Here is a 137,500-nt window from a genome sequence, read left to right as displayed (position 1 = left end):
ACAATGGTTGTTCTTCACACACGCCCTCCGAAAGACGACCAATCACCTCTCTTGTCTCTCAATCTATGCAAATTATGACCAATCCATCGAGAAAAAGATAGTCAGATACCATTCGTGAAGTTTACAAGACTCTGAAATATGAGCAATCACTGTCCATCTTAATTTGAATTTTAGCCAATCACTTTGCGTCTTACATGAAATATGGCCAATCACCTAGCATCTTGTATGCAAATGAATCGATCCACGCGAAGTGGCCATCTTGGATTCAAGTTCTCCATATTCTCATGAATTCAGAATAATTGACCTTGCCGTCACCATCAATGTCAATCCCTTGAATCATCAATGTAAGTTCTTCGTCTGTGAACCGTTGACCAAGATTTTTCAGGGCAAATTGAATTTCATCAGAAGTTATGAAACCATCGGAATCTTTATCGAACTGCTGAAAGGCTTGTAGAACTTCATGATCAGGAAGTTCTGGAATATAAAAAATGCAAAAATAATGATAATAAATAATTGATTTATTCAAAATATATTACAGCACGTTGCAGGTTACTGTTCAATGTCTGTGTTTGGTACAACCAACAAAAAACATCAAGAAACTCCACTTGTACACTTTCACTTTGCTACATTTTATAGTCAGAATGTACTCGACCATGTAAATATATACTGCAACTAGACACAGACAGGCAGGTGCCAACGTTTTGATGTTCGCATTTGATGTCTGCATGGTGGCACCTTAGTTCATTTCATTTAGACAAAATGCAGGAAGAAACTGTATTCATTCAGTCTTGCTATCTTAAAATGTAGCATGTGAGCAGTTTGTTATTGGTTCCTGCAACGGGCTGTATATTGATTGAGAGGCATGAAGATGACCTTTGTGGAAGAGTATAAATGAAAGTGAAGCTACGATACAAACGTTTTTTGCGACAGTCTCAGGTTACACGTATTGAAGTTAGAATCTATATCAGTCAGACAACATTTGACGGATATCTTGGCAGCTATAAATATACTTAGGAGGACACCTATGATTCTGCTCGAGCTCGTCACAGGTTTCACACTTCTAGATGCCGTGAATTGATACACTGTGTTGGGACATTTTTTTCCAAAAGAATGTGCGATAACCTGTTTCCTTCGCACATGAGACGATATCTATGAGTGTTAATGTGTTTGCGAGTGTTTGATTCCAGATAACGTCTCACGTCTTGCTGAGTATAACAACCATAATTGATTGCTTGTCTTAGATTCTCATTTTTTTTCTTCCTCTAAAAGGTTGCAAAGTGCCTAATCAAATGGTGTCAAATTGGTCTCCATGGATACAAAAGAAATCATGCTCATCCATCATTCCGTCAAGTGGAGGCTTTGGTGGCCATATTTTAAGTGGTTTAATTTGATCTATGTCACCTCTCTGTAAATCTAGATTTGTCTGCTGTAACTATTATAGACGACATCCATCGACACTGATTTTGTAATTTGTATTCAACTGTCATCAACTGTAAACCAATTATTTCTATAAAAAATAAAGTGTCAGACATAATAACGATAAATACACATACGGAAGCGTTGGCATGAATATAAAATGGTTGGACAGGAAGCCACCCATACTAAGTCTAACAAAGTTTAATGTACGTTGTATATTAGTACACATACATACATACATACATACATACATACATACATACACACACACACACACACACACACACACACACACACACATACATACATACATACATACATACATACATACATACATACATACATACATACATACAAACCATTACTGTAGAATGTTGAACTGTTATCAGTTATGTAATATGATAGTAAGATTGTTATCATTTTCCTGGAAGTGGAATGGTTATCACTATGTGGTCTGATAACGATGACTTCAATATTTAATCTAAAGTTCTTTGCTTTACACTGTCAGAGTAAAAGATGTCAAACTGAGAATACAGGACAAATAAACCCTGACAAGGATTCATTCGTAACCTTGTTTGTAAGTGAAAACACCATTCTTGTTAATATTGGATTGTTTTCATTCTTATTCCAACTTTTACTAATGCTCGCTTATGTTTAACGATTTGTAGAGTTTTACCGAGGCAATTATATTTGTTGACATGAGTTGTATCATGACGTAATTTGTTGGTTACTAAACATTCATATACCACAGGCTTGTATTCCAAACCTCTTTGTGCATACATAACCACCTCTCTATCACGCTGTGACGACACTGATTTGCTCCTAATTTTTAGCATATATTACATACGTATATTTTATACCCTGACCTTAGCTAGGCATCATGTAAGTTTAGTTACTGGCCATGCATGCCACTGTAATAGCAACACAGACAGAAACGAGGAAGAACACAGAACACGTCCATTTAGCCATCCACGATATGGTATGGTATAGCATAGTACACTCGCTCCTTAACTCAAAATTACATTTTACATCAATCATCAGCAAAAATCGATAAACTAGATGAAGGTTTATAGGTCATTGAAAGGAAGAGCACGAGTAATCAGTAGATTTTAGCTCAGTGAAGAATCGAAGGTACGTAGACATGTTATCGTGACGTCACCAGAGCACTACAATAGCCTGAGGTATATGTCTAGTAAGCCAAAGTAAACCTTTCCTTGTATCATATGTCTAGCTATCTAATCTATGTATGGTATCTGTAGGTATACATGCACGTATATCTTACATTTCAAATTTCCATAGATAAAGCCAAATAGTGATATATGATATATCTTGTTTTAAATTATACAAAACAAGAAGGCGATAAGACAGTCAAATATAATACTTTGATACTATACGAAATAAAGAAATACGAAGTTTCTATCCACCTACTCATTATAAGGACCTTGATCATACAAATAGAGCAAGGTTACTGTATTTTTTTGTTCTATTTAGTCTTGGAACCATGAACAAAATATTCTCATGAAAATGATTCATTTAACTTATTTTCCATTAAAAAAAATGTATTCAATAGTTATCCTTAGTAACTTATTAACAGACGTAGGTAGTACTTTTATTCCGACGATGTGAGACAGTGAAATCATTTACTAAACATACATTAGACGTAAAAGGACCCCCCCCCCCCATTTCCGATTTTCTGGTTTGGTCGTGATGTTGTCATCAATGGATTTAGAACATTTACAGGATTCGTTTTGATAATACCAAATGATTACTCGTAATAACTCTGGATTTAATAAAAACAGACATGGTGATTATATATGATTAGATATATTCTGTACCATTGTCACGAATCTATCCTTTCTATTTTAGCGGGCAAAAGTCTTCCCACCATTACTCCATGCACAAGCCATTAAGAACAAAAAATATGGAATATATACTGTGTATACTATTCTACGTCATGACAGTGCGCGTCTATGTCACGACAACGCGTGTCTACGTCACTGATTATGTTGTTTTCGAAATATGAGTCAAAACGTTCAAAATTATAATTACTTTCTCCAATATTTCTTTTATATTACTGGCGCTGGTATAATCATATTATTCTCCAATATTCAGTCAGCCGGAAAATATGCGTGACCTAAGGGGTTGTCTAGCAACTCTCAGTGACAAAGACCCCCTAGGCTGAACAAAGGAAAATATCGAGGAATAACATCTTAATGTGTCTATTTCGAGGACATAGTGATTGGCATACACTTGTCACTATGTTATCGTTCAATAATTTAAGTGAGTCACGTTCATGTCATAATTTTTTTTTTCTAAACACAATGATATGGGAATGATTTACAGAATTTTATTTCGGTACTTCACTAGCATTTCACATACATGCTACATTTATAGCGCTACTTATCGGCGTCATCTTCTTGTGAGCTGAGTTAAAGGAGAGGGGGCTGTATACTTATTGGTGAATTCAGAATAAGAGGTCTTTCAACTTCTCACGATCGACTAATCTAATACTAGTACGCAATGTCACGCAAAGTCGTACCTACTGTTGTAGCTTGCATTGCTTAATAAAAGAAATAAAATAATCGATTTAAGATAAAATGTACTTCGTCTGACAATTTGCCTGAAAATAAAGTTCTTCAAATCTCTGCCGTATGAAAGCTTGTTACTGGCCCTTTTTAGAATTAGAATTAGTTTAATTTATAAAGCGATATGTCAAGAAAACACTATCCACACCGCCTTACAATAATACACAAATGCAAAATAATAAAATAAATTTGAGAGTTCTCCATCGTGTTTTAAAGTTGAAGGAAATGCTTACTTTTTCACAGAGTTTAAAAAAAAGGATTCAGCAACAATTTTGAATGAAAAAATTAAGATGAAAAAATTTAATTTTAAAAATTAAGATAATTTTGACCTATAATAATAGTATGCATTAGTATGCAAAAAATTGCATGGTGACCCCTAATCTATTTTCCAGGTATTAACTGATAATGGGTACGGGTCAGAGTTTTCTTAAACAAAGTACAATACATATATATTTCTAAGACACGTACTATTGTAATAAGAACACGCAGATTTCGGTATTACGTCATGGTTATTATGCACGAGACAGGTACAAGGAAAATATATGAGGTGTTTAATAAAAGCTTGACTGTATGTTAAACCTGATAAAATGCATTGCTTTCATTCATTTTATCTAATCAAAATAGAGATGGCATCGACCCCAACTTAGACAGAAGTGACGTACATGTAAGGCCTTTCCAGGCAACTGCCATTAAGGTACTGTCGACTGTTTCAATCTGTAGTGCAATAGTCTCGATACCTGCAGTAACATTCTACCTCACGCTATTGGGTCAATATAGAACAAGAAGATCGAATTGTTCTCACGCACGCCTATTGTAGTGCATGTGTAGCATGTGGAGCGAAAGTCTTGATGTCGACCAAGAGATCGAACCGTCGTTTGTGACACGTGGTAAAGTTCCATATCAATTCATACACAGCAGCACTGTATGACACAAGAAGTCGACAATACATTTAACGGAAGTTCCGTAGGCCCATACGTCACTTCCGCCCAAGTTCCAATAGATGCCAAGCCTGTACTGATAAGTGAAAGTGACTGAAACTAATGCATTTATCTCGCTCAACATTCACGTTTTTATAAACTGTAAGTGAATTCACAAGATATCCCTTCCCTTTATGGGTTTAAAACTGAAAATTACATAAATTACGTAGATATTATTCACCCAAACAGGAATTACATGTTTGTTACATTTGAATTTGTTGTACATCGAAAAAAATGTAAACATATGTCACATATTTCAATGATATTTTAGCTTTGTACTTGGACCAAAGGTAGGAGTAATCTGTGCGAATAACACGTTCGGTACAAGTACATAAATGTCGTTTCACATGCATGCCATACTTGCAATATACTTCTCATCCACTGCATGTACGTCATGTGCTTTCAAATTGTGAGTTGACGTAGATGATACTTTTGAATGAAAGGTCTTTCATCTTCTCAGGAACTACCAACATATAATGTGGCAATGTCACGCAAACTAGTACATGCTAAAATGAAATTGAGGAAAGATACTTTAATACTAGTCGGTTTGCACTAGAGTGAACCCTAGAATGCACATCACCTGCCAATATGCATGAACAAATCAAATCTCTACAAAAAGTACCATATGGAAGTTTGTTCCTGGCCCTTTTGAAATAATAAAAGGTGTGTGAGGGTTCATCAGCTTGTTTTAAACTTGGAGGAAATCAGCGACAGACTTGTGAGTTAACACAGGATTTGGTGCCTCATATTCCCATGATATTTTGAACTCATCACAATTTATATACTATATGTGGTACATTTGTTTTAGTGGAACAGAATGTATAAACAAAATTTAATCCTCTTTTGACCAAGGGGTATTTGTAAACAAAGATTAAATATGTAGTATCTTGGGGAGTCTATTAATCTTGATCTTTGTTATAGCACCCAAACAGTTACTTTTTGGAGATTGACCCCTCCGAAGGGTCCAAGCAGCGCCCTCGGCGGTGAAATCACCGATTGCTCTCATAATTCGAACCTTCTGAAATGATTGTTAGAGTTTCTGGTACATTTTCATTTGTATGCTTTGACTGTCTTGTTACTCAAAATGGCGTTTTAGAAATTCTTCAAGAAACTCGGACGACAAACCATGGTTAATTTTGTACATGTAAGTCTTCACTGTGCGTACAGAACCATAAAAACCTCTGCTCTGGAAATAATGTCGACATATCGTGACAGGAGAACCATGAATGAGTGACGTCAATTATCGAAATCGTCTTTTTTCCAAAGATTCAACTCAGCAGTCACGCAACATTAACGGTTTGTTGGAATTTCTTTACTAAAGGGAGAAAATGATCGACGTAAAACTAGTTTCCTGTAAAATACATCAAATACCCACACCGAAGTGATATGCATTTCAGATTTCGAATTGTCGAGTGGACCTTGAATGGGCGCCCTTTAAAACGTGTGTGAACAGTTAAACAGTTTGCATTATTGTACAGACTTTAAGTGTGGAAGGTTTTGGCGCGTTTCTTGCATTAATGGATGCAGACGACATTCTGTCTCTGAGAGTAATGACGTCATGGGTAGTCATTCGAATTGATCTTGTCTGCTACTTAAACGATTAGGTTTCAATGATATCCCGTAACTCTGGTGATTTAGCTAATCTGATAACGGCCTTCTTGTACTCAGAAACATTTCGATAACTCGATTTTCCAGAGCCGTTAGGCATGACAAGTAAGGAAAACAGAACGTGTCAGAATGTGTGATTTATGCTTTCCCTCGTAAAAGTTTCAAACACTGCAAAACTCATCAATCATGTGCAGGGGATAACTACGAGAACTTGATTAATTTCATCCACTAATATTTTTTTAACATATAATCTGATGAATTTTTAACAAACATTTTGACCTCAATTCAAAAATATTTATTGTATCTGTTGTTCGGATCTAAAATGACAGTGATATTGTACAAACATTGTCAGAAAAAAATGAAATTTTGTTTTGATCGATTTTGGCGGGAATTTTGTTGTTGTTGTAAACATGGACATGATGAAAGGGGCATAATACTTTAGTCTGTTGGAAGCAGGAGTATTATTTGTATTGTATTTAGGTCGGAGATTTATATAAATCACACTGTAGTACATTAGAACATTTTGCATAAGGACTTCAAACACAGACTGTTAGTAGCGAGTGATGGTTCTAGTAAAAAACCCATAAGTGCAGATATATGCAATTTTTCTGTGTCACCCATTTTGATGAAAACATGAGTTTTTCTACATCAATCATAGCAAGACTGCGTATATCGATTAGTCTCCGTTTGGTAAATGGCAACATACGTACGATTCTTTAATGAAGTCAATTTGCAACCCATTGAACGCAAATACCACACACTTACAAAGGGATGCGCATTTTCTTGCTTCCTTCATCATCATCATCATCATCATCATCATCATCATCATCATCATCATCATCATCATCATCATCATCATCTCTCTCTCTCTCTCTCTCTCTCTCTCTCTCTCTCTCTCTCTCTCTCTCTCTCTCTCTCTCTCTCTCTCATCTTTATATACTAGTATTTCACACATTTTATTTTCTCCACAAACACAATCATGGTTTTGACAAAATCTTTCTCTCTTTAAGGTGTGGTTAACATGCCCACCTTATTTCATTAATCCGTACCCGACAAAATGATAACGTTTGAAGAATCCAGTGCATCCGGTGGGATCAAGAAATAGCATGTGATAAGGATCGGATGTTTGTTAATTATGTAGAGTTTGCTATCTGTGCTTCCAAAGTCAAGATAAGAATGTTTACCATTCATCTAATACAGTAGCGTCCCATGACTTACACGAGTTAAATAAATATTATTACAGCGATCAAATGCAGGATGTGACCTTCATTTGAACTCTGTCTATCTGAAAGTGTTTTCCTTCTGCCCTTCTGAACATGATAGATTTATCTCGAAATTTCGTTCGCTGGACTGTGTCTTATAACCAACGTGACTTGTATTATCTCTTTGCAATTCATGTCATTATAAAAAAATAATCTTTATTTATACTGGATAGTTCTTTAAGTATATAAACACTTGTCTCCCAAGAAGTCCAGTGCCATCCCTCATGGGTTCAGTGTTAATGCAGGAGGAAACCAGAGTACCCTCTGGAAACCTGCGTTGTTCGGTAGAGTCAAACTGAACGACACTCTTCTTACTTACAGCATGTTAAATTTAATAAAACCCTGAGTGGCTTCGTTCCAGACCGCCGTGGTAAGGGGCAAGTGGTTTAACCGCCCGGCCACCGGCACCTCCCCCATCCCCGTTGCTTTGTGTATGAAAGCGGATGCTTTGCAACATACTAGTATTTAGAAGTTAGACGCAGGCTACAACATACATCACTCTATTTTGATGAATGCGATGAGTTTGTAATATATAAACCTATCGAATATTTAGTACCACGCATGACGAACCTTTGTAAAAATGTATTTTAGGTTGTACTTTAAACGCAGTTATTGTATTGCCATAGTAACTGTCTATCGTCTTTGTGAACATCTTAACAATACGAGTGGTATCATTAAATTTAATTGATTAGTGGTCTGATTATTCAGTTTGAATAAGTAATACCCGTGTTCTTTGTCGCCATTGTTGTACATGCCTCTATCAGTACAGAGTGTGTTGTAGTAAATTGTACGGAAGTCTGTGAAATGCTTTTTGAAATTTAAATTTTTCTGTGTTTTGTAAATTTGCTTACATGATGAATAAGTAATGAGTGTAATTCTCAGTATTGAAAAAAAAGATAAATTGTGGAAAGACATGGTTTACAATTCTTTGAATATCAACTGTGGTTATCAAAACCCCAACAGCAAATTGCTTGACGCTTTTTTTGTATTCGGTTTAAGGTTTGTCACTGACACGTGTCTCCTGGCTTTCAGATGTATCCATGTATTAAATATAGACATTTCTCAAGTGACAGGTGTCCCCAGCCTTCAAGGTGTACACACACACACATACATGTGTACTTATACATGTATAAACCTAGAACATTCACAATTGAAGCCTTCGGCCAAGAAATTGAATTACGACAGGATCTTTGTAATAACAAGTCTTCGGTGAAGACACAATTCTTATCATATATTTCCTCAATACAGTATAAGTCAAAATCAGCAGAGAGCCAATTACAGAGCACATAACTCTATAACACCCTAACCCTAGAATCATAATAGTATAATTTCAATATGATAGTTATAAGACTTATCTAGTATCTCTGCTGTGCAAGTAATCAAACTGGTGTGGCAATGAGTCTTACATTCAAAATCAATTTGAAAATTGTCTTATGATAACATGGACTCGATTTCACCACTATGACAACTGAAATTAAATTGGATTTGAGGAACAGCTTAGTTTTATTATTATTATTATTACTATTTATAGTTTTATTTATTGCCATCTAATTCCAATCTATGAATAAACAATTAGATATTATTCTCTAATATTTTCCTTCGTTCAGTCAAGGAAAATATGAGTTACCACAGGGACATTGTCACTATGAGTCGATAGATGAGTAGTGACAAATGATTAGGTCATGGGCATTTTCTTGTTGAGAAATAGTAGAGAATAATTATACCACATCAGGGATAATGTATTGAATATTGGGAAAGATATTGATGATTTAGAACATTTTGACCAATAATTCGAACACCTCAGAATATACATGTGACGTAGACATGGGTTGTCATGACATAGAAGGTGTACAATCCATTTTACATTTCAAAAATAATAATTTGGCTTCTGCATTATATAACATATTCTCAATATCGATAAATAGACAAATCGTGATAAAAACACATACATTTTACAATATTTTGAACATCAATTGTGACTGATGTATCAGTAAGCACCATCCCACCGCACCCCCAGAATGCACCCCCACATTCCCACCCACCCCTCCCCTCAAAATGGTCGGGGCTAACAACAGTGAATTGAAGCATCCAAAGAACTGTACTGCGGAAGTATGCTCTGAAAAACACAACTTCAATTACCTCAGTAACAAAAAACTGTAACAGGAAGTATGTGTGATGATCTATGATATCTCTTGATTGATGAGGTAATAAAGATTGCATCATGGTGGGTTGACTTTACAGTAATAGGTATTTCAGTCTGGTATATATAATAGAAGCACATTGAAAAAAGAAGAGGAAGCAATTGCAAAGGATCTTTTTACAGAAAGTAGAAAACTATAAACACTCTCACCTCTTCCTCCGTCACGTTTTCTTAAAGTATGATTGTGGTGATAGAGATGGTTTAAGTGAGTCTATAAGTTCATTCATGGGATTATACATAATAACGGCATTGTCGTAAAACTACCACCCTCTTTGCAATTTGGTAGATACGTTTCTAAGAAACGAGGGTGAGAATGAGAATAAGAGTGGGCGTTAGAATGTAGAGTTTACTCTAGCTATGTGCCAGCTCATAGGAATCATGCCCATTGAGGACATTGTCGTAAACTGACCACTTTCTTTACGACATGTTAAGTCACATTTCCTAAGGAATTCGAGTGAGTGCGAAAATCAGAAAAATACACTAGCTATATGTCAGCTCATTTATGGGGATTGTACTCACCTAAGGGCGCTGTTGTAAAGCTGTCACCCCTCTTTTATGGTATGGTACAACATGTTTCCAAAGGAATGAGATTGGAAAGGCCTGAGGGGAGGGGAGGTACTCTCTCACAAACTAATGTAGGTGCCATACAGATTCTTGTCGAATATTAGAGTGACAATTACAATGATTGCATTATGTAGGCTTTCTGTTTTGCCAGTATATATCTTCACAGTACATGTGTAACGTTAACCTATGTGACCCCACACTAGGAATGCATGACCTGTCATGTCGTTCATACCATTAATATATCTATTATCTTTGTAATTCATTACAGTATCATGAATGTCATCATTAATTTCAATGTTCGTGTTTAGTATAAGGTCATTCACATACATTGTAGATCACAAGACGTGCGAAACTTAGCTATCCCTACAGCCTGAAATAGAATCTATCTTGACAGTGTGGGCCTAAGGGTTAGCTTGTAGGACTCACATACACACACACACACACACACACACACACACACACACACACACACACACACACGTACATTTATATATCACTTGCCTTTGATAAAAATAGGTACTAATCTTAAACATTCTCAATTTTGTCTACTGTTTAAAATCAAAATTACTTCCAATGTATCAAATCGCCAGATTCACTACAAGTGAATGAAAACATTGACCTTTCCTGTCACTTTACAAATATATATATACAAATTGTCACTATTAACTATAATTCTCTCTCATATTCATTTTGGATACAAGGTACATATACATATACATATACATATATATATACATATACATATACATATACATATACATATATATATACATATACATATACATATACATACACATACACATACACATACACATATACATATGCATATACATATACATATACATTTACATATACATACATATACGTGCACATACACATATACATATACATATACATACACATACACATACACATATACATATACACATAATATACATATACATACACATACACATACACATACACATACACATACACATATACATACTCATACACATCTACATATACATATACATACACATACACATACACATACACATATACATATACATACACATACACATACACATACACCTACACCTACACATACACATATACATATACATATACATATACATATACATACACATACACATATATATACATATACATATACATATACATATACATATACATATACATATACATATACAACTGCCACACTATCGGACTTCCATAATTACGTTGTTGATTAAGAGAGAAAATTTGTGATGTTACAGCTGGACCTAATAAGTACTAAATTGTGTAATAAAATGGTACAAGTTCAGTTTATTAGTATTTTTTCTTGTGGGGGGGGGGGTACTTACATAAGACTTAAGCTTCAATAAAATGTGATAAGATGTAATGACGAGGCATGTCTCCAATGACATTAAAGACGGTCTGCTGCTTTTGATAGCACAGAAAACGGCACGGATAAAAATGGGATAATCAATATTTTATCATACGCAGACTAAATTACGTAATAAAATCGTTTATGTTGCAAAGCCTAAAAACTAGGCTTGAGTTCTGCTAATAACAAGTTGTTTGTATAGAGTATTTTGGTAAGTACAATACTAGAGGTAGCTTTCTATCCCCATGTATAGCACACCCCCCCCCGGTGTAAACCAGCTTACCCCTTTAACACGCAGCAGTAATATCTTAACGTGAAATGGTATCCATGGCTACTCGAGACTCAGCTCTGTGATTTAGCTGCTTGAAAAAATGACTTTACTCTTTTTTAGTTTTACGAAAAAGAAGTACTGTAACAGACAGACATATATATAGCAAAGGTAGCGACTCAGTTGACGGTATCAACACAGGTAAAACCGAGCTCTGCATTGACGCTTCTCGACAAAACCTCACAACCATGCATCAATAACCTCGTTCGGTAATATTTACACCATTACTCGGCTGTCATCGAACGGTAATTGGAATAATGATGATGACTTGGATATTAATACCTTCAGTATCAGATATTTCTATTTCAAGTCTTAGTACTTAGATTAGCTTTACTTGGAAACATGCATAAAAGGTTTATCTAGACAGTGTTACATTACAGTGTACATCAATTATCTAATTGGGAAAGACATGCGGTTATACTATACTCATGTGTATTAGGATAATAGTAAATACACGCCATAGACTAGGTAATAAAATCGTCCCAACATAAATACTAATAGAGTTCACAGAAACAGAAAACCTTGAGCTCAAAGTAAATTTTAAATTCTGGAAAAAATAATTACTGTTTGTTGTCATCCAACCGATAATAATGTGACCCACTTTCTCAGGGTTGAGCGGTTTTTTACAATAATACGTTTAGCATAAATAATAAAAGAACTTATGATGAATGTACACACGTTTTTCAAATGATGTTTAAAACCCCGATAATCATGTATACGTGTCCAGAAGAACGGGAAATTAGTTGTAATGGGTGAAAGCGTAGGATGCAAAACAAAGTCGAGTTATTGTCAGCGAAAAGGAAACGCTATAATTAATGTAATATTTGATAAGTGTTCCATTGTGTGTATAGTGGTTATTGGATTCTTCAAAGGGTCTTTTGGGAAATAGATGTGGGAATAGAGAGAGAGAGAGAGAGAGAGAGAGAGAGAGAGAGAGAGAGAGAGAGAGAGAGAGAGAGAGAGAGAGAGAGAGAGAGAGAGAGAGAGAGAGAGAGAGAGAGAGAGAGAGAGAGAGAGGGGGGGGGGGGGAGGGAGAGGGAGAGAGAAAGAGAGAGAAACACACTTGTACTTCTGATAGGTTATATAGGCAATCCAAATTACAGAAACAGGTGTCTGTCCATGTGTGACAACGAAGATACTCTAGATTGGCAGCTGTTGTCTGCTGGCATTGAGTTTATAATAACAATAATAATAATGTTAGTTTCGTATAGCACTTTTCACACTGTCCTGAAAACGCTTCACAATTATTAGCCTTGCACGGATCTATAGTGGCACAAGAGCCATTTATACTTACTCCCTGGGAAGCATACAATCCATTGAAACCTTTGTAAGCGCATAGGATTAACGTATTTGATCCAAAATATCGTATTACGGTATATGGGTTTTAAATATGAATAGTTTGACATTCCTGGCTAGGCTTTAACATTGGAGACCAATACCAAGCTTATCAGTATACGTAATCTCGGTTACTCAGACTCTCACCGTTGGGGGGGGGGGGGGCTCTTCTACGACCACACAGGTCTCGTAGGCAGACCCCCACCAGCGGCGAGAGGCTGGGTAACCGAGACTATTATACGTGAATGGAGAAACATAACGTCAGTTTGCGTGGTGTGGAACGACTCTAGTTTCCCAACGCGATCTTAGCAAGGTGTCGTATCCACGAACACAACATTAATAGTAATAGAGAAACTCAAACGCAATGCATTCATATTGCATCATTCTATCCTAAGCTTATCAGGTCCCCGATTACACAGCTGCGTTGACTGAAGCACAATCGTGGTTCAAATCTTGCCCAAAAATTAGCCATTCAGAAACAAAAGTTGGCGTCGAGAATGGAAGCTGCAACCTACAGATTCCAAGCCGGACTGTACTCTCACAATTCAACCATCATGACAATACATAAGCTACAGGACGCGATTATGAATAACTACTGGATTAGGCTACAATATACAGTTATACGAGTGTGCTAATCTATACTGAGCACAAAAACTTCAATGTTGCATTCTACAATCGAATTCCCTGTTTTGTTAGGCGCTGATTGAGTTGGCAATGTCAAATCGATAAACAGAGTGTTGTATGGCCATCAAGAGACAAGCTTTCTAATAGACTCGCTAAACTCTAACAGGTACATTCTACTTAAGTACGTGCATAACAAACTGGTTATTTGTAACCAATTACTCAACAGTCAATGATACGATATATCTTCTAATAGAACAATGCAGATGTTTACCAATAATATGTTTACTGTTCAGCAGAATGAAAAAACAGCAGCTATTTATAATTATAACTGGACTTAATTAATAATAATAATTATTATTATAATAATATAACTTTATTGCCATTTTCATAAAAATGCATTTGAAATTGGCAAACTGATAAGTGTGTAAAAGGTTTCTTATTGTACGTACAACTTAAATCTTAGCAATGTATTGAGTTACAAACACAGACTTGGTCTATGTTATTTTACATTCATTTTTTCAAGTAGGAAGCCATGATAAAATTGTTTTATAAATCAAAAACCCAAACTAAATACCAATTCCTATCCATATGACCAATTTAATGACCAAACACTGCCAGTTTAGGTCAAATAAAAAACATGCGTGTTTCCGATAACACGACCGACCCTATTTTAAGCTTCCTACCCAAAATATTTTACAACTTTTAAAACAAGAAGATAAGATATTCTTCGTCTTTGTGACCTTCATTATGCCTTATGCAACAGTGAATTTGATGTATTGAAACGCCGAGTCACAAAACAATAGCAACACAAGAAGAATGATTCCATGTGGTATATCTGTACATATATTTCATGATTCATGCATTAGTAATCACAAAGGATTAGTCCCACTGCAATTAAACCTTCTCTAAGGGCGCTTAACTATGTGTATTCTCCTAAACATAATTCATGTATGTAATAGAAGGCATATACAACTTTTATATTTACAACATATCAATTTGTAGGACTAACAGATTAAGCAGCTGTTCCCAAGATAAATGTTAGCGGTTTAATTTCTTTATTTATGGGCTGCATCATTGCGGGGATTGAATATTTTTCATTGTGTCTTTACTAGTTTCTGCTATTCGCTCTTTAATTCTCAGTTATATGGAATTCTAAATTCGTTGACCTTATCTTACATGGTGGTCATTCGGAAAATTGAATGCATTGCAGTGTAGCTAATAACACAAGGCTTCCTGCATTAGTGTCTGTAGCTTGATAGACATTTGCTTGTATGCTATAGTGGCAATATGGACAGGAAATTGTATTAGTTTTTTTTACCTTTTTGTCAAAACAACTTCACTGTATGTTTATATTTGAAAACAAACACGTAGATCATGTCCTATCTTTATCTGTCTGTCTGTCTGTCTGTCTGTCTGTCTGTCTATCTTTGTCTGTCTGTCTCTATATATGTCTCTGTCTGTCTGTCTGTCTGTCTGTCTGTCCGTCCGTCCGTCCGTCCGTCTCTCTCTCTCTCTCTGTCTCTCTCTCTGTCTCTGTCTCTGTCTCTGTCTCTGTCTCTCTCTCTGTGTGTCTCTCTCTCTCTCTCTCTCTCTCTCTCTCTCTCTCTCTCTCTCTCTCTCTCTCTCTCTCTCTCTCGTTCTGTACCTAGCTCTTTGAGTGTTAACATTTCATCAAAGAGCCATATATCATGTTTCTGTCATCGATAGTAGAGATGTCTATCAATAGCTCTAATAATTAGACAAGCTTTAATAAGTAGCATGAACTGCATGACGTAAATCACAAAACTGAAACAAAAACCTCTCCTCTAAACTGACCTACACAATACATACACTACTAGTCAGAAGAAAGATTATGCGTAATTTTATTTCAACATGAACTCTGTCCAGTGAAAAACGCCAAAAGGTACTCATAAACTATTAGATAGCTTTCACAATATTTTTCTTCGTTCCTACGAGTGACCTAAGGGGTCTTGTTACTACGAGTCAAAAGACTCGAAGTCACAAACCCTAAGGTCACATGCATTTTCCAGCTGCATGAAGACATATGTTAGGAGTAAAATAACAGACGCCGGGCGATCCCTATAGCACTACTGAACAAGTTCAGTTGTGCTAAAAACTGAAACCTGAAACAAAACGTCGTCTGGCTTGACAAAATCTTTCGAAGATTGCAGCTACATTTTATTGTCTGGCTCAGCAAAAATCTTACCAACATTGCTACATTTTATCGTCTGGCTCAACAGAAATCTTACCAACATTGCTATATTTTATAATCAGGCTGAACAAAAATCTTACTAAAACTGCTACATTTTATCGTCTGGCTCAACAAATATTTTGCCAACAGTGCTACATTTTCTCGTCTTGCACGACAAACATCTCTGTTGGCTAAAATTTTGTAGCAGTTTTAGTATCATGTCTGTCAAGCCAGGTGACATTTTGTTTCAGATTTCATTACTTTTATCAGCATTACATTGATATTAATGTTAGATTTAAACGTTAACAAATCATCGATATTTTCATTCCTATAGTCTTGCAGAGACTGGGGTGGAGGAGGGGTTATCTTAAGTAGAATAGAGACGTTGACCTTTAGCGTTACAGATTGAATCTGGCTTTGCTCAACTGACTTGTCTGGTGTTATTATGTATACAAGAGTTAAACATTACTGTGTTTTTGCCTTTTCAGTAAATTTGGGTGCAGTTCAATTTGATTTTAGGTTATTAAATAAAACGTCCCTTCCCAACTGTTTAATTATCATCAATTGTTATGTTAAAATTATCAAATTTACAAACATATTCATAACATCAAATTTTATAATATAAGTTCGAACCTGGCTCTTTCAATCAATGAGTCATCTTAATTCAGTTGACGTGTCATATATCACCTTCAGTACGGCTACCACTCTCCCGTTGAAAATAGTATATAAATTCTCGTTTTCATTTAAATTTTTGGCGTCTCTGAAAATTATTTTAGACTTAAAATGAAAAGAAAATTACAAATTGATTAATGCCGAAATTGGAGTTTCAAGTGATCGCATCCTGTACAAAGTAATGAAAATGTAATGTCAGTATTTCTGTCGTGGTACAGCAAGTGTGTGGGTATAGCAAATTGATTGATCCGGATTTCGTGCACAATACAGTCCGGAATAAAAGTTCGAACCTGGGTCTGCCAATCAATGAGTCTTTTGCGATTAGTAGACATACATGTTCTAATGAAAGATTGTTTTTCTAATATTTTCAATTCCTATCATATTTTGCCGAAAAAACCTTGTGGAACCATAGACAGTGGAGGGGAGAAACTAACATTCTTGTTTTTCTGCAATTTTTTCTACATTTCAGATCACTTTTGGTCTGAAGTCAAAGAAGTACTCCTATATATGTATATAATGACAGGAATTTAGTTAAAAGTGAAAAAAAAAATTAGCATAATTTTTATTTCTGATGTTGAAATTTCAAACCATATTTTCGTGTAGAATGCTAATTGAACCTGTCTATGTCAATCAGTGCGCGTGATCACGACTCAGAGGGTAACAGACTACATGAACAAGTAATTTGAAACATGTTTCAACCACTATTTGCCGCCAGCGAGAGAAAGTGTTCAATTGTGTAATTGTTGTTTTAATTGTTAGTTTTTGGAAATCACAAGTAACCTTAAAGACAAAATTCTGGGTAAAAATGTTTAAACATTCCTCAAGTGGTAGTTCAAATTTAAAACTTTAGAAATTTAAGTTTTGAAGGGATGGTTCTAGTGTGTAATTTTGATACTCAATGTTTTACTAGTTAAAGAATATATCAAGCTTGTAAGCTTGTGCTCAAACTTGAGGTCATGGAAATGGTAACCGCCATATGGTAAGGTATCGCAGAAAAGTAACAAAGACCCACGACTCTTTTGCAACTAAAACAAGTGAATCATGACTGTTGGAGTTGTAATACTGAACGACTCATGTGTGCGATTTTATTGTCTGAGCGAGCAAATTGTAAGGCGGTGATTACTAGTTACTGCATTCCTACCCAAGTGCGTTAATGCACGTTTATACTTCGAACTTCAGAATTAAAGAACAATTTTAGTATCACTCGAATTTCACAATGACAGCTTAAAACTGGCGACGACAACATAACCTCCATGGACAGTGAAATGTATATTTTCTGACGACCGTGTCTCTGCCTAGGAATCCCTACTGCCAGTGACATGTTCGAGTAATCCATCGGCATGCACCGACAAGGACCTTGGCATGTCGTATCAGAAATGGCCGTCTGCTGACGTCATCCACAGTTAAGGCATGTGAGAAAGCGAAGAAGTCATGGTACCCGTCTGGCAATTTGGAGGCATTAATTTACGGAAGGCTGCACTTCAGCAGACGTTTACGTATCAGTAGATTAGTCAGTTATTTACACGCTGATATATGTAAATAAATCCCTTTACTACCGGGTATTTTCCCGCCAAAACTATGTGAACAAAAATTCCCGTTTTTCATTTTCCCGTCGAAATTCTTATTTTTAGTACTCGTTGCGTCTTCCAGTTTTATTTTAGTCTGGTATAAGGACAACCTCCTTATTTACGGACCAGGTATCATATTTCAGTTCTCAAACACTTGTATTTTAGAAAAGGTTTATAAATAAAATCGTCTCTGCAGCATGTCTACACATCTTATCTTTGAAGTACAGGGCAGCGAGTGGGGTAACAACACTTCAGTTGGATTACTCCGCTAAAGATGAAAAGAATCTCAGAAATTTTACACCCAGTGTATATCTTTGCAATATAAACATTCTGTTATTTTTCGATGCCATGTGTCGAAGGGACCTTGCTTGTGGTATTTTACATGTATGCCGTTTGCGACATGGCCACCTGATATGCTTACGTGTCACAGTATGTATGTATATATGTATGTATGTATGTATGTATGTATGTATGTATGTATGTGTGTGTGTGTGTGTGTGTGCGTGTGTGTATGTATGTATGTATGTATGTATGTATGTATGTATGTATGTATGTATGTATGTATGCGCGCGAGGGAGTTTATATGATGTGTAAATGAGATTTACTGTACAAAGACATAGAGAATATCTGGGTCAGCCCGTCTCCAACGTTTTCCAACATTCAACAAAATTAGTCGTTTGTCATAATACATGTACAGGCGAATGATCTTCGTACAAGTGTACTTCCGTGGAAAAAATTGAGTTGACTGGTTGTAAACGTATATAGTATATTGGAGTAATAAAAAAAAACGTTACAAGTTGTCATGGACAATACAATACGAATGAGGTCAATGAGAAGAAAGAATGACAACGACATTCCAAACTGTCTTACCGACGGAGAGTAGAACAAATTATGGTAGTAAGCGTCGTATAGTAACGTACTTTCTTGTGTTTTACTTCCGTTGAATGAGTCGAACGTATGGCTGTATTGGAAATTGACTTTTGAAGGAAGTACGGATATATACATTATTGCTAATAAGAGGCATGTTCATTACTAAGAACAGGTGTATCGCAAACCACGAAAATTAATGATTGCTATGGGTATGTCTACGGCAGCCTGAAGAATTTAATATCACTTATATTGGTTTGGGTATAGACGCGTTTGCCGACATGCATACGAATAGCTTACATTGTATCCCACACGGTAATGAAATATTGCACCGAGAAATACAACATTATCTGACATCGGATACAAGTGAATCTATATCAACCATATTTGTCAATAAATTTTGCGATTACCTACCATCATCCTTGCTACCAGAGCAACCCATCGTATCACCAACGTGCCCAAACACACAGCGACGAAGAAAACAGTTCGACGGACACGGGCAGCAGATCGCTGAAGAAGTTCTCAAATACCGTAAGATAACCCAGGCAATTTAATAGTTCCGCTAGGCGTCTTAGGGGACTACTGCGAATCGATCAGGCAAGCATGACCGAATGATAAGCCGGCTGCTCTGGGGGCGATCTTCGAATTGGAAACGTAAGATGCTACTACGACGCATGGCACATTCGCAATTACAATACATGACCTCGTCTCTATGGGGTCAGGCAACGCCCGAATCCATTTTTATTGGCATCGCATATACGTACGGCGGTACGTAAACTTCTATTGACGTTTATTGTAAGACAAAGGCGTAATAATGTTAACATATGTCACAGTAAAATGCGCCGTCTGTATTTTTATTTTCAAAATATCGACTTTAATATCCTTAATTTATGTTCTGTTTTGTTGCAATTGAGTGCGGAAATGACTGAGGAATCGTGACAGCCGTAATACGTACGGTAGCACCATGAACACATAAATGGAAAACAATTTATACTGGTACGTATAGTTCGTCACATGTATATGACAAATTGAGTAAAATGTGCACGTGTCTCTTTACGATTTCATATTTATTGACACAATCGATTTATATCTATGCATGACTCGTTTTCGCAGTCACGACATATCTTCCAGGATTCCTACAAGTACTAAATACAATCGTCATATTTACAAAGGTCATATATATGTTTAGTCGTATACGGTGACAGGTAGTTTTGATAGAGGGCGGTGTTTATTCTCTCTTCCGGTTGATGTTAGCGTGATTAAGATCAAAATTCGATGGATATACATTAAACAGTGTCTCAGGAAATGTGAAATTATTTCATCATTTCGTTTTTATTTGTTCTTTTGGCTTTTACATCTGCTTTTATTTCTCTCCTATCTAGCTCCCATCCCTTCTGTTCTGTTCTGTTCTGTTCTGTTCTGTTCTGTTCTGTTCCCTTCCCTGTCCTTCCCTACCCTTCCCTTCCCTTCCCTTCTCCTCTCCTCCCCTTCCCCTCCCCCTCTCCTCTCCTCTCCTTTCCTCTCCGCTCCTCTCCTCTCCTCTCCTCTCCTCTCCTCTCCTCTCCTCTCCTCTCCTCTTCTCTTCTCTTCTCTTCTCTTCTCTTCTCTTCTCTTCTCTTCTCTTCTCTTCTCTTCTCTTCTCTTCTCTTCTCTTCTCTTCTCTTCTCTTCTCTTCTCTTCTCTTCTCTTCTCTTCTCTTCTCTTCTCTTCTCTTCTCTTCTCTTCTCTTCTCCTCTCCTCTCCTCTCCTCTCCTCTCCTCTCTAGATCTTCCCTTCTATGAAAAAAGTTATCAAACCATGTTTCAGGTTTCGTCATTTTCATTTGTAGTTTCTTTGTCTCGGTAAAATGATAGAATCTTGACAGCAGGAAGATATATAAAGGCAAACAGGTTGATAGAAATGGTTTGTTTATTTTGTGAGTAATCATTCACCCGGCCATTAATGAACGAATGGTTTTTTTAACCTGTTTCATCAATAAAAAGAATGATTTGTGGAGGAACTCGACTAAATCTAACACGAGTTATTATTCATCAATTTCCCCTGTCGCAAAAAAAGAACATTTAGACATAAACAGAATTAATATTTTATTTCATCTTTCTAGAGATTTGAAAATAATGGTAGCATCGATTGCTTCCTCAGTTTTGACGTGTAAAACAACTAAATTTACCGTGATTGTTTCTCTTCGGTATCAATATAACGATCGCGTAACGTAAATAGTCTATAAAAGATGAGTCGCTGCTTGGCATTGCTAATCTCAACTCGAAATTGGAAAGTCAGATTGACGATATATACCGGATTACATATTCAAGCAACGTAGCAACACTTTCTCTTAATGGATGACGTCAGCGTACTTCATTTAAAATGAAACATTTACTGATGAATCGTGTAATTCTGTATTTGTTTCGGTTATTACTGCATCCATTATTCACAGGGGTCTTCCTGACGTCATTGACCTCCGGTTTGTGTTCCTCTGTACAGGAAATTGGCGCCAAGATAATTAATTGCTTTGAAACACGTACATGTCGTCAGAAAATGAACAGCTAGTTGCTGGGACCGAGACCTGTACATTTTCCATATTAATTTTACTAAATGTTGATTATTATACAGTACATGATGATTCGAAGTTAATTCCGGTCGACGGATATCCTCAATTGACAGCGACTCTTGTCACAAATTTGCATTTAACAATGCAAATAATACACTGAACGTAATTAGACACTAATTAGCTATAGCCTCGGCTCACGCACTAGATGGAATGTGGGAATGCCACAGATTTGTGATATATTCCGTCTGAACACAGAGGGCGCTATGATTTCAATCTCACCTTACCCTCAGATCACAATGTCTGAGTCTTACCGAAGGCAACAGGAAGAAAGGCAAATATATTGTAAAATAAAATGAAAAAACTTGTTACAGAAAACCCAAAGCGTGGTGATGTCATCATTTCCATCACGCCGGAATTAACGTTGTATGTCACAACTTATTACATGTACCCAGATTCATGTCTTCCTCTGTCTGTCTGTCTGTCTGTCTGTCTGTCTGTCTGTCTGTCTGTCTGTCTGTCTGTCTGTCTGTCTGTCTGTCTGTCTGTCTGTCTGTCTGTCTTGGTCGGTCGTTCGTTCTCTCTTTAAGTGCCGTTCGACGTCCATAACGAGAAGTGTTTTAATACATCGTACACGTTCGCTCATTTCCTTGATTGTTCAACAAGCAATTTCCTGTTTTCTTTGCAAAGCTTGCTGACATTATTGTATGCCTTTCCCAATTAGATAATTGATGTACACTGCAATGCAACACGGTCTAGATAAACCTTTCATGCACTTTCCAAATAAAGCCAATCTAAGCGCTGGATCGAACTAGAATGTCCATGATACGGAAGACACATAAAGATCCAAATCATATCATCAGTATTCGAATTACTGTTGGAGCATGACAGCCGAGTAATGCTGCAAATGTTGCTAAGGATGTTGATGATGCTTGGTTACGAGGTTTATTGAGAAGCTTCACTGCAATTGCAAGGTCTTGGCTATGTTGACGACGTCTGCTGAGTCAGATGTTATCAGTCTCACCAACTTCCTTTTGTTTGCGTCGAAGGGTCGGTGACTACGCTATAGCTAGCGTTCGTTCTAATTACAAACGAACGCTAGCTTTGCCACAGATCCAACAACATAAACAGGCTAGCTAGGTTTCCTCAGAGGAAAGGTCGATTTGTTTTTCTGTGTATGTCCTCGTTCCCCATTTCCTGCTCTCAACTGTCTGTCTGTCTTTCGGTCGGCCTGTCAGTCAGTCAGTCAGTCTGTCTGTCTGTCTGTCTGTCTGTCTGTCTGTCTGTCTGTCTGTCTGTCTGTCTGTCTGTCTGTCTGTCTGTCTGCCTGCCTGCCTGTCTGTCTGTCTGTCTGTCTGTCTGCCTGCTTGTCTGTTTGCCTGTCTGTTTCTCTGTCTGTCTGTCTTGACTTGTTTGTCTTTTTACGTTCCCCACCCTCCCCTCTCTTCTCTGCCCCCCCCCCCCCTTGCTTCCTCTCCCCCCTCCCTCCCTCCCTCCCTCCCTCCCTCCCCCCCCTCTCTCTCTCTCTCTCTCTCTCTCTCTCTCTCTCTCTCTCTCTCTCTCTCTCTCTCTCTCTCTCTCTCTCTCTCTCTCTCTCTCTCTCTCTCTCTCTCATTTTTCTCCAAGCACTCGGCAAAATTTAGACAAATCTTTATTTACATAACACTGAATTGATCTACCTCAATAATCTGTTATAAAACAGCCTTACATGTCTCCCCGATAACTAAGTCAGAGATTGTCCATTTTCATTTATTGGGTAATAATCATATTTTACACTAAGGCAAGTTGGTTCAATTGAATTTTCATACAGTTAGAACAGAAGATCAAGTGCCTTAGCCTATCATAGTAAATATACATAGACAATATTGTCCCAAGCTGTTGCTGTTACAATGGGTATATACGGTACATTTGATTGTAATACTGTCAAGTTAAAAATGCACTCATATAAGGTATGTCAAAAGTGCAGCAAACTTCTATCAGGGACTAAAGGTCTAATATATAAAGGAGATAATCAAAGGTAGCCCACACAAAATTTTAACCAAGTAATGTACACTATTTCGGACTGTTTAATAGTATGGTTTAGTGGTGTACGTACTAGTATAGTATGTGTGATACAATCTGAAAACGAAAGGAAACATATTTCGGGCGTAGAGGGGGTCCTATAACCTTAATTGTATAATAGTATCAGTATCGTCCCTAATTGGGTTAATATATTGAATTTGGAAGATTATCATTGCTATTATGTCGAGATATATTTTAAGTTAATCAACTTTCTCTTGTTTGTTATCATTGCTTTATTTTGATTCAAAGTTCGACATAGATATACAATGTATGATATTTCATATATGTACAGTGTTACTGTTGTCAGAAAGTTGAAGGTCAACTTTTCTTCAGACTTTTCAATACGTCGCGTCGTTCCGCCCCAATCGGTCTTCTCTTTACCTATTGCAGTCTCGTAGTCTCGGAGTATTTCACGTCCAACATTGTAGGCTGGACGATTTGGGTACCTTCGCTACAGACTATCACTTCTCAAGTGACTGATATATATATAAAGTATAACAAACAGGCCTCGTAAGGCCCATTTTTTTATGTTTGGAAGAAATGTACTATATAACTTCCATCGCGGGGTAGTTGGAACATGGTTTTCCCAGACTCTCGTTTGAGGAGGTCTCGTAGGCAGAGCCCCCAGCGGTGAGAGTATGGGTAAACGAGACTATATAGTTATTGTAGTGTGCTGGAAATATCTCACATTCAATGCAGACGTCTTACAGAGTACCACAGGGAGCTAGAGACATAAGTGCGAAGATTTACATTTTTTTACTACTTTGTTTGATATTCAATCAAGATAATAATATTATAACTACTGAGTGTAATTTAATCCCAATATGTATCTTTACCTGTTGTCTGTTAATCCATTAAGTGTAAGGAAAGGGTTAAATTTCTCAACAACACTTTGATATCCTGTGTAAATATTAGCTGTCTAGTTTATGGTAAAAGATTGAAGTGTAGCTGGTCAATTAACACATTATTTGTACACTTAGTGAATTAGTTGTTAACAGCTAAAGGTAAAAGGTCAACATTTTATGAATAATTTATATCATCATTATATCATTTTTTATTGAACATCAAAGTTGTCCATAAATGTCATTTTCGCATATATGCCCCAGTTCCCTGTGAGAGTAGTACAGCTTTGAACCCTTCGCTATCTTTGCATGACCTTAACCATCCACTGACAATGTCTCAAAACGTGGGACGACAATTCCAAGACATTTCACTAGAATTGCAACAACAGCGAAGGAATCTAAGCTAAGGTTAAGGGTCAAAACAGCCAAGGTAGAAGTCCGGTTGCCTGCAATGTATTTTCACGTTTTTGTAGAAAGAAAATGTCCGCCAATAGCACTGTAGCACATGCCTAGTAGTAAACCATTCAATATTATGGCTATTGTCCTGGTGATTCTTGAATGTTCTCTGGGATATGCTTATCACATTAGTTCATACGTACGTACGACAGCCAGTCGTGTTCAATTGTTACTCATGGTTACTGGAGGCGATTGTAATACCGGTGTAGCTTTGCCTTTGGAGACAGACAAAACACAGACAGAAAAACCAGACACTTTCTTATAGCCATACGACCCTCTCGAACCGGATGTTGAATTGAGCAAAACAAAACAAAAATCAAGCAACCAGTGTTCTATAATAGTATAACTTGACAACATAACTCTATGTCAAATCAGGTCAGGTCAGAAATACCTATCTTTGAGAGACAATTTCAGCAAGCTCACTGACGTGAATACAAATAAATGAAACGATTGCAATGAAGGAAATATTGGCAGTCAAAACGAACACTTAGAAAGGCTAACTTGATACTTGCGCCTTCGTATGTCACATGCGTCTATAAGAAAGTTTAATTACACTACACACACATCTCATCGTTATTATTCAATGTGAAAAAAAGGTGAAGTACGGGTGTATACTAAACCTGAGTATTCCCTCAATCTGCACGGTACGTACAAGGTAAATTAACGCGGCGAGGAATTAATATAAAAATCGTGGGGAATTGAGAATAATCACGGGCTTTATCTAAGTATGAGTCATTATTTAAAGAAGGCGAATAACACTTTCTGAATAAATAGTACAAACACACCGAGCAGAATAATTAGTATAAACAAACAAAACTGAATTAGTGCAAACAGACAAAAAGACAAACAGCAGAATAATTAGTAAAAACAAACTAACAGACAAAAAGACAAACAAACAAACAAACAAACAAACAAAAACAAGCCAGGATGGAAGACGCAATGGTGGTTATCTACAGACCATCTCTTGACATACCAGATTATCTATTTCTTATTATTGTCAAATGCGTCAAAATCCGCTATATTCCATACAACACGCTGTATGCATTACTTGTAGAAAAAATGTTATTTACAATGTCTTCAGCTACATATCGTAGCTTCCACTGTAATTTTTTTTCATTAATTTACATTTGAATATTCCAGAATGTTTTATTGGTTCGAGTACATTTGAAATATTGTTATGGTAAATCATCAAGATCCTGAACTTTTTATCAACTCATTGGTCGCAAGGTAGTTGACGTTTACAAACGAACATTTCCCGCCAAATTGTCAACATCCTTTGGCGCCAACATGGAATATTAGTATGTGTCACACAATCAAACCGGAAATTACACTTTTGAAGTGAAAGCGAGGCTGCTGATCCAAGTTTGTCGTCTGCGTCTGAAGAACTCACAAAAAAATGAGTTTTCTTTTCTCTTGTGCGATTATATTTAATCTTTATCAGTTGGTCACGAAAGAAGACTTCTAATGTAGTAAAAACTCTGTAAACACGCAATTCCATAAATTGCAACCGGAACAATTGCAGCAAGACTCCAGCTAAACTCAGACCACTAATATAGGAGTCTGACATTCGACGACTTTACAAGGTCAAGAGGTCAAGAGCCTCGCTTTGAAGCACATGACGTCATATCCTTTGTGATTGTAAAAGGGAGGCAATGTCAAGAATTCCCATCAAGATCATGCAATTCGAATCAAAATATTCATGATGGGAGTAATATTTTGGAAATCTTCATCATTATATCCGGCACAACGAAGTCCATTTCCTCTGGAAAAAGTCGTCATGGTTACGTAGCTGTCAGTTACACACATTCCGACTGACAGTAAAGATTGGCATTCCAAAGCAGAGAAAATCACACTCATTATATATGCTAATCATGACTCCGATATCAAACACATGCTTGCATGAGTGAAAGCGCCACCAATGTGAATTTTGAAAATAGCACACGCATGCTGATAAAGTATCGTCCTCTCCGCCGTTATCTGTGGTGGTCATTGTTTCCGAGTCACTCTTAGAAACTCAACATAGTTTACATTCCCATCTCCATCAATGTCTGCTTCTTGCATCATGTCTTCGATGTCGTCATCCGTGTACGAATCTGGAACTCTTCTGAGTGCATGACGAAGTTCATCAATGGTGATATACCCGTTACCATCTTCGTCCATATCTTCGAAGACATCCATCAGACATCTCGGCCCGGTATCAGTGACTATGTACGGCAGACGACACAGAAAAGACAGCTTTATGACATTATTTTCATAAAATATATATTTTCAATTTATTCTATTATTTTTCTTTCTTTCTTTCTTTCTTTCTTTCTTTCTTTCTTTCTTTCTTTCTTTCTTTCTTTCTTTCTTTCTTTCTTTCTTTCTTTCTTTCTATCTATCTATGGGGGGGGGGTAACTATTTTAATTCTTTTCCCACAACTTACTTTAAATGAATCTGTTTTGTACCTTTAACTACAAATATTTCTAAACAAAATGTCGTCACGTCGAGAAATGGAAGATATTTCTCTAAAGTAAATGCATGGCACTAAAATACAATAACAAGTGCACACACAGTGTTAGAAATGCAGAATTTAGGGGATGACAAATGCTTAATTATTTTGGAATTTCTACTACGTTTTCCTATGTGAAACAACGTTTATCAAGTCCATGCGTTTGCAAATCAATCAATTGCTAAACATTTTTTTTTTTTGGGGGGGGGGATTCTTGCTGTTGTACGTACAAACTTTTAAGATACTTTCTAGCTTTTTGCAATTTATTGAGTTACAAAGATAAACTTGGTATATGTTCTTTCAAATTATTGTTTCAAATAGGAACACTTAGTAGCGTTATTTTATGAATAAAAAATCCAAATAACTACCAGTTTGTCATCCTTATGACCCCTTTAACCTATCATAGAATGTCTACCCTTTAACCTAATATGTAGAATGTCAACCCTTTAACCTATCGTAGAATGTCAACCCTTTAACCTATCGTAGAATGTCAACCCCATTAACCTATATAGAATGTCAACCCTTTAACCTATCGTAGAATGTCAACCCTTTAACCTATCGTAGAATGTCAACCCCTTTAACCTATTGTAGAATGCCAACCCTTTAACCTATCGTAGAATGTCAACCCTTTAACCTATCGTAGAATGTCAACCCCTTTAACCTATCGTAGAATGTCAACCCTTTAACCTATCGTAGAATGTCAACCCATTTAACCTATCATAGAATGTCAACCCCTTTAACCTATCGTAGAATGTCAACCCTTTAATCTATCGTAGAATGTCAACCCTTTAACCTATCGTAGAATGTCAACCCCTTTAACCTATCGTAGAATGTCAACCCTTTAACCTATCGTAGAACGTCAACCCATTTAACCTATCATAGAATGTCAACCCCTTTAACCTATCGTAGAATGTCAACCCTTTAACCTATCGTAGAATGTCAACCCTTTAACCTATCGTAGAATGTCAACCCATTTAACCTATCATAGAATGTCAACCCCTTTAACCTATCGTAGAATGTCAACCCTTTAACCTATCGTAGAATGTCAACCCCTTTAACCTATCGTAGAATGTCAACCCTTTAACCTATCGTAGAACGTCAACCCATTTAACCTATCATAGAATGTCAACCCCTTTAACCTATCGTAGAATGTCAACCCCTTTAACCTATCGTAGAATGTCAACCCTTTAACCTATCGTAGAATGTCAACCCATTTAACCTATCATAGAATGTCAACCCCTTTAACCTATCGTAGAATGTCAACCCTTTAACCTATCGTAGAATGTCAACCCTTTAACCTATCGTAGAATGTCAACCCCTTTAACCTATCGTAGAATGTCAACCCTTTAACCTGTCGTAGAATGTCAACCCATTTAACCTATCATAGAATGTCAACCCCTTTAACCTATCGTAGAATGTCAACCCTTTAATCTATCGTAGAATGTCAACCCTTTAACCTATCGTAGAATGTCAACCCCTTTAACCTATCGTAGAACGTCAACCCTGAACATACCTGTATGATTATATGAATCCATTGTATCTTCTCCTCGTATAATCTTTGCAAATTCTTTATAATTCACTCTGCCATCACCGTCTTGATCTGCTTCCTTCATCATTTCTCGGAGTTCTTCCTCTGTGATATTTTCCTCTAACTTTTTCATGGTTCGCCGTAATTCGTCAATTGTTATGTAACCATCTTTATTTCTGTCAAATTCTCGGAATGCGTGATAGAGATCATCTTTTGACCGATCTGTAAAGGTATCAATAGAATGATAGAACTATGTTAGTTGAAGAGCCACAACCTGAGTTCATACGTATCTAGGGCGTAACTTGTGTTGCTGATTAAAAAATACCTGTTCTTCTGCACTTAGTATAGTCTCTAAAATACATCGACAGCGTCCTTATCACTTCTCGCCTCCTCCCCTCCATGTTTACAAATGTTGTTTGTTGTGGACAGGATTGAAAATAGCGCCCTCAACGGATCATCTTTCAGTCTAGACTTATCACCGAATCATATTTCACCATCTCGTGCTGTTGGCAGAACTCAATCCTGGTGTTTAGGCGTAACACGTATACGTAAACACATATTGATGATATAGTTTATAATAGGTATGCTAACATGTCAATGACACCAATGATAGGCTACCTAGTGAACTAATAACAGCCGATACGACGGAATATCAGTACCATCGACGGCATGCCTCGACATTAAAAATTATGCTTTACTAGTATATACTAGTAGTTGAATTATGGGTTGAGCCTCGCAGGTAGGTATTTTCACTGGAGTCACATCACTTATAAAAACCAACCTCTGGTTACTTTAATTAAAGAACTGAAACACCACATATACAACGTGTGTCGGTTAAAAGTTACTTCATGTTGTAAAAAACGCGTAAAAAATGTCTGGTCATTTAAAGGAGCATAGGCAGGGTTTATAGGTTTTGTGGGTAAATGTTGCTGGATATGTACATGGTTCCTGTAGTATTCTGGAAAGCTAATGAAACCGACCTGAGTAATAACACTGATTTTGGCAGACACGAGTGAAAACAAAAATAGATAATATATGAACAATGTCATATATATATATACATATGAACACCTGTTTCTATATATTTAACACTCAAAATCACAATATATAGACAGCTGTCGCCACTAGCTTGTCTTCCCGATTAAGATTCACTAGTAATTACTATTGAAACGAGGCAAATTGAGCAAGTCAATTTGCTGGTACCATGTTATGCCTCAAACGACAACGTTTGCAGACTTACAAAACAGAAGTAATGATAGTAAATTCACACATAAAGTGATACATTTTGTCTCGTCTTGTTTCTTTTTATCTTGATTTTAGGTATAATGTACTAGTGTTTCTGTTTGCAGTGCTAGTGAGATAAACTATCAAATTTCATATACGCGTGATATCGGTGTCTATATTCTGTTTACTTAAGTCATAACAAAACTCACTGTTGGAGATTAACACTACTACAGACACTCTAAATCTACTTCGTTTCTGTTGGACATAAGAAATCTGTTAGATGTCCTGCAATACTTTTTACATTTCTTCAGTCAGTACATCGACGGTCACTATCCTACCATGGCTGGATTAGCACCAAAACATTCCCACAGTAAACATCACTCTTTTTTTCTAATAACATTCATGCGTACAGTTCCAAATTTCTGGTGAACACCTCATTATAAAGGAACTTGATATATTACTATATGCGGAATGCAAAGATCTCAACCCGGGGATGATACGCATTATGTGTGGTATTAAAAGTCTGTTGTAACCGAGGACCCACTTTCAGCTAACATCGATCAGTTTCAGAGTTCTATAGTGGTCTGGGGATCACTGTACAAAATGCAGGAATAACATCCCGGAATACACGCTGAAATATAAGGAACAAATTGACGTCACCACTGTGATAGTGGTAGTTGACAATAAACAAAAAGAGGCTTGTTATTGTGGAGTTTAAAACCTTTTTATAGTAGTTAGGATAATACAGCCCGTTGCAATTGCACGTTAATAGTGTTCACTGGTCTGTTTGATAACACCACAAGAAAAATAAGAAAAGACACTTGCAACACTTTAAAGTACGTGTAGCAAGACTTACTGAATACAGTTTCTTGAAACATTCTGTCTGAACAATGAAATGTTCTGATGAGGTGCCACTATGCATTCATCTACGCTCAGACACTCTATAGTGGTCTGAGATCAAAGGCAGACATCAAAACTTTGGCGCCGGTGGGTCTGTTTCTAGTAATTGCAACACATTTAATGGTTTATTTATTTAGACAAACTGTAGCCTAAAGTAAGAAATTGCGACCTTAAGTGTAGAATGCGCAGTTTCTTATTGGTTTCTGCGTGTGGTTGTGTTACAGAGCCAGTGAACACTAAGATGAAACGGTTTGTAAAACCGTACGTAATTTGATAAGAAAAAAAAAGTAATAACCACAAATTCACAAGAACCAAGAAATTACAGACTGGAAGGGAAAGTATTGATTCGCCATGATCGAAAAAAAAAACATACGAAAGAATTAGAAGCTACAACAACTATTAAGCCTCTCAAATTACATTTAGAAATCAAATTCCTGAAAATCAAACCTTCATTATTGTGCAGATATGGCGTGCCTTTTCTTCCAAATCGCCAAGTCATGCGGCATGAGTCCGTGAAGCAACATTTTAACCGTGAAATCTTGTTTATTCCCGGCATACTGCTTAATGTTTTGGAATGTACAATCGTCAAGTGTTGCTCATACATCTGCAGTCATTTTCAGCTTTCTGTTTAACGTAAATCACATCTCGGTAATCTTCTATCGACAAGTAATGGAAGAATCGATTTTAATGTGAATCGATTTCCGCTTCCGCTTCCGTAAAATATCGACCTCTCTCAACGTTCCCTGGGCTATGTATGTAACTGTAGAATAATTGAACTATATTGAAAATTTGGTGTACATCCATTAGCGAGAGGAAACGTCAATTTGAGGAATATATTATATAAAGACGCGCTTTCCCCATTAAAGCTACATGTATGCATGTACATGTAAGTGTAGGTGTATATGGATATGAATGTCTGTCTGTCTGTCTGTCTGTCTGTCTGTCTGCCTGTGTGTGTACATACATACATGTGTATATATGTATGTATGTATGTATGTATGTATGTATGTATGTATGTATGTATGTATCTACGTGTGTGTTATATTCTCTCTGGTAGTATATTCTAATATTAATATATACACCCATTGTCTTTTCTTTTCCTGAAAGAAATCTCCACCCCTTGCCACTATTCCTCTTTTGTTGATTGTATTATCAGGGCTTTATTCTAATACGTTTAGGTGCCCCGTTGTCTCATTCACATAGGAACGAAAAATACAAGTTACTAGCCGAGTTTCATATTCGTGGTCATGGGTTGATGAGCTGTCAAATTACAAATATCATAACACGTTATTAACGATATAATAATCAATAATGAGGCATATTTTTTTGTAGATTATTATAGAGCATAGTAAAATTCAGAACGTTCTCTCATCAAAATCGTTAACGTTGATATGGTCTTTACTGATTTCAACGACACGACACAATCCTCATGTACATACATTGACATCAGAACTTATATGTTGCCCGTGGCATCAGACCGTCGTGCACATTACCTGACTTGTTTCCCGAAATGTTTGGATTCCCAAATGTGTTGTTAAAATCTAAGTAGACGTAACTACATAAACCTTTACGGCTCACGAAGGTTCTATCTAAAAGCAAAACACACGGACGATTTCATCCTTTGACGAAATCGAATGCGCGCTAAAATGTGTATTTAGTGTACAACCGTACACTAAATACACATAATACACACCATACTAATATCTTGAATGTTGACTATAAATAGAACTCGGTTCATTGTCATGTATACAATGTAGTTAGTTCATTTTGAAAGTATCTTCAGTTCCCGCCATGATTTTTTGTGTGCAGATTTTCTATAAAATGTTGGCATATTTGACTTTATTTTAGACCAGTTGAAGACGTCAACTTTCCTAAAGTTCGAGTATCAAAATTTTCTTCTAAAAAATTATCAAATTCGCAATTTCATAAAATACAAAGTGGCGAATATTTTCACTATAGAGCTTAAATCTCGCAGCAGTGCCGTTACCCTTGGTGGACAGCCCCAAGTTACATTGATTTGGTGAGAATTCAAACCGTGTATAACCTTAAAATACATCTAACCTTTACCCGGGAAACTTATAACGAGAGGGAAAAACTACTCACGTACTAGAAATCCCATCGGATATACACCACTGCATTGACATCAGTAATGATTTGTGTCAAATGCGTTGTACTGCGGTTACAGTCAGTTTATAGTGTTGTTCTATTTATATGCCTTTCGCGCTGATGTTTCAATATCTTGGCAGGTTTATAAGCTTCTTTTTGTAACAGTACATGTCTGTTATATACTAGTGAAGCAATTCCAATGCACACAACCTTGTTTCAAGGAAGTGAAATTGTTCAAATTCATGGTATCAAGAAAATATTTCCCGCGTAATTTTTTTGACGACATTTCTTTATCTTGATAGATTTTTAGTAAGCTAAGCTAAGATATGTTTTCCCGCCATTGTTTTCTAAAATTTATATTTAAATATCTTAGTAGCTTTTCAATTGAGTATTAGTCCGTTTGCTACGAATGAAGGCATGTCGATTGTATAAGTCATTTATTCTTGGCCTCAACATCCATATTAACAGTTGATATCCTCCATACCAAGAATTATTTTTGCTGCCACACTTGTTGACCGACTTCTTGTTCGTTTGCGACTTTTTGTAAACCCCTTTATTAGCCTAGACTTTATACTAAAGGCAATCTTCTAAAACCTTATCAGTACGTATATCTTTATACACGACAATGGCTACATTTGTTCAAACGTAAATATAGTGCGTGTTTGGTTGAAATCTGATCAAGTTTGTGTCACGAATTTTCGTTCACAAAATAGTTCGTCAATGTCAGAAATTTATTTATTTAATTTGATTTTCACCTTTAGTTGGCTCATTTTAAATTCCAGAGTGTTTCCTTGTACAGTTTTAACAAAATTGCTATTTTTCGGTCAATAAAAAAAATTGTTATCAAACATTTCTTTTGGACCAAAATCATAGAAATTTCAATTATTAATGTAATGCTATAAAATGGGGTAAAATCGAATCTAAGGTATAGTATGTATCCTTAGTACACATATTCGTCTGGAGTAGTATTGTGCGCCTGAATATTGATGTCAAAGAAGTAAAAACCTCGCCAGGGCCTTTTTCTTGACATCACCTATTACCTTGCACAGCATTGCCAAATAAACGTTGATTCTGTAATTATTTCCGAATATTAAACAAATTCAACATGTTTTGAAAAAAAATATCTTCGGGGTACGTGTAACAAGAACTCGAGACGTGTTCGATGACCCGTTCTTCCAGGTTATAGGCACGTCAATAACACATCTGTATAAGGATTGATGCTGGAATGTACAGTTCCGTAGATTCTGTAGCGTTAACGATATACTATAGAAGTATCAAAGTTTGACATTGACGAATTACTTTTTGAACGAAAAATTATGACTCAAATTTGATCTGGTTCAAAAACAGATGTACATGAAATTTCCGCCATCTTTATATATTAAATAGATGCTGGTGAAGTTTGATGTAGTAATTAAAATAAAAAAGACGAAATGGAATTACAAAACATTTGACTTACAAACATTAACTGTCAACTTGTAACGTAAACACCTTAAAGTTGTAGTGATGTAAATTTGACAGCGTGGACTTGAGTAAGTGCGGGAAAGCATCTATTTTCGTACAATATATCCTGGTAAAGGTCACGTCTGCATTTATGTGGATTTAATACTTGCACATTTTAGAGCCTTTTAAGGACATCGTATGCTACTTATTACCAAAAGCGTTCGTTTTCCTGTGTCACTTAATTCACGCTATATTCAATTTGAATTTGACCGTTGACCTAGTTAATGTCAAACGTCCAACTTTGATTTACATCAAATGATCTTGACATTGAAGGCAGCTATCTCTCAAATAACGTTATTTAAATATTACCTTTAGCTAATAAAAGGTCACTGACTTGAACTGACTTGAACTTGATAATATATAAGAGTGATGCAGTTCCCTTTCTTTCGGAAGAAAACGAATTCCAGTATTTTGCAAAGGTAACCATATTTCGCTCCTAATATCCAATTTTGTGATGGCAAATTTAAAAAAGAAATACCCCTTAACGTTTTTGTACAGCGTCTTGTTAGAGCCTGGAAGCAAATTGGGTCACATGTAATATTATCATTTCTGTAGCTGGACCGTAATCGACGCAGATTTAATGTAATCAAATTTAGCTCTGTACAAACGGCCAAAGAATGTAATGTAAACTTTATTAGCATTTAAGCATTTTATATTAAAATTCCAACACAAATACCCAATTAATTTACCCAAGTCTCATGAATGCATGGCTCTTATATAAGCATGTCAATAGTGTTCCGTGCAGACGACATATAGTCATGGTTTACCGCCAAACGGCCTCGCGGCGATAAAAACTATTGAATGGCCGTAAATTTTCCTTTATGTTTTTTTTTTCATGAAGTAGCACATCACATTTTTTAAGTGCATCATTAATAATATTATTTTAGTGTAAAACGATACATAATATAAATGACCTCAGAGCAAACTGACAAACACTCAAATTTGGAAATCTGAACCCAGTTGACAAAACACACACATATTAACATTTATATCAAATAGACTATCGTACACAGTTTAGAACCTTAGCTCTGTTGATCTCGACTTTGGTCTCTCGGCACACAGCAGTCGACGACATAGCCCAGATCAGTCAAACGACTTCAATGTCCTAATCTTCTAAATCAGTAACGAGCACAAGAACACAACCGATGCCAATGGCCATTGAAGCATAAATCAATACGTTAAACACAATCACGCAGTTTACATGTTATCCAAGAAATATCATACGAAACAGTCATCTAAAAATAACTTCAGAATTGAAGTATGTATATATATATATATATATATATATATATATATATATATATATATATATATATATATATATATATATATATATATATATATATATATTGTATATATGCCGCTCTGTTAACAGGGCAAAAGATAGAACCTTTATATAATGCAAACTGATTAATATGTATTCATTGACAAACAACAAACAATCGTTTATCAATCACATCCTAGGGTACACATATAGGGGTTGAATGAGACATGCAAGGTGTTATGTTCCAAAAATATTGCAATTTGCATAAGGAAATTTGCATAAAAGCAATGAAAGTAATTAATTAATTAAAACGCCCGTTTATTTGTGACAATAAATCGTACATGTCAATTTCCGGGGTACATATTTTGAATTCTAACACATCCAAATTTGTCTCTTTCAGCCTTTCCGTGATACGTTTCGTTCTTAACAAATTAAAATGAAAGTAGTTTACGCTATAATGAAAAACAAAACTGTAAATACTCCATGGTGACAACTGTAATGAAATAAAAAATGGCTGCCGTTCGAACCAAATAGCAATTGCTTCTGTTCTAAGTGAAAAGCACCTTTCAAAACTCACACGACTTCAATTCATTACGTTTACCACTTTTTCCTTATTAGATAAAAAATATATAATCTCAAATATTGGATTAAAATACTTTATCATATCTTTAAATCAATTCAAGTACATGGCAATTTAAAAACATGACACAGTCTGATGTACGTGTTTGGAATCTAACTGCAGATCTATTCTACTGATATGCATAAGATAAGAAGCAACGTGACAGTGTGTTGTCATCTTTAATTAATGTATTGCAGAATATCGTGCAGATTGCATTTTCATTCGGAAAATATCAAACTGAAAAAAAAGTAAGTAGATTATTAAACATATTTTCCAAAGATCATAATCAAAACAAATATATATCTTTTAATTTGCAATACGTATTCCTGTACCTTGAAGTCTGGTATTTTTACAAATATGTTTTTTGCCAACTCCCATACTGAAAGGAATTTAAAATCAAGTTTTGGTTGACACCAATTTTGGTCTAAAAACATTCTTGTATTTATACCTCTCATATTTATTTTAGTCCAGAGTGGCTACATCAATCCTTAGGTGTTCATATAGATCAAAATAAATGCTTAAAATCGACGTTTTAAATTCTAAAAAATCATTATTTTTTAACCACGATTACTTTCATGTGTGCGCGCGAACACCTTGATCTTAAGTAACGGTTCGTTCTCTCATGCGATTTGTGTAGGCTAATTCAATTCATTTGAACTTCTTTTAACCTGTCCTCTCTGTGTTGGAGTGGCTAAGTCAATACAACACTTCATGAAAGTATAGTCAAAGAAAACCCCCAAAATACTCTCCACGTCAGCATTGTACGTTTATACATACAGACAAGTGCAAACTAATAATGCATCACTCAAAATGATATATCAAAAAGTTTCCTTTCAAGCTCTTGACATGGACAGGGTGATTTGAAATTATTAGTTACGACTGAATCAACACCAGAATTCAACCAACTGATAATGTATCGGCTTCCCTTACAGTTCCATTATCCTGACTGTTAACATGAGATTGTCCCTAAGTGGTCGATCATTTTAACTATTGCCTCACTGAACACATATAAATGCCATCTCTTCCATTCAATAGCGAGAATCGAGAGAGCATATTTAAGGTCACATGTTGAAGACACACCTGAAACAGCTATACGTGTGGAATGGTTGAACAGGCTGAGTTATTCCCTAGTGAAGCCTGCACACTAAAAGATTTTTAAAAACGTATGCCGCCGTTTGTCTGCCAAATCGATACTGATGTTAAGTGAAGAGTAGCTGCCAAGTCGTTATGTTTAGAAACATATATCTCTTCTACACGGATAAATTTTCTATTAGTGCATCTTTTTGCTAAACAGTCTCCTGAACTTTTAAGATCTCAGTAGACAGACTAGTTCCATTAGACACAATGATGGCTCCACCACTTCTGTAAACAAACTAACACTGCAGGTGATCATGATCCGTTTCCATCTTCGCTAACATATATGTACACCTGTTTACTAATTATCTTTCCCTCTGCCTATTTCATTCTATTCTATATACTATTCTATGTACTCGCAAGTCAAAGTGTGTACACGTGTCATTTCTCTTTAGAGCACGTCGTTTCCTCGCAGCCTATTTTTTATCTTTCCATGTACCTGTCTGCCTGTCTGCCTGCCTGTCTGTCTACCTGCCTGCCTGCCTGTCTGTCTGTCTGTCTGTCTGTCTGCCTGTCTGTCTGCCTGCCTGCCTGCCTGCCTGTCATTCTGTCTGCCTGTACAGTCAATCTGTCTTTTGTATATGTCCGTCTGTCGTCTATCAGTCTATCTAGCCGTCTATCCATCCCTCCATACATCTGTCTGGCTGGCTGGCTGTCGGTTTATCTGTCTGTTCGTCTGTCCGTCCGTCCATCCACGTCTACTTTTTTGTATGGCTATTCTTTGCAAAATAGCTGAACATTACATTTACTGAATAATATAAAACGGAGAAAATTTGAAGAAAACTGCCATCAAACGGAATGGTGTACTTTAGCTATTGTCATTGCATTATTCAATATCGTGTGTGCTTAAGACAGTAGAAATGACCGTACAACGTCCAATTGAATTCTACGCCTTACATGTAAATGACCAGAGTTAGTCGTCACTGCAACCCCAAGCTTACAAATACTCATCAATTTGATACATTTGTTTCTAAAACGAGAGACAGATATCAATCACATTTGCCTCGTTTATGTCCACGTTAATGTCAACGTTGGTAATTTGTGAGATGTGTGTCTCGTATGGAACCATTTCCACGACACTATCTCTCTTTAGTTACTGTACAAGGTTCCTAAGTAACAGCAATAAAGAGTCTAATAGGATCATTCCATGCCAGTAAACAGGCAAAATCACTGAAAAGATGGATACCTTTATTTCTTCTCTGAATCGTAATCACAACCTGGGGTTTTATCCTTGTTTAAATATATACAATCGGACAGACAGACAGACAGACAGACAGACAGACATTTCTAAATCCAAAATACCTATTCAGCAGTAATCAGAATAAAATCTCAGTCAGTGAACGTAGAAACAGTCATCTGAATCAATGGGAAATAATAAGGAATGGAAAGTCTTCTTACAATCATAGGCTGTCATGTTCCTTTTATACTGAAGGATGTCTCTGGAGTTACATATTACAGACTTAGAGCTGTGTGCAAGAAAGCTTTCATACCACAGATGTGATGATAATGTAGAACTTGAAAACGTTAGGTAGTGATATTCTGCTTGATTGCTATAATATTATCTATACTGAACTACAAACAGTATAATCTTGAGAAAACAAAGCTGTACACAAGCTCTCTGTTGGTAATAGAATGATATGGTTGTATTTACAAAATGATTTATTTGCTCTTCAAATATTTATGGCAGGCAGATTTATTTATAATGGAAACAGTTCGTGACCAGATGTGTACATTTCGTTATTTTCTTTTATAAATGAGGAGATGCAGAAAGCCTCCCACAGAGGACAGATGGCAAAGACTGTGGTATTTAATTTCTCGCGTTATTATAGTTTTGTTATTTTCAACTTTGGCGGTATTTGTCGAGTGTTTTATGGTATGTATGTATGTATGTATGTATGTATGTATGTATGTAGGTAGGTAGGTAGGTAGGTAGGTAGGTAGGTAGGTATGTGTGTATGTATGTATGTATGTATGTATGTATGTATGTATGTATGTATGTATGTCTTCGTGTACCTCTCTCTCCTCCCTCCCTCCCTATCTATCCCCATCTCTCACTCTCTCTGTCAATAGGTGTGCCTCCCCTCTATCTCTCTCTCTCTCCCCCCCCCCCCCTCTCTCTCTCTCTCTCTCTCTCTCTCTCTCTCTCTCTCTCTCTCTCTCTCTCTCTCTCTCCATTATTCCCTTATTTGTAATTTATTTACTACAAGACATGCATATCTATCGTTAATCGTCGTGGCCTGTATATCAGAAATCTATACGTTTTGTTAGTCATCTACAGTCTGATAAAGTTGTACTTATAGTACTCACATCCAATATTACACTTTAATACTCTGTGTAATCATGACCAGGTCTTATCACAGTTTGTGATCGGCCTACAACACCTGCTAATTCTTAATATGGGTTGTGTTACGGTTCACCTACTATGGAATTGTTAGTTTCACTGTTAAGAAGTGCTCATGACCAAAGCACACCATTTGATTGTTTTTGACCACATTCCAAGGAGTGTAGGGTCTATGTTTTGTTAACACGTGTCGGGTACTCTACACCCAGCAACCATATTTTCAATAGATAGAGATCTCTATGGTTACTAGAAGACAAAAATTAAACAGAATTTTTGGTAATTGATCTGAAGTATAACCTGTAGCACCTTTTTCGGTCAAACAAAAAGTAAAGAATAATATTGAGTAACCTTCCATTAAACCGGCTTTGATATGAATATGTATTTTGGAATTTTTAATGTTCCCAATAAATGGGCAAACACATTGTACTCTGTCGTAATACAAGCATTATTGTTATGCAATCATCAATAACAAAGTACCTCTTTATGGCAACGTTTGTTTTCAGAGAATTTTATAAATTTTGCTAATTATTGGAGTCGAATATGACCAGGCATGTGATTGTTACGTTTGAATGTAAATTGGCCAAGTACTAATATCTAGCTCCATGATCACTGTTGTAAATGCCTAACATTTGCCATGTCTTTGTCTGCGATGCCTAATTTGCATATTCAACATTACGTCATCACATTGTTATAAACATATGTTAACCATTGTCTTATTAATGATTTAAGAATTACTTGGAAGTCGAATGTATAATTGCATTAAATGTTGCAACTGAATGCACGATAGGAGAAAAAATATCAAGAATATCAAGTCAAACGCCAGAGTACAATAAATTATATCGACAATTAGCATCCTGCCCACTAGGCGTCCGAGTCAATGTCCTTCTTGAGTTTTAAAATATCTTCCTTTTTTTACTTTAAAAAATCTCTTGTTGAAAAGTGCATTAGCCTCTACAAGTAAGAATTACCCTGCCACGCAAATATCAAACCGGAAGTATATATCCTTTCATTTAATTGCCGTAACTAATACGACAAGTGTTATATCCATACCTTATGATTTAAAATCAATATCAATGTTAACTATAGTTGACATTTTATAGTTAAAATTGACATCTTTCTAAAAGCAATTAAAATCAGTAACTAGAATTGATAATTATATAACGTCTGAACAGACAGCCAATTAAAATCAGAAAGTAATTAGTCAAAATTTGTGTAATCAATATTTAAATTAATTATAAATGTGTATACTCTATCATCTCCGACTAAAATGCAAATATTTTATTCAACAGCTGTGCCATTAGTGATGACGTCACAACTTTGAAAGAGCTGCTTAGTTAATTAGCTAACAAAACAACAATTGAAAGAAGGCACACAGACAAGTGACTGTGTGTAACCTCATGATCTATGGGAAAATGTCCCTCTCCCACACATAATATCGTTATTTTTTATCCAGAATACAGTCGACATTCGGGCTGTGGATTGGATGCGGGAAAAAACTCAATCTCCCTCCCAAAACAACATTAAAACATTAAAACGACATTATTACAAAAGTAATGAGAACATCAAAACAAGCAAACAAACACACAAGCAAACAAACAAACAAACAAACAAACAAACAAACAAATAAACCTACATACATACATACATACATACATACATACATACATACATACATACATACATACATACATAAATACATACATAAATAAATAAATACATACATACATACATACATACATACATACATACATACATACATACAGACAGACAGACAGACAGAGAGACTCATGATCCGTATATATATCTATGAGGCATATGGCTTTATTGTTTTGATTTGAATTAACACCGTCCAAAAATACGCTGACTACAGGATTTATTGTTAAAAGAACAAAAACAAAACATGTCGTTGCAAAAGATATTCTAACGACCAAAAACAAACTAACAAAATCATAAGTTACACGAAATATATCCATCAGACAAAATGCTTTATTTTTTTCTGATTGTGAAAAGATGATAATATTGGACTATGGACTGGAATCGAAAAGAAACCATGCCACGTACGATGAACTTACTCATGCGAAAAGTGTCTCTGTATGTTACTACAGTGTTTACGATTGATGGATATTGAGTATTAGGATGTAATCTGTTCTGTGAACCATGCTGAGGTGAAAGGTTAGGAAATTTATGGCTAAATGGGGAATACTGCTTGGAAAATCACCAAACATAAAACAGAAATGATCATAAAATATTTTTGCGGGGATTACCGACTCAACGGGTTAAAATCCGAGGAGCACGACCCCACCAATGATTCTTACATGTGGAGTTGTGAGGTTGTCACTCCTCTTATAGTTAACATCACCGCTGGTTTGATTTTTATCACTAACTACACGTAAATTCCCTCGAGTTCAAAAGTCGAGAAATCGGATTTTCAGTTTTTTACATTTTTTTGGTAATTTAAATTGCGATGTCTCTATTGGGGGGGGGGGGACGTACTCTGTAGTGAGTAAAACATTCCCCTCATGACGTCATCAACAGATGTCATTAAAATTCCCGGATGGGTGTTAATTCCCGGATGAGAGGACACTTTATTAGATTTGTTGGGTTTCTTTTGCGTCGTTAATGAGATCGATTTCATTACCACAGAATTGATTGTTAGTGAATAAAATCAATTATTGCTGAAGTCTAGCGACAAAGCAAGATGTAATTCCTCTGAGATGCTTTGGGATGCTGTCTGGGAGACGTCCAACGTCGCTCGTCAATTCTCGCAGTATGGCCTCACAGTTTCAGCACTCCGGGAATTATAATTTCAACACAGTCGCATTTTTTTACGGATCAATTATTTTTTAGTGTGAGAGTAGCAGCTAACAAGAATTCGTTTGCACGACATAGCATGCCGGACAATAATTACATAAAACGTCTGCCAGTGTACAGTTTCTTGAAAGCCGACAATTCCTGTGCACGGTTATTACTCCCATTTGCTTACGATCAATTTTGATTTCAAGGAGTGTTCATCATATACTTACAACCAGAAGTAATTACGTGTAAGAAAAGTGCTCTGCGTTTAACAAAATAGAAAAACGAATAGACACATTTAATATAGGGATTTAAAGGTCAGATTTAGACAAATTACAGGTTTTCAATCAGTCAGACGATGTGTTAAGTAGAACCAAATGATTTTTGTAAAAGCAAAGAAACAATCTTCATCTCAGTCAAGAAGTTCTACGCATTTATTGGAAAACTACTTAGCAATTGTTTGCAATTGTAGGGATATAACCCAAGACGTATAGTGATAGATAAGCATGTGCGAATGATTGCTTGTTTCATATAATTGAATTTACTCTTGCAGGCCAAAGCTATTTCCCGCCGAAAATCATTGCAGCAAAATTGTTGTTTTCCGAAACTTTTCGTCGCATTTCAACTTTGTTTTAGATGGATATTACAGAAATGACCAATATCTATGAATTGAAGTCAAAATATTTGGTTCAAAATAATAAGAATTAATAAAAACAACAACCTAAGTCTCCATTATGCAAATAAGTGCAATGGTTATTGGATGTGAGAAGTTTCAGGTACATTTAAATGAAAGTTTTCATCCGAGTGTGTTTCAATGATTATCCCTTTTATATGACCAAATGCCTACCTCTACAGTAAACAAACGTGCAATATTTCTCAAAGTCTGAATATTGGTGTTTTTCATAAGTCTTGTAAACTTGTCAAAATGTGGCTGGTTAAAGTAATACAATGGGGAATGAGCTATTTACGCTAAACTGCGATTTTTAATGCGATAGAAATCAGGTATCGATATCGCCCACAAATAAAATTTAATTGTGGTTTTATGTACGCATCTTCACCCAAGTAACAAAACATTCAGTGTCACTTTTCATTTAAACTGATAACAGATAAACCGCAACTATTTTCATCATCAGTCAGGGTTGTGGTTATTACTACAGCCACATTACGACACAGCTTAAATTGTTTGTATTGGAACACTGTAACAAATTGGTGCAGTGTACACAGGGGAAATTACAATAGACAGAGTTCGGAGGAATGATTCATGGCAGTTGACGTTTAAATACATCAATTGTATTATACGAACTAGGGTCTAGGGCCATTTTAGGATTAATGCCGATATCGCCAATTACAACATGTAATTAGCTGGATATCATTTGATAAGGTTGATTCAATTTCTCCTTTTCTAAATAACTGGATGTATCATGTCATAGTATAACGAAGAGGGGCATATATTTAGATTAGTGTCTGTCTAAGATCTGTCTGTCTGTCTGTCTGTCTGTCTGTCTGTATGTCTGTCTGTCTGTCTGTCTAATCGAACGTCCGTCCCTATCTATCTATCTATCTATCTATCTATCTATCTATCTATCTATCTATCCATCCATCCATCCATCCATCCATCCATCCATCCACCCACCCACCCACCCACCTATCTATCTATCTATCTATCTATCTATCTATCTATCTATCTATCTATCTATCTATCTATCTATCTCTCTATCTCTCTATCTATCTATCTATCTATCTATCTATCTATCTATCTATCTATCTATCTGTTCACCCACCAACCCATTCATCCATCTACTTACCTACCTACTTACCTACCTATAACCTTACCTACCTACTTACCTACTTACCTGTAGTTCTACTTACACATCAACCAGCCTACCTATCACACGTGCTGTATATTTCGTCAGTCAGTCAGTCAGTCAGTCAGTCAGTCAGTCAGTCTGTCTGTCTGTCTGTGTCTGTCTGTGTCTGTGTCTGTCTGCCTCCCCCCCTCTCTCTCTCTCTTATACATCGGCAACGTTGATTACGTATTCTGACCTCAACGATCTTAGTGAATGCAGTATATCAACTTAATGGATGTTAGAACAGGGAATGACTTTGTTATGCTAAAAACTTACACCCTGACAGTTACGAATGAGACGTCTGAAAATGAGACGTCAGAAGAAGACACACTCACATCGTTTACCTTTACAAAGAACATTCTTTTATAAATGTACAATACTTTCTAGATGTTTTACAGGAACAAATTATTCTTATATTGCTAATCTTAGTTTGAGTTGAAATATTGCTATAATCTGTCTTCTTACAGGTACAAATAATCTGTTAAAATCTATAAACAAATGGATTCATTTTACCCTATTTACAATACATCACATCTCTTAATGGACTTCTGTATTTTACAGCTGACTAATTTGCATAATTACAGACATTTACTATTTACGAGATTTATCGTCAACGAAAGTTCAGAATGTTATCAAATTTGATGAATATTTTGATGACACCATGACACATATGAATCATTGGTATGGTAGATGTGACTTGCATATTAAATGACTAATTTGCATAACTAATAATATTTATCAATTTCGTATGACATCATTCAAAACGTCATATGTAACTTGTCTGATGTGATCATTATATTATGACACCTGCAATATAGACATGATGGGCGTGGCTTGTATCTTTTAGGACTAATTCGCATAATCGTTTAAGCGATAAAATGAACTTAAATTCAACACAAAATATACTTATGGGAATAGATAAAACTGATCAATGTTTTTAGCAAAATGCAATTATATTGTTCGTCTAAACTGCACACAATAATAACGATTAGTTACAGTTGTGACTTGCTTGTTATATAACAAGCATATATATATATATATATATATATATATATATATATATATATATATATATATATATATATATACATAGATTTCAATATATACAAAGATGATCAATATATATATACCATTCTACCATTCATTGAATGATATAGAACTAGGCGTATTACGCTGGTACCATTTCAAATAAATAAAGTGATTGGCATATTATTATGCCATATTTTGTACCGATATTCAGTGTAACACACTGAGTGTGCTTTTTATTTTGGGTGTTTTGTCAAGAGAGGGAGCTAGTTGCATTCCATGCACTGGCAATTTCCTGTTCACGTGTACAGTAGACATAAGAGTCAAGCAGTATTCATTCTGTTGCCCATATAGTTCACATCTGTTTTGTGAATTTAGCTCCATTGAGATCATAGCTTTAGGTCAAATATCTATATTTGGATTTACTTCTGTAATTCCAATCTGAAAGAGTCACCATACATAGAGGAATACACTTTGACATTTGACCTCATCCCAACGAAAAATAGATTTACTTCATTTTTGAGGGAATAGTGTCCCTCTGAAACCCTAATTTTCGATCCAATTTATGTATTAGGAGTACTTTTTTGACATCAGTCTAAAATGAAACTAAGAAAGTGACCATAAAGAAGTAAATAAACCTGATATTTGACCTTGAAGACGATAATTGATTTTTGGCGCCATAATTTTAGATCTAATCCATGTATTAGGATCAATTCTGTTACTTCAGCCTAAAATAAAGTTGGGATTGGAACAGCACATACTTGAATACACCTTTGACCTATTCAAAATGACACAAATGTAATCAGTATCCAGGATCTATTTCTAACTATTTTAAATCCTTTTATATTAATTATAGACAAAAACATATCTAGTATTAGCAATCTATTATTTCAAAATTCAATCTAAAATAAAATTAAGGTGACAATATGCACATAAATATATATCTTAAACATTTGACATTTTTTGTGCATATGGATATTTTTGCACCAACATTTTGGGTGAAATCTATGTACCATGATTAATATGCTGCGAGTTTACTCAAGAAAACATGAGAACGGACAATATGTTTCAATTGTATTCTTGGGACGACAATTTTGGACGGGGAAGTGCTTGCTACTGAATTAAGAATAATGACTGAATCGGGAATAATATGTAAAATATTGACGGAACTCACTGCAACAGACTGAAATGATAAAAGAGGTGGAATAGAGAGACAGCCTTGATCTCATCGGTGTGTCCTTGACCTTAAGAAAGTACATCATCTTGTGAAATAGCAATGATGAAGGCTGAGTTAATGCGACTATGCTAATGCCTATTTACATGAGCTACAAAACGACAAGTCATTACAAATTTCCTATAGTACATTAACGAATTAAAGGTGAACAATTAGGCCTACTCTCATCCATTAACATAAATATTGATAAAAAAAAACATTAATAAATGGATCAATATTGATAAGATGTAATGTTAAACATTAAGTAATTGGTGGACATGTATTAGATATAGCTAACTATAAGTCTTGTATATCTGATGTACGGGGAAGTATTTATCGTTAAATATTTACAACCTTCGACCAAAATGGTTAATAATTAGTTCGTTGAAATGTGTTTCATAGCGCCATTCTAACCTGTCTCATATCAGTCTATCGTTGTTTTTTTCTAGTTTTGTGAATCATTGATTTAAAACAACACGGTGCTGAAATAATCCTGGTTTTACTATGTTGGTGTTTTACATGTGTAGTTATTGTACACTTTGTTGAATAATTTGTAAGTGTGTCCCTTTTTTTCTCTTTTTCTTTTTTCAATGTCGTACAAAGATTTCCTATTTTTCGGAACAATGAAGATATGTTGTATTGTATTGTATTGTATGGTATGGTATGGTATGGTATGGTATGGTATGGTATGGTATGGTATTGTATTGTATTGTATTGTATTGTATTGTATTGTATTGCATTGTATTGTATTGTGTTCCAGCAGTTATGAGGCAACATTGGTGCATCAGCTATGGAACATTCATGTTACATTTAGTGGTGTATGTAGGTGTGCATATTATTTAATTAATTGACGGATCGATCGATGGATTGATGGATGGATGGGTGGATGGATGGATGGATGAATGGATGAATGTAAGTTAGTTTAAGTAAATCATATGTATGTCATTTTCTATGTCAAGCTACAAATCAAACGTTTCAGTATAGCATACATGTATATTTTTTGCAAAATGCACAATACACAATTTGATTGAATAAAAAATAAGCACAATATAATATTCAATATATGATACACATACTCTAAATGGCGTATTAAGCTATCGCGTGTGCTTCGAGGTATATTGAGGTATTAGAGTGGATCTATTTGGCGGGAATTTACCTCATCGCAGTGTCGTCTACTTCGATTACGCTCCAATTTTGAAATCCCCACAATGACTATACATCTCTATATATGAACGTCGTTTCTGTGTCAGCACATACATTCTAATTAATGACGTCACTAATCATGATCGTGCAGTGCTTCCTTATACATCAATACTCAATCAGATAATTTTCACAGGGACAACAATTTTTTGTGTGATACATTATTCAATAAATAGAACGGTCTCTGAAGTCAACGTACACTCAGCGATAAGAATGGGTATTGACATAATGTTGCTAGCAGGTCACTCAGCTCAGTACTAAGAGTGACTCACTAATACACAACACTATTTTACCCGTTATTACAAGAACTACGTTGAAGTATTAGCTTAAAGCTATCGGGAATTGGTGTAACATATAAAACAAATTTCACAGTAACTCAAGGTGACGTACATTTTATGTCAACGTCGTCTGGCTAAATCCGTGTATTAAGTACGTCCTCTGAATAATATTAATCATTTTCATGCACACATTATTGGAGTTTTGTGGTGTGACAAATGATAGTGTCATTTTCTAATATGAAAAAAGATGATTTTGAATAGAAAAATATTCACTTAACTCGTCTGAGTAATGACCTTTTCAAAACGTTGATATAACTGTAAACGCACATTAAAGGGGTATACTTCTGTAACTTTCTAATTTTGGTGGTTACATTATAATATAGCGACAGAGCCTGTTACTTTATATAAACAGAGGCTGTAACTTTATGGTCTTTGGTGGTTGCTTTATATAGACAGACAGAGTTTGTAACGTTATGGTCTTTGGTGGATGCTGTATATAGACAGACAGAGTCTGTAACTTTATGGTCTTTGGTGGTTACGTTGTAGCGATACAAACCGCTATTTGAAGAAGGCAAAGTCTGATTTGGTATGGTTCTTGACTGAATGTCATATAATATTTCACACAGAAACATAAATATTTTATGCCAAATACTTATATATATCAAATTACATCATATCACTAGTATCGATTCGTATGTGATGTAAATTTGATATTGTGACATAAATATTTGGTTACCAATAAACTCGAACATTACGATATAGTCTGAGCCTCTTTGTGTGTATTCACTGACTTCTGTGTAGCCTCAGATAATCTTGCTGTACATCAAGTTCAGTCAACACATATGACCTCAGTTACGTCATATCCCCTTTAAAGTCTTAAAAGAGTCATTCAGGTCACAAAATGGCCGACTTTGGGTTAGATTCTGTTTCCGTAGTTCCTCTGCTCTACAACACCAACAACATGACTACTATATGAACGTTCTTTTAATTAATCTTTTGCAATCTTCAGAAAAATTTTCTACAAAAACAAAAAGTCACATATGTAATAAGGAAAAGAAAAATAGGGTGAAATCTAGACCTCCGTAAAGATGGTGTGTAAAGCAGTTTGAATTTCCCGTATTTGCATAGATTACCCTCAATGCCCTTTGTACATGTATACCCTTGTTTGCTTGTTTAAATATGATGTATTTCTCTTGCTCTAAAAAATTACGTCACAGAAGCATTTATACATATCTTCTAGTAGTAGTAATTGTTGGTTTTTCAGAGTAGATAATATAGGATATGCATTATAAGACAAATGACAATATTTTAATATAAATTGATGTAATAATAAACTTATGCTAGATTTGAAAAAAAATAAATTCTACAGCTTTTTGTTCTTTAAAGTGACTGATACACTTTTAGATATTATCGGGTTTTAGATATATCTAGTACCCACACGAAACATTTATAAAATATTAAATAGCTTTAACATAAAATTTATAATCCAGTCGTGATAAGTTGTAACAAAAGAGATATAAAAATGAAACCGGACACCGTTTTGTTGATGCTAACATAGTTGCTTGTAAAATAGCCATTACTCCGACGCAAACAGAAAGTTAACATTTGATATTTTCTAGATCTCTAGATCAGATTTCTTGTAAAGGGTAAACTATTTTAATCTCACATTCATGATTTATAGTCGTTTTGTGTATTCATTTCATCATACGATATGCGTTAGGACTTTTCCCTCTGATTGAACGGCTAAATCAATCTAGAATCGATTTATTTTTACCCATGTATTAAACTTCTGATTTGCTTCTCACAAATGTTACAGTGTAACGTATACACAGCTGTACAATGCGCGAATCTATTTCGCAGCGATAAGCAGACGATAAGTATAATCTTTCAGAACAATAATTTCCCGCCAAATTACATTTGAAAGAAGTTCAACATCTTTTTTGGTGAGAAATCAGCGTTATGGAAAGGTGACACTATAATCGTCTGCGTATATATTGCTACGCGTCATAAAGCTTCGTACTGTAATAGTTTGGGTACAAGATAAAGATACTTGAGTCAGGAAAATACGAAAAAAAATCATCACTGAAATGTATTTGGCTGGAGTCTCTTTATCTTATCCCCAAACTATTACGAAGCTTTACGCTCGCGCGGATCTATATTGTAGCAATACGCAGACGATTAATGTCACCTTTCCGTAACACTGATTTCCGACCAAAGAAACTCACATTTTCTTGAACGCTCTGACTGTCACACAAGTCTCTCTATCTTACACAAAATTATTAACAGATGTTTGCAATTTGTGATACTATTTCAGAGCAATGAGCAGACGATGAGTATCACTTTTCAGAACGATGAGATCCCGCCAAATAAATTCGAGAGAATTAACCTTTTTTTGACATTGCACCAAATTTATGCTAGTAATCTCCATTTATCAGTTAGTATGAATATTTTGATGAAAAATTGTCCACTTTGCCATGGAAAGCAAGCCCGGATATTGATTTTCGTAATGCGAGGTCGTTTCAATGACCTTGAAAAAATGATATGGTCCAGTTAAATTTCAATGAACACATGATGATAGTTTATTCACAATGGCCCTGTCTCATATTTTCAATAGATGGACTTAGCTGTCGTTAATACACTGACATCGTGACACTTGCATACAAAAATAGATACCTTTTAGCGGTTCCCACAGTCATCAATAGAGACGGGAAGATGCAGTTTGTATAAATTTGGCGTCTCAAATTTCTTGCGGATTTTAATCAAATTACAACGTCGTCATGGTCGATAATCAAGTTCATTCGATCAATTTTTTGACACAGTCTTTATTTTTGAATACCATGAAGGATTCAAATATGAACTTGACTCGGAATGGAGGATTAATGCTATGGGTTTGCAATTAGGCTTAATAAAAATTGTGTGGTTCCGATTACGCTCAATTTTAGAATAGATGGGGTAGGTAGATTTGTTATTTTATTTTATGTATATTTTTTTTCATGCGTGAGTGTCTAGTTCAGGTAGTTATGTTTTCCGTTGTTTTCCTAGGTCTCTGTGTTATTGGTTTCTTCCCATCAGATGTACAGCCATTACAGATTGGAGTGTTATATTGTCTTTTTAAGTTGATGTCAGTATCCGCATCCACTATTTCTGGTGAGACTTCACAATTTTCTCGATTTATTATTTTTTCTCGAATATGTAAAAAAAAAGTTTAGGGTCTGAAAAACTAGTTGGGGGTCGAGTAACCGGAACCAAACAATTTTTTCTGTAGGCCTTATGGTTATAACTCCAATAACTCCTCCCCTACGAGTCTAAATTTCCCCAATACACACTCCTAAACTGCTATCACGACGGTTGATCGGTTTGATAACATTACCAAGTAAAGATTTGATAACAAAAAAGAAGCGTAATTGAATTCCGAATTTAGATGACATGATACATATTACTTTACTGATGAGCCCCTGATAATTACACCACTTATCTCTGTTCAGTTCAGTCATCAAAATACTGATTTGATATGATGAATAGTCTGTTCAAACCTGCGACCACTTTTTCAATACAAAATCTCGTGAACCCTTTTTTTGTCAGGCCCTTCTAACCTTTCTACATTTCAAGTCCATTTTAGATCGAAATCATATATATTCTGACTTTGTAAATAATGTATTGGCCAAAGATAATATGATATCCCTTTAGAACAGCATTACTAATTCAGTGCTAATCCCCTTCGCGCCGAAATCATTAAAACAAATTGTCCTCTCGCAGTATAATTTTGCACAAATTGCTTAATTATTTGAACAAATTACCTCTTCCCGCCAAAATTAGAACAATTGTCCCTTCCCGCCAAATTATTTGAACAAATTACCTCTTCCCGCCAAAATTAGAACAATTGTCCCTTCCCGCCAAATTATTTTATAATGCATCTAAAAAACGAATTTTGATTGCATTTTTTTGTGATACAATAATGTAAGATATTCTCACCAGAACATTGAAGAAATAATTAGGTGTTTTTCTGAGGTTTTCGACGAAAGTTGACTTTATTATACATCATTAACGGGATCGCCGACAATTTGCTTATATTAACACATAAGCTTACACAGGATGGCGTTGAAATGAAAAAATAGAAACACTTTATCTATAAATTGTGCCGGTATATAAATATATATATACATGTACTACTAACCCACCAACAAATATTTAAATTAGAACACGATAAATGCAAGTAAACAGAGTATATAATATTCCAACAAAAAGAAGACATCTAGTATTCATACAGAAATTACAGCTAAAATGATGTTGGTTTGATGTTTAACTCATGGGACATTACGTTTTTGACGCAAAGATAGACATATATACTACAACTCTAGAATAGCTAACAATAACAAAGACACAACAAACACAGCGCTGAGGATCCTTTGTCCAACCGCGCTAAGCATAGCTATTCTGTTACAGTACAGTAAAAGCAGTACTGAAAACATACCACATGAACTTGATGATTTTAATGGCTTCAATATTTTATGTTCTAAACAAACAAACAAACAAACAAACAAACAAACAAACTAACTAACTAACTAACTAACTAACTAACTAACTAACTAACTAACTAACTAACTAACTAACTAACTAACTAACTAACTAACTAACTAACTAACTAACTAACTAACTAACTAACTAACTAACTAACTAACTAACTAACTAACTAACTAACTAACTAACTAACAAAACACATACACATGTAAGGTCTGAAATCCGAAAATATACTAGGATCTTTCCTGCGTTTCTCCAATATGAGAAATCGACGTGGAAACAGAAACAGTCCACAAAAGCAAACAAGCAAAAACTCCCACAAAAAGGTGGAATCTAGTCATGGTTTTAATGATATATATAAAGGGCTGACATTGACTTTGCAGAGTTGGGCCCATGTGAGAAAATAACGTAAAACGTCTAATTACAAATGGCGACCGTTGTCTTTATTTCATTTCTGTTAACCTGTACACCGTTACTTACAGAGCGTATTGACTTAAAATGAAATCTGAACGTCCGAAATGCAATTCCAGTCAATGTGAACGTGAGATGTATTGGAAATGAGAAAATGGATGACCCCAACCCACTTCAAACTGTATCCCCACGGTTAAAATCGACGTGAAAGATGATTGGGTGGTTATTAGTTGAAATGAAAATGTACAACGACTTAGACAGGAAATAACCGCCAACATGAAGACATCGAGTTGACGGCTGGATTGTCAATACCGTTTAATTCAGTTGTTAGGTTGAGTACTAGTGGTGTGTGTATAACTATTTCAAGCGTAAACTGCAATAAGCAAAACCTATGTGTTCAATTGCACATGGGATTTACACAGGGTACACTATAGGATTTAGTATTTACTGAACACATATAATACAAAGACTAATTTTTATACCGATAGACGTAAAAAATATTCATCTCCAATTTCAGATGTAACGAAAGACAGACAGACAGACAGTCAGACAGACAGACAGACAGACAGACAGACAGACAGACAGACAGACAGAAAGACAGACAGACAGACAGGCAGACAGACAGACAGACATAGAGAGAAAGACACACATGCAGACAGAAAGACAGACAGACAGACAGACAGATAGACAAATAGAGATAGAGTACATGTAGAGAGAGAGAGAGAGAGAGAGAGAGAGAGAGAGAGAGAGAGAGAGAGAGAGAGAGAGAGAGAGAGAGAGAGAGAGAGAGAGAGAGAGAGAGAGAGAGAGAGAGAGAGAGAGAGAGAGAGAGAGAGAGGCGTCGCTAGCTCATACTGTTAGGTATATGCATATACTATCTACAATTTGTGCGTGAATGCATCAATTCATATTCATCCCTAGGGTTATAGACATTAAACCATAAATTCCAAACATCTCAATCTCTGTCAGAACTATGGACACATGCCTAACGCATATTTACCGATCTCAACTTCAGTAACTTCAGTGTCAACGAGCTACAGAAAATAAAGCATCAACTTAACGAAAATTGACAACAGCTCGATTATGTCGTCTGCTTCAATGCCATGCCAAAATGGAATACTGTAAAAAGATGCATAAATCTTTCTCCGAATTCATTTAGCAGTCATGCATAACGTGTAATTGCACTGGCTCAGTATTCATGAACATATTACGATTTATGGTCTTAATAAATAGATATTACCAAATAATTTTATCATGTACAAAATTTAGATAGAATACACGATTTCAGATTTAATATGATCTGACTGCCGAGAAAAATGAAAGAGTAAGGAAAATTACGATGACACTATTTTGCTTCAGGGTCATACATATCATCTGTTGATTAGGTCACGTCTTACAAACTGGAACAAAATAGTTTACTGTGAAAGCCATTTAATTGTTGAAACAGACAAAAAGGACGATATATATATTCATATGTACTTGTTATAACACGAATTGATTATATGAATAATAGGACGTTGCAGCAATGTTCATATTTTTATTTCGCGGTGTAGAATATATTCCTGTCTTGCCAATGCAAAATAAAGCTCTCTTGGGAAATGTCTTCTACTATTGCCGCAAAAACGTATGGTGGTTTTACGACGATGGGATAGGAGTATTCTACCATTGCCGTAAAGGGGCCATGGATTTTTACGACGACGATGGGGATTGTGTTCTACCATTTTCGTATAGAAACCCGTTGACTTCACTTCCATGGAATGGAATGTTCTACCATTGACATGGCTTACCACAAGCAAGTAAATGCACCGGTGTTTTTTCGGGGGTTGTATCATCACAGGAATTCACACTGTTGATTGTTGTGTTATATATTGGTCAAAAACACAGTAAATATAGGGCGTACTTGTCTATTTGTATGGGCATCAGCGCTCTAAAATCATTGAGAATAAAATATTAGTTTTCTGTATCTTTGTTTCGAGTGACCATCGTTACTTTTAGTCTTGCTAAGGAAAAATACATCCATAAACCTATTTTTGGGAGAAATGGCTTAAAACTAGTAATAGTTATAGAAAATATTGAAAGTTTAAATTTGTTTAATTTTTTTAAGTGTACTGACTTCGTGTAGTGTAAGGTTTAAAACCAACATATGGCAAAAAGACTTATCAAGTTCCAATACACGTACGACCAAGTAGCAAAACGTTGAAACTTGGAGTACCTTTACGATCAATTAGGGAGCACTATGTATACAGCTGTAATTTCGCTTATAAATTGTGTGTTCCTTCATACTGAAATTGTTAGATTACCTTGGGATTGTACCGCCGAAGGTAAGTTTCATTATATTTATCGGAATGTCATTGAAAGAAATTGAAAGGAATAAAGGGATACATCACGAATCTCGAACGTAACGATTTAGATTTAGAGTTATTACAGCCAGTTTCACATAACCTCAACGAAACAGTGTGTCACAAAAATGTATTTTTATCTTGGTTCATACAATATTCGTAGACAAGTAGAACGCTTCAGACGTAGCCACACCGACTCTTTACAAATGAAAACAAAATCCAAGTAATTGATAGACTGCTACAATGTATTGAAAGTACTTGTGTTTTCATAATGTAAGAGCCAGCGTGTCTGAAGTGTCCTTCACTACCAATATTATATGAACCAAGATAATAATGCATTTGTGATATACATTATTTCGGAGAGGTTAGATGAAATGGGTTGCATTTAAGAACACGCAAGTGTGATTAGGGCAATGTGTTGTCGTTCTAGTTAAAACTACTAAGAACAATGACGCGAGAGATTATAGGGGAATTTTTGTTTAGTATACCTATAGAATGTGTAGTATTATGTTCTCATTCCCTGTTACTACTGTAACTGAATAGTAATACAACCCGCGAAAAAACACCACTGTGTTTGTTTGCTTGCTTGCTTGTAGTAAGCAGGAATAAGGCAAGTTTCATGCAAAGACATACAATGTAATGAGTGTCAGTAACTTATCAAAGAATAACCACCTCAGTGACCCGAATCTCATGACCCTGTTTACAGACAGAACACATGATCTGTTATAACATCGAGTATGCTTGTTACTGCCAAAAGTACCAAAGATATAAATAAACTGATAAAAAGCATTGCCTGAACCTACATCAAAGACACCCACTGTTGTTTTTGTACCAGTTGTATTGTTATTTTCACCTAATCTTGTCTTTGCATGAAATCTTTCCTTGGCTCACTTCACTCAAGTAAACGTATTTTTCGCGGGTGGTAACATTAAAAGGTGGTTAAGAGCTGCCTTCACTTATCGAACCTATCAAGTGAAATAGTTTTGATTACGTAATGTTATCATCGGTCATTAACAACTAAGCTGGGTAGAGTTTACCCCCATACTCCAAGGACAGAATTCATTGTGCACTCAGTTGAACATATGAATATTTTATCTATGTCTCGTTCAACTTAAGTAATAACCTTTTATGGTAGTAAGTTTATTCGCCATTTTGTGGTACTTATCTGTCGCTCATAATATGTACAAGGTAAATTCATAATCTAATGATTATGCTAATTTATGTAAATAGTAATGCATATGAACCATATAAATATGCTAATATTATATTAAATATGCAATAATATACTCCCAGTTGAGCTATAGCCAAATCGTAAACATTAAAATATTGAGTTGTGAGTCAACATCTCGTTAAGTTTGCACTAATGAATATGCTAATTAATATGCTAATAGATATGGTAATTACTAATGACGTCACAGTGGAAATGACAAGAGACAACGATGACCGATAAATCTGGCTGTGGGCTTTCGAGCATCGACGTAACATCTTTCCTGACTAATCAGAGGCGAACTGTATCACAAGGGACATAAAATCACTTTTAGAGAAAAAAACCACAAAATGATTGCACGTGGGATATATACATTGATGTTTGATTGACGAATGACTAAATTTCCCTCGTGTCATTTTATGTAATTACTGTGTGTCACATAGTTTTAAAGTTGTTATTTTAATTGGCATACTTTACAGGATGGACGTCTTTCGCCAACGTTGTTACATTAACGTCACTGCAAAACGTAGAACGATGTAATTAATAGACAATAATTTTATTTGAATTTCGAGGTGATAAATAAATGGCGATGAAATAATATTGAAACGATGGGTTCAGCCAGAGCTTATAGTGGGCTATAATAAGCACTGAACTAAAAGCTAGAACCTAGTATTGGTTTTTTTTTACAAATCCGGCGAGTTTGTCGATGACGTAGTCGAAATCGACCAGAGTTAGTGTCCAGTATATGAAAGAAACCGTGTATTGAAAGAGCAACCTGTATATGTACATGTAAACGAACTACAAACTCAAAATTCTCGAACCTTTGGTACTTCTATACACACTCCACTACACACGAATCTGTATTCAACACTTTTAGCACAACATTTGCAGATATGATGAAGAAAACGACTTCTTATTTGCCTTTCCTAAATGTAGAGGTCGAACTCATTAATATAACCACACCAAGATGTCGTAATCAGGTCGTTCTCGTTTTATGTCATGAAAGATAAATACATCTTTGACGTGATATCTGCACCGTGATGTAACTTGCAGATATATATATCGTATCATCTTTCAATTAAGAACGACTTATTCTACAGTCAGGACCCCTTCAACAAGCGTCTTCTAAATTTGTTAACCAGACCCACAAGGGAAAAAGACATGGTACGACGTGCATACGTACTAGATCCTATCTGTGCCGTGGGAGACGAATATAGATATACATATATGTCTGCCATGCTATTATGACATTTTACATAGTCACAAGCTAACGCGGCTTTCACATGCTAACTCAGAGACCACCGTGGCGCTACTAATGACGAATTGCCCCGTGTCTTAATGATGATAGGAGATACACTCAAATGGTGAGGGAAAGGTCGCGAGCTATGAAAACAGATATCCACAATAACCCGTGGAAAATTATGTACATTTAACAATTCCCTGCATGAGAGAAATTGCTGTTAAGTTGTATATGATGCATGTACAATAAAAATATATATGTAAATGGTTCTTTGCATTCTGCACTCTTTATGTGTTTTGCAGCTAATCGGCCAAGGTACGTTATAGACGCTTCGCAGCAGAGAAAGTGGCGGTGAGAGGTTTTAATACACATAGCACCAACACTGTGACGACTTTGAGACTGTAAGCCCGAGATGACATGGCTGTGTTTCTTTAAAAACGACACACGGCATGACAGCCAACTTACCTTTTTTGCTATTAGAACAGCCCATCCTTCCACTCACGATTTTGTATCTTCAAAACGTCCGTATTTTACCTCTTTGTTGCAGCTGACAGTGCAGCCTGCCGATATCCATTGTTTGTAAGCTGCGTAGTGTCATGGGGAAATGGCATAGACTCGGATCACCGGCACTGTGAGTATACATCCCTCTTTATGGTGGGTGAAATGACACCAGTAACGTAACACTGGCACGAGACAATCACCGCACTGATGGCCCACAATGCACACATGCGTACTAATTTGCATAACAATAGATGTTACCTCCAGGAAACCTTGGGAACCGAGTAAAATGAAATCGTAGAAGCCAATGCTTTAAGAAGTGAAAAATAAACATCTTAAGTACACGGTTTCTGGTTGCACTGACGCAGTAAACAGAAGAGAGAGAAAAGCGACTGGTCACAGTGCCGGCGAAATGGGTGCATGTCGATACTCGTTGACAAGAAGGTGAGATCATAGCACAGTACCTATACTGTGGAAATAGTCTGAGCATCGATTTCATTTATTATGTATACGGTACATGCACCTAACATGCAAAAATGAAAAAGAGGGGTTTTTTTTGCCATAGATTGATCGATAAATTTAGTCATTCACAACATGTCTCTCATTATTTTGATCCCATGGCCTTAAGGAATAATTGATGCAATATGGCATGTTAAAAGTGTCTTGTCATGTATTAAGATGACATAATTACTCAGTTATAACATCATTTAATCACACTTATTTGCCGATGGGTGATGAAATTAATACGAAAACACACTGTGTATATTTCAAGCTGTAAAATGACTTCGTCATGACGTCATTTCCGACTATAAAACCGTGACGCGACTAGAAATTCATGTAATGGAATGGAATCTAATTATAAATCATGGAGAACTGCAGATAAATTAGTTCCACAGATGTCATGATTCCTTCCATTCATCCATCCGTTCCTTTCTTCCCCTTTCCCCTCCCTCCCATGACCCTCATTCCACTCTCCCTTTCTCCCTACTACCTTCCATCCATCCATCCATCCATCCATCCCTCCACCCTCCACTCATCCATCCATCCATCCATCCATTCCTCCACTCATCCATCCATCCATCCATCCCTCCATCCATCCATCCCTCCACTCATCCACCCACCCATCCATCCAACCATCCATCCAATCATCCATCCAACCTCCACCCTCCCACCTATCCATCATTTCATTCGATCTAGCCACCCGTATATCAATTACTGTTTTAACCGTCCGTCATTATTCCCGGGTACCTGGGAACAAACATACACATACATACATACATACATACATACATACATACATACATACATACACACACACACATACATACATACATACATACATACATACATACATACATACATACATACATACATGCAAGCAAACAAACAAACAAACAAACAAACAAACAAATATAAACAAAGAGACGAACAATTTAAAAACAACTCTTTGTAATTAGGTCTCGAAAATGAGATTATACAAATGCTAAAATCTAACCTGCTGTGTTATTTTATTTTGACCATCTTCAATGCTTGAATACACAACATTTGTCATTCATTTGTATTCATAACATTGTCCTACTTGTTATTCATAGAGATATCTGCATCATATTTATATATACACATTTACAAACTAAGTGGTGTATCAATTCTGCTGCTACGTGTTATTAGCAACCCTGTCATTCTAACAACCATGTTGATGGTGACGTATCGATATTGATATGTGTCACACAGGTGGTGAAAAATCGATTCTTGAAATATAATCTCATGGTGTCACCTTGACCTTCTGGCTTCGTTGTAACATACCACATATACATATGAAACAGTGTTGAACATGAAAAACAGAAATACAGTGATATATACATACATTTGGCTACATTGGATATACTTTAACATGAAATAGAATTTCAACGATGTACAAGCATAGGTCAGATTCGAGCAACGATTTATAATTCTCGCAGGCCATTGCTTTGTACTGTGGCCAAATCTGTTTTGCAAAATTCTTGGTCATCTTTGTTGGTAATGTGCATTAGTCAAATAAAACAAAACAAAAGAACTGAAATACTACCACGTCACTCTCTGCCATATGTTGCTGTTATTTTACAAAAGAGATAATTCCCTATATCTGTTTACATACTGACATGTCAATCATCAGGTAAAATGCACATATGATCATTTCTCTTCCAGTTTGCCAGCGTCAAAATGTTTTCCCGTCCGTTGATCCAAAACGTGCATACTTTTGTATTTGCACTGATGACAAATTATTTATCCTTTTGTTTGCATTACTGTGTAGTTTCAGAATGTGCTGAGAGAGGGCGCTGTATGCATTCTTTCTATGCTTCGATGTACTGGTGGTAATTTTCTGTAGAGGTACTGAGTGCAGGCACAAGGAACATTCCTTGCTTTGTATGCCTTTACAGTTGACATTCAGTTTATATCTTCTTTATTTTACAAGCCCTTTAATAGAATAGTACGTTAGATTATATATATGTATATTCATATGACACAGGAAACAATCAATCCAATAGCTATATCACTTCTCTACGTGGTTTTGACAGCATCGCGTGACTTTCTACCCTTCGTAAACTACCCGGATGCGACGGAGGGGTGTCACAATGGATCTGAGACGCTATAACGAGTTCATTATCTTCAAATTTCAAATAGAATCAGTAACATATCGCCCAAAGTGTGAATTATTTAATTTGGTGCACTGATATGTTAACGGGTCCTGATGGCAGTTTTCGTACAATAATTGAGATGAAAGTAACGATTGCTTCAAATATGTATTGATTTTTTTCTGTGGAGAGTCTGTAACCTTCTCTCTATATAATATGACAGAACCTCATGACACGTGAGTGCAAGTGTGGTGTACTCGGGGTATTTGCATGTGTGCTTGCAGTGTTCTTTGCGGTCATACTGTCACGCATGTAGCGAGTGAAAGTGCAGCAGAAAACACTGCAAGCACAAGTGCAAATAGACGTGAGTACCTACACTGGAACTCGAGTACTCGCATTGCATAGGGTTCTGTTATTATCACATGTTTTTATCTAAAACGGCAAATTTCCTTTAAAATAACAAAAATGTTATAGCGATCACGCGATTTCGTGTATAGAGAACGATCGCTTCCTCGTTTTCATTTGCATGCAGGTATGCAATTATTGTTTTCGGTATAGCACTAGTATACGTAGGCACGTGCAACAGTGCAAGAACTCTCTGCAATAATGTAGGGAGCGCGTACGTATGTATGATGCGTGTTCTATATTTAAGTAGTACGTCCAGAGTGCGTTCGCTTGTGCGTGAATCTACTATTTATAGTAACTATATAACGTTCATGTGATGCTGCAAGATGTCAATGAACGCATGCATACTCCATGCCTTACTCAGTTACAATGATAAACATAAGTAATTATAGTATATTCATAAAAAAAGCAAGACCATACAAAAGGCCGCCACTCTGGATGTCTGTTTTGCCTGAATGTGCACATACACATGGCTGAAGGGATGTTGTTGTGATCTGCTGTGATGAAAACCACATAATTTGGTAGACATACAACTAACTGCTTTCCCGGCGGTGTGTTTGTTTTTCAATCGATGTATTGTTTCGCAATAGTCCCAACAGATGTTCGCATGCAATTGTTCTATCTACCATAAACATATGTTGGAGAAATATATCACCATTTATATGTAAAAAAAAAATTATGTATTTTTTCAAGTGAGGTTGTATAAAATATATCAAGTAAATAACAAAGAATCGTGTCATCCACAAATGCTATAATTAGCTATTACACCACATTTGTCAGTAATCCGTTTGTTTTTGTTATATTTATCGTCCGACGAGATAAAAATGTGATTTTTACTAGATATTTTTACGAGAGATTTAGATATGTTGACAATTGTGTTTTATATAAATATGTGTATATGTGCAGACGACAGTGTCAGCCTGAAGCCACACTGTGACGTATACGACCATTGTATAATGACATATCTCTAATTACTACATAAAAATCAATGTTTTACTCCATGACATAACAATGGTATTATTTTTTTAAATGATTCCTCGATGTCAATGATTATTATCTGCAATATCCTCACGTACAAGATATATTAATTCCAAATTTACTCTTGCAAGTCAGTTGAACACACGCGAACAAAAAAGTCTGGTATTTTTATCCTGACTGTTCATCACAACACGCGTCTACGTCATCAGTTAGTGTACTCGTAAAGTGATGAGTAAACATATTCAAAGTGGTCAATAGTCTTCCAAATATTTCATAGATTATGCTTGCGTGAGTATTATTTATTATATAATGCTTTACACTTTGAGTCGAGGCGAGATGAGAAATGTATTTTATAATTTAGGTCATCAGTCGTATAGTTCTTGACCAAATGAAGAATAATATTGACAGATAGAACCCATTACTACTCTGTAAATATAATGCATGGCTGTCAGTGTCCACATGTGATGAAGGTAGATGGAAACCTAGGCACGCTATATACAACACATGGGGCTAAGTCACTAATCGGATTAAACGACGAACTAAATAACTAGAACATATTAACACTGTCGTAAGTTCAGATTGAAGAACTGAAGAAAAACGTACAAAATAAACAATGGCAACAAGCATATAAAACTACACATGTATGTAGTGTTTAAAAAAAATCCCAAACAAATCCATTCTGAATAAGAATTATGTAGACACGTGTAAAAGAGGTGAAAGTACATTTAATACGCATAACCAAAAAGTCAAACAAAAGTAAGGCAGAGATTTGAATACATTTTTTTGCACCAGCTTTAACTGTACGTATACAAAATGTCAACTCCCACACAGAGCATAAAATAAAACTACATATTTCACGCAACTAATATAGAGTGATAGTTGTTGTACATCGAACTCGGGAGAACATTTGACTTAATATGATATTGTGAACTGCATTACCGTTTTAGATGCAACTAATGTACCGTAAAACATATTTTCACATTACGGAGAATTCCACAGTGCTTAAGCAACTTTTTTAGGTGAATTGCACACACGTCATGCACTCGAGATACATATACGTGGCCTCCCTGACATCAACATGAAATGATGATAGACAGCTCAATGTTTTGTTTATTTAAAAAAAGGTTTAACACGATATCAAGAACCACTAGCACTAAACCTTACTTAGTCTCCATGGTAGTTTGTCAAATCCTTCTTCCTTCCACCCATCCATACATATCCATCCATCCACCCATCCACCCATCCATCCATCCATCCATCCATACATCCATACATCCATCCATCCACCCATCCATGCATCCATCCATCCATCCATCCATCCATCCATCCATTCATTCATTCATTCATTCATTCATTCATTCATTCATTCATTCATTCATTCATTCATGTAGCTAGTTAGCTAGCTATCAATCTGCCTGTCTAATGTAAATATATATATATATATATATATATATATATATATATATATATATATATATATATATATATATATATATATATTTACATATATATAAATAAACCCAGTGTATGTAATATATATATATAAACTCAGTGTATGTAAAATGTCTATGCTGGAGTAAACAGTGTCCAATACATATGTATGTAGAGCGGTGTAAATAACACAATATCATGTAAGATACACAGGAGCCGTTACACTGTGTTTCATGCATATATTTGTTCATATATATGAGCAAACACACGCACCTCACATTTCAATGTATGTTTGTAATATTTCTAATTGAAGGCCCTTGGTTACCAACGGATATCAATGATTCTTAATTGTGTGTAGTCAACATCCATATGATAACGAAGGCGACTTATTGACTTCTCCGCAAGAAAAATCATGGATAAGACGATGATCTATGCCAATCTGAACAATCCGCAGAAGTGATTATGTTCACACACAAAAAATGGATTCGAACGCTGACCTAGATTCACCAAACCCATGATTCCTTATACTCGTTACGTATATACAGTTAGAATCAGTTCAGATTTGTTGCTTTTTATGTGCACTTTGCCTTAAGGCTCTTACCATAATGTGATTCAACGAGGGAAATAAGACTGATTACGATCAAAACATTAAATGAGATTTGTTGTTTGACAACTGCTGCCTACTAGGCATAACGTATACATGTGTTAATAATAACGAAGACGTGATATCACTCTGTACATTAAATAATTCAATACACTGTGTACTATCGTTATCAATGCGTCGTTTTCTGATGATTCGTGACTACATTGCAGTATTAACTTGATACAAATACATCAAACGATAACGAATTTTATCGTGCAAATCAGCTTTATTCAGCCTGAGTCCGTCATTGTTTTAAATGTACACAAATGCGGTGCGAAAATGCAAGCATATACTTCGACTTATTTTAAATATAATATTTGCATTTAGATGACCTAATATGTATGTAACAATAGCCTGTAGTCTTATATCGACCTGCGACATCGTCCTTTGTGAGTGATTTGCGATGATATTTTTTAAAATCGTGTAACTTATAAAACATCGCTTGTATAGAATTAGATCAGATGTTTCTATGGATTTCTAATTTTGTCAGTATTCCTGTTTATAGCAATTGACATGTGAATACATGAATATTCATGAATAACAATATAAAGGCCATTGTGTCATCTTCATCATCATCATCATCATCATCATCATCATCATCGTCGTCGTCGTCGTCGTCGTCATCATCATCATCATCATCATCATCATCATCATCATCATCACCGCCACCACCACCACCACCACCACCACCACCACCACCACCACTATCAAATCATCACTGTTTACAAAAAGTAAACTGAAAAAAAATCCATACTTCTTCCAAATGGACGAAATCATTGTGTGTACTATAGTGATAATGTAACAGCGATCTAAAGCAAACTCATCTACGTCTGAATTATTCACTATTCACGCACTACCTACTGTTTGAAGAAACACAGACCCAATACAAAATTAATAAAAATCAAGTCAAACCCCATGTGAAGAAATTCTTCAACCTAAGTTAAGTTGAGATGACCCCTACCATCATTTATCAGCTGCTCCCAGACATCATTGACTTCTCCCCAGTCAAATCTAATCGATCGTCTAATTTAAGTCAAGGAGAAGACAACCCCAGGATATCATGTAGAACATGTCATTCCAAAATACTGCAAAGATTATGACATACCCCATGACGCGCGAGCATGGCGTACTCTGAGTATTTGCACGAGTGTCTGCAGTGTTCTCTGCAGCCGTACTTTCACGAGCATATCGAGTGAAGTGCAGCAGAAAACACTGCAAGCACGAGTGCAAATACCACCATGTACCCTCACTGGAACTCACGCGGCATGGGATTCTCTTATTATTACATGTGTTTATCCGAAACAGCATGCGCATATTTGGCACAAAATATTATGCTGTGTGATCGCGCGTTTGATCATGCATGCATATGCACAGTGCTAGCAAACGATCGACTCCGTATTTGCATATAATTTGCATGCAAGTATGCAATAAAAATGCTCGCGCAACGTACGGTGTAAGTAATCTCTGGTACATATGAAATAATACTTCATGCTACGGGTTGACTTTAATTCAATGCTGCAACCACTCAATCTGTAGGTACGTTCAAGTTAATCACTGTTATCCCACGTGACAAGTCGTCGTATTTCATTTCAATTTAATGTTGAGTTTGTTGACTTCGAACTTTAATATTTGATACTTATATGATATGATATGATATGATATGATATGATATGATATGATATGTATATGATGCGGTATATAGACTTGACATTAATCAACTGCCTGCCCTCTGTAATGTTGTATTATCAGCTTTCTGATTAGTGTTGCAATAATGAGTTTTCATTTCAATTTGCCCTATGCCTACTATTCTGAGTATTCAATCACTTGTGCTAAAGGTTCTATTTTTTTTGTTTAAATATGACTTACTGTTTCTGACCTCTGCAATTTTCAGGTAAACAGTCCTCGTCGCGATGCTTACTTACTACATTAAAACAAGTATTAGCGTCCATTTTGAGAAAAGGCTACAGTCATGACAAGATAAACAAATGTAACCTTTAACCTCGCCCTACCATTGGTCATGCACTTTTCATGTCAAACACCTACATGTATATGCGTTCGCAGTTCATTGTTCTTAATAAAGATGTGATAGCCCTTTGACCTTTAACCTCAGCTGTCCTTAGCACTTGAGATGACAACGTGACCATTTATGCGAGACTTTCCATCGTCGCCTCTGATATAACACAACTCAAAACGAGATTATTGATTCCAACATCCCTTGTCACGTAGGGTGATTAGATGACTTTTTTGGAATCACTAAAGATAGCTTTTTTCTGTTAAAACTTACACCCAAATACGATTCAATCTGTACAAATTGACGGCGATGTAAAAATGAGGCTAAAGCCTATTTCTTAATGTGCAACAATTCCCCTGTCACAATATAAGGCATTATCTGTGTGGCTCATCTTCGTTCCCAATAACTCCCTTGGGTCATCCTAAGGGCAACGCTACGCGCATATTACGTACACAGAAACGGATAAATACAATTAATTTTGAGAGATAAAATCTCTAACGTCGTAGTGAATATAAATCGACCATGTCTACGTGGATAAAATAGTGGGATATAAAACGTAGACGTTTTACATTGAATGTTTTCTTGCAATTTGAAAGTTTGAAATGGAGGTAAATTATACATATATGTGCAACTCAATTCGTAATTACCAATGTGGATTTTTAAAATTCATGATTAATATGGCCCTTTATGTTATTTCCATTTTATCACTATAGGAGCATCTTTTAAAATCTGTTTTGGTAGATATAATGACTTAATCATATAATCATATAGACCCTGGACTGTACTGAATAACCCGTGTGAAAACATATTTGTGTCACTTACAGTACTCATAACATTGTGCAATATGTCCATTTAAACTAGAATCCTCGCCCAAACGCCAATCACAAGTGTCAACTACTTATAGATAAAATAGACCTCAAATTGACATGTTCGACGTCTAATTATTGGCATTTCACCCCCCCACCCCCCCAAAAAAAAAACAAACAAAAAACAACAACAATACAACAAAAACCAAAAACAAACAAACAAACAAAAAGCTGACAAAAACAAACACAAACAAACAAACAAACAAACAAACAAACAAACAAACAAACAAACAAACAAACAGACAAAAAAAACTATATTAAAAAAACGAGTCAATATATGGTTGAAATGCACCTGGCCCAATAATTATCGCCAGTATTAAACTGGAATATTTTGTCGATCAGACATAGTACTTCAGTTACAGCATATACAGGTTTAATGAAATAAATGGCCAACATAAATAAATTATAACGTTTAATTTCAACAGGAATCGTAATTTACAAAGTGTTAAATTTTGAATTTATGATTTCCGATGACCCTTATTACCATATACTTCCATGAAATATAAGTCGATAAATTGTAACGTTTAGTTCCTAAATAAAATTGCAAATTTTTATTTAGCAGCGTACGATTTTGGACTTATGATAATTAAAAACATTTTATTACTCATAATAAAAAGAACATAGATAAATTACAATATTTAGTTTAAATGGAATTAAAATTTGCCAGACTGTGAAAAGGCTAATTTATGATTTTCATGCCCTTTATTATCGCTCCATAAAATATTATAGCTTAAGATAAATATTAAATAAATCTTATAATTTATTGGCATTATACATATTACAACTTTGAATAAATCACAACATCAGTGTCTGGACTTTTATAAAAGTGTAATCCATACATCAACAGAGTTTGAAATTACCGGTATAGGGAAACAATGATGGATTAAAAACGTCAGCGAGATTCTGATTCCTAAAGAGTTAAATTGTACAAGATTAACAATGAATATTTTGACCTTTCACCTCATCTACACAGCTGGGTTTTCGTAGATACACCGTGACGACTTCTCTTGACATGCAAATTAAAGTGCTGAATCGGAACGGAAGGTGTTCGATCTCTGACGGTCACGGGTCACGTGTCACCCGGACAAAACATTCCATCTCGGCATACTCGTTGTCCTGGGGGAAATTTTGTATCACTTTTACGTCTGTGTTTTGTTTTTTTGATTTTTTAAATTATAATATCATTATAGCTAATTCATTTTAGTCACGTTTTGACGTTTGTAGATACGCCTTGCACCTGTTTGTCCATTACTGACATTATTTGGTTTTTATATCTTCCATTAATCATTTCCGTCTAGTTTTATATTCGACGAGCGGTCTGTGTCTGTCTGTCTGTTCTGTAGTGTTTGTCTACTTTTCCTTCTGGTTGTGTCAATTTGTGTACAGCCTTGTGATGAAACATAATACATGAATTGAATAAAAAAATATATGAATTCTTTCCTAATGTGGGCGTTAAAGTTCCAGTCCTCCAGTGTGTAGAATTAAAGTTGCAAACTAGCAAATTTAGATACTTTTTTGATGTGTTGGAGATATGATAATCCGATCACTGAAAAATATTCAAGAAATCCGAGTCGTAATATTAAGGGACTGTCTGCATGCACACAGATCTAAATAAAGAATGCCTATTGTTTGGATTTCGTGATCAAAATTTGCATAATATTATCGACAAATGGACATAGTCTCGATTTTAATATACATTTGCTGTGCAGTATCATCCATATCTGTCGTTTATGGTACCTTGAGTGATTACACAATACTATTTTGACTTCTTTTTTTTTTATCAATATGTTTCTTTCTTTCAATGGTGTGAAAAATTATTTTCTAAAGGTAAATCATACTATGAGTGCATGTATTTGCAACGCTTACCGTCAGTCAGTTTATTCACTGAAAGTCTGTTCGCGCCAAAAAAAATAAACTAAAAGTGATATGGTAGAAGTCCGTCAAAATAAAGTGCAGCCAACGTGCACAAATGTCTTTTCAGCTAAAATATTTGAGCTCCAATTTAAATTAGATACGTTCATAGTATTCGGTTTCATAATAAGCTTAAAGTGTGGAAATTGCTAAAATTACTGACTGAGCTCAAAACCAGATAAGCTTAAGTGAGTTTATAGTATTTGGAATGTCCATACAAGTTATAGTATCTCGTATTGTCGGGTTTACGCAATGTCTGGTATTCTTGGACTTGTGGATATTCCAAGTATGAAGTCGTAATCTAAGGGACATTTGTAGACTATTCATGAAATTTGAAATACTCGGCTCTTTCCTGAACATCAAAAACCATCCCTTGGGAATTACTGAACGTGTCACGCCAATATTAGATAACGTATGGTTTAATTTATGTTGCTAAAATAAGACATTTGTCCATCATCAAACATTCATAACCGTGGGCAAGTCTCTATGTATACATTCCTGTGATTTCTTCCAAAAATGATAATAATTTTGATATAGGAAGAAATGGTTTCACCCTACTAGGTTAATGTGGCACAAACTGTGCTTATAAGCTTTATATTCAAGTGATTTTTTTGAAAAAACACATTCCAGTATAATACAGGGAATGTAAACAAACGAATTCGATTAATAACACATGGCACAGCATGTTGGGCAGAGACTTGTATTACATTTCATCATTTGATACGATTAGTTTATGACCACTTTTCATAACTGTTCGCGTCCACAAACAGTTTCCAGTTCCCTGGCATTTCATGTACATATAAAGAGGCCATAAAACTGTTCTTATCAAACCATGGTGTGTAATACAAGTCTCTGCTGTTCCAATATGCTGAGCCAATTGTTATTAATCCAATTCATTTGTTTACTTCCCCTGTTTGTAACGGGTTCCGTTTGTCCACGGTCTGATGTCGGCAGTTGTAACTATTTTCAAACATACGTAATTGTTTATGGTTCACTTTAATTAAAAATAGGTATAAATATGAAACCGTGTGTGGTTAAAATAGTGATAAGGTACACCTCCTTCCCCTAGAATAAAACTGGCCATGTCAACCCTTTCTAGACATACAACCCTGAAAAGAATTCATCAGAGTCCGTTTGGCGGCCTACACCATCAAACTTACAATAGAGCCGTGCAACTCCTTTCTCGAGATATCAGCTGATTTTCTCGCTCAACGCTAGTGACGTATTCATTTTAATCCATAACTATTTGGATCATTTGAATTCAATTTTAGACTCGAGTAAAAATTATGTGCTCGGTAAGAAAAGTTCCGTAAAATTTAGGCCTATCACTTTGCATATTCTTTCGTCCACATATGCAGGAAGGAAGTGGTTTTGTAATTTAATAGTACCGCCGGACGTCGAGAAATACTAAAAATCAATTATATATCACGAACCTGCATTTTATCATGTTTCGTGTTGTACTTTGATATATCTACCGCAAATTGTCAACATTTTGGAGTAAAAAAAATAGAATTTGATTTTAAAGGAGTATATGCGTTCGGTGCGGGCAATTTTAAGATGGAATTTGCGGTATTCTGCTAACCGATGCATAGTTAGTCATCACTTGTTATCGGCAGAACCCAAACACGGTATTCAACGTGACGCATATAGTACATATACGAGTGCGTGGATGACGTATTTTCTTATACGTAAGGTAAAATGTCTAGGAAACATATAGTATAACATATGGTATCACCTGTGCTAACAATACTATAAGATATTCTTAATGTCATTTAAGACATGCAATGACATTAAAATTGTACCAGAATAGTTTAATCAAGGTTCTATGTAAGTATTTCCCCCCGAGTAAAAGGTTAATAAACTCAGCTTGTGCCCCTTTGAGATATATCGAATGTGTCATTTGTTTATTCACTAGATGTCTAAAAGTACTCCAGGTTTGCCAGTTCGCCAGCAGACAGACTAATTGACTGAACTAGGCAACTTTTGCAGCAGATATAGACTCCGTTAAAGAGTGCGTCAATTGATATGACCATCACTGACAGACTTGTTCATTGACGCATACCTTGATGTTGACTTTATCTATTTACTACGTTCGATTAGTCTAACCAACTCTGTAACGAGAAAGTGTAATCTATTAGCAGCCGATATTTTTCTCAATTCTGTGGAAAGATTACGAGTCTACACGTGCACGAACCTGTCACAGTCAAGGCATCATGTCAATGTGATGGCTACAGGTACGTCATACATGCAAAGATGTTTTCCTTGTAAACTGTAGTTTCAATAAAGTGTACTCAGTCCTCCACAATATTTGCTCACTTGTCCCGATTTTGTCTTTTAAAAAATCTAAACTATCTTACTATTTTTATTAGTAATTTGTATTTCATGAAACAACGATTTTTAATTCACACACACGTCTAATCTCTCTCTCTCTCTCTCTCTCTCTCTCTCTCTCTCTCTCTCTCTCTCTCTCTCTCTCTCTCTCTCTCTCTCTCTCTCTCTCTCTCGAATTTCACAACAGCATTCGGCTTTTCTCTTTCATACAACCACAAAAAAAAAACAATAAGAAACTGGACATGCTACACTTTAAGATAGCAAGATTGAATGGGTACAATTTCTTGCTACATTTTGTTTTGGTGAAATGAACTACACATACCACGATACAGACATCAAATGAACACCGCAAAGGACATTTTACGCGCCCGTCATCGGGTGTTTGATACTAGGAAAACAATATTGGCGCCCTGAATGTCTGCATGGAGTTGCAATACATTTAAATATACTAAATGTAGCAAACAATGCGGTTTATCAATAGATGTATGGCATATGCTGATTCTTGTTGGTTTAAATTTCTGAGTGCTTGTATCAAACAGAAAAGCTGACCAGTATTGTGAAATTCACTGTACATACTTTTGAGAACACAAACACAAGTCACGTGTATGCATTTTATAACTGTACATGTCATTATAAGTTTATTGTCTCTTGATGCCCTTCATTTTTCTCAAAATGTTTATGAATATCACGTCTTTGTTGTACTGTCTAATAGTGATCCCAGTTGTAAATTACCATTTCAAGAGTTTGAAGACCTTTTAAATTAGTTATATAGCCTATCGATTTTTTTTTAAATTTCCACCCAGGGAGCACTTCGTCAAATTTCCACTTAAAATATGACCTACTCGGAGTGAATGCCATTATATGTAATCATTAATAAGGAGAAAATCCTCACTTCAAATTATGTAAGAATAAGACAATTGATGACTATCTGGTGTTTTGCACACTCTCCTCACGTTGCATGGACGACCCTTTCATCAGAGTAACCAAACAGTAATGCAATTGGTGCGTCACTTTTGACAGCACTCTCTTGAATATGGGTTTTGATTACAAAAAGCTAATCAATTTGAACATTTTGATTTGATGACTTTTCTAAGGGCTTTTCACAGGATCCAATTAATTTTATAGTATGTGATCTAGGTCGTTGACCCCAGCACTTTCTTAGATATATATCATGAGAAGAGTACGAAGGCCACAGTCAATAAGATTATTGAATGTATTAAAATTTGCTTTGTAGACACAACCTACTTACCTACCTACCTACCAACAGACAGACAGACAGACAGACAGACAGACAGACAGACAGACAGACAGACAGACAGACATACATACATACATACATACATACATACATACATACATACATAGAAATGCATAAGGAACTAATAAACCAGTCCGTATATATAGCTGTTAAATCCGACGTTTCGAATAAATATTCTTTTTCAAAGGAAAAATTGGCGAGACAGAGAAATGCCAGGTGAAAACCCGAACATTTCTAAATATAATGGAACAAACATACATACATACATACATACATACATACATACATACATACATACATACATGTTTCGTTTGTCTGTTTGTTTGTTTGTTTGTTTGTTTGTTTGTTTTTGTGTTGGTCGTTGGTTACATATTAATTTATATATTCACAATATTGCCCCAAAACGTAACTTTGAGTAACGTGTATGTCAAATGGTTTACTATCTAGAGATATATCCCGTATATTAGTCTATCACATATTGACGTCTGTAATGGTTGGACAGGTTTATGACAGGGTCATAAGTGTGTGCTGTCGTGGGATTGAATCAATCAATCACACGGAATGACCCCCGAACTCTTAAATTTACATAGACATGCTACGATCCGACGTGCGAAATATCCATGACCTGGTTCAGTAAGTGCAGAACAACAGCTTGCATGATAAACGGGGTTTTTTTAGTCAGTAAAGAGAAACTTATCGCCGACATGGGAAATTCTTACAATGTGTTTCTGATATCGCTCGGGTGATTGTCGATGCTGTGACAATATATCATATCAGGCGCATGAGAATAACTATTAGTGTACGTGGTTCGATAGCAGCATGACCCTGGAGTGACAACAAACATACCATAAAGATATAAATAGACTATTGAAAGCTTCAAGAGGAAATATAAATGAATTTATTGTTACATATACGTCACTATTGTTCATAAATCTCCCCACAACATGTAGTTTCTAATTAATCTACACCTTACCTGAATTATGAAGTAAGTGAAAATAATGGATAAATGTTGCCTGTTACTTTTTCTATGGAGTGTAAATCTTTCTTTTGATATGCAAGAACAAGAATGTCGTCCACGTCATTTCCTGTACACACGAAGATGATAATCACCGTACATCCTCCTCTCGATCCACAAAATATAGTATTCTAGTATCATTCTCACTGTTTTAGATGAGATTCTAACTAAGGAGGTAATTCGTGTGTGGGTTTTTTCTCATCATCGTCGTCATCAACATCAAACAGGCAGAATATTGACAATCTGGACACGTGTACGTTGTGATCCGTTGGTTTTCATGATATTCAAGTACACACGTGGTAATCGCGAACTGAGATGAGACATTTCCACAAATACTTATTAGGTGTAAAATCGTGTGTAAGAGCGGGAAGAGAGGGGATGTTCATTTTACCCCAATCTCCGAAATCTGTATCTAACATATAACTGTCTGTTTGTCTGTCTGTCTGTCTGTCTGTCTGTCTGTCTGTCTGTCTGTCTGTCTGTCTGTCTGTCTGTCTGTCTGTCTGTCTGTACATGTATGTATGTATGTATGTATGTATGTATGTATGTATGTATGTATGTATGTATGTATGTATGTATGTGTGTGTGTGTGTGTGTGTGTGTGTGTGAGCGTGCGTGTGTGTGCCTACTTGTCTGCCTGCGTGCGTGTATGCGTGCAGTTGGATGGGTTGGTGGATGACTGGATATGGATATTAAGCCAGACAATATTTTGTTTAGAGTCTACTAGCCTCTACTGTATCAAGGTCTCATGTACCAGTACTGTGTGATCTACACTTTGGTAATTAAATGTTGATATCAATGATAGACCATATATTACAGTCTACCACTGTCACGATTTGAAAGGAAACTACAAATTTTAAAGAGACTGTTGATTTAAAATAACGATAAAAATAGTTGACAGATACGATGTGTAATCATCAATGTTATTAACTTTTAGGTATATGATATACTAATTTATCATTCCAATTATTAGTTGACTTATTTACTATTTTTAAACACACGACTCGTTTTAGACAACAGCTGTTTGCAACCAATTAATAACGCAGCTGAATTTCAGTCTGGTGATGTGTGTCCTTGTGGCATTGTTAGTTTTCAAACAAGTAACATCAGGAGTTCATATATTTAATAATGCTTGGCAAATAATTATACTTCCACGACAAACAATCTACCCAGGTTTAGTGGCAACCTTTGATATCGCAGCAAGTAACTGAGTGAAATTACTATACTTGACGGGGCTTTAACATTGCAGATTACCTTTCATCACGATATAAGCATTTATGATACGAGTCAGTTCATATATGACATGTACTACTAGAACGAAAGTAGCGTATGATTATTGACACTAGAGGGCGGGATGTTCATTGGGAAGATTGACGCCTTTCCTGTAATGTATTTAATGTAAGTGTTTTTATTATGGTGAAAATGATATGAGTCAGATAAAATGTTTTTCTCGTTTATTCTTTTTCACTTGACATTTTTTGTGTATAATAACAGTCACCTGTTGTATCAAATTATAATTTGGGAGCCCCTAAATATGGCACTGACAGAGCTAATAACCTCAGAGAAATATACATGCGCAGCCCTGTCAACACTGGGTAGAGATATTACACTAATTTCAAGACATACAAATGAAATAAAATACTAGATAACAGAATTATATCTATATGATGAAGTTCACTCAATAAAAATACGATCTGAATTTAACCATGTACATTTAATCAATCAGCGGACAAAGAGATTGCCAAGTGAGATAGAGTATGTGCTCTCTCTCTCTCTCTCTCTCTCTCTCTCTCTCTCTCTCTCTCTCTCTCTCTCTCTCTCTCTCTCTCTCTCTCTCTCTCTCTCTCTCTCTCTCTCTCTCTCTCTCTCTCTCTCTCTCTCTCTCTCCTCTCTCTCTCTCTCTGTATATGTGATGATGATCACGATAGAGAAATATTTGTCCACCACTATCTTTGATTCACTTGCTTCTGGACCAAGTACTTGTTCGTTGCTATATGATCTGGTATTTAGACCGCTATTATCGATTGTGTTTGGAGTTTATATTGCATTGTATCTCAGACCACTATGGACTCATAGTCCCCGATAATGTATGGGAATGTCAGGGTACTGTAAATATCGCTCAGTGCATTTGTTATGACAGATAGGACCATTGTAAATACTCATTTTATCTGTACATGGCAATACAGGTATTCTGTGTACACATGGAAAACTTTGCACCCGGATATAGAGATAGCTTAGAGAAGCCAAAACGGATATTATGTTAGAGAATATGTTTACATGTTTGAATTCATATTGGATATCCGAAAGGAAGGAGAGAAGCAATACTGTAAGCAATAGTTTACGAGGGCTTTTCCTTCCTTGATATCGATATCACACAACCAAGTGAACACTAGGGTCCCAGGTCAACACAAGGTCAGCACAAGGTCAAAATTAGGTCAACCATATATAGGTCAACACACAAAAACACTGTCGTCATTGTTACATGAGTACTCATTTTAATTGGACGGAGTAGAAGTTTATATTTACATCATAAAGTTACAGATTCTTACAAATAAATTTTACAAGATAAATCCTACCATACCCAATATATAGTATAATATATATAACATGTCCATGTATTGATTCATCAATTCGTACGGTGTACATTATTACTAAATTTGGTCATTTGTATGAAGTTAGGCAGTCCATTTTGTGAAAAAGCGTTTTGTGTACTGCGTTCGTTGTTTTGTTATCAAGCAGTGCGTTTTCAGCCCCAGTGTACACTATCTTCATGCAAATAATCCAAATACATTACGGTCGGATTCTGAGAATAAATGTTAACAAGAACACACTGACAACTACACAACACCATCTCATCTCACTGGCTTGATGACAACCTGGCCACCAATCTGACAAACTCTTCAAAGCTGATTCGTCCATCACCGTCAGTGTCGGCAGCTCGCATGAGGGTGATGACTTGCTCATCTGTGTAATACCCTTTTCTTTTCACCATCATTATTTTCAATTCGTCAATTGTGATATACCCATTGCCGTCAGCGTCAATTTCCCGAAACATGGCTATTAATTTGTCCAAAGTTGTAGAAGCTGTGCCATGCAATCAAAGTAAAATATTGTTTACAATCAATGTCACCTTCAAATTAATTAATGACAAATTGCACCAAATGTTGGAAAAGTACAAGACAACGAAAACAAAGATAAATATAGATTTTTTTGGATACTTACGTGTCGGCTTCGCGTGTTCTTGTATCCAAAAGTGAGCAAATTCTCGTATGCTAATTTTACCGTCACCGTCTGTGTCAACACTCCGCATAAAATGATAAATCTTCTCGTCGTCATAGTCAATGTTCATTTTTCTAAAACCCAGTTTTAATTCTTGTACAGATATGAACCCATCTCCGTCGATGTCAAACTCTGCAAAGACGGCAATGATGTATTCCGGAGATGTCTTATCAATCACCACCACTCCTGCAATACAAACGGCATATTAGATTGCACATTATTTATGTAAAACCAAAATATTCTTCCCTTCCTCTGGAATAATATATGTTGTATCTGATTGAAATAATGTACCCAGTACTTCTCAGCCAAATCACTCAGTCACGCTTCTTCAGTTGTTATTTAAATAACATGTACGAAGGGGGGGGGGGGAATACCTGTGGTATACAACGCCCTCCTGCGGTCGTATGACCGGTCTACGTCATTGAATTGCACACAACAATATAACAGCTCATGAAGTTGTAATTTAGCCGAAGTATACTTGGAAAATTATTTACGCTCTGGTACAAACAAGCATGGATGTATGTTGTACGCTGTTCGGCTGTTTATATACACATTTATTCAAATAAAACATACTTATTATCCGTGGCACAAGGGTAGAACTCCACCATCATGTGTATTGCCAGCTTACTGAGTACACAAAAGCAAGCAAACCAAACAAACAAACAAAGGGACGGACGGACGGACGGACAGACAGACAGACAGACAGACAGACAGACAGACAGACAGACAGACAGACAGACAGACAGACAGACAGACAGACAGACAGACAAATATTTGCAATAATTTCACTTTATAATACATTGTCATCAAGGAATTGATAAGAGAGTTGATGAGTTATATTTGTACAAATACATAGTATTTCCATGGACAGATGTAGGATCCAGACTTTGTTACCGGATAACAAAGATAGCTTAGAGCAGCCAAATGGATATACTGTTCAAGAATGTGTTTACGTGTTCAAATTCAAATTGGATGTTCAGTTCAACTTCAACTTCAATGCTGAAATACAAGGATGACGGACATATTGGGTCGGGGCATCCTTAATTGATCACATATGGTTTGTTGGTTGGTTGGGAGACAGTACACGTGTACGTCGCATAATTATAAATCCATAAAGTATTCCTTTGTGAGGAGAGTAGATACAGAAACAATTGAACATTTGAATGGATTGGGATACGTAGTTTGATGTATTGACTCTGTTGTACGTTGTCAAGTACCTCGTGCAATGTATAGACAAGTACAACTGTATATGTAGCAAAGGTTGTGCAAATACCATGTCAACATGAAAATCAATCACCACATTAAATATATAGCTATATAGACTGGTCAAATAATACACTGTGTATACATGCATATAATATATGGGGAAAAAGCACTATCAGATGTAAATTCATACCTTTGTTGTGTTGTGTTGTGTTGTGTTGTGTTGTGTGGGTATGGATATGTGGTGTTGTGTAGGTATTGTGTAGTGTTGTGTTGTGGTGTGTTGCGCTGCGTTGCGTTGTGTTGTTTTTGCGATTCGTTATTCTGTGTTGCGATGTGCGCATGCACTGCGTGTGTGTATACATGTATGTGTGTGCATCTTTTGGTGAACATTTTCATTCGAAATTATGATTATATCAATCACCACTTCCTAAAGTGTTCTAAAAGTGATATTACCTTCTGAATAAAGTTGACATTACCTTCTGAATAAAGTTGTAATGAATAGGTCTGTTTACTGGGTACAATTGCACATTTGTACAGTTGTACAGTAGCACTGACAATTTACGTTGGCTGTACGATAGTGAATTGAGACTTGCCACCAGGCATTCTGGTGTTCAACAAAAAGTAGTTTTTTTGTTACACGTACTGTTTGCAACACACACCAGAGAGGATTTAGAACTAGGATCGAAACGTTGACGTCACTATGCATTGTTCTGTAATGCTGTGTTCAATAATGTTGACGTATAATGATTTAGAAAACCAATCAGACAGGCAGGTAATTATAAACAGACAGACATACCGACCGACCGACCGACCGACCGACCGACAGACAGACAGACAGACAGAGACAGACAGACAGACAGACAGACAGACAGACATTGTACCAGTCACATACATATATAGTCCCAAACCTTAGTGATTCCCTAATAGAAATTCCGTAGAATTGTGTGGTTGTGTCTGTGTGTATTCGACTGTATATAAAAAGAAATCGCTGTGAGCAATTCCCAACTCACACAACAGATATAATGATAATAATCGGATCAACAAAGTTATTGACATTTAAAACCAGTCGTCATAGCAATACCGTATATCGTTTATCTCGAAATTCTACAAATAGTTGCATATATATCTGTGTCCCTAGGACAGGAAATACGTTGGGTAGCGCATTGGCAATTATTTATCAGTTTTGCTCATTAAAGTGAGTACGTATGAAGTGCTTAAACATGTAATTAGACTCGACTATTAAGGCACCTAGTCCCTGTCTCCTAATAGAACAATGTAGTGATTGTACATATAAGAATATCGGTGAACTTTGAACAAGGGTATTACCAATTTGACAATGTTGCAGTGATAACATAGTAGCGTGGGTAGTCACGAGGTATAATTAACAATTAACTGTACGCACAGACAAAATAAAACGAACACCACAACGGAATAATTTCATTCTTCTTACCCCTTTCTTGCGGTTCTTCGACCACTTCGACACTTTTACTGGAACCACAGCCCATGTTGTTGTGATTTTCCGTAATGTGAGTGCTGGTAAGTCGCTTGGGGTGAACTTGTCGGAAGTATAAACTTACCGGACCCTGTGACTCCATGGCAACGTTCTGTTTACAGGGACATGCATAATGTAGGGTCAACATATCATAACCTATATACAGACACAGGTGGCAATGAAAGAGTGTAAGGCCAGGGATGAGAAACACAGCCGTACAGACAGACGTATACATTAGTCATCAATAGAGATGGATTTGTAGACTGTGTATGGTATTGTAGATAGGATCATTATTGGACATATATGGTGCTTGTCAAGTCAAGCTTGAAATCAACCCATTAATTTCAAACTCACTCACTCACTTACTCATTCATTCATTCTCAAACCTGCTCGCTCATTCACCCAGTATAATCCATCCACCCAACCACTCACCTAGTCAGTCAGTTAATCAGTCAGTCAATCAGTCGGCCATCCCACTAATCAACCAACCCACTAATTGACCAACCAACCAACAACCAGGAAACCAAAAATTAGTAAATAAATAAATAAATAAATAATAAATAAATAAATAAATAAATAAATAAATAGGCCAATCCATCGATCAATCAATCAATTTATTGATTAAATTCTGTCTACAAAACATACAAAAATAAATAGCAAGTAAACAATTATATCAATACATTAGACATCACAGAACAATCAATTAAACCTTGGATGATGGAGAGAGAACAAATATAACGCGACTAGAACTAATAAATGAATTAAAACTATTTCTAAATAGGTGTACTTTCCCGTTCAAACTTTGTTAATGGTGGTTTTATTCTAATTATATTAAATTATAATTTTTAAAAAACAAACATCAATATAATTACACAATGCATTGAATTTGACATACAATGAAAAGTGAGTTATGCCAAATATCAATATCAGTAAAACTTACTAATTGCAATGCAATATTAATTTGGATTCTTACATTGTATATACATTATGTTGTAAACTTCTTAAAATACAAACAATATAAACAAGGTTTTTATTCCTTTGAAAATGGAGATACAATATTCACTTCATATTTTCCTTAAATGTCGAATCAATCATTCTCTGCTTCAGTTGACAGGACTCAACTTAGACGTATTACAGACAAGAAAAGAGGTAGCTGATGTGAATTGGGTGAAACTTATTGCCTGGTTATGAGGGTATTAGTTGATGTCTATTACCCTGAGAACTGTTATTCAGCAACCATTTCCCCGGCCCGAGGCTGAAGCCGAGGGAAATAATTTGTTACATAACAGCACGACAGGTAATATGATGTCTGCTAGTGCCCAAATAAGGCAAGACAATAAGTGTTTTTTAACACATCACATTATCAGGTAAGTATTCTTTCCATGGTCGAAAGCAAATCATCAACACGAATCCCATAATACATGAATAGTGCCCTAGGTAAAATACAAAAAAAATATAGTGCCTGCTTTATGCAAATTGAGATCACTATGGGTCACTCGTCCATATCATGTGACACAGTGTAAGCCAATCACTCAAGGCTGTATATGGGAACGATGTGTTATAAAACCAATTATAATTTTGGATGTTCGAAAACTTGCCTACTCTATATATAGGTACATCATTCGACTCTAGTCCTGTAACAAGATTTGCATAATTCGATTTGCATAATTGATTTGCATAATTCGATTTGCATCTTGACATGTTAATATAAAACATATGAACATTTACACTTAAAAAATATATAAAACTTTACCCGAATAATACTCTCCATTGAACAAAATTCTTATCTTTGTTTTCTGTTGTCAAACATAAACAAATCCTACTTCATGCTATGCTGGAACAAATTCTCGATTATCACATATGAGTTGACGTCATGATTTTGGCATGAAGCCAAAAGACTAAAGTTGGGATGTTTGTTTTCACCTACAGGTTATAGCTATGGTGTAGCCAGGTGTAGGTGCCAAGTACTGTATTCGTTTCATAATGGAGGATGTTTTCATTGAATCATATAGTTTATTTCTTCTGAAACACCAAGACCGGTTTTCCCTGTGCATGCATTTTGGCGATCATTATAACAAATTCGTTAAAGTCTATTCGTCCATCTCCATCCTCGTCTGCGCTTCTGAGAATCTTGTAGACTTCTTCATCCGTGTAGTAACCTTTTATCTTGATGAGTCCAATCTTTATTTCGTCCATGGTCAGATAACCATTCCCATCACCGTCTAACTCTTGAAACTTAGCTCGCATTTCAGCCAAAGTAGGAACTAGAGGGAAGAAAGGGATAGATAGATAGATAGATAGATAGATAGATAGATAGATAGATAGATAGATAGATAGATAGATAGATAGATAGATAGATAGATAGATAGATAGATAGATAGATAGACAGACAGACAGACAGACAGACAGACAGACAGACAGACAGACAGACAGACAGACAGACAGACAGATAGATAGATACTTATAGATAGCTAGATAGATAGGTAGGTAGGTAGGTAGGTAGGTAGGTAGGTAGGTAGGTAGATAGATATATAGATAGATAGATAGATAGATAGATAGATAGATAGATAGATAGATAGATAGATAGATAGATAGATAGATAGATAGATAGACAGACAGACAGACAGGTAGACATACATACATACATACATACATACATACATACATACATACATACATACATACATACATACATACATACATACATACAAGTAAATCAAAAATAAAAATAATTCTTTAAATTCTCTTTTTGTGTCACAACTTTGAAGCTGTTGATGGGTTTGTAACTTTCAAAAGTTATTATCTTAACATAAAGTATGAGAAAGAAGTCCTGAATACTTACATGTATTCTGTGTCTGTTCTGAAAATTTCACCTGTTGTTGTTTTCCAACCCAATATATAGAAAATTCATTGAAGTCAATTTCTCCATCTCCGTTTAAATCCACCTGTCTCATAAAATGGTAGACCTCTGTATCGGTGTACGCTATGCCACCGCGACGTAAGCCTTCTTTTAGTTCTGCGATGGTTATAGCGCCATCACCGTTGATATCAAATTGACTGAACACAGTACGTATGTACTCAGGCGCTGTTTTATCTTTTGGGGGAAATAAAATAGGAATATCAATACCAAAGAGTCCCTGGTTTGTGTTAAATGTGATTTCGTCATTATTAGATAACCCAACTGATATCATGGTTATTGCAACTTGAAGCCTAGCGCCTCGGGACCCAAATTTTAGTGCAGGCAAGCACACAAGCATAGACACACACACACACACACACACACACACACACACACACACACACACACACACACCACACACACACACACACACACACACACACACACACACATACATACATACACACACATACATAACATACATCCATCCATCCATCCATCCATCCATCCATCCATCCATCCATCCATACATACATACATACATACATACATACATACATACATACATACATACGTGTCACAAAACATGGTGAATGATAGCTAATTATAACATGCAGTAAATGATTTATCCATTTGAGTAGCAACTACATTTAGCTTTGATGCAATAATTTATGTGTCGTCCTACGAAGTTGGCAAAGTTATTGAGTTATATAGTAAAACATTCTTCATTAACATTGTTCAATATGACCAGTTTATAGTTAGGCTACATGTTGAAGTCTATATTATAACGTTCTTTTAAAGACATTTTGGAAAATCATAGTTTTCTCAATATCATTTTGTCCTTGTCACCGACTGTGACTCTTTCACAGCTCATATTACTTGATTTGTTGAAGTTATTTGCACAACGATACCCCTACCCAAAAGACAAAATTTATGGTTTCTAGATTCTACTTTTAATCAATCCGAACGCCCTGATTCACAGTGTTATCTTTGCAATTATCCATAACGTTAGGTAAATACTGTCTTCCCCACTGTTGTATATATTGATTGCCATTCTATAACTCGGTTGATGACAATTCATGGACAAAGATCATGCAACATTCATGTACTGTTTTCAATGTTCTTAGTAAATAGACATGGTGTTGACTTACCCACCATGGCCGTCTTCAGTAAAGTTTTTGTCGCCGAGAAGATTTGCTGTTTTTTTAAAGTGCGAAAAAGGGCCACTGGTACCATACAAGGATTTGACGGTCGACACAGTTCGAGTAAACTCGGGATAATAATGTATTGATAATGTTTGCAGTTCCGGCAGTCTCAAAAACACCAAACGGATGTCAGTGCGCTTCGGACTTCGGAAGTTGTGTTAAGTCCGGTTCATCACCAGCTTGGGGTCATTGTCGTAGCAACGTTTAGAGTGTGATGGATGGGGTGGGTTGATAAAAACATGAAGCAATTATCACACATATTGGCAGAGCTTTATCTCAGCTAATCACGTAGCTAAAGGTTGAATCTCTACAGAGCATAGGCTGCTCGTGCCTCGATACAAATTCCAACCCATCAGAGATACTCGGTATTTCTTAATTGAAAACAGTCATGTATCATACATGTTTTGAATAAGTGATTGATTTAATTCGTGTATATTCTTCTGTAGTGTGCTGGAATAAGACAACACATTATTGTCTCCATTTAAACGTTGTAAACATTATGCACATTGGTATAAGTATCTCACATGACTAGAATATGCATATGTCTGTTAAACCTGCAATATATCGAGCCAGATGTGGGCTACTATATATGAAACTACGACGTGCAGTTTGTAGATTGGCAAGTTAATTACCGTGGGGTGGGCCTGTAACGCGTAGTTTATACCCTTCTTTTACGTCTTTGACTAAAATTCCAAAAGATATATTTTACAGGAACCACACTTGATTTGCATTGATTTCTCATTGTTCTGAAATTTTAAAGAAAAAACCCCATAGGTATCAGGATCTAACGAGTTTAATTTGTCTAAGTTAGGAATTAGCCACACGGGTAATCGTCACTCACAAATATGCTCTTACCCCAGGCAGAAAGAGACACCGCACACCAACAATTGCGTTTATACCCCTTCTCATTCTGCCGAGATTACAGCGAATTATGGCTTGCATATCAGAACATGGTGGAGGTATACTAAAACAAATATCAGACAGAGGGAACATGATTGTTGAAAGTATAAACTTTCGTTTGGAATGTTCTTTTGAGCCAAAAATAAATGTATTTAAAAAGATAATCAACCCACTCATTTTGTAACAATCGTTAATGTTGGATTTGTTTATTATATCTAGACATTCTTCATTATTATGCAGTAATATTTTCTCATTTTTACTATGTATTCAGATTTTGATGTGTATTTTCTAAACTATTTTGAAGTTCATCTATAAAACTCTGAATTATTATGACCTTAATTTTTCCATGAACTATTTTGATTAAATTAGACAAATTAGAAATAGACCTTTATTCCGGGTATTAGGAGAAAAGAATGATTATATTACTATTTTGATGAATGGGACGGTGTAATTGATTCCATATTAATCAAAGAATAAAACCACTTGAAACTCAAGACCTATGCAAATTTGTAGCATTTGCATGATGCGCTTAATTTGAAGATTGAGATATTGACTTATTGTAACAAATACGATATAAATTGATGAACTTTCCACCAGAAAATTTAAGATCATGCCATATGTAAATTAGGTTATTATTTATTTGTATGTACAGGGGTTCAAATAATACTGCAAAGAAAATACTGTTGAAAAGAATCATGCAAGACAACAGAACAGGTTTTGAGTGTATATTGTCATATTGCTGTGACATGGTCGTCACATGTGTGACGTCACTGAACGTATAATTATAATATTTTCACTTGATGTATTGTATTAAGTTAAGAGTGGCGATCGCATGACAAACGTGCGATAAAAATAATTCAAGTATTTAATAAAATCAGTCAGATGGTTAATCTGATGTTTGGTGAACTATATATATTGCAGTAGTCTTAAGTTATTTGAACACTTAACTAAAATGTAACTTAAGCTATGTCTTGAGTCATTTACTACATATGGTAACGGTAACAGCGCTAACTGCAGACATAATGTTGACCATGTTTATTGGTATATAAGACACTATATTACTTTGGATCTCGAACTGTGTGTGTGTGTATAGTTTTGGTAGTTCTGGAACTCTTTCTTGGTTGTAACTCAGAGTTTCACGCATTGTGCGATCATCAGACAACGTATAGAGCACTGTCTTAGCAGATATATATATATATATATATATATATATATATATATATATATATATATATATATATATATATATATATATATATATATATGCAAACTGTGTTAACTGTTACAGTATTACTCTGATATAACGGTAAATATTAACAGTGGATGAATGTTTAACAGCTGGGGACCACAACCAATCTGAATGCAACTTATATTTGTGCTTAAAACGATTCAAATTTTGGCTGTAGTATTGGAACATTCAGTCTAGTTCCTGACGACCGTATTCTGATTTTACACGATGTTATCTTCACACACTACGGTCTAGCCCGTTACTCTCGCACAGAATGTTGTGCTCTCTCCTACAGCGTTCATATAAACGTTATGACGTTGTCGCGTGATTTTGGTTTCAACAGATCTAGACGGAAGTGGAGTTCAGTTAGATATTTGCATATAATGCCAGTCCTAGAAAGGTCAATAACGTTTGACCTTTGATTTCCCACTATCCGACTAAACAATGGTTTATGACAGCCATCAATTTGTGATGGATTAAGCATTGCCAACCATGGGGCTTAACCACATTTAACGCCTAGAGTAACGAGATTGACTATTTGGAATGAATAAACGTAACATAGTGTAAAATCGGAATATGGTCGTCAGGAACTAGAATTTTGAAAATTGGAACCTAAGGAAAATTCGTTGTGCGTTTGCTCAATTGGCCAACTGCTTGTTGACGGAGTAAGTCGGGAGTCGACTTGAGAAGGAAAGGGAAAATTCAATCTTAATCCACCCTGTCTGCAATAATGACTAGTACATATCATGATTTACAACACCATATATAAAAGTTGTAAAAGATAGACATGTACATCCATGATGTCAAGGACAATTTTTTAAATACAAAATATGTTATGAATGCTTTGAAAGGTCGTTCGTTAAGAAAGTTATGGTTTACCAGTTACAATGAACTTGTAAACTGTTCCGTCCAAAAGAATTGAAATCAATTTAACTTAATTAGACAGATCATATATACTTTTGTTTGGTGGTCTGAGTATGAACACAGTGCATGAGGTTTGTCAAGTGGATTGTATTGATTATCATGTAGTCATTCATTTTTGTTCTGCTAAATAGTGTCAAGTGTTAGTTACTAAGTACCTACTTACTGTAACCCATGACAAATGATAGCCATAAATACAACAGGGGAAATGGTATGTGGAGTACTTCGAACAGTTGTTGGAATGCGGGTGAGAAACACCAAAAGAAAACGCTAGCAGCTTACACATGCCCTTCAATCTAAGAAGGGATTTTATGTAAATATTGTATACTATTTTCTTCGTAACCCGTTATTTTTAGGTGTTAAATCCTTTCTTTTGGTGCATTCATGAAAACTAAAGCCTCATCATCATTATCGTCATAGTAAAAATAATGAGCTATGTGTTAGAAACTTTCTTCCGAAATAAAGATAGTAAATATACCCTCCAACACTGAGGCAACCATATGAAAAAATCCTGATAATTGTTTGGTTCCGGTTACCCGATCCCATCTAGTTTTTCACTACCAATCCTAACCTTTTTTACGTATTCTAGAAAAAAAAGATAACGTCGCAACAATTGTGAAATCTAACAAGAAATAGTGGATGCGGAAACTGACATCAACTTAAAAAGACAATATAAAACTGTAATGGCTGTACATCTGATAGGAAGAAATAAATAACACAGAAACCATTTGGAAAACAATGGAAAACCTGAACTAGACACTCGCACCCGAAAAGAAATAACATAATAACATTACATACCCCACCTATTCTAAAATTGAGCGTAATAGGAACCACATATTTTTTTATTAGGCCTTATGCTAAGTAGGTTTTATTTATAGCCTCTACTTTGGTTATATGATGTCGTGGGAATCATGATCATGATTGGGTAAATCGAACGTGCCCCAGGTCTTCGTGAAACCTCATCTCCCTCGTTCACGGACGCAAAGCTACTCCGAGCAAACTTACGGGTATTTGTTTAATCAGTAAAATAATGCTGCTATGTTTTCTCCTTCATTCAAATGTATATTTTGAAGAGATATAGATACGACGACAACTGTTTATTGATTATTTTTACGCAATTTTATGAAAATAATATAGACTAGAATCAACTGTATGCTAGAGCCTGCTGCAACCTTTGCCACCAAATATTGATTAAAGCAAGATATTATCAATTGAGTTTTTACTTATTTCGCAAAAGATGCAAAGTGTCGGAGCTTCATCTCAAATAATGTGCTGTTTCGGCAATCTGTTGTTCTGTCCCGTAAACTCCAAAATATACTGCTACATGCGGAATACATATAATACCATAGCTACAAAAAATTGAGGTCACATGAACGATTTCAAGTATTCCAGTTGGTCTATTCCATGCCGTATCCCACCCTCTGTATTATAGTGTGACGACAACTGTAATTATATAGTATTACTAAGGGGGGATACATTGTTTCAGAAATAGAACCCAAGAAGATTATGACAGTACCGGCCATATGGTCACTTCCTCCCATGAACCTTTGCCATGATGATGACATATTCGTCATAACTTATTCGTCCATCGCCGTCGTCATCCACTTGTCGCATTAGTTTGTACACTTCGCCATCAGTAAAATGCCGGTCTGTCTCAGACAGCGCCACCTTGAGTTCATTGATTGTTATGTAGCCGTTTCCGTCACGATCAAGTTCATAAAATTGTTTCCTTAACTGTTTCGCCTTTGGAACTGTGGGGACAGAAACAAACGTATTGATTAAAGGGGTTAATTGTTAATTTATTTATTGATTAGTTGCTTTCTTGACACTTCGACTGTCTCGATCTGTCAATGCGTGGTTCGTCAAGCATTTTGGTAAATTTGATAAGATTGGTATATTTGTTATCACAGTGTACCCTTAGTATAGTGTCCCTTAGTATATATAATATAGTGTCTTATATATCAATAAACATGGTCAACATTATTCAGTCAGTCAGTCAGTCAGTCAGTCAGTCAGTCAGTCGGTGTCTCTTTTCAAGTTAAATTATACCAAAATAATTAAAATGCTAAATAGCAAAAATAAGAAGTTCACTGACGTACATGATTTACCAGTTCCAAATAATTCCCTGTGTCGCTCATCTTCTTGTTTCTTCTTATATTCGCTAAATTTGTCCTTTAAAAAATTATAAAATGCCTGAAAGGTGACTTGGCCATCTTCACTATCGATACGTCTCATAAACTTGTAGATTTCATTGTCGTCATTATCCATTCCGCATCTATCAAGTCCTTCTTTAAGTTCTTCTATTGAAATTACACCATTGCGCTTAGTGTCAATTCTGTTGAAAATGCGCCGTATCTTTGACTCCGATAAATCATCTTAGAAAAATAGATAAAGAACTAAATAAATAAAGAGCTAGATAGATAGATAGATAGATAGATAGATAGATAGATAGATAGATAGATAGATAGATAGATAGATAGATAGATAGATAGATAGATAGATAGATAGATAGATAGATAGATAGATAGATAGATAGATAGATAGATAGATAGATAGATAGATAGATAGATATCCTTGGAGAACAGTATAGAACGGCACAACACAGCATGGCATGACACAACACAACACAGTACAGTGCAGTACAGTACAGTATAGTACAGCACGGTACAACACAACACAACGCAACGCAACACAACACAACACAACACAACACAACACAACACAACACAACACGGTACGTACAACCCTGTAACAGTACAGTGCATAATGCTACATAATGTTACATCGTATTACAACGCAGCACAGCAATGTACAACACCGGTAATAGTTGATAGAATAGAGATTACTAGAAGAAACCTTTTAGTTAATCATGCACATCATCATCTGACTGTACCTGTGTCCATTGAGAGGCTACAGATAGAGACATTCATTTGTGTTTTGAAAACAATGTATAACTTCCTGTACATTTTGTAAATGTGAACTTACGCTGTGTTTATTTGCAATCAATAACATTTACCTCTGCTTGCTGGCGATGGACGTTCCGTGTATGCTCTCTTTGGTTCCGTGCTAGGCTTCACTACTTCTTTAACTTCTGGAGAACTCCTATGATCTCTGGATCTCCCTCTTACATCGGTATGACCTACCAGAACATGTCAAATTAATTGAAGGATAGATGTGTCGGTTGATTAGGTGGTCTACCCATTTAATCTTTTAATGAAAATGAATCCTTTAAAGATTCTTGGCTTTTTTGTTTTAGGAAGTAGCTATTTCTTCTTCAGTATTTTGTGTCACAATACTACTACTAAGACATGGTTTATCAAAACAAAACAAAACAAAACAAAACAAAACAAAACAATTCCCCAAAGTCATCCATAGTTAAATTTATTAGTATAAGACTTCTACCACCCTGTCTGGAATCAGCACTAGCCATATTCAATTTACCTGTCAGTTTTTCGGCTAGTTCCTTATTTCCAATATCAATTAAAGCTCTGTACATTTTGTCTATCGTTGCATCACGTCCAAACTCTTTTTTCCATGCTCTTAGTAGTCGATAGATCTGTTCTTTGGCACATCTATGTTCATGTTTGGTATGATCTATAGTGGAATCATCAAGGCCAAGACGTCGTACTAAATGAATACATTCAGAAGTACTCAGGCTTTCCGTTAAAGTGTTGATCATACCTCTCATTTCATCTTAAAATCAAAATACAGACAGGTATTTTAAGAAAGTGTACAACAGGTTGGTAGACAATGCATAAAAATGATCCATCCATCCATCCACCCACCCACCCACCCCAAATACTTGTCTATTATCAAATAAGTTAGTACACCTTTAACAGACCATGACACATAGACTATTTTTTTTAAATACGATGCATCAGCACTAAGAAATGAAAATACACACGAGATGACATTGCTTGACATGACACACGTACAATTTATAGCTGACCTACCTGACATTGAACGTTCTGTCTTGGCTCGTCTTGGTTTGTCTACGGGTTCAGGCTCGGATTCAAGTTCAAGTTGACGCATCCTGGAGGCGACTGTGAAGCTTGGATCGTCCCACGCTTTCCGTTGTTTTTGCCTATCTTCACGTAATCTGTCACCATTTTTATCAGCTGACAGTGATGGACATAAATAGTACTAAATAGATTACACATCATTAAATCTATATGTTTACTTATAACTTATTATTTTAGAATCTTACCAACAGTGTTGTATTTTCTTTGCACTCTTAAAGTACTTGTATTGTAATAGTTCGGGTCAGTCAGGACACCACATTCAGTGTAGCGTGTTGGTAAGATTCCTGTTTGGGACACTGAGACTGTAAAATGTAGCAATAATATCGAGTCAAACCACAGGGGGCGCAGTCTTAAATAAACATGTTTTTAAACAATAAAGTAAATGAACATGCATGTTGATATGTTTGGTGTTGTTGCCTGTCTGTCTGTCTGTCTGTCTGTCTGTCTGTCTGTATGTATGTATGTATGTATGTATGTATGTATGTATGTATGTATGTGTGTGTAGGTATGTATTTGTTTATTTGTTTGTTTGTGTATTCGTTTGTTTATTTTTGTTTGCTTGTAAACATAACAAGTAAGCCTAGGCTCGCTGTGGCGAAACAACGTTCTGTTGCAGAGTACCTGCCTTCTATCTTGTTAGTTTATGTGACACATGCATGGCTATCATGAAAGATAACACAATGATTTGAAAATTGTACCTTATATTATTTTTGCAGTGTTACTTCCTCATAGCTACGATTTCGCAGGTATATGATTGTACCTAGAAATACGGGATACAAATGAAACACCTGTATTAGATATTATTACAGAAACATACCTTCCATATTGTCCTATACACGACGTGCACACAGTCTAGAGGTCAATACACAAGAGTTCACAAAATGTTCAGTTTTCGTCAGCATGGTAACCGAAGTGACAGTTGTACAGAGGAATACCATCCATTGTTGCACAAAATGGCGGCGGATAACAACAGTGGTTTGATTGTCTGCACCTCAGTCAGTGAATGACCCTATTTCACGCGTACGGTGCAAGGGGTCATCTAAACGGCCAGTGATTTCTACCTTCGGGGGAAATCCCCTATTCACCACACTAGTAGTTCTTCCAAAGAAACACAATTAACAAGAAAAAAGGTAGATGGGTTTCCCCCGGGGAAAATGTTTCGTTTCTTTTTATTATTATTATTCTTTATTTCAGGCCAGCGGCCCATACAAAGAAAAAGAAAAGAAAAAGCACTAAAATATAACACTGAAGTGAAAACCTTCTATAAATTAAAGTCTAAAAAGTACAATTTTTAATAACATACACGGTTACAATACTCGCCGTAAATTAATTATAAACGTAACAACACATCATGAAAGGTGATCAGTGTACAATCGATGACAAAAATTTCAATCGTCGTGAATTTGAACGGGAAAGGTCATACGATGACGTCTGCAGTATTTAGCCTTTCAAATTTAGATTATAAATTTTATTGTGATTATGTGACTGTGGGAGGTGTCATAAAACTGCTAACATTGAGTTATCACCACTAAGACTTACGCAACAGAGAGTAACGAGTATCCGCCTACCTACCTACATATATATATATACCGACCGACCGACTTGGATGTATACATCTATCCACTGGGACAGTCCGGTCAACTATATATAATTATCATAATTTTATCATGTTTGCTGATAGGTGCAATAGCAACGAGTCTGTCGACACAAAGTTAATACCTTTTCCTACTTTCTCATCCTGGGCATCTGAACAAAATATTTAATACACGGATAAAACTTTTCCTTTATAGGCCAAGACATTATTTTTTGGTTCAAAATATAGACATAAAATAAACACGTTCACGAAACAGTTTTGTTGATGGTGAAATCAAATATGTATTTATTAATGACCCAAAATTTGTAACTCTATCTTTAGGTTCAACTTGTCAGAAAACTATAGTCTCGTCATTGAAATACCAGCTTGAAAGTACGTCAACATATTTATTTAATAGATATATGTTTCCTTTCGGAGAAGCTTGCCCAAACTCAAGCTACGAACTATCCAGATCAGTGTGCCTGCTCACAAATTCATGTTGAGATAGACACAAACAAGATAACATACATACATCACTTACACAGTGTGGACTCTTTATTTAGTTAATGATATAAACTGTAACTATATGAAAGAAACAGTCCAGTTGGCTGCTGACCATGGATTTTGTTTGAACTTCAGGAAAGTGTACGTATGTCTATTGTAATTGTAGTAATGTGTATGATGTTACAATATTGTCACCTTACTATAATTACAACATTACATATATTTGAAATAGTCTACTGTCAGAGATGTCCATGTGATTCACTTCAAAACTAGATTCCAAAATACATAAATTTAAGACTATTGCTTTATAATTATAAAATGGAGTCAAGTATCCATTTGTACTTGTATTTGGTACAACATCCCATCAAATTGATGTTTGGGTCCGCACCTATAAATTAGCTCCTCCCGATGCTTATGGATATAATTGACCCTAATTAACATGAGAAATGCCTAATTAGTGGTATTTTAATACTTTTTAATGGATGTATTGTTAGTTTTCTGAACAGAAAAACAATTATACTCCAGTTACAGCTTTCTACTAGTAAGCCAGGAAAACATCATATTGACATATAGGGCATTGATTAAAATCAAATCATTGTCATGATAACTAATTAAGCAGGGGGAGGGGTGGACAAACTGCACATGCGCAAGTTTGTCATAAATCGCCATAACAATATAGGATGATTCAGCTAGCTAGATACCAGTCTGAGATAAATTTGATTATATTTATATATTTAGAGAACCACAGAGTGTACACAGACGACTGTTTTTTACGGATCATAAACTTCGCAACGTTCTACACGTTCACCTTTTCTAAAATCTGCCTAGTTTTAGCCACGATGAATTCGGCAAAGGTGATGCGACCATCGCAATCTTCGTCGGCGTCTGTCATGAATTTGTACACTTCTTCCTTGGTCCAAGACCCTTTGCTGTACTCCAGCTTTTTCTTGACGTCATCAATTGTGATGTAGCCCTTGCCATCGATGTCGAAACAATCGAATTCCTTTCTCATTTGCTTCACCGTCGGAACTGTCGAGAAAAAAAATAATGGTATATCATTTGGTTAAAGGTACACTACTGGCTGCAGCTGGGCCATTTTCTTGAAACTGTGTTGTCTGAGACTTACTTGTAATATACCCTGAATAGTATTGAATCACTGCTGCGTACATTACGTGAGATGTGTTTGTGTACCTCTACACATGATAGTACAATAAATCTCACCATATTGATTTCTGAGTCCGCACCCAAAAAATCAGCTCCCCATCGCGTTCACGATTTCAACCTGTTACTGTACTACTTATGGACACAATCGACCCCTAGTTAGCATATAGAATGTTTTATTATTACTATGGTAACAATACATGGTTGGTTGTCAGCTTGAAAAAAAATACCGTTTGAGCTAATGCAACTGAGCTATCGACAAAAATAACGAATGTTATATTGCGCATGCGCACGCCTCCACGCATGTGTGTGAAAAAAAATATGGTTGGATCGTCCTTTGACATCACAATTCGCATATACTTCATCGGTTCTAGGGTATTAGAAGTACAATGGAAGTCAAATAACTTGAAACAGAAAATCGTTTTTCTCGACAAAAATCTTATTAGTGTTGTTACATTTTATTGTCTGGCTTTCAAATTGTGATTCAAAATATACCAAACATGTCAATCATGTACATGTACAAATTAATCTAAACAGATACGTTCTAACTGAGCAACTGAAATTTAGTATTTTCATGGTTACCACGTGTGGGAGCTGACTGTTGAACTTGACAAGTCACGTGATGCCTAATTTATGTTAATTGTATCAAGATACGTATACCCGAATGCGACCTAGTTGGTTGTCAACAGAAATATGACTGTGTACAATAAACCTCAAACAATGATAGATATGCTTATGCTATGGTGATCTGGTCTCATAGTTTATTGGCCTCGGCAATGAGGCGTGACCCCAAATACTAAATTAGAGAATTTAGTCACTATTCGAGAATACTTACGTTTGATTTTTCCAGAGGTTGCACTTTGGGTTTTTGTTTTTTGTTTTGGATTTTGAGTGGATTGCAAGGCATTCACCCAGAAAATCGAAAATTCATTGAAGTCCAGTTTTCCATCTCCATCCAAATCAGCATTTTTCATAATTTCCTCCATTTGGTCATCGCGGTACCCATTTTGCTGTAGAGCGCTTTTAAATTCAGGGCACGAAATATAACCATCTTGATCACTATCGAGTTTCTCGAATACTTTTCGGATATGTGTTGGTGTAAATTGTTCTTATAGAAAGAAAGGAGGAGATACGAAAAAAGGACAAGGGTTAGACAAGACTTTCATAGTTTCGTCTGCTAGAAATAAATCAATAGTTTATATTAGACATGTAATTTACATTTCTGTATATTTCCCACGATTTGCTCGATGACATGTGCTGGTCTCGACACAGAATTGAATTTATAGCATAATAAATGCACCGAAATCAAACTTTGTAACCTCACATATCACACAAGCAAACACTTACGAAAAAGTTAACACAAGAATTTCTTTGACCTTTGATCTCAATATTCAAGGAGGTCTCGCCCCAGCTATTCTTATGAAAATTTATCCGTTGTTGTGAAAAAGTTACCACCCACAATCTAGATCTCTAGAAAAACGTACGAAGGTGGACATATTTTAGAGATCGACTTGTGTTCTGGTTGAAGACTTCATCATAACATTTGAGTTCAAAACAATGGATAAATCGCGTTTATTTACAGATAACACATTTAATTTATATATTAACTGATGTGGTCAAGGCTGACAAATTATTCCTCTTGATCTCAGATGTTTTGATTATTGATGAAAGCGAGAAAATACTGATATTTTGTGTTATGATCATTTTAATTACCAACTTCCTTCTGCAGTGGCAAGGTGTGAAGGTGTGATGGAGCAAAGTATCGTCTACAGGCCCTCTACACCGGAGACTTCGCACCGACACACACGCAACACACAGTCCTTCTTCAAGTTACATATAATATATAATAAAAAATACAATTTTAAGACACTAACCTGCCATTTTTTCTGCAGAATGATATTCAAACCCTTCAAGACGTCACTTCAGATTTTGCCAAACGGAACATCGGATGTGTAATCGCCGTCTTTCTGATTGTTAGTGGTCTGCGAGGGTTATTATTTAATACATTGAGTTAATGTGCATGTGTTCTACGATCCCATTCTTTAAATTCTACGAATTGATTGGATATAAATCATACAAGCAAACAAACAATGTATACGATATAAAGATAGGTCACTTAAAGGTTTACATTTATCGACATGTTGTTAAGTAGTAAACAAAAAACAAGCCAATGCATGTATGTTCACTTCAGAACGTACTCACAATTGTGCCAAATGCCAAATATTTGTTTCATTAAAGTTTCCAAATTTCATCAATAATGAGAGAGAGAGAGAGAGAGAGAGAGAGAGAGAGAGAGAGAGAGAGAGAGAGAGAGAGAGAGAGAGAGAGAGAGAGAGAGAGAGTGAGTGACAGAGAGAGAGAGATATGGAAGGTAATGATAAACGGAGACGGAGTGGTATGGAAATCTGTAAAGACGAAAAGTCTAGCTCGTCAGATTCGGTTATAACCCAAGGTAGACACAATGCATATCGACCTAGTACCTGTAGCGAGGTCATTGTTCGATGACCTACGAGTTGCCAGGAATGACGTCACAACTTGTTGGATAGTGTTTATCGTTCTGTTTACGGTATAAAGCGACAATAGTTATCAAAAATCTATAAAAATTGCACAAGGATCTAGACATGATGTTTGAATGATAACAATTCGCGATTCTAACAATTGAACGAATCGTTACTGCTAATACCACGGACGTGCGGAAATTCTAAGTGAATTCTGGTTAGTTCACCAGGCAGGTGAGAGACGACAGGGCCGAATATTGGTGTTTCTATTGTTCAGAATCCAACGAAGAACTTAGAAGAAATAAACCATGTCAGGTAAGAAATAATGTACATTTCGACTTTGAATTTGAGAACGAAGGATGTACAATTGTGTAGTTTTACTCCGAGTGGTTGCCATGTTCGTCAAAATGAATTCAACAACAGAAATATTTAACCGAAGAGGGAAGTAAATATGAAAATAAATCCGTCGAACAGGCTTCTGAACAGTTGAGTCAATCACCCTCTCATAAACCCCGTTACTGACGATATTGTAATCGAAAACGACTTGCTAGCTAGGTGTCAGTGTCATTTTGATTTGTTTTCGGAGTTAAGATAAACTTTATAATTTCTGGAAAATCGTTGAAGTGATCGACAGCGTTTAGTGCTCCACACAGGCAACCATATCCTGTAGGTGTGTGGTGTGTGTGGTGGTGGTGGGGGGGAGGTCTGCGTTGTTCAGTAGAAAAACTAGACAATAGAGAGAGTGTGTGTATGTGTGTGCGACATGTGTGTTTAAGGCATACAAAAACACATGCGCATGGCAGTCACCCACATCGTCTCTGAATTTAGGCTTTAGAACCTATTTCAGCGAAGCCGGAAGACATTTTCAAATGTACTCACCGCCCAATCAGAATTGTCATGCCCCCCCCCCCACAATCCTAATGTTTTGCACGCCCCCCCCCCACACACTTTATCGAAAGGGCCCCTGCTATAAATTATGTAAGCAACGTAAGTATAAACATATTAACCTTGTGTGTACGTGTGTGTGTGTGTGTGTGTGGGTCTGTCAGTGAAATAAATATATATATTTAAAAACAAAACATTGACTACCCATCAATGTTAATGTTGTCATTATAGACAATACCATTCTGTTGTTGTTACTGGAAGACAAATGGTTCTGTGTAAGCATGGTGATGGACATACGCGGTGTCCTTTTACTTAAGGACTAGTCAATGTTTGTAATAAGTACAGACGAGCAAGTTTACTTGAACTTGCTCGTCTGTACTTTTCAATGTCTTTTTTAAGTTCTAGCTGTTTTATGATGTTTTTGTGTGTATTTAATTTCTTCTCTCTGTTGTAGCTATGAGATATTTTGAGCGTTATTGTATATCATTACATAGATTTAAAGCTCAGTGCATGTACATCATAGCTGCATATCTTTGACTAACAAAATACTACACAAGTTTAAGTGATAAAGATTAATACATACTGGTTGTTTGGTTCTGTATGTAGTGATAAATCAAAGTGCCATCGCTCAAAACGTGATTGTTTTTGAATGATTGAAATACTACCATATTATTTTTATATAGTCATAGTTACTATGGTTACTTGTACACCGATGTTTGCCCTGTCAGTAATAATTTTCTTGTTACTCAAGTTTCAAATCGCTGTTTTTGAGGATTGAGTACATGTATGCCACAACATAGTAAACTCAATTACGAAATCTTTACACGCTAATAAAATACTGGTTGAAATAAACCTACCTTCCATATATTTAGGATATGGTGAACGAAGTGACGTTTGTGTTGTGGTGACGGGTGTTATTTTCGCTTTTTGAGTTGGGTGAACGTCGTAGTTGTATTTAGTTACTGCTTCGCGTTGTCTAGAAATGAGGGCGAGAACACCCACTATACGACGTCGATATGTTAACCCTCAACTGACCTACACAATAACACTATCGTGGTGAAATACATTATATTAGGCCACGTAGAAAAAAGTATGTGTTTCCGGTAACCAACTGTAGAAAAATCCCAATTTAAACTGTCGTCCCGACATAACGTTTACATTCAAAAAGGAAAAGTGGTGAGGATTTACTTTTATTTCTGTTCATATTTTGTTGCCAAAGTATCCCATTCCAGAGAAAAACCAGGTCTTTTTAGTCTGTAAGGTGAATTTACAGTTTAGTCTCTATTCTATTCGTCTACTTTTCATTTCATTGTCTTGGTACAATAACAAAACTACTTTCGTAAACCTGTTTTCTGAAGTCATGTTATCGGAAGCAATTTTTTTTCCAATTTCTTCTTTTTTTAGCTGGTTTCTAACTTGGTGCAATGATTTATGGTGATATAATAACATGTCATTTTTACTTTTAAAATTAAATGAACGTTTAATAAATCTGAAGAAAAAACTTTGGGAACACATTTTATATAATCTCCTCTTCAAGTCCCTTGAATTATCAGGATAAATTAATAACGTAAATTAATTAATATGAGCAAAAACATTCATTTCGGACAATTGTATTTTTATTTATTGTAAATAATCAACATGTTGTAACTTGCTCTCTCTGACCCATGTACATCCACGAGAAGAAAATATAATTGAAGAAGGTGCAGAAACCTATTACTACGAACTTCACACTTCACACTTCATACTCCACACTTCACACTCCATACTTCATACTTCACACTTCATACTTCATACTTCACAGTTCACACTTCATGCTTCACAAAAAAGAAACCCTGAACGATGTGTAAAATGTTTGCTTTAAAATTCATTTACTGTATGTACAATAAGAACAAAACTTTATACACATTTTTAATGTACATTGTTTGATGTGTTCTCTTCTTCTTCTTCTCATGATGAAGCTAGCTATCGAGTATGAAAACATCGTAAAGTTATTTTTATCAACTGAAAATTCAAAATAAATACCCATTTCCCATTATACATTGTATTTCTACGTTAAATATTCGTGTATCTAAATTATAAATAAACAAATCTATAACTAATATTGAACAAAATCTATAAATGACAGAATCTCAACCTAAAATTTATATGAACATCACCTCAAGTAGGTTTTGAACTCTTTAAGCCTAATAAAAAAAATTGTGTAGTTCCGATTACGCTCAATTTTAGACTAGGTGTGGTAGGTAGATTTATTTTATTTCATTTTAGTTCAAGTTGTTAGGTTTTCCATTGTTTTCCATATGGTCTCTGTTATATTGGTTTCTTCCTATCAGATGTACAGCCATTACAGATTGGAAGAACAGTTTTATATTGCCTTTTTAAGTTGATGTCATTTTCCGCATCCACTATTTCTTGCGAGACCTCACGATTTTCGTATTTTATTTTATTTTTTCTCGAATATATAAAAACAAATTTAGGGTCGGCAGTGAAAAACTAGGTGGGGTTGGGTAGTCGGAACCAAACATTTTTTTATTAGGCCTTATATAAGTATTAACAGTAAGTGTATAGATTTTTTTAAATCAAGTAATGATTTTGTGATGTTTCATATATTGTTATTTAAAAAAATTATTTGATAACACAAGACGAATTGCAAGATGAGCTTTTGTACACTCTTTGCCTTGTGTAAGTGTTTGTGTGCGTATATGTAATTCCATCTGTCTGTCTGTATGTCTGTCTGTCTGTCCGTCTGATCGTCTGTCCATCCATCCATCCGTCTGTCTGTCTGTCTGCCTGCCTGTCTGTCTGTCTGTCTGTCTGTCTGTCTGTCTGTGTATGTCCGTCTGTCTGATCGTCTGTCCATTCATCCGTCTGTCTGTCAGCCAGTCTGTGTCTGATCGTCTTTCTGTCTATCTGTGTCTGTCTGTCAGTCCGTTCGTCCGTTCGTGATCTTCTGCATTTATGTCTGTCTGTCTACCCATCAATCAAAAGCGAAAGAGCTAATATTTTAAAATATGTTTAAATGTGTCAGTAATGTTATTGACGGGAGATTTTGATTTTTTTTGATCAACTCTAGTAGTTACAAGTTCCCACATTCCACAGTGAATGGTTTCAGTGGATTGGGTCTGTTTTCATGAAGACACGTACACGCAGTTTACTACTTAACACAACGAAAGAAATTAAAGATGTCTACCAGAAAAACGAAGCAATTTTCCTTGTTAATTGCATAAAATAAATAACATATATTATAACGTTATTTCATATAGGTCATGTGATTTATTCCAATTACGTCACTCTTTCACTTTGTCATTTGTTCAATTTCCTGACGCTTTTGCCATCATGACGATAAATTCGTCGAACGTTATCCGTCCATCGCCATCTTCATCTGCTTCCCTCATTAAAAAATACACTTCCTCGTCTGTGCAGTGACCTTTCAATCTAACCAGCGCCCTCTTCAATTCAGATATGGAAATGTAGCCATTGTCATCTTCATCCAGCTCTGCAAACTGTCGTCTAAGTTCTTTTACAGATGGAACTGTTCGAAAACAAAGTAAACACACTATTTAATATGCAGTTACTCGCCACTGGAACTCGCTACCGAACTATATTAAAAGACATATATAACTTAGTTTCAAAGCAACTTTAAAGGTTCACCTAAACATTTCGTAGGGAATACGTGTATATATTTCTTTAACCTGTATCAATTTGACATAATCTTCGACATGTAAGTACTTTGCATTCGTTGATATATCATATTAATTAGTCTGTTTATCACTACTACAGTTAATATAATTTCTGTTCGTTTTTTCTCTTTCTACTTATTACACAGTTACACACTGTCTTGTACTTGAATATTTTATTTTGTCAGGGTCATAGACTCGACTATAGTTCAGACTAGCTGTCTTACCGTGATAATTTTTTTTGAAATGTGACGCACTTTTATTCGTTTACACCTGGTGAATAAATCAGTTCAATTCAATATACAAAAATCTCACTACAACCCATTTCAGGTTAGTGTTGACCGACTCTTCTATTTGATACACCCACGCAGAAAGCAACAAGAAACTACACGCCTCCGTGTATGATCGATCAGACATCCACCTATTAACATTTTAATACTTCAACAATTTCCGTGACAACTTTTGACTAAAACTTCAAAAATAAAGTATCGCAATTTCGAATTCTTTCTACAATTAAAGGAAGATATATTCTGGCACCAATGTTTCGAGGACTACATTGATTTCATGTCTGCATGGTGGCACGTTTGTGTATTGCGTTAAGACAACGATTTGTTTGGATTCAACTTGCTTCCATTGTAGACCCACCGTTTGTGTTCAAATATCCCACCTGTCAATACAATAAGTTTTCTTTCAAGAATTTCTGTAAAACTTCAAAAGCAAAATATATATTTCTGATTTGCATGCATTGTACTCAAATTCATCAAATTTAACACTGTGGAAGTACTTACATTTTCCTTGCGATGAGAACAATTGTTGTTGTTGTTGTTGTTGTTGTTGTTGTTGTTGTTGTTGGCGTTCTCGTTCCAGCCTTTCGTGTCTGCGTACTTTTTCCCGCCAAAATTTTGAAAATTCGTGAAAATCTATCTCCCCATCTCCATCTAAGTCAACTTTCCTCATAAAACGGTAAATTTCTTGGTCTGTGTACTCTATGCCTCCTGCATCTAACCCAGCTTTAAATTCTTCTATCGTTATAGCGCCATCACCGTTGATATCAAATCGATCAAACAGTCGCTGAATGTATTCCGGTGATGTCCTGTCTGTTAGGAAGAACACAAAACACAACAATAACAGTCTGAAGTCACAGTTCGGTAGTTGTCTCAGAGCGGTGCTATCTCCATTCATGCATGTAAACAACGATCGTGCACGTAATTGTAACACGAGATTCGTTGTCATAGTAACACTGAGTGTCGCTAGACCTAATAAAATGCGAGAATTTGCAGGTGAACGTAAACACTTCTTCCTGTCTCAGTTGTTTGTTTTAGAGGCAAAACCAATTGATTTCATTGTAACAGTGACACTGTCTTGGTCTGTAACGTCTCCCCTCAGAATACTAAAGCCAGTAAACGACATCTAAAATATAATGGTTTGTATCCTATGAAATTATATGCCAGTGACGTCATCATAGAAAATGCATTAGTTGTTCAAACCAACGTCAAATCATTTCCACAACTACTCAACGGTTTGAAAATAGTCAACGCTGGGGGTTTTTAGTCTCACACTGTGTACACAAACTTTTCACATCAACCCCGGAAGTTTTACACGATTTCATATAAACACACACAACCTCAATATTAAAAAGGTTAAAAAGAGACTCATTAAAAGTATATGTTGTTCACAAGTAAGCCTGTAATTGTGTAGCTTTACATTTTCTGAAGGAACGCAGTGACAGTTGTATTGAAATTTTCTTGTTTGAACTTCCGTCTTCTGGCATGCCCGGCTGTTGTGAACATCTATGATTATTGCTGCGTACGCTTACTTTATACACAGCAACTGAAAATCTCGGTTGTGGATACGTTGGACATATTTTGTGATTTTAGTCGGCTTACAGTTTACTTTCAAACTTTACTCACCTGTCATTCTTCTTGTATATCCAAATGTATTTCTTGTCCAGGTGTGTAACACTTAAACACCAAAAATTGACCACGTCCCTTCAAGTGAATGAACTGCAGTGGACCCGACTCGTAGCGCCGCCAACTCGGAGTTAATGTTGTACGAAGAAGCGTCACACCTTCGTATACTACAATAAAACTGTGACATTAGGGCCAAATAGTCATTGTTCCGTGGCTGGTACGAGATCCGGGATTCGAGTATCGACCACTGACCCCCATACACAGCGGTCGCACTTCATAACACACATATCTGACCCGTTACTATTCGTATATATGACTTCGTCAAGTGTTTGTGTGTGTACATGTGTGTATGTATGTATGTATGTGTGTGTGTATGTATGTATGTATGTATGTATGTATGTATGTATGTATGTATGTATGTATGTATGTATGTATGTATGTACGTACGTACGTACGTACGTACGTACGTATGTATGTATGTATGTATGTATGTATGTATGTATGTATGTATGTATGTGTGTGTGGGGGGGGGGTCAATAGTCAAACATGAAAATTGTTTGTTTTTTTACTTTTTTTAAATTTCAAATCGACCAACCGACCCATAGTTGCCGTTAAAAAGTAACGAGAAACATACCAAAAACAGGGTCACTCTTATTTATGGACTTGGCATCGTGTTGATCCTGTACTGAGTTCACTTGAAATAGGAGGACATGGCCTTTGGCCACGTAAGTAGACCCGTCACTTCTTATTACTAAGGCCATTCATTACCTTTCGCTATCAAAGTGTATATTGCCCCCACACGAAGCACATCTATCTGAGAGACGAATTCTTGCCAAGTTAAGGTCGTAAAACTCACGCCTGTCAACAACAGGTGGTACAGGTGACAGGCGCCTGTCAGGAGACTCGGACATTAATAAATACGACTCTATCTTCACAACTACTATACCAGTTAGTTGCTATAGATATTGTGACATAGATCACCACAAGACACGAGAATCATGTCCAGCCAAGGTAGGTTGAAATGTGTTGTTTGTAATCTTTGTATGAGAATGAAATGTACAGAACAGTATGGTCGCAACTCTACATGTACATATCACGTATATCGTGCTATGCAAACTTGAAATGGACAATGCTCCTATAGGACAACAGAACACTACAAGCCAGCAATACATTGTCATTGAAAAGGTGGATAGCGAAAATACCTACCTTTTGCTTTTAACATTTAAAAAACAAACTTTACACACTTTTCAAGGTCAGCGAGCTCATGATATTAGTACTCTGATAAAACGAATGTTATCTCCCTGTGTTGTACCATAATTTGACATGTAGGGTATTAATCGCACGGACATGTCAGAGGGGGTGGGGTTAATTACATGCCCTATTGTTATAGCCAGGCAGATTGAAGTTTTATATCCGTATTGCTGCACGTAAAGCTCAGCGGCGATTCATTTTCATGCGAACATTAATTGACGGTAAGAGAATTTATTTACAAGACTTAGTATATTTTGATCATTGGTATAGAACCATACCCCCCGTCTATAATTGGGAGTTGGGACATGAAGTTATAGAAGATAAGTCGAAAATGGCAACCAATATGAAATTCCAGCCTTTCTACTATAAACGTTACACTATATTATTCATCCTAAGACGGCCGAAGTATTTTTTACCGATAAAGTATTTGAGGGTATATATAATTAATTAGATAGAAGTAAAGATCTACAAAATAATGTACACGTCACTGAGAACACGTCACTTTTTAATCAAAAGCACAAACATTGAAATCTGTACCAAAAGCAAATAACAACACGACGTTAATTGTGACAACAGCATTTTGACAACTGTATGACTTTCGTAACTCTATCAGGACAAGGCCACTGTGGGACAATTGAATCAGGATCAGGCAGATATTTATGAAGATGCTCAACTTAAATTTAAGCTGACGTCATTATCGTCGTTGTAAACCACAGTCTCTTTTATGACACCGTCCAAAACGCGCCGTTAATTTTTAAACGTGCCGTTATTTCGCAGTGTCGTGGAAGAAATAAGAGCTCTGGTGTGCGAGAATGGAGCATGATTAAATAAATGCCTGACTTTGACGAATGACTAACCTTTGTATGCTTAGTCAACAGAAAATGATGTGTTGTCAATTACTACTGTACATGCAGTCAATAAAACTTAACTCTGATAAGTGTTGTAAATAAATTCTCTTACCGTCAGTTAACATTCGCACGAAAAAATACCAATAACTATTGGTATTTACCAGTCATACTCTTACTAAACCACGGTAGTGTGTGGTGATATACAGTCATACTGTTACCATGCTCACGGTAGTGTGTGGTATTTTACAGTCAGCATACTGTTACTACGTATGTGGTACTATATGGTCTTTTACAGACACACTTATTACAAATGTTGTATTTATGTGGTGATTTACAATCACACTGTTACCATGCTCATGATAGTATGTGGTGGTTTACAGTCATACTCACTGTTACTACGTATGTGGTAATATGTGGTGTTTTACAGTCATACTGTTACTACATATGTGGTAATATGTGGTGTTTTACAGTCATACTGTTACTACTCCATGGTAGTATGTGGTGTTTTACAGTCATGCTGTTACTACATACTACTACCAACAATACCACCGTCACCATTATTACCATCATCATCATCATCACTACTGACATCACCCCCATTCATATATTACCACTGCTATCACCACCACTTTATTTTTCATACCTAATAATCACCACTAGAACCACCACTACCATCACTACTAGTACCACCTCTAACATCACACCCAATACTACCACTCGATCTCTCACTACTGCTACTACTACTACTGCTGCTGCTACTACTACTACTACTACTACTACTACTACTACTACTACTACTACTACTACTACTAGTACCATCAACAACAACAACAACAACAACAACAACAACAACACCACTAACAACACTATTTTCATGAAATCACGACCACAATCATATGTCTTCTTTCAAGGCAACCATGCAACCACCACGTATATTACCATGCCAACAACACCCACTCTCTCCTGAATCGAAATGCTAACTACTACTACTAATTACTCCACTGCTACCAACAACAGAAACAATTTGAAGGAAGTAAAAAAATGTTGAGCTGATGTTCAAGATAGTCTCCCAATTTTTCATCTATTAATCTTAATGTCACAATTTAATCGAAACAGATAAATCATCACCGAAATACATCAAGAGTATATTTAATAGGTTCGATGTCAACGGTGATGGCGCCATAACGATAGACGAACTCAAAGTAGGCTTGAGGAGAAATGGGATCGATTATAGCGACCAGGAAGTATACCTATTTATGAGGGAAGTAGATTTGGACGGCAATGGAGAAATTGATTTCAATGAATTCACTTTGTTTTGGATCGAAAAACTACGGAAACAGTCAGAGCAGAAGAAACCCGGCTTGTTTGATGTCGGAACAGAGTGTAAGTGTCCGTTTAACTATTTATTTATTTATTTATTTATTTATTTATTTGTTTATTTATTATCTTTTGTGGATAATTATGTTCTAATTATTTTGCCAAACTATTACTTTCTATCGAATAACAGTCTCAGTTCCATAGTCACCAAGTCAGACTTAGACGTAGAAATCAAAAGTTACAAACAATATGAAAACAGAGAACTTCCTAGCTTACTGGCGCAACGGAAAGTGACATCAGGAAAGTGGCTATTTTCGCGCATCTTCTGGTGTTTCCGAAATATTGCTTTCCGTGTTTTTCTGCGGCTATGTGGAACAGTTGTGCGTAATCTACACCATGTTCGGCTTGCAAATTATATGAACACACTGAAAAAGTTGGTATGTTTGCGAGATTAAGCTAGGCGCAATAATTTTAATAGAACAGATATACGAATCCTTCAATTAGAAATTGTAGAACGGGATATATGTAAGATATCGTGTAATCTTTTATGTATATATATATATATATATATATATATATATATATATATATATATATATATATATATATATATATATATATATATATATGTGTGTCTATTCCAAGTATAGGTATTCATAGACATGATTTCTTGAATAGGATCATTGATCTTGAAGTGAGCTCCTAGGATCAATGCATTAGTCAATCTGGTTGTAGGGTTTGCACCAAACAGTACATAGTTCATCTGAACTTAAATGATCAACAGTACTATCACAAACTTTCCATCGCTAGGTAAGAGACAATTTCATCAAACAGACATACATCTTACCCCATTCGAATTCCACTCTGTCTCTTGGTATAACTCCGGCATTAACCTCATCCGAGTCCCTTTTCCCAACAAAATGTTGTATCATTGTTTTTTTTCATTGTTGGGTCACCGTGTTGAATTTGTTGTTGATTCAAATGTGTTAGATTTTAAATTGATATCCACACGCATATGAGGTCGTTTTTAAAAAAAATCCAAATAGAGGCATCATGGAATGGCATATTCATCTAACTGCCACTTTTCTTATTTCCAGTTCCGAAAGTATCAGAATTGAAAGCACAGTTTGCTGAATTGGACGCAGATGGTAACGGATACATCACCATTGACGAGATCAAATTGGCATTGGTCAAAAGAAAAGGATACTGTACAGATTTAGAAGTATACAAGTTGATGAGAGAAGCAGACGAGGATGGAGATGGACAAATCAGTTTCGATGAATTTGTTGTTATGATGGCAAAGTCGTATAGCAAGCCCAAGAAATGATACCCATTAAACCAAAATCTTTCAAAAATACATTTTTGGGGGTAAAAACAAGCAATATAAGTATGGACATGTATTCACAAGAGTGAATGAGCATATATAGTGAATCTTATTGATAATAATAATTGGGAAGACTTGTTATTATCCATGAATTTCAAGCTACAACAAAAAATGTTACGTGTGTGCAATTAAATGAATAAATGTCAAGATCCAAATTAGGTTTGTCTACACATAGACTTTTAATGCCAAACAAACAAACAAACACACACACACACACACACACACACATACATACATACATACATACATACATACATACATACATACATACATACATACATACATACATACATACATACATACATACACACACATACATACATACACACACATGCACATACATACATACATACATACATACACACACACGCATGCATGCATGCATACATACACACACATACATACATACATACATACATACATACATACATACATACATACATACATACATACATACACACACATGCACACACGTACTTACGTACACACACACATACATACATACATACATACATACATACATACATACATACATACATACATACATACATACATACACATGCACAAACGTACGTACGTACGTACGTACGTGCATACGTGCATACATACATACATACATACATACATACATACATACATACACATGCACAAACGTACGTACGTACGTGCATACATACATACATACATACATACATACATACATACATACATACAATACAATACATAACGTTTGCTCATCTCAATAAAGATATACAGCTGTTTAACATTGTCAATATATCGCATGTCATCTGTCCGTGTTGTATCGAATAATGTAGACACAATTGTACACACAGTTTAATATTTCTACATTGACTTTATTATATTATTTTCTTTACTAAAACTATTAAATAGTCAGGAACAGAAATAGCTCATCGTCATGAACAGAAATAGCTCATCGCTTCAGAACATTTCTTTTGAAACAATTTAATAAGTGTCGCCATTATCATTAAAACGTTTTCACAAAATTCTTTTGTTGTTGTTGCCATTGTTAACTACTGGAATATATTTCTAACATGTCAACAAAATTGCTAGAATTCCAAAGGTTATAGATTAAAGAAAGGTAAATGACATATAAAAATAAAACATTGTGACTGATTATAGTGTAAATACTCATTATATTACAATTAATAAGTCTTAACAAATACAATTATTTGGTTCCGATTACGCTCAGGTAGATTTTTTTTAAATATATATTTTTTTCATATCTGAATGTCTAGTTCAGGTAGTTATGTTTTCCTTTGTTTTCCATATGGTCTGTGTTATTTTTTTCATCCCATTAGATGTACAGCCATTACAGATTGGGAAAAACAGTTTTATGTTGTCTATTTTAAGTTGATGTCATTTTCTGCATCCACTATTTCTTACGAGACTTCACACAATTGTCGCGATTGTATTTTTTTTCTCGAATACGTAAAAACAGTTTAGGATCGGTAGTGAAAAACTAGGTGGGGTCGAGTAACAGCATCTAAACAAATTCTAAAACCTAAGCTCAGGTAAGTGCACATAATCTGAAACTAGGCAATATATTTTGCATCAAGTAATTACAAGAGCAATTGTTGTTTCGCATTTGAATGAAATAAGAAAATGATTATGTTTTTCATGTAACAGATTATAATGAATTTCGAACATAAGGTAAATTTGACACATTACTATAAAATCATATCGCTACAAATGTAATAAGTTTAGATCATAGAGGTGAAAGGTCAAACACCTGACAGAGAATCATGACTGCATGAGCATATATGATGTAAGATGTCTTGAATTGTCAATCAAGTATATTTATGAAATGTTAATGACAAACATGGCATGCTATTTGTAATTAAATTAACCTGCAATATTAATTTAAATCATATCTGATAAATAGTTAGTCTAGTTCCTGACAGGGACCGTATTCCGTACTAAAATGTACTTCATCACTATCCCAGTCTAGTCAAGGCCCTGACGATCTTCACAGATTTCTGTGCTCCCTCCTACAGCGTTCATATAAACATGATTATGTTGTTGCGTCCCCACATGAGTTTAGTTTGACCGACTGGAGGTGGAGTCCTTGTTGGACATTGGAAATCTTGAAACCAGCTGAAGCAAATGAATATTAATATAACAGCCCATCAATTATGAATGGATTACTATGGGCATGCGCCGTTTGTCCTTCGCTCACCATACTTACTGAAATATGAATGGTGTACATAATCCTTAGCCTATAAACTCATGGAAATTTATCAAACCCTGTGACGTAACATACAAAATACCATCTGTAGATTATATTTCAGCTGGTCTGTTTACTCTGTTCCCTGATCGTACCTCAACTTTTAATTTCTCCCAGAAAAGTCGCCTCCCCATTTCGTTTTGGGGCCATTCAATGTAAGATTTTACGCAAGACACGAGGCATCACATCATCAGGAATGTTTTCTAGCAAGACTAGAAGTAAAACATCCCTTCTTTCGGTAAACAAATGATCTTGAGCCATTCTCATCTCAAAATAACACCATTCACTTTCTGCAAAATGAGGTGATAATATCAACATAGTTTTGTGGCTATTCTCTATGCTGTCAAGAATATTATCAAAAATGTCATTACCACCGATAAAGTCACGTTCATGAATACAGAGTTTGAAATTTGGGGGATCAATTTTCTCCAAATTTGGGACAAGCTGTTGCATGACCCACGGTCTGTCATGTTGATTATAGACAACAAATGCATCATATTTCAAGAGAGGTTGTGCTTCCTCATCATCATCGTTCACTTGGGGTTGATAACCTCCACATTTCAATTTAATCAGAAAAATCAGGTAACGGAGATGCCAATGGAAATGAACACATAGTGATATGGTGACAATTGCTAGAAATAATATACAGCTTGTTGGTACTAGACTCATAAACAAGATATTGCATTCCAAACCAAAATGTAGGCTGAAAATGGACGCCCCTCTCTTGGTTTCCGGTTGAAAACAGTTAGGCCCTAAAGGCAAAGCTACTTGATGGTCGTTCTGGATCCACTTGTTCAGGGGCTGAGCCTTGCATGAACAATCAAAGGGATTAGGATAGAGATCTAGATACTTCAGAGCTGGAAGTGAATTTATCATATCAACATCAAGTCCTGTTATTTGGTTATCAGATAGGTCAAGGTTTTCCAGATACATCATAGGCTTTGGGATACCCTTAACTTTATTAATTTTGTTATTCTTAAAGGAAACTCTCCTTAGATTGGGAAAAATATTCAAATCCGTCATGTCTATTTCTTCTAACGCATTATTTTCTAGCTCGAGTGTTGTCAACATTTTTCCTTGTTGAAGACCTAAGATGTCAAATAGATTCCATCCACGAATAGAGGTGTTTTCAATTTGTAGGATTTCTAGGTTTGGCATGTTGGCTATCTCAGACTCATCTATGGAAGTTCCTTCTCTAATTCCTCCTATGTAAAACTTCTGAAGTAATGAAATATCTTCAAAGTGGAAGATTTTCAGTTTTGGAACAGAAAAAATGCCTAGACTAAGTACTCTCAGATTATGTAACCCATTAAATGGATGTGTTTCTTTGTCATCGGTTTTTTGAATGGGATTTCCTTTCAAGTGAAGCACATCTAACAAAGCCAAAGGTAAAAAGGCATTGTGGGGCAAATATGCAATGTCATTAAAAGAAAGATCAAGTATTTTTAATTTTGAAAGGTATGTGAAACTGTCAGCTTGTATAGCAAATATGTTATTTCCATTCAAGTACAAACCTAATAATGAATTAAGGTGGCTGAAGGCATGCTTCGGAATCTGCCCTGTAAGTTTGTTTTTGTTAAGGTGTAAAACGTGTAGAGAATTTAAACCAGTGGTCACGACTAGGGTTTCCTGAATGTTATGCAGGAGGTTTCCAGTAAGGGACAGCGACTGTAAATTGCTTAGTCCAATAAACGCTTGTGGATGAAGGCTATATAATTGACAGTACTCGATATCCAATGTTGTTAGGTAAGGCAACCATTGAAATGCTGCAGCAGGGAGTGATGTCATATTGTTGAAAGACACATCTAGTTCCTGTAGTAATGTTCCATTAAGTCCTTTGAATGTTGTCGACATAATCTGAAAACCAGGGCTCATAAGGCCATTCAAACTCGACAATGAAAGTGCTGTAATGCTTACGTTTTGAATATTTATGAGGAGCTTTTCCAACCTGTTTGATGTGAGAGGGTTTCGCTCGAGTGTAAGTTTGCCAACGCTCACATTCTTGATGACAGAATCTGGTATAGCAGAAAGAAAATTGGCTCCTAGATCTAGCTCTTGTAATGTTGTGTTTGAGAAATCATACAATACTATATTTGAATCCGTGATTTGGGCACTAAACAGAGACAGACGTTTTAGCGAAGGATACTCCGAGAATGATGTTTTGGGGCAGTCATTCTGTAAGTCCAGAGTGTTCAAAACAAGTGTTTCAATATTACGTATAACAGCCAAGGCTTTGGCAGGGATACACTTAAGGCGGTTACTTCCTAAATCCACCAGAGTCAACCTGTTCAAATGGATGAATGCATCGTCTGCAATAGTGCTGATGTGATTTGAATTCATATGTAACTCTTGTAGGTTGTACACCCCATGAAGAAATGGTGATGAGACGTGACAGATGTTGTTAATGCCGAGATCAAGAACCGACAATTTGGATAGAGTTGTAAAAAGACCATCTGGCAAGTCTGTCAATTTGTTTGCACTGAGGTCCAGTGTTTGCAGGTTATGTAAATCCCGAAATGCATTCTCATCGATAGTTGTGATTTGGTTATTCAAAAGTATCAACACCTTCAAAGAAAATAGTCCTTGAAGGGAGTCTGAAGCAAGCATGGTCACGTAAGAATATGCTACACGTAGTTCTGAAAGTTTGTGTAGACGAGATAAATGCTTTGCTCGTAGTATTGAAAATTGGTTGAACGAGACATCCAGATAGGTTGTGAATTCTGGTAAGTTGTCAGGAATGTGATGAAGTCTTCTCATGGAGCAATCCACATAAGTCTTGTTGTATACCTTGCATCGTGATTCTGTCATTACATCAACACCGTCGATTCCATGAACTGAATGTCTGACAAGTAGCAATAGCAGGAATAAGTAACGAAATGGTCTTACCAGTCTATAGACAAAATGATCAGAGTTGTTTACTGCCATTTCTTCGGATTGTAGCGATGAAGTGTAGTCGCCGTGGAGTTCTAATGCAAATGGAACTCGTGGTATAGGGAGTGTATCTATATATGTGTTATGTTACTGAGGAACCATCCCGTGCATTTACCTCTCGCTGATGGGAAGTGAAAGTCAAATGAACATTGCGATGTAACGTTATCATCTCCAATGAATTACTTCGTGTTTCCATTGTCGCCACTGTCCTGTAAAAGAAGTCTTGTGAGGTTTCGTCATCATATGTTGTTCAAATGCATCAAAGAGTTTACTATGAAAGGGAAGTAACCTTTGTGTGGGTGTTTTGAAAAGAACTGTGTTTTCGTCAATGGCTAGACAAAGGCTGTATATCTAATGACCCCATGTGTTTGTGAATTTTGGACTGGACCTCAACGCTGTTTAACCCCTATGAGCAGCATCAGTGGCATAGGACCGGATTTTGTTCTAGTGTATATTTGTGCTTTTGTTAAATATCTAAACTAATTTTATTCTTTAAATAAAGATGTCAATATGTTGAACAATGTCTCATTATTTTGTGTGGTGCCCTTTCCGACCTGTTCTGAATTTGGGACAACACTGGTTAAGTTCTCTTCCAATGTTGGTTTCTCCTTTAAGCTATGATCTGAGCTGTTGCCACTTCTTAAAGCCGGGCTTTGATACTGCAGCCACATCTTGTGTAAATGAAACAGTGTCGTATTACAGTATATGAGATGATGTTGGTTCCATGTCGTATACATCAAGGTGACTATTATTTCTTGAATTTAATTCTGAGCATTGTGTATGATTTCACCATGGTCTGTATTTTTTTTATACATTTGATTCTTTTTCCTCCATATACGTAATATTAACAGGACCACTATACGAAAAGTCATATTTGACAATGTTTTTTCACCGGGGTAAATCTTTAGCAGAGGATGTGTGAATGTGGTGAGTATGAGACGAGGTGACACCTTTTACTTAATTTACCGTCGGTGATCTCTCGCCTGGGGGCTGTAAACAGTCAAAAGTGTCACTTCGTCTCGTACTACCCCTTGACAGAGATGGTAGTTAGGTGGGTCACAGGTAGGGTAAAGGTTGGGTAAAGGTGGGTAAATTTGACTTTTCATATAGTGCAAAATAATTGGCATTCCACAGAAAAACTATTGAAAATGTTGATGAAGTGGACTACTATCACTTTAGTTTGAATTACAAAGCAGAAGAGAAAATTTTTGGTTACAACGACATGAGTTTAAACATTCTTCAAGGTTTTAGAATGGCATATATATATATATATATCATCCAAACAATCCACGCACCCATTAATATGTTATATTTTATGTCTTCAATATTTAATGTCTAGAATATAATTGTAACAAAACTAAAAATAGTGGTTCTAACAATATAGCTAAAGTGATATGGGATTGGTGTTTCACACATGGGACATTCCGTTTTTGACAACGACCTAAACACATTTCAACTCTAGACTAACAACAACAGAGACACAATAAACACAGCAGGATCCTTTACCCAATCACATTGAACACTGATAAGCATTACTATTCTTTTTCAGAGCTTTAAAACAGGCTTCTAATGAAAACATTACACATGGACTTGATGATATTAACGGCTTCAATTGTTTATTTTCTAACTGATAATCAACATTTCATCTTGACTACTTCTACATCCCCATTGTTTAATTTGCTTTAGAAGCTGTCTGAGGGTGTGTACGTAATGTTATGTCACATGAGTGAAACGCCAAGCCTACACCATTTTAGCTGTAAGAATACCAGTAACAGATACTGTTATAAAGATACAAACGTTGTAAATGGACACCACCACAAAAAATATTACTTTTTGTCCATGACTCAATATACTAGGCATAAAGGCATATGAACAAGGCAGTACATATCATACTTTTATTAGAGCAAGTATATAATTTTGGTGTTGTATTAATTAGGAAGGAGGCATTGCTCATTTATCAAAATCCCAAGTAAACATTTCCGAATATATATATTTAACAAATGTGACAATGCCGAAGAGTATAACTATACGGTCATATTGCTATATCTAGTGTCAGCTAAGATCATAAATGTGGCACGTCAAACAACTGAAGTATATATGAGCATGGTGTAAGATCAACAACTAACCAATCAAATTACTATACATATAATTATTCAAAACTACTGACGAAAGATACGTCACAATTTAATTCAGTAATTAAATTCATATCTGATAATTCTGATATTCAGGATTAACTGCACGATTTTAACATTATCATAGGTTGAGGTCAGAATCGCGAATACAATCAAACGTTTTAGAAATACGTCATTTCCTGGCTGTGAAGTGACGTGCAAACTACAAAATACGTCATTTCCTGGCTGTGAAGTGACGTACAAACTACAAAATACGTCATTTCCTGGCTGTGAAGTTATGTACAAACTACAACATACGTCATTTCCTGGCTGTGAAGTGACGTACAAACTACAAAATACGTCATTTCCTGGCTGTGAAGTGACGTACAAACTACAATCTGTAGATTATATTTCAGCTGGTCTGTTTACTCTGTTCCCTGATCGTACCTCAACTTTTAATTTCTCCCAGAAAAGTCGCCTCCCTATTTCGTTTTGTGGCCATTCAATGTACCTCTTTGTTCGCAAGATTTTACGCAAGACACGAGGCATCACATCATCGGGAATGTTTTCTAGCAAGACGAGAAGTAAAACATCCCTTCTCTCGGCAAACAAATGATCTTGAGCCATTCTCATCTCAAAATAACACCATTCACTTTCTGCAAAATGAGGTGATAATATCAACATAGTTTTGTGGCTATTCTCTATGCTGTCAAGAATATTATCAAAAATGTCATTACCACCGATAAAGTCACGTTCATGAATACAGAGTTTGAAATTTGGGGGATCAATTTTCTCCAAATTTGGGACAAGCTGTTGCATGACCCACGGTCTATCATGTTGATTATAGACAACAAATGCGTCATATTTCAAGAGAGGTTGTGCTTCCTCATCATCGTTCACTTGGGGTTGATAACCTCCACATTTCAATTTAATCAGAAAAATCAGGTAACGGAGATGCCAATGGAAACGCACACATAGTGATATAGTGGCAATTGCTAGAAATAATATACAGCTTGTTGGTACTAGACTCATAAACAAGATATTGCATTCCAAACCAAAATGTAGGCTGAAAATGGACGCCCCTCTCTTGGTTTCCGGTTGAAAACAGTTAGGCCCTAAAGGCAAAGCTACTTGATGGTCGTTCTGGATCCACTTGTTCAGGAGCTGAGCCTTGCATGAACAATCAAAGGGATTAGGATAGAGATCTAGATACTTCAGAGCTGGAAGTGAATTTATCATATCAACATCAAGTCCTGTTATTTGGTTATCAGATAGGTCAAGGTTTTCCAGATACATCATAGGCTTTGGGATACCCTTAACTTTATTAATTTTGTTATTCTTAAAGGAAACTCTCCTTAGATTGGGAAAAATATTCAAATCCGTCATGTCTATTTCTTCTAACGCATTATTTTCTAGCTCGAGTGTTGTCAACATTTTTCCTTGTTGAAGACCTAAGATGTCAAATAGATTCCATCCACGAATAGAGGTGTTTTCAATTTGTAGGATTTCTAGGTTTGGCATGTTGACTATCTTAGACTCATCTATGGAAGTTCCTTCTCTAATTCCTCCTATGTAAAACTTCTGAAGTAATGAAATATCTTCAAAGTGGAAGATTTTCAGTTTTGGAACAGAAAAAATGCCTAGACTAAGTACTCTCAGATTATGTAACCCATTAAATGGATGTGTTTCTTTGTCATCGGTTTTTTGAATGGGATTTCCTTTCAAGTGAAGCACATCTAACAAAGCCAAAGGTAAAAAGGCATTGTGGGGCAAATATGCAATGTCATTAAAAGAAAGATCAAGTATTTTTAATTTTGAAAGGTATGTGAAACTGTCAGCTTGTATAGCAAATATGTTATTTCCATTCAAGTACAAACCTAATAATGAATTAAGGTGGCTGAAGGCATGCTTCGGAATCTGCCCTGTAAGTTTGTTTTTGTTAAGGTGTAAAACGTGTAGAGAATTTAAACCAGTGGTCACGACTAGGGTTTCCTGAATGTTATGCAGGAGGTTTCCAGTAAGGGACAGCGACTGTAAATTGCTTAGTCCAATAAACGCTTGTGGATGAAGGCTATATAATTGACAGTACTCGATATCCAATGTTGTTAGGTAAGGCAACCATTGAAATGCTGCAGCAGGGAGTGATGTCATATTGTTGAAAGACACATCTAGTTCCTGTAGTAATGTTCCATTAAGTCCTTTGAATGTTGTCGACATAATCTGAAAACCAGGGCTCATAAGGCCATTCAAACTCGACAATGAAAGTGCTGTAATGCTTACGTTTTGAATATTTATGAGGAGCTTTTCCAACCTGTTTGATGTGAGAGGGTTTCGCTCGAGTGTAAGTTTGCCAACGCTCACATTCTTGATGACAGAATCTGGTATAGCAGAAAGAAAATTGACTCCTAGATCTAGCTCTTGTAATGTTGTGTTTGAGAAATCATACAATACTATATTTGAATCCGTGATTTGGGCACTAGACAAAGACAGACGTTTTAGCGAAGGATATTCCGAGAATGATGTTTTGGGACAGTCATTCTGTAAGTCCAGAGTGTTCAAAGCAAGTGTTTCAATATTACGTATAACAGTCAATGCTTTGGCAGGGATACACTGAAGACGGTTACTTCCTAAATCCACCAGAGTCAACCTTTTCAAATGGATGAATGCATCGTCCGCAATAGTGCTGATGTGATTTGAATTCAAATGTAGCTCTTGTAGGTTGTACACCCCATGAAGAAATGATGATGAGACGTGACAGATGTCATTATTGCCGAGATCAAGAACCGACAATTTGGATAGAGTTGTAAAAAGACCATCTGGCAAGTCTGTCAATTTGTTTGCACTGAGGTCCAGTGTTTGCAGGTTATGTAAATCCCGAAATGCATTCTCATCGATAGTTGTGATTTGGTTATTCAAAAGTATCAACACCTTCAAAGAAAATAGTCCTTGAAGGGAGTCTGAAGCAAGCATGGTCATGTAAGAATGTGCTACACGTAGTTCTGAAAGTTTTTGTAAACGAGATAAATGCTTTGCTCGTAGTATTGAAAATTGGTTGAAAGAGACATCCAGATAGGTTGTGAATTCTGGTAAGTTGTCAGGAATGTGATGAAGTCTTCTCATGGAGCAATCCACATAAGTCTTGTTGTATACCTTGCATCGTGATTCTGTCATTACATCAACACCGTCGATTCCATGAACTGAATATCTGACAAGTAGCAATAGCAGGAATAAGTAACGAAATGGTCTTACCAGTCTATAGACAAAATGATCAGAGTTGTTTACTGCCATTTCTTCGGATTGTAGCGATGAAGTGTAGTCGCTGTGGAGTTCTAATGCAAATGGAACTCGTGATATAGGGAGTGTATCTCTATATGTGTTATGTTACTGAGGAACCATCCCGTGCATTTACCTCTCGCTGATGGGAAGTGAAAGTCAAATGAACATTGCGATGTAACGTTATCATCTCTGATGAATAACTTCGTGTTTCCATTGTCGCCACTGTCGTATAAAAGAAGTCTTGTGAGGTTTCGTCATCATATGTTGTTCAAATGCATCAAAGAGTTTACTATGAAAGGGAAGTTACCTTTGTGTGGGTGTTTTGAAAAGAACTGTGTTTTCGTCAATGGCTAGACAAAGGCTGTATATCTAATGACCCCATGTGTTTGTGAATTTTGGACTGGACCTCAACGCTGTTTAACCCCTATGAGCAGCATCAGTGGCATAGGACCGGATTTTGTTCTAGTGTATATTTGTGCTTTTGTTGAATATCTAAACTAATTTTATTCTTTAAATAAAGATGTCAATATGTTGAACAATGTCTCATTATTTTGTGTGGTGCCCTTTCCGACCTGTTCTGAATTTGGGACAACACTGGTTAAGTTCTCTTCCAATGTTGGTTTCTCCTTTAAGCTATGATCTGAGCTGTTGCCACTTCTTAAAGCCGGGCTTTGATACTGCAGCCACATCTTGTGTAAATGAAACAGTGTCGTATTACAGTATATGAGATGATGTTGGTTCCATGTCGTATACATCAAGGTGACTATTATTTCTTGAATTTAATTCTGAGCATTGTGTATGATTTCACCATGGTCTGTATTTTTTTTATACATTTGATTCTTTTTCCTCCATATACGTAATATTAACAGGACCACTATACGAAAAGTCATATTTGACAATGTTTTTTCACCGGGGTAAATCTTTAGCAGAGGATGTGTGAATGTGGTGAGTATGAGACGAGGTGACACCTTTTACTTAATTTACCGTCGGTGATCTCTCGCCTGGGGGCTGTAAACAGTCAAAAGTGTCACTTCGTCTCGTACTACCCCTTGACAGAGATGGTAGTTAGGTGGGTCACAGGTAGGGTAAAGGTTGGGTAAAGGTGGGTAAATTTGACTTTTCATATAGTGCAAAATAATTGGCATTCCACAGAAAAACTATTGAAAATGTTGATGAAGTGGACTACTATCACTTTAGTTTGAATTACAAAGCAGAAGAGAAAATTTTTGGTTACAACGACATGAGTTTAAACATTCTTCAAGGTTTTAGAATGGCATATATATATATATATCATCCAAACAATCCACGCACCCATTAATATGTTATATTTTATGTCTTCAATATTTAATGTCTAGAATATAATTGTAACAAAACTAAAAATAGTGGTTCTAACAATATAGCTAAAGTGATATGGGATTGGTGTTTCACACATGGGACATTCCGTTTTTGACAACGACCTAAACACATTTCAACTCTAGACTAACAACAACAGAGACACAATAAACACAGCAGGATCCTTTACCCAATCACATTGAACACTGATAAGCATTACTATTCTTTTTCAGAGCTTTAAAACAGGCTTCTAATGAAAACATTACACATGGACTTGATGATATTAACGGCTTCAATTGTTTATTTTCTAACTGATAATCAACATTTCATCTTGACTACTTCTACATCCCCATTGTTTAATTTGCTTTAGAAGGTGTCTGAGGGTGTGTACGTAATGTTATGTCACATGAGTGAAACGCCAAGCCTACACCATTTTAGCTGTAAGAATACCAGTAACAGATACTGTTATAAAGATACAAACGTTGTAAATGGACACCACCACAAAAAATATTACTTTTTGTCCATGACTCAATATACTAGGCATAAAGGCATATGAACAAGGCAGTACATATCATACTTTTATTAGAGCAAGTATATAATTTTGGTGTTGTATTAATTAGGAAGGAGGCATTGCTCATTTATCAAAATCCCAAGTAAACATTTCCGAATATATATATTTAACAAATGTGACAATGCCGAAGAGTATAACTATACGGTCATATTGCTATATCTAGTGTCAGCTAAGATCATAAATGTGGCACGTCAAACAACTGAAGTATATATGAGCATGGTGTAAGATCAACAACTAACCAATCAAATTACTATACATATAATTATTCAAAACTACTGACGAAAGATACGTCACAATTTAATTCAGTAATTAAATTCATATCTGATAATTCTGATATTCAGGATTAACTGCACGATTTTAACATTATCATAGGTTGAGGTCAGAATCGCGAATACAATCAAACGTTTTAGAAATACGTCATTTCCTGGCTGTGAAGTGACGTACAAACTACAAAATACGTCATTTCCTGGCTGTGAAGTGACGTACAAACTACAAAATACGTCATTTCCTGGCTGTGAAGTTATGTACAAACTACAACATACGTCATTTCCTGGCTGTGAAGTGACGTACAAACTACAAAATACGTCATTTCCTGGCTGTGAAGTGACGTACAAACTACAATCTGTAGATTATATTTCAGCTGGTCTGTTTACTCTGTTCCCTGATCGTACCTCAACTTTTAATTTCTCCCAGAAAAGTCGCCTCCCTATTTCGTTTTGTGGCCATTCAATGTACCTCTTTGTTCGCAAGATTTTACGCAAGACACGAGGCATCACATCATCGGGAATGTTTTCTAGCAAGACGAGAAGTAAAACATCCCTTCTCTCGGCAAACAAATGATCTTGAGCCATTCTCATCTCAAAATAACACCATTCACTTTCTGCAAAATGAGGTGATAATATCAACATAGTTTTGTGGCTATTCTCTATGCTGTCAAGAATATTATCAAAAATGTCATTACCACCGATAAAGTCACGTTCATGAATACAGAGTTTGAAATTTGGGGGATCAATTTTCTCCAAATTTGGGACAAGCTGTTGCATGACCCACGGTCTATCATGTTGATTATAGACAACAAATGCGTCATATTTCAAGAGAGGTTGTGCTTCCTCATCATCGTTCACTTGGGGTTGATAACCTCCACATTTCAATTTAATCAGAAAAATCAGGTAACGGAGATGCCAATGGAAATGAACACATAGTGATATGGTGACAATTGCTAGAAATAATATACAGCTTGTTGGTACTAGACTCATAAACAAGATATTGCATTCCAAACCAAAATGTAGGCTGAAAATGGACGCCCCTCTCTTGGTTTCCGGTTGAAAACAGTTAGGCCCTAAAGGCAAAGCTACTTGATGGTCGTTCTGGATCCACTTGTTCAGGAGCTGAGCCTTGCATGAACAATCAAAGGGATTAGGATAGAGATCTAGATACTTCAGAGCTGGAAGTGAATTTATCATATCAACATCAAGTCCTGTTATTTGGTTATCAGATAGGTCAAGGTTTTCCAGATACATCATAGGCTTTGGGATACCCTTAACTTTATTAATTTTGTTATTCTTAAAGGAAACTCTCCTTAGATTGGGAAAAATATTCAAATCCGTCATGTCTATTTCTTCTAACGCATTATTTTCTAGCTCGAGTGTTGTCAACATTTTTCCTTGTTGAAGACCTAAGATGTCAAATAGATTCCATCCACGAATAGAGGTGTTTTCAATTTGTAGGATTTCTAGGTTTGGCATGTTGACTATCTTAGACTCATCTATGGAAGTTCTGGCTCTGATTCCTCCTATGTAAAACTTCTGAAGTAATGGAACATCTTCAAAGTGGAAGCGTTTTAGTGTTAAAACAGAATAAATGCCTAGACTAAGTACTCTCAGATTATGTAACCCATTAAATGGATGTGTTTCTTTGTCATCGGTTTTTTGAATGGGATTTCCTTTCAAGTGAAGCACATCTAACAAAGCCAAAGGTAAAAAGGCATTGTGGGGCAAATATGCAATGTCATTAAAAGAAAGATCAAGTATTTTTAATTTTGAAAGCGATGTGAAACTGTCAGCTTGTATAGCAAATATGTTATTTCCATTCAAGTACAAACCTAATAATGAATTAAGGTGGCTGAAGGCATGGTTCGGAATCCGCCCTGTAAGTTTGTTTTTGTTAAGGTGTAAAACGTGTAGAGAATTTAAACCAGTGGTCACGACTAGGGTTTCCTGAATGTTATGCAGGAGGTTTCCAGTAAGGGACAGCGACTGTAAATTGCTTAGTCCAATAAACGCTTGTGGATGAAGGCTATATAATTGACAGTACTCGATATCCAATGTTGTTAGGTAAGGCAACCATTGAAATGCTGCAGCAGGGAGTGATGTCATATTGTTGTAAGACACATCTAGTTCCTGTAGTAATGTTCCATTAAGTCCTTTGAATGTTGTCGACATAATCTGAAAACCAGGGCTCATAAGGCCATTCAAACTCGACAATGAAAGTGCTGTAATGCTTACGTTTTGAATATTTATGAGGAGCTTTTCCAACCTGTTTGATGTGAGAGGGTTTCGCTCGAGTGTAAGTTTGCCAACGCTCACATTCTTGATGACAGAATCTGGTATAGCAGAAAGAAAATTGGCTCCTAGATCTAGCTCTTGTAATGTTGTGTTTGAGAAATCATACAATACTATATTTGAATCCGTGATTTGGGCACTAAACAGAGACAGACGTTTTAGCGAAGGATACTCCGAGAATGATGTTTTGGGGCAGTCATTCTGTAAGTCCAGAGTGTTCAAAACAAGTGTTTCAATATTACGTATAACAGCCAAGGCTTTGGCAGGGATACACTTAAGGCGGTTACTTCCTAAATCCACCAGAGTCAACCTGTTCAAATGGATGAATGCATCGTCTGCAATAGTGCTGATGTGATTTGAATTCATATGTAACTCTTGTAGGTTGTACACCCCATGAAGAAATGGTGATGAGACGTGACAGATGTTGTTAATGCCGAGATCAAGAACCGACAATTTGGATAGAGTTGTAAAAAGACCATCTGGCAAGTCTGTCAATTTGTTTGCACTGAGGTCCAGTGTTTGCAGGTTATGTAAATCCCGAAATGCATTCTCATCGATAGTTGTGATTTGGTTATTCAAAAGTATCAACACCTTCAAAGAAAATAGTCCTAGAAGGGAGTCTGAAGCAAGCATGGTCACGTAAGAATATGCTACACGTAGTTCTGAAAGTTTGTGTAGACGAGATAAATGCTTTGCTCGTAGTATTGAAAATTGGTTGAACGAGACATCCAGATAGGTTGTGAATTCTGGTAAGTTGTCAGGAATGTGATGAAGTCTTCTCATGGAGCAATCCACATAAGTCTCATTGTATACCTTGCATCGTGATTCTGTCATTACATCAACGCCGTCGATTCCATGAACTGAATATCTGACAAGTAGCAATAGCAGGAATAAGTAACGAAATGGTCTTACCAGTCTATAGACAAAATGATCAGAGTTGTTTACTGCCATTTCTTCGGATTGTAGCGATGAAGTGTAGTCGCTGTGGAGTTCTAATGCAAATGGAACTCGTGATATAGGGAGTGTATCTCTATATGTGTTATGTTTACTGAGGAACCATCCCGTGCATTTACCTCTCGCTGATGGGAAGTGAAAGTCAAATGAACATTGCGATGTAACGTTATCATCTCCAATGAATTACTTCGTGTTTCCATTGTCGCCACTGTCCTGTAAAAGAAGTCTTGTGGGGTTTCGTCATCATATGTTGTTCAAATGCATCAAAGAGTTTACTATGAAAGGGAAGTTACTTTTGTGTGGGTGTTTTGAAAAGAACTGTACGTGCTTTCGTCAAAGGCTTTGATAGACAAAGGCTATATATCTAATGACCTCATGTGTTTGTGAATTTTGGACTGGACCTCAACGCTGTTTAACCTCTATGAGCAGAGCGGGTGGGGTGGGGTGGGGGTGGGGGTGGGGATGGTGGTGGGGGGTTAATGTTACAGGAATGGGTTACATGCATTTCCAATGTACCCTTCCAAAGTAAATATATTGAACTGTCCTATTAGCGTTTGAAACCATGAACAATATATACTCCATTGCTTAATCACAAGTGAGGCATTCATCAGCACTACCATCTCGGCTCTACCCGGCTATTCAGGCACTCACTACTCAATAATCAGCCCTCCACACAACCAGCCAATCAGCTTTATCTTTGGACGAATTCATAATTGAACTTTCCATAAACTTAAATTTGATACTCTAATTTATATCGTATGTACAGAGGGGTGTAAGCATGCACCAACCATTCCATCTCTTGGAATTCAGGAAAGTAAATGGCCTAGCTACCTTTTATTTTAAGCTAGTTATTTACCTAGATATAAAAATTGCGCGCGCGCGCGCACACACACACACACACACACATATTTTGGCTTTATCTCAATATTTGTATAAAAAAAGAAAAAAAAGTGTGACACCCCTGTTACAAGAAATAAATTGTGATATTGCCCTCACTCGTATGTATTATTATTTAAATACATCCATACTTTACCACCACCAATAAATTAATACAGCAAGTATACGCGTTTTGTACATTTTATGTTGATATTTTACTCCACAAAAAGATTTCCATGAAGCTGCTTGAGTAGTCACTTTCGGGACTCATTCATGTACAATTAGTGGTTCCAACAGTTTTGAAACGAAAGCATCAGTGGCGTGGGACCGGATTTAGTTTTAGTATATATTTTTGTTTTTGTTAAATATGTAATTAATAAATTTAAAAGGTGTCAATATGTTGAACAATGTGTCATTATTTTGTGTGGTGGCCTTTAAAACCTGTTCTGAATTTGGGAAAACACAGGTTAAGTTCTGCTATGGTCTGAGCTGTTGCCACTTTTTGAAAGAGCCGGGATTTGATACTGCAGTCACATTTCATGTAACTGAAAGAGTGTCGTATTACAGTATATGAGATGATGTTGGTTCCATGTCGGATACACTAAGGTGACTATAATTTCTTGAATTTAATTCTGAGCATTGTGTATGTTTCACCATGGTCCGTATTTTTATACATTTGATTTGTGTCCTCCATATACGTAATATTATAAGGACTGTACATGTTTTTCGGAATAACTATTAGATAGAACATGACCTTTATGTATTAAAATTGAACGAGCTTTCCTAAACATCTGTTGGCAGTAAAAATGTGACAGGTTTCTCTGTGCTATGCCAATTATTTTGGAGCTAATTGAAACAATTCTTTAGCTCCAATTCACTATACGAAAAGTCATATTTGACCATGTCTTTCCACCGTGGTAAATCTTTAGCAGAGGATGTGTAAATGTGGTGAGTATGAGACGAAGTGACACCTTTGACTTAATTTACCCCCAGTCATGATCTCTCACCTGGGGGTTGTAGATACATAAGTCTTGCTGTATACCTTGCATTGTGATTCTGTCATTACATCAACGCCGTCGATTCCATGAACTGAATGTCTGACAAGTAGTAATAGCAGGAATAAGTAACAAAATGGCATTACCAGTCTATAGACAAAACGATAAGAGTTATTTGCAGCCATTTCTGCGATTGGATTCTAGCGATGAAGTGTAGTCGCTGTGGACTAATGGAAACAGGAACTTCAATAGTTCCAGTGCATCTAGATCTATTCATGTTTTGTGTGTTGATGTGAAACGGAACCGCACCAAATGACAGGAAGTGAAGGAATGTAGGCGAAGATTGTGATTTCATCATCAGTGTAACTGGAACTCCAACCATCCTTTTGGAAAATGTAGATACAATAAACCAAATGGAAAGTCGTAGTGATGCCTAAGGTATCATTAGGTCATGTCCGTCATATTGTCTACCAATCTCTATAGCTATTAACTGACAATACAAGCAAGTTGTGCATATCAGCATTTAATAATTTGATATGGTTCACTCACTTGTAATCTATTGCTAACACTGTTTAGCTACGGACCTTATATGGTGTGAATGCTTATACATGTACAGCCTATATATATATGACCACTTTTCTCATGATGTCATGTAACTTGCCTATTGGAACTAATATTTTCATTCCCACCCAGCCCCGTCTCATTGTGGGATTTCACCATGATGTCATTAAACATGTCTGTTGAAAGTAATATTTCTATTTTTACTTGTCATTGTGGGGTTTCATAATGTCATTTCCGGGTAGAGGAAGTATGTTAACTTTGATATGGTAGTACACGTACAACTTAGTTTCTATTTATAGTCCTAAGATGATATATACTGCATGACGCCATGACTGAATGTAAAATTAAGGCGTAGGCATCATAGGTTGTTAGGGTTCAATAGATACATCCTAAAGGGGGATGTATCAATGGGTTCCATTTTGAAAGAGGGAGAATTTAGTTTGACAGAAATTATTGACATGTAATTATAGTATGCATACCATAAACATGCAACATTTCTATTCATGAAATGCAATTAATCATTTGTCCCATTTTCATTACATATATATCCTACATGTATATCAACTTCTCCCACTTTCAAATTGTCCGAATTTCAGCTGGTTCCATTATTAACCCCCGTTAATGACCTGGACTTTGCACACTGTATCCAAAGATCTAGAGTCATTTATATGTATCTGAATTCCTTTGAAAAAAACAAACAATAGTTTTAGTTAGATGGTTGAAGCGAAAAAGCGAAAACAGTTCCTATGTACCCTCCCACTGCAACATTTCACGACATTCCTTCCGGCTGAGTGTACACGCCTACTTGCACTATAAAGAAATACACGTATCTGTGGCCGTCTCCCTTTTCAAATGTCCCCCTCTTCACATTCCAATACGGCCAATTGCCTTCTCCGTACCATTCTACTCAGTCTTCTCTTCCATGAAATACATTCACCATTACAGTAACGTACTAACAACATAGAACTCCAGTATACCAATCTGGATATTACATATTTTATTAAAATACACTCTAAGACTTCTAACATAACGCTAAAATGTTGCCCAAATTACCGATGCCTTTCCTTTCTCCCTCACCCACTTAGCTGACATACAAATCTTGCCCATTGAACTATTGGCTGTTTACCATGCCCCTGACAATACAAAAATATTTTCCCACTGGAAAATCGTGGGCGAACAGTTTTCAGATTCGTTGACTGCACTTCATAGTACAAAAAGCTTTCTTCATCAAATCACAATCTTGAGTGTAAAAGGTAGGAGTGGTTTAAAATTTATTTTAAAAATATATTTTGAAATACTGTGCCGTTCGATCATCGTGAGTATGTGTATATGTGATGTGAGGACTAGTTAAATTAGGACTAAGTGATCGTGTTGTTTGTAAAAAGTTTGCTTGTAAATGATAGCCTGTCATAAGTTGTAATTTTAGCTTATTCTTTTATTTTCTTAGAACTTTTAGAATTTGTTGAATTTAATTATAATTATATTCCAGTGATTTAAATGAAAAAAATAGAGAAAAAAGAAAAATGTTGTAAAATATTTGGTAAATAATAACGGCAACAGTTGTTGGACGGTTTGAGATTTGGGGAAATTTTTACTACAGTAAATACATGGCAGTAAAATATATCAATGTGTCAGTAAAGGAGCTATTTTGTCCTCACTACATACTGGCTTTCTACAATATCAGGTATAACCAACACAGTTACGTATACAAGGCGATATAGCAACAGTAGTAAGCAGTTGTTGTACAAGCTGATATGAGTTTAACAAATGTTCATTCAAGTGATTACGATAACCACAGATAATCCTATAGTCATATGCGTCTGAGCATGCTCAGTCTGGATTGCAAGTTCCCTATTGTCTTCTGGCAATATTAGAACAGCTGACTGTAGTAGGGATTTCCCCTGCAATGTTATACGTATATATTTAATATATAACAAACAATGAACCAAAAAAATACATAGGAACTCGGCTTGGGCCCCTTTAAAATGAACAGCGTGTACTGCATATATATGACATTTAATTATTTCGGTGAGTATTTGAAGCGGCCCGTGACAGCACCACTCAAAACTGATGTTGGGTTGGCACCCCATATTATAGAAGTATTTGAGTGGAGGTGTAAATCGTAACGATACTGTATAGGAACTAGACTACGAAGTATTCTATATTACTACATGCCCTTTTTAGAGAAAATAATGTAAATACAAGCCGATCTTCAAATTAATCAACTAATTATATGGCAATCACAATCACATGTATGTATGTGTGTGTGTGTGTATGTATGTATGTATGTATGTATGTATGTATGTATGTGTATATGTATGTATGTATGTATGTATGTACAATGTATGTATGTATGTATGTATGTATGTATGTATGTATGTATATATATATATATATATATATATATATATATATATATATATATATATATATATATATATATATATATATAAAAGCACTCGTGTGTATGTCCCGTTTATTGCATTCAATAATCACTATCATTCACTCGTGTCAATACATGTCTTGCTTGTTGTTTTTACACAAGACAAAATGTATTTATGAACGATTTTGGTGTAAAGGGTATTATTTCTTCAGCTTGCTATACGACTTTGCCATCATAACAACAAATTCATCGAAACTGATTTGTCCATCTCCATCCTCGTCTGCTTCTCTCATCAACTTGTATACTTCTAAATCTGTACAGTATCCTTTTCTTTTGACCAATGCCAATTTGATCTCGTCAATAGTGATGTATCCGTTACCATCGGCGTCCAATTCAGCAAACTGTGCTTTTAATTCTGCTACTTTCGGAACTGGAAATACGAAAGAAAGTAGTTAGATGAATCGAAGATCTAGAGAAGAGAGAGACAATGATGGTGAAACTTGACATTCTGGGTGAAACCGGTAATATCGGAGTCAGAATGGGGTGTCAGACGCACAGGCAAAATTGTTGGATTGGGTGTTGCAAGGGACGGACAACTTGACCCTAAGTCTAAGGATATACATACAATTGTAAACAGTACAGAAAGATGCAAATATAACTACACCTGTGGTTTTGTTGCAAACTTTATAAAGTAGGTTATTATACTTTGGTCTTCATGTATATCTCACTACAGGGTCTATAATCATACATTGTTACATATGTCTATATACATTTGAATGGTCTTGGAATAGACACATTATAGACATATTACAGAGTTTTCATATCCGTTGACAGGCTGAACACATATGCATTGTGTTTATTTTAACAATCTTGTAGTCAGTCTCACTGAACTTGATATCCCATTAGGTGACTATGACTCGCTTCTTGGAAATCTACTGAAAATGTTTTCTATACTCGAGGAAAAACACCTAAAGTGATATTTCGGAAACATGTGAACGGAAATAGTCGACGATGTCCGGACGCCTTCTGTTGCTTCTGTAAGCTAGCCTAGGGAGTTCTCTGTTTTTATATCGATGATTCACCAAATATTTATAAGGTGGGGTTTGTTTGCAACTTACTAGAGAAGCCAGAGACGTTCATGACTAAAGAATAATGGAAGTACACTTACATTCTGTTCCGACATCAAACAAGCCGGGTTGTTTTTGTTCCTTGGGTTTCTTCTGCTCTGACTGTTTCCGTAGTTTTTCGATCCAAAACAAAGTGAATTCATTGAAATCAATTTCTCCATTGCCGTCCAAATCTACTTCCCTCATAAATAGGTATACTTCCTGGTCGCTATAATCGATCCCATTTCTCCTCAAGCCTACTTTGAGTTCGTCTATCGTTATGGCGCCATCACCGTTGATATCGAATCTATCAAATACGCCCCTGATGTATTCAGGGGATGATTTGTCTGAATGAGATAAAGGGGAACAGTAACCAGATTGATTCAGTCCCTCGCCAGAACATCATACAACCGCTAACACGTAAGTGAAGTATTTTCTGTATACACCACAACATGCTGTGAACGTTAAACAAGTGTAGCACACAGAGAAAGTGCTTTACTTCAGTGTTACTCGTTGTAATATGAATGCTATAAACGAGTGTAGCATATAGAGAAAGTGCTTTACTTCAGTGTTACTTGTAATATGAATACTATAAACGAGTGTAGCATATAGAGAAAGTGCTTTACTTCAGTGTTACTTGTAATATGAATGCTATAAACGAGTGTAGCACATAGAGAAAGTGCTTTACTTCAGTGTTACTTGTAATATGAATGCTATAAACGAGTGTAGCATATAGAGAAAGTGCTTTACTTCAGTGTTACTTGTTGTAATATGAATGCTATAAACGAGTGTAGCATATAGAGAAAGTGCTTTACTTCAGTGTTACTTGTAATATGAATGCTATAAACGAGTGTAGCACATAGAGAAAGTGCTTTAATTCAGTGTAGTTTTTTTACTCATTGTGAACATACATGTAGCAGTCAGTCAGCATATAATGAATGACGCATAGCATAGAGGTCGGGGAGTCAGTTAGGTCACGTCAGGTCATAGTTGGCCATCTTTTATAGAGCTCGTAAAAGGATTGTTAAATAAGCAGTTTGCCCGCTGATTATGATATTCATGGCAATTGTCCAACAGTGGCCTTGTCCTGACATATCTCCTGTTACTGTTTGTTTTTTTACGCAGTTGCCGTGCTTTCACTCTGATGACAATAGACTATTGTTCTAATAGTGTGTTTTTGTAAAAATCCATACATGTACAACCTACTTGAAATTTTGTAGAATCTATGGTAAATCTTAGCTGTATTACTGGTGTCTATATGATAATAAACCTAGTCTCTCAACTAGGTGTACGTCTATGATCTATTTATAGTACAAGTACTTCCGCCGTGAGTAAAAACTACTGTATATGAAAGCAGTTTACATTGAAGTTGTTGACTGACTCTGGCAGCAGGACAGTGGTTGTGTGGTAAAACTCAGCGACGTCTGTATATACAATTATTCTGTTGTTTTCCGCACAAAATTATCCTTCACGTGACAAAAACGGATAAATGGAAAATTCCTCAAGGTCACAATACGGTTTATGTTGTCAACCTGTTCCGTATATGTGAATAATCACAAATGCTGTATTGAAGTAGTACGCAATGGTATCTGATGTGGGGTAACTTTCAGCCTAACAGAAAAACCAAATATTTTAGTGAGCTGTGCGTCGATAAAGTTGCAGTGTGTTGACTTTACATAAACCTTTTCATAAATCACCTGTTTAATGTATTGGTCTATCGTTGTGTTTTGTTTACTCGAGTGATTGTGTGTTGTAGTCGTGTTGTTGTCGTATACATTTCGAGTATTGTTGACTATCAAATATTACAAATGAATATAAACTTGTTTTAACCTACCTTGGCCAGACATGATTCTCGTGTCTTGTGTGGTGATGTATTTCACACTCTCTGTATCAAATAACTGGTACAATAGTTGCGAAACAGATCGTTTATTTAACAGGTCGAGCGACGTGAATGTACCTGTTCACAAACATGTCACTTTTCATTGTTGTCCCAAAATGGCTGTGTTCTCATGACAAGTGAACTATGGGTCAACATGCCAAAGCCATAAATAATGGCAATACACCTACTACAGCTTGGACTATCTAATTTAATACGTACTTACACTGATATTGTTATTCATCTCGCTCTGTGTGTGTGTGTGTGTGTGTGTGTGTGTGTGTGTCTGTATGTATGTATGTATGTATGTATGTATGTATTTATGTATGTATGTACGTATATCTGTCTGTTTGTCTGTCTGTCTGTGTCTCTGTCTGTCTGTCTGTCTCTGTCTCTGTCTCTGTCTTGTCTGTCTCTGTCTGTCTCTCTCTCTCTCTCTCCTCGCTCGAAACACTTCGAGAGCGTTCGCACAACGCAACACCACTTTAGTCGAAACGTGAAGGTTGTCATGTGACATGTCATAGGTCAAGGCACCTCGACATGTTTTTTTTTTTTTTTTTTTTTTTTTTTTTGGGGGGGGGGGAGTGTAGATAGAATATGTTATATCGTACACACAGAACAGTATTGAATCACCTGTGGGTGAATGCGCTTTTTGTAGTTGTCTATACATGATAAATCAAATTGATTTTTGGGTCTGCTTCCAAAACTTAAAACCTGTTACCTAAATACTTATGGATAAGGCCGACCATTGATTGACAAGCTTTCAACGGAAGACATAGCCCCCAACTTGTGTGTTTTATGGCATAGTTATTCTGCAATCTGCTATCTGTGTATCAATTAAACATCATGTTACTTGACAAAAAGTGATGTGTTTTCTTATAAATAATAAACATAGGAGATCGGTGCCTCAGTAAGTTTCATGAACAGCGCCCCCACTCATGATTTTCGGCTCCAGAGAACTACACTGATCATCATTTGAACTATCATCATATGAGGAAAATGAAAGTTTGCTCAAAGTACACCATATTATAACTTTAAAATATATATATATATATATATATATATATATATATATATATATATATATATATATATATATATATATATATATATATATATATATATAACTCGGTGAGTATCAATCTGCTAAGACAGTGCTCTATACCGCAGTGGCAGAGCGTAATAGTTTTGTAAAACTATATATATAAAAAAATATATATACATATATATATATATATATATATATATATATATATATATATATATATATATATATATATATATATATATATATATATATATATATATATATATATATATATATAAGAACTGTCCTCTTTTGGCAATTCCAAGCCGCGTCACACAGTTTTCCGTTGCGACAGTGGAAAAAAATGCTCTTGCTTTCAGAATACACGACATTTTCCAGTGGTTTTAACTTTTTTTAATTGATAATTTCACTCGTAAAATCAACAGAGAATAACATTTGTATGTCATTACTTTACAAATTTTATAAATTATTACGAAATTCAGATGTTATACAAAGTAGCTGTCAGGTATATACATATCCACAAGCAAAAAAAAAATTTCAGCTGGCTTTTTTGGGGGTCTCTTTTTTCTAATTTATTTCAGACTTCAATTGCAGTTGTCATAGAAAATTAGTTCAAGGAGAATGAGACAAGGTACCTTTTCAAATGATGACTAAGTCACTCTAATTCACTTCTGAAAAAAAAAATTTCCACACCATTTCACAATAACTCAATATGATTTCATCACTGAACCAGTAAAGTATATATTATGTATATAGCCCAAGGTTATAATTAGGTGTAACTGTAACATTATTACAAGTAAACCAATAGCTAGACTTGGTTAGCAAAGGACTCACTTACCTAGCTTAGTGTATACCTCGGATAATAAAAACCTTCAACTTTTGTACTGTGTTGGAGGAACTTCGGTCCCTTTCTCTTGTCATGAATCTATAATGTATAATTATCTATTGGCGGATGAATGATATACCCGCCATTATGATTGTGTCTTTAATATATTGGTTTGGAGGTTCTGTATTTTGGAGACTGGCCCTGGGGAGTGTGTATGCGTAGGATGTGGCCCTGTCCTATCCGAATGCTACATAGTAACGAAAATAAAGTCACGACGTTATACTCAATATTCTATCTACAATATATTTAGTATATTTACACTCTAGTCAATTGGATGGGTTCTTTAAAGTAGCCAATCGTGTGCCACCTCTGTGATGATTTAAGGTATACGTGACACTATTCCCGCCCCTTTCGCCTTTCAATACCACATGTTTTTGACTTTCAGTTAATGACACACATATTTCATATCTAATTAATATCTGACCTGGGAATACAGCTCGATTGTTTTCGGCTGCTTTTATCAGTAATTACAAGAAGGGGGGGGGTGACGTCCACTTTTGAAAAGTGGAATTAGGGGAGGGTCATGTTTTACTTTGAGTTAAACTCATTTTGTTATCCAACTTTGCACTATTTTGTGATTTTGGCATCCCACTGCTGCCGCCCGTTCCAAAACCCACTGCTACCACATCCCACCACTGCCACCACTGTACCGTAATATCAGAACATATATCAGTCAGCTGCTGACGACCGTGCAGTGAATCAATTGCTTGTTACGGTGTAAGGCCAAAGCTGGTCTCACAGGAGTAGAGAAGGAAGAGTGTGGTAAGATATTCAAGAAAGTTCGCCATTTTAATTTTTAAATTTTTATTTATTTATTTATTTATTTATTTATTCATCTATTTATTTATTTATGTATTTATTTATTTATTTATTTATCTATCTATTTATTTATTTATTTATTTATGTCTGTTTGTTTGTTCTTTTGTTTGTTTGTTTGTTTGTTTGTTTGTTTATATGCCTTTTTAGTAGAGAAAGGCACTCACTCCCAGAACAACAAAATCTAAAATAAACGACTATATAAAAAGGAAATAGAGAGGTAAATAAGTCACCACGTCAGATTTTAATCAGATTGAATGGATACAGAATTCATCTACTGATTATGAGTAACAACCAAATAAAAGCTCCAAGTCTAGCACACACTTATACAAATATTTTAACACCACGACCCTGTTAAGTTTGTTTGTAAACGATACTGGGTTTTTAATACACTATTCAGAATCATAGCAATTTAATTATAAGTAAATTACGTCATTTCAGTGGTGTCAATTTCCTTGAATTTCGCAATCCTTAGGAAATGTAAGTATATGATTATAAGTCCTTGGTTGAATACTATTCACCAACTGCATAGATCTCACGGAATGTCACGTGACTATTCATTGATACGTATAAACCGTGTATGCACACGTACGTATACATTATTTCATTAGTGTCTTTGACTACCAGCACGATCTGTTTATTAATATCATAAATACCTCAACAAATTTGACGACATCCGAGAGAATAAGTAGTTTCTATTATTTTGTACGTTGTCATGGTAACCGTCATGTTATTGTGACGAGGACCTGAACTGTAGATAACATCTTTTTCAGCTCTTGTGTACTGTGTCAATTAGTCTCAACTGTTATTATTCCTGTATCAATGGAAATGATGTAATTTATCTCCAATTTATATGTCTGATTACATTCTCACGATAGTCAGTTGTTCCATCCGGTTCGTTGTATCGTTCGTAACCATCGCGCCTGAATACAGAGCATTGGGGGCTACTGTTCACTCACTCACTCACTCACTCACTCACTCACTCACTCACTCTTTTTGACACAACCCGGATACACAAACCAATTATAGGAAACTACACATGCTACACTTTAAGATAGCAAGAGTGACTGAATATAGTTTCTTGCTACATTTTGTCTAAATGGACTAAATGTGCAACCATGCAGATATCAAATGCTTCAAAACGTTGGCGCCTGCGTGTCTGCGTCTAGTTACAGTACTTTTTTTAAGTACTGGTTCATTTCATTTAGACAAAATGTTGCAAGAAGTGGCAATTTCTTATTGATTTCTGCGTGGTTATATCAAACAGAGACAGTGAACAGTAGCCTGCAATGTGCTGTTACAGTAGCACTCCCTTTCCATTAAAAAAAAATACAAAATAAATCCCGATATCGAGTTGTGTAGCCTAGTTCCTATACAGTATCGTTAGGATTTATACCTTCACTCACACCAGTTGGCATCCAGACTACGAGTTGTGCTAACTGCCCTGAATTCGGCAGTCTGATATCCCGCTCTCTGACTTGAAGTTTCTTTTTCACATAACCGAATAAAATTTTCCGATATCAACCGAACGATTGATCAATATTATTTCTACGGAACGATATTGCACAGAACATGGGTCATGTTTCAGAGAAAATATCGACCACTCGTTACAATTTGATTTCCTTCTGTAAAGTTAATAACTTTAAAATACTACTCTGTATATACATGTTTTCGGAAATTGCAATTTCCATGCATCGCTATGAGCCCAGCTGCCTATGGTTTCGGGTAGATCTCCTTAGAAAGATGAAACTTGAGATGTTAATGTACACAAGTGTAATGTTTCCTTGTAAAATGCTGTACATTTCCATTGTAAATATTCATTCAAATGACAGTTTTGTTCTGTGGGGAGAACAAACATCATTGCATCGGCTTGTTTTGAAGGCTTCATTGATGCTGAGAACAAAAGACTGGTAGATTGTGAACGATAATATAGAAACATGTTGCTGTGTGTATACAATTCAAGACTGAGTGCAATATATACTGTATACCATATGGTCACGGAAGTTACTTAAATTACCTGCCTAGTATTCCACTATACTTGGGCCTAGACAGAGACAGAGACAGAGACAGAGAGAGAGAGACGAGACGAGAGGGGGGAAAGACACAGAGACAGAGAGAGGAGAGAGAGACAGAGAGAGACAGACAGACAGACAGACAGACAGACAGACAGACAGACAGACAGACAGACAGACAGACAGAGAGGGAGAGA

The 137,500-nt window shown here is 35.9% G+C and overlaps 9 protein-coding genes across 10 annotated transcripts; 1 reads left to right on the top strand and 8 right to left on the bottom strand.

The window, feature by feature from the left end:
* Nucleotides 1–26,396: 26,396 nt before the first annotated feature.
* LOC144445990 (neo-calmodulin-like) lies at nucleotides 26,397–59,324 on the bottom strand. The gene is made up of 3 exons (XM_078135654.1): nucleotides 59,113–59,324; nucleotides 29,473–29,709; nucleotides 26,397–27,671 (listed from the first exon to the last, which is right to left on the bottom strand). Exons 1-3 carry the CDS (start codon nucleotides 59,135–59,137, stop codon nucleotides 27,454–27,456), a joined length of 480 nt encoding a protein of 159 aa, XP_077991780.1. The 5' UTR covers nucleotides 59,138–59,324; the 3' UTR covers nucleotides 26,397–27,453.
* An 18,139-nt stretch (nucleotides 59,325–77,463) lies between these two features.
* On the bottom strand, nucleotides 77,464–80,596 carry LOC144445878 (uncharacterized). The gene is made up of 3 exons (XM_078135520.1): nucleotides 80,542–80,596; nucleotides 77,829–78,071; nucleotides 77,464–77,690 (listed from the first exon to the last, which is right to left on the bottom strand). The coding sequence occupies exons 1-3, from the start codon at nucleotides 80,594–80,596 to the stop codon at nucleotides 77,464–77,466; spliced, it is 525 nt and encodes a 174-aa protein (XP_077991646.1).
* A 2,000-nt stretch (nucleotides 80,597–82,596) lies between these two features.
* Nucleotides 82,597–83,774, bottom strand: LOC144445877 (neo-calmodulin-like). Its single transcript, XM_078135519.1, has 2 exons — nucleotides 83,426–83,774; nucleotides 82,597–82,847 (listed from the first exon to the last, which is right to left on the bottom strand). Exons 1-2 carry the CDS (start codon nucleotides 83,772–83,774, stop codon nucleotides 82,597–82,599), a joined length of 600 nt encoding a protein of 199 aa, XP_077991645.1.
* A 5,489-nt stretch (nucleotides 83,775–89,263) lies between these two features.
* LOC144445876 (uncharacterized) lies at nucleotides 89,264–92,715 on the bottom strand. Its single transcript, XM_078135518.1, has 6 exons — nucleotides 92,576–92,715; nucleotides 91,690–91,854; nucleotides 91,178–91,429; nucleotides 90,753–90,875; nucleotides 89,836–90,111; nucleotides 89,264–89,487 (listed from the first exon to the last, which is right to left on the bottom strand). Exons 1-6 carry the CDS (start codon nucleotides 92,580–92,582, stop codon nucleotides 89,264–89,266), a joined length of 1,047 nt encoding a protein of 348 aa, XP_077991644.1. The 5' UTR covers nucleotides 92,583–92,715.
* Nucleotides 92,716–94,631: 1,916 nt separating this feature from the next.
* LOC144445875 (uncharacterized) lies at nucleotides 94,632–96,877 on the bottom strand. Its single transcript, XM_078135517.1, has 3 exons — nucleotides 96,871–96,877; nucleotides 95,832–96,104; nucleotides 94,632–94,864 (listed from the first exon to the last, which is right to left on the bottom strand). The coding sequence occupies exons 1-3, from the start codon at nucleotides 96,875–96,877 to the stop codon at nucleotides 94,632–94,634; spliced, it is 513 nt and encodes a 170-aa protein (XP_077991643.1).
* A 3,529-nt stretch (nucleotides 96,878–100,406) lies between these two features.
* LOC144445932 (uncharacterized) lies at nucleotides 100,407–104,100 on the bottom strand. The gene is made up of 3 exons (XM_078135577.1): nucleotides 103,964–104,100; nucleotides 102,842–103,150; nucleotides 100,407–101,908 (listed from the first exon to the last, which is right to left on the bottom strand). The coding sequence occupies exons 1-3, from the start codon at nucleotides 103,968–103,970 to the stop codon at nucleotides 101,688–101,690; spliced, it is 537 nt and encodes a 178-aa protein (XP_077991703.1). The 5' UTR covers nucleotides 103,971–104,100; the 3' UTR covers nucleotides 100,407–101,687.
* An 861-nt stretch (nucleotides 104,101–104,961) lies between these two features.
* On the top strand, nucleotides 104,962–108,706 carry LOC144445874 (uncharacterized). The gene is made up of 3 exons (XM_078135515.1): nucleotides 104,962–104,974; nucleotides 107,179–107,451; nucleotides 108,477–108,706. The coding sequence occupies exons 1-3, from the start codon at nucleotides 104,962–104,964 to the stop codon at nucleotides 108,704–108,706; spliced, it is 516 nt and encodes a 171-aa protein (XP_077991641.1).
* An 11,936-nt stretch (nucleotides 108,707–120,642) lies between these two features.
* Nucleotides 120,643–124,741, bottom strand: LOC144445873 (uncharacterized). The gene has a single exon (XM_078135514.1). The coding sequence runs from the start codon at nucleotides 124,739–124,741 to the stop codon at nucleotides 121,859–121,861; it is 2,883 nt and encodes a 960-aa protein (XP_077991640.1). The 3' UTR covers nucleotides 120,643–121,858.
* Nucleotides 124,742–129,652: 4,911 nt separating this feature from the next.
* On the bottom strand, nucleotides 129,653–132,641 carry LOC144446028 (uncharacterized). Of its 2 annotated transcripts, none has more exons than XM_078135696.1 (3): nucleotides 132,500–132,641; nucleotides 130,728–131,012; nucleotides 129,653–129,989 (listed from the first exon to the last, which is right to left on the bottom strand). In XM_078135696.1, exons 1-3 carry the CDS (start codon nucleotides 132,510–132,512, stop codon nucleotides 129,760–129,762), a joined length of 528 nt encoding a protein of 175 aa, XP_077991822.1. In that variant the 5' UTR covers nucleotides 132,513–132,641; the 3' UTR covers nucleotides 129,653–129,759. The 2 variants fall into 2 exon arrangements, with proteins under 2 accessions (XP_077991822.1, XP_077991823.1); XM_078135697.1 differs by having other exon boundaries at nucleotides 130,752–131,012.
* Nucleotides 132,642–137,500: the final 4,859 nt, after the last annotated feature.

The sequence above is a fragment of the Glandiceps talaboti genome, chromosome 14 (assembly GCF_964340395.1).
Source record: "Glandiceps talaboti chromosome 14, keGlaTala1.1, whole genome shotgun sequence".
In the NCBI taxonomy this organism is placed as follows: Eukaryota; Metazoa; Hemichordata; class Enteropneusta; family Spengelidae; genus Glandiceps; species Glandiceps talaboti.
The sequence above is the reverse complement of the archived record's forward strand: the minus strand, read 5'-3'. Positions and strand labels throughout refer to the sequence as shown.

Coding starts and splice junctions, on each gene's coding strand:
- LOC144445990 (XM_078135654.1), bottom strand. CDS start 59,137: ATGGGCTGTTCTAATAGCAAAAAAG. Junction 29,710..59,112: donor CTGTTCTAATAGCAAAAAAG/GTAAGTTGGCTG, acceptor ATACCTTTACAG/ATCGGTCAAAAGATGATCTC. Junction 27,672..29,472: donor GGATTCATATAATCATACAG/GTATGTTCAGGG, acceptor TGCCGTACATAG/TCACTGATACCGGGCCGAGA.
- LOC144445878 (XM_078135520.1), bottom strand. CDS start 80,596: ATGGGCTGTGGTTCCAGTAAAAGTGTCGAAGTGGTCGAAGAACCGCAA. Junction 78,072..80,541: donor CGAAGAACCGCAAGAAAGGG/GTAAGAAGAATG, acceptor TTTGTATTGCAG/GAGTGGTGGTGATTGATAAG. Junction 77,691..77,828: donor AGAACACGCGAAGCCGACAC/GTAAGTATCCAA, acceptor TGCATGGCACAG/CTTCTACAACTTTGGACAAA.
- LOC144445877 (XM_078135519.1), bottom strand. CDS start 83,774: ATGATATCAGTTGGGTTATCTAATAATGACGAAATCACATTTAACACA. Junction 82,848..83,425: donor AGAACAGACACAGAATACAT/GTAAGTATTCAG, acceptor TCTTCCCTCTAG/TTCCTACTTTGGCTGAAATG.
- LOC144445876 (XM_078135518.1), bottom strand. Junction 91,430..91,689: donor GACAGAACGTTCAATGTCAG/GTAGGTCAGCTA, acceptor TTTGATTTTAAG/ATGAAATGAGAGGTATGATC. Junction 90,112..90,752: donor TCCATCGCCAGCAAGCAGAG/GTAAATGTTATT, acceptor TATTTTTCTAAG/ATGATTTATCGGAGTCAAAG.
- LOC144445875 (XM_078135517.1), bottom strand. Junction 94,865..95,831: donor AACCTCTGGAAAAATCAAAC/GTAAGTATTCTC, acceptor TTTTCTCGACAG/TTCCGACGGTGAAGCAAATG.
- LOC144445932 (XM_078135577.1), bottom strand. Junction 101,909..102,841: donor GTTCTCATCGCAAGGAAAAT/GTAAGTACTTCC, acceptor GTTTTCGAACAG/TTCCATCTGTAAAAGAACTT.
- LOC144445874 (XM_078135515.1), top strand. Junction 107,452..108,476: donor TGTCGGAACAGAGTGTAAGT/GTCCGTTTAACT, acceptor TCTTATTTCCAG/TTCCGAAAGTATCAGAATTG.
- LOC144445873 (XM_078135514.1), bottom strand. CDS start 124,741: ATGGCAGTAAACAACTCTGATCATTTTGTCTATAGACTGGTAAGACCA.
- LOC144446028 (XM_078135696.1), bottom strand. Junction 129,990..130,727: donor GTTTGATGTCGGAACAGAAT/GTAAGTGTACTT, acceptor TCGTATTTCCAG/TTCCGAAAGTAGCAGAATTA.